The sequence below is a fragment of the Polyodon spathula genome, chromosome 20 (genome assembly GCF_017654505.1).
Source record: "Polyodon spathula isolate WHYD16114869_AA chromosome 20, ASM1765450v1, whole genome shotgun sequence".
Taxonomy (NCBI): Eukaryota; Metazoa; Chordata; class Actinopteri; order Acipenseriformes; family Polyodontidae; genus Polyodon; species Polyodon spathula.
Window position 1 is genome coordinate 20,630,919 of NC_054553.1, and position 135,082 is coordinate 20,766,000.

The window sequence follows — 135,082 nt, forward strand, 5'->3', positions numbered from 1 at the left end:
CCACCCCCCCCAATAAGAGAGCTGGCGATCTGCAGTGGAGGGTTTTACATACTATCATCACAATTTTTTTATTAGTGTTCTCAACCTTGCTGTAGCTGATTCCTGTCCATTCTGTGCTCAGAGAGAGACAGTGTTTCATTCTTTTAGTACGTGCTCCCGGTTATTTTTTATCTGGAGGCACATTTTGTCCTTAAAAACGTGGTTTTACAAGGTGGGGGTGTCCCCACAATGTTGTTTTTATAGGAGTTACTAGAACACATGTTTGTTTATAGTGTTTATGAGGACTTTGCTGGGACTAGAATTGATCATCAATTATTCAGTCAAGACCCAGCCGCATTCCACATGTGTTTTTGGCAGGGACTGAATTAACCCCATGTTTGCCAAACTTCAATAAAAATACACTATTTAGAAGTGCTTCACTTCTGCCCTGTCACAGCATGGTATATGTATTCATATCTCAAAATATCATGTATGACTTTTTTTATTATCAAATAGCAAGTGTTCATGTACTTAAACATAATTATTCACTGTAGTTTCTAGTTTTTTTTTAGGAACTTTCAAACAGTTTGATACCACAACACAAAAAACACATGGTTTTCTGTAATGGATTTTACTGCCACAGCAGATTTCCTTGTAAACATATATCTGATACAATGTCAATAAGAGGAAGGATGCAATACTTTTTTTCTCTGTCTCCCCTGATACAAGTTCATGAGTTTAGCATCGTGCAGTTTCTTCCACTTGTTGATTTCCAATCCAAAGTCGTGATTATCGTAAAACTCAGTTTCTGTCTTTGTCTTGTCATAGTAGTGGTTTGGATATTTGGCATAGTCTTCTGTGATATATCCATAGGCATCGACCTGCAGAGATAAATGAAGGAATGGTTGAGAACAGCGAGTTGGTCTATGTGTATTTTGGGTGGCATGTGGACTACATTTTTGGGATTCCATTTTTAGTAAGCAAGGTGAGGGGAAAAATGTCTATATTTGGTTATCTGTCCCAGTTTGCTAGTATAGTGTATAATACAATGACTAAGCTGTCTGTGTATCTCAGGAGACCTGAAAGTCCTGTGCCTGTGCAGTAGCCCCATTATTCTCTAACTGGTTCATGCAGACAATGACTACTTTCCGCCCTAATGGGTTAAGCAGGGTATCCCTCATTCCCAATCATACTTACAACATCACAGAGGTGCAGAGCCAGGAGCAGAGCGAAGGCCCCAGTGGTTGGTCTGTAGATGGCCCAATCTATTCCTTCAACAGTTTCTGATTTCAAGAACCTACAAGTCAGATGAAAAAGCCCAGACTCACTTTTTACAGTAGCAGAGGGTCCTAACCTTGGTCCGTGAGTAAATACCAGGGGTCCCTATAAAATAATACAGGTCCATCTCCCACACTTCCAAACCATTCATTAGGTCATTCAATGATCTCGGCAAACACCACAGCAAATCTACACAACATATCCAACATATTCCTCCTTACCCCATCCTGCTACCTATTAATCTTGAATAGTTCTGATATTTTGAGTCTAAAGCTGGCTGTGGTCCGTGAAAAAATATTTCAATGCCATTGCCAAGGTGGCCTCTACTTGGAAAAGGAAAACAATGAACATCTACATGAACAGTAAAACCTGTCCAATCCAGCGTCGCTTGGGAACGGAATATTGTACTGGATTAGACAGTGTGCTGGATTACAGAGTTACTGTAAAAAATCTAATATTCTAACACTTTCAAATTAATTAGTACGGTACATACAGTATAATAAACACAATAATGCCTCAGCAAACTCTGTACCTGTTATTTACACAAGTCTGTTTAAACCATTCCCATAGAAACACATTCACTTGCTTACACTCTACTGCACCTGTTGCTTTGAGGCATATTTACTTTTCAGAACGACTGAAACGGTTTGCCTTGCAATTGTGAATTCTTCACTTAACTTTTTGTGTTGGTTTTGATAAACTTTAAGCATTTGAATTTTTTCTATCAAGAGATGGCCTGCTGTGTGGAAGTTTAGGCATTTTGTCTGCTGTTCATGTGGGTATATACACTATATCTGATTTACATTGGTTTCAGACTTAAAAATCATGCAGGATTCCAGAATAGACAGGGTTTGGGAGTATCACACAATTAATGTGGACCTAAAAATATTGCTGAATTATACAGAATGCTGATATGTACAGGAGATGGATTAGACAGGTTTCTCTGTACTGCTAAACAAGTGAAAAAAGTCAAAGACGTGGTGCTTGCTAGGTATAGTTCGGGAGGAGAGCCAGCCCCCCGCTCCAAGCTCCTATCCAAGTGCTTTGTCCCTTCTCTCAGCGCATACATTCCAGGTATTCCAATCACACATTCACAACAACGCTCCACCATCAACATCCCTCCACCTCTCCCTTCTCCTCCTTTACAGGTGACCCCAGTATTATATATGTGGGGGTCTTTAATCGCCCCCAAATATTTATCGATCGATAAGCCCAGCCGGAGAGAAGCCCGATATTGAATTTATACACCATTGTAATTTTTACAAATTTGTATTTTCAAATCTGTTTATTAAAATCTTATTTTAATAATCTTTACACTAGCTCCGGGTCTTGTGTGTTATTGGGATAGTCATTTAAAAATCTTCAGGTACAAAGTAGTTCAAATGTTTTTTAGAAGGGTACGCCATCACAAGATCAGAACAACACATAAAGACAAAAAAGATGTACCTGTTTTTAATGTATCTGTTAAAATCAGGGTGAGCAACCAAATACTTTTCTGGTGTGAAATCCGTCCCATAATACGACCTTGGCCTAAGCAACAAAAAATACACATGAAGAAAGTTACACAAGCAAACCACTTTAAAAAAACATTATATTCATAAATAGACACAATAATAATCTTACCTCATTTCAAGATAGGGTCCTCTGGAAACCTCTGTATTCAGCATTAACGCTCTTAGCCATTGGTAATCCCTCATGTCTTCTGTAAGCAAGATGTATTTTATTTCCTACAAAAGGCAGTGTCTGTTTTAAAGCAACACACATTTTCAGCATTCAGCATCATTCTACAGATGATTACAGAGAGACTTGTATCATTATTCTGCTATCACTCCCTGGTGTTTAATGTCTGTTTTATTTTGGCCTCAAGTGTCGTGTGCTGTTTTAGTTTAAACCTTTTATTTTGTTCATTTATTAAACGTGCAACAGTGCAATTCACATTGCACCTGGCAGTACTGTGTGGTTCGGGCCCCCCTGTCTGACACATAATGAAAAGCTGTACCTGTAGGACAACTCCAGCCTCATAATGTAATTCTCAATATATAAATGATAAATTCCACACAAAGGCATCAACATTACAGTTTCAGATTCATGATGTTTTCTCATGAATACCAGACCTAAAAAAAGTCTTAAAATAACCCATGAGTTTATGCTTTGTAAATAGGAAAATCAAGTTTACTGGGACAGACATCACAAGGCTGAGGTAATGAAAACATTTATAATAATCTAAACAGGAAGTGAATCGCAACTCAGACTACACCCAACTGACACAGGTGTATTTGCGCATGAGGTGAGATAAAGACATTTTTAAAGCCTGTTTATTTCATGCTGATTGATCGCTTCAACTTAACCCATAAAATGCCTCCATATTTCCTAGATGACTTTGAAGGATTACTTTGCTTTAAACAAAAAAATGTGCAGCCTCGCTTGAATATCTAAGCTTATGCAGAGACTTGTGAGATAGAGTTGGCGCCAAGACAGTGCTGTTTGTTGTTTGTCGGCATCGCTGTGCTCTTAAATAAATATTCTTTGGCAAGTTGGGGCCAGAAAGTAAAAGTAAATGATTGTCAGGTGCCCAGCATAGAAAAGTGCAAGTAAACTACATGCTAAACTACACTCCATTTCTAAGTGTAACTTCCTTGTCAGTCTGGTATGTGCAGAGTCAATCTACAAGTCACAAAGCCTCTTCATTTGTTCCTGCAACGTGAGGATGCCAACTTGATTCAAGCGTGCTGTAGCAGGGAGAGATCTGTGCTGACTCTGCTGGCATGTTCACAGTACTGCAGGAAGAGGGCGGCAGCCTTTCAACAACCACCTGTGAGTGATGGCAGTGACACGGGGAGGTGGGAAGGTAGGTGTGTGTACTTTCCCCCTCGCTGAATAGCTGAGAGGCGAGTCTTGGCAAATTGCTAGCCCTATATAAAAAATGCTCTGCTGTTTCCTCAGGTCTGCCTTTGTAGACGCGCTGTGTGTGTGCGGAAGTGTTGGTCGAGGACGGAGAGACCAGCTGAGAACAGCAAACAAGTCAGAGAGTGACAGCGGGGAACCCTTGGGCAGACCCCGAACTATTGTGTAGAGCAGGCAGGGAGCCGACAGAGTAGGACGGTGATCCGCGTCGTGCGGGTAGCTGCGACCGGGATAACACTGCCGAGTGCAGCACCTTTTATTTGTAGTTTTATTACTGTTTTATTTTCCCTTGTTCTTTTCACCTTCTGTTTTCATTATTATTTCTTTGAGCACCTGCGAGTGCACTTGCTGTTCACTTACCAGCTGTGGTATTTCCGTGGTGCTGTCTATCATCGTTGATAGGCAGCCCACGGCCAACAGTGCCCTCTGCTGGAAAAAAGTAAGAACTGGTCTAAAAATAAAACTGGGCACCTGTGTGGTGTTTTCAATCACACCTGTCTGTCTCCTGGTCAGTGAATTACCCACACCCCTTCCACACGTGCGAAGAAGCAAATGTTGTGGTTGACGTACTAAAAAGCATGGGACAGGATGCCATCACCAATTCTACTAAACTCAATATATGATGAGGTGAAATGTCTAGCAAATTGTGCATTTGTTGAAGAATTCATGTTACAGATTTGTGGAAGACAAACTCAGAAGAGCAATGTTAGTAGTGCTTTAAATCCACTAGATTACTACAAGAAAAATATCTTTATTACTTTCTTGGACCATGTGATTTCAGAATTGACAGAGCAACTCATTGAATACTGCCCATGCTTTCTTGCTAAGAACTTCATACTAACTAAACTGCATGTTATGAAACTTGAGAGCATAGTGTTGGATGTGTATGATAGATAGAAGACTGTCGAAAGCAGTCCAATGGGATTCTCTCAACACTCTAGTTTGAATGCCGCATTCTACCCTAATATCAACACATCTCTGTGTTTTGGCCACAATTCCAGTAAGCGTAGCTATAGTTGAAATATCATTTACTTCACTACAAAGATTGAAAACTTGGCTGCGGAATTGCAGGGGTGAGTGAAAGTCGTGTTACTGGTTTGGCACGCACGCACTTGCATCAAGATATTCTGGTTGATGTGGAGCAAGTGCTAAAAGATTTCGAGCCATGTGGTGATTGCTGGAATACATATTTACTTGTGTACCAATGTTAACTGTTGTAAAACACGTTGTTTAGATGTTTTAAATAAACACATTTTAACGAATTGTGTAGTAGTTTTGAAGGGTATTTTACTTGTAATTGTAAGGTTTATATTGTATTTCATATGCTGATAGAGTGTACACCACAGGCAAACAGCTTTTATTTTGTGTGTATGTGTGTGCGTGTGCGTGTGCATGTGTATGTGCTTTTGGGAGAAGGGGGGGAGTTGAAATTCCTGCCTACATGTCTGACCTGAGACATTCACCTCCCTGTTGTACGTCAGAGTTCTTTTCCTCCTGCCCAGCCTCCACCTTCATCTAAAGGGGAGAGCAGCTATCCTGCTCTCCTTGAAGGCCGAAGATGCAATTAAAATATGTATAACATAGTATTTGTTGTCTAAGCTGTTCTCTATTGCATGAGTTTGCATGACTGCAATAACACTTTTTTTTGTATATTTAGCTGCAGTATCTATTCGTGTTTTTTTGGGGGGGGGTTGGTTTCTTTGGGGGGGGGGTCGCACTAAACAATTACAACTAAAGTTAATTTAAACAAAACTTTGTGAACTATAAGCTCTCTAAAGTGGTCAATGTTAGTGCGGTAGTGTTTTAATTTTCCAATGTCATTGTTGCACGGATGAGTGCAATCTTGCCTAAGAGGTTTTATTATTTTCTGTTGTTGCTGTTGTTCAGTCAGCATTCAAAAATGATTTCCATTACATGAGAGTAGATGTTGAACTTCATGCTGATTTGAACTCGGCTCTCGCCAAGATAAGCACCAACTAAGACGTAGATTTGCAGTAAACTCGTGTGATCCTTTTGCATCTCCATCCATATGCATTGTTTTCCATTTGATGATGTAGATATCCTTCTGTCTGGTGTTGATTGCTGAAGTGTAATGCTGGCTCCAGGGATCAGCTCATTTTGCCTCCCCAGCGCATCAGCACACACAACGACTGTGATGCTGGATCCGGGGATTAACCCAGTGCGGTCTCCCCGGCGCATCAGCATGACAACCGTCTGGATTGATCTAAGTAGGGTACATCTCTGGGGTCTTCAAGTGGGCACCTTCCATCCTCTGTGTTTTGTTGACTAGCCCACGACACCTCAAGAAGGTTCAACAGTGATTCCAGCGTCCCAGCATCACCCCCCTCCATCCACCACTCAGCTCAGCCCAGCTTACTTACCTGTACATCAGCGTTGATTTCTTTCTATTGTGCCTGAGATCCCCATCCAGAATCTTTCCGTCTCAACCACAGCCAGTTGCTGCTCCTTTCTGCTGCTTCAGATAAGTTCTTCACTGTGCAACACAACTCTTGGCCACTGAACCCGACATCTCTGAGAAACCGGCTTGTAGAGTGTGCCACAAATCCTCGACAACCCACCTCCACTGGGTAAACTCGGTCTCTCCATCCTCGCTGTTCCCCTTCAGCAGCTAGTTGAGCATACCGAAGTTTCTTCCTCTCATAAGCCTCATCCACAGCATCTTCCCATGGTACTGTTAGCTCTACCAGATGACGTGCTGGCATGCTGATGGCGTGCTGATACAGACCACAAGACAATGTCTGGGCGAAGGTTAGTTGTGGCAATCTCAGTTTGAAAAATACCCACCTTACATCCTGTCAAAATGTGCCTTAATGTTGCAGGTGATGAACACAAAGGACATAAGGGATCCTCATCCACCCAGAGGTTTAGGTTCTGTGGTGATGGGAGAACATCATATGCTGATCTGATGAGGAAACTGATCCTGCTCTGTTCCATTGACCATAGGTCTTGCCAGCAGATCTTGATTTGTTCCACACTTTCCCATCATCCATTCTCCCTGCTTGGCCTAGGAAATGGCCTTTACACATCTGATCCTCTCCTCCTGCTTTTGCACCTCATTGACTACCATTATTCCAACTTCTAGGCATTGCCATGTAGTGCTGAAATCTGAAGTTAAAAAATTAAATTGCTAATCTCCAAAGTAGGCTATTACTAAATTTGTTATTGTCAACGGTATGCTGAAAAAATCAAATACTACCCAAAGACGTTCATGTGGGATGAACCATATGCATTAGCCAAATCCAGAAATGTCACATGGAGCTCCTTCCTCTCCTTTTTTGCTGATTGAATTTGTTGCCACATTACGCTGATGTGTTCTAAACATCCTGGGAAACCTGGAATGCCTGCCTTTTGTACTGAAGTGTCAATTAAGCAGTTCTTTAATAGGTAGGTTGACACTCTCTGAGCAATAATGCTGAAGAAAATCTTTCCTTCTATGTTTAATAGGGAAATAGGACAAAACTGACTGATGCTTGTAGAATCCTGTTCTTTTGGTATAAAGACTCCACCTGCTCGGCGCCATGCTCTTGGTACAACCTGTTTTTCCCATGCCACTTTCAATTTCCACAGGATTCGTAGAACTCCAGAAGCACTCTTGTACACTATATGGAACTCCTTTAGGCCCAGGAGATGATGATGATGCCCTTGCTTTTTTCACAGCTTGCTCTAATTCTTTCCACTTAGGTGCACAGTCCTCCATTTGGTATTCGGGTGGATTGATAGGTGGGATATCTGAAGGAATTGACATAGGCTCCTGCCTTTTTGAATCTATGTGTGTTTCCTCCAAATATCTCTCCAGCTCAAACTTAGATGATTTTAGTATGCCATATTTTTCACTGGTGAATATCTTCTTTACAAATCTGAATGGATCTTTATAAAAGTTAGTTCTCACACACTTTCTTTTTGTAGCATTTCCGTAGGCACTCAGCTCTGCGCAATGTTGCAAGCTTAACTTTTATGACCCTTTGTAACAATTGAGGACCTCCTTCTGACTGTTCTGTTTTTCTCCATTACTTCCTCAACTTCCTCCTTTCTCTAACTAAGCATTCAATTTCCTGCTGCCATCTAGACTTTCCAGGAATAGTTTGTACTTTTTTCTTCCTTTTTTCAATTCCAAACCTCTCGCTTCCATATGCGTAGATGATGTCCCCATATTTATCCAGCTTCTTTTCAACTGTTCCATTTAACCTTTCCAAAGTAAAACAGAGATCCGTGTTTACTGTATCCCACGCAGTTTTCTCACAAACTCTTGGCCATTTAACTCCAGGCTTAGATTATTAGGTTCATCAATAGTTGTATCCACGCAAGTCCTCCTCATGTCTATGACAGGGGTGCTGATATCCTGCGAACTGTGGTTTGCTTCCTATCGCTGGAGTTCATTCGACTGACTTGAATGACTTCATAAGAAGTGTTGATCAATGTGAGGCCCTTGTCCCTTCTCCCTCAAGCATTTCATTCTCCCTTGATGAATCTTTAAACCCCTGACCGTTGTTGTCTTGCTCCAGCCGCAGACACAAACCTGGAGTTCCATGTCTTTGCTAACTGCAGATCTTGAACTAGTCTTTTGTGAAGTACTCTCCATTCTCATATCTGTTTCCGTTGTGAATTAATTAAGTGAAGTCAGACATGTGCAACCATCTGTCCTTAACATTGTGATTTGTGGAAAGCATTTGTTTTACTTTTGCTGCTTTTTTTACTTTTTGTTTTTGTTTTTACTTTTGTGGACTTGCATAATTATTTACAACTCAAATTGAGGGGAAACAATTATTGCAGCTCTTTTGAATATCTGACAATAAGTATTTATTATCAAGTATCAATCATTACCTTATCCATGGGTACATCGGTAAAACCTAATTCATGATAACTCCAGAGTGCTGAGATCATGGTTTGAGCTGTGTGGACATAAAAGGAGGTTCTCACTCCAACATCATCTTCAAAGCCTTTGATAACAGCTCCATTCACACTGTAGGAACACAAACACATTGGTCTATATGTGTCTTATATAAATATAAACAGTGCCTGGTCACACTAAAAGGGACAAATTGAGTTATTCTGTTAATCAAATACATTTTCAAAAATTGGTCTGCATAGTAATATAAATCCATGATTGCTAAATGAGAGTCAAGTGTGTTTTTTTGTCATCAACTGCCTTTCTATTCTGCATTAGCACATTAGATGACTGACAGGCATTTCAAATCATTTAGACCAAATGTTTTAGTAAACGCTTTTTTTTAATTTATTTTTTTCATTTTTCCCCAATATTTATTATCCCTATGTGGCAGAGTGGAAGTCCTGCTGGTGTGGTGTGTGGGGAACATTGGGTTGGCAGAGAGGGGGTTAAATTCCTCCCTGCCAGAACAACGTGAGAATGTGGCTGAGTTGTAGATGAATAACTGATGATTAATAAAGCTCCTGTCACAAGTGTATAAAAAGGGAACAATCTGTTTGTTTGGGGTTGGTGTGTAGGTGAGTGTAACCATTGCAGGGTTACTGTGTTGGGAAGTTTATTTAATAAATTTAATGTATTATACTTTTTTCCTGTATTTCATGTATTATGCATTTCTCTGTCTTTAAAGTATTATGGATTTTCTTCTTGTTACTGCATCTTGAAAAGTGCTTTGTGATGGTGGTCCACTATGAAAGGCGTTATATAAAATAAAGATTGAGTGAATGATTGAAGGTGAATGCCCAGGATACAGTTGTTTTGTGTTGTCTTTAAACCTGTGTTTAAGGCCACTGTGTCTGTTTGTTTGTTCATGTGTTTGTTTGTTGTTGTTGTCTAAATAAACATGCACATTAGAGGTTAAACTGCAGCCTCTGGTGTCTCACCCTGACGGAAACCAGCCTTGCCAGTGATGCTAGCCTTTCACACCATATTAGAGTGACCAGCCCCATGTATATATAAACCAGGCTGTACTTGGCATTATGGAAGCTGCTCCTGTGCTCCTGATTGGCTGGGATATTAAGCTTGTTTAGGTATATATCAGAAACATACATCCTCATCATGGGAATTGGTATCATGAAAATAAAAATTACCATAACATACGTTATGTTATATAAGATATGTTTCTTGAAACAGACAATAATAATCAGATTTATAACCAGGTGTTTGATGGTTCTATGAGATCAAATATAGTCGTGGTTGAGCTGACCTTGGCCCCCGCGGTTCTTCTATTGAAGTAGTGGAAACATGTATCTTTAACAGAACTTCTCTAAGACACTACCCGGGATTAGCAAATACTTTAGAGCACCTCGTACCGGAATACGTAATCATGCGAGTCGATTTCAGCACCCTTCCGAGAGCCGTTCAAGATCCCTCCACTCCCAACAGCAGCACAACGGATACAACCGTCATTCCTCTTGGAGCTGAGCAGGACTTTCTGTTCCTTTTGCCCAGGTAGCAATTCCACAGCCTGTTTGACTTCTAAAGCAAAACAGGACACAGAAAATTAATTCTCACTAAGCCACGAGCACCACTTCTAGCTTCTAGCAGCACCTGAATTTCCATTCAGGACCACAATCCAGTAATAACCAGCAGCAACCTTGCTTAGCTTCTGGGATCTAATAAAATCAGGCTTTGATCAATGATTATTTATGAATTTGATCAATTGAATAGAGTATTGCTAGGCGAGTTACAATGACTCAATGACATAGTTCTGTTTGCAAGCGACGCAACATGTGTATGTAGTGCATGTCACAAATGTATTGGTCCTGCATTGATTTTCATTTTTCATGAAGACCTTTACACAGGGCCTTGCTGTGATGGAGACCTGCTCTGACACCAACACCACGTCATGCATTGAAGATCCTGATATTCCATGCAGGTCATCAACTTACTAACCAAGACCAAGCGTGCAAATCAAGTTAACATGGCTACAGACTACCTAGGAAGGCCCTGGGTGTGCCGGAGTCATTTCCAAGCTCATTCCTCACCTGTGTAATTAGTCCCCATCCATCCATACGGAGGGTTGAAATGTTCCAGCCTCTTCCACTCCTCATCATTAAAGTGTTCTTTGTGCATGAAGAGGCTGATGTCAGGGATGAAGGTCTGTTTAAACCAATCAATTTCAGCAGACCTGGATCTTATAGACTCTGGGCAGGTCTGTAACAGAGACACTGAGAAACTGTAGTGGGCTAGGGATGTGAGATAAGGTTGAAAAGAAGTTGTTCTCAAAAAGCCAACAGTGTAAGTGTTAATTATAAGTTGCTTCTTTCCAGTAAATGTACGCATTTGCAAAACCCCACAGAATAGAATTATCAAGCTCTTTTACAACAAAATAAAGTTTGCAACAGTTTGTTATGAAAAAAATTAATGTAAAAATCCACTGATTTATATAGTAGAACATAAGAACATAAGAAAATGTATGAACACGAGAAAGCCATTCAGGGAATCTAAAAGTGTATTGTGCATTTTAAGTATGCCTTTGCATACAAATGAATCACAATTATTCCCAAGTAATTTGCTGTAAGTCGCATTCAGAGTTTATTAATGCATTGAATCAGGTCCTGGTTCCAATAAGACGGTGACGACTGTCTAGAGACAGGGAGACAGGGACCATGAATTCACAATCTAAAAACACACTTTATTTTTTGTATATATTGTAGGATAGCAGGGAGGGGGTTAAAATTCCTCCCTGCTAAAACCTTGTGAGAATGCACTGTTGGATGATTGGGCTAATGGTTTTTGTAATTGTTTTTATTGTTTAGTTAATCCCCTGCACCTGGTGGTAATTGCAAATTAGAGCCAGGTGCAGGGTATTTAAGAGAGGCAGGCAGACTGCTAGGGGCTGCTGAGTGAAGAGCCTGACTGCGTGTGTGTCCAGTTGTATTGAAGAGAGTGCTGAGTGAAGTCCGTGTGAGTTTGTGTCAGGTAAACGGCTTCGCCATCCTGAGTGCTTAGTTAGGTTCCTGTTAATGTTAGTTAGAGCTCCAAGAGCGAAGTAGGTGTTTGTTTCTGTTTTGTTTTCATTTGTGTTTATTAAAAGTGCGCAATTGCGCTGAAAAAATCAATTTTGAGTCCTGGGTCTGTTTTTAAAGGGGCAATGAACTCCGTGAGTAGTGCAATATATATATATATATATATATATATATATATATATATATACATATATATATATATCAGTGAAGTATATTATATAAACCATATTGGTGATTTTAGACTTTTTTTCAGAGTTATTCCTTTTTGTGTGTCTTGTAAACACTTAAGCCTACTATTTTTTTCACACAAACAACCGACTATTTTATTATACATTTGGAAAAGCAACTGAATCATTAGTTTCACTGTAAAAGGAATAAAAACATTTTTACAACTTTAATTTAAAACAAAATACTGTGTCTAGTAACTGAAAATCGATTCAATTTGCAGAGAAGGGTTCTAGCTACTATAATTATAATAAGAGAAGTACCTCTGTATTAAAGTACTTTCCAAGTACTTTAATACAGAGGTACTTCTCTTTGCTATGATCTTAAGCACCGTAAGCTACACAGAGTTCTGCTTGGTGTTGACATTTCAGTGGTTATGTACAGTAAAAACATATTCCCCTGTTTTGAGAATTCAGAGAGGTATGTTGCGAAATTCCTATTCATGTCCTTTTGACAGTCATGAGAAAGCACTGATGTCACTCTGTGCCCTGGTTGTTGGTTTTGTTTTGATCTTATATGTGTTTCATTGGGTCTGCTTTATTTGTTCTAAAGTTATGCAATAAGTATAATTAACATTAGACTTGTAACAGGATTATAGGGGATTAGGATGTATATTTCCATCTCAATAAATGAGTTGGATGCTTTTTAACATTGTACCAAACTTGCACTCATCTACCTCATCTAGGCGTTCCACTCTTGGAAGACACATTTACAAAATCTAGAAAAGCACGGTACAATGCTGGTGTAATGACTTCAAAATTTTAGAAAAGGAATGTTCTATTCTGGGTGCCAAAAATCATTGTAAACACTTAACTGATCTTATCATACCTTATAACAGTATGTACTGTACACAGGCATTACAACACTATCCAAAAATAACTAAAATATATCTTGATTTGCGACCAGCATTGAGAAGAATGGTAGTTCCTCGTGCAAAGTTATCAGCGAAAACTGCTATTCACCAAAGATAGCTTACGTGTTTTCAGGGTATTGGCGCAATAAAAGTAAATTGGCCAAAAGCACCATTTCACTTCTTCTCCGTCCTTCCTTTTTCTCCCAGCGTTTTTTTTGAAGATTTTTGCAGACCCCAGTGTTTTATCCAGCATTGTGTACATTACAGGACATCCAAGTTTAATGACAATTAACTTGTTTTGTCAACATGGAAATATACTAGGGAACGTGCTTATTGTGACATCTATATCATTTATGTTAAATGATTTATTTCTGTTTTAAAATCGAACATTTGAATGCAAAAATATATATTTTTATATAATATAAAAAAAGGCCTGGTATCCACATGATTTGAAACTATAACCATCAGTTTATCAACATGTTGTGTTACTGTCAATGCTACGAGTCAGCCAGTTGAATACTTGGGACTTTTATTTTACATTTGAAGATTTTGGAGATTTTTTTTTTTTTTTTTTTGAGCATCATGTTGCTAAGATTTTGAACTTGATCTCTGAAAAATGTTGGTTTCCTGTCAGTGTAACACTCATTGTGGTCCCTATTGGTGCAAGGAAGTACGGTTCTTTCGATACTGGTTGATGAGAGTAACACTATTTGTAGTCCCCACTGGACAAAAAGAAATGTTAATTTCTGAGAATTAGCTATGCTGAAGGGTAGCCTATATATTTGGTAAAAGTAAAACATAAATACATTACTAAATATTGAAATAAATGAATACATAAATATGTATTTTTTTTCTTTATATTTCCTTTTCACTAAAGAATATAAATACTGCCATTTAAAACTGTATAAAAACAAATATTTAACAGTTCCTGTTCAATTGTATATTAGTGAAGATTTTTGTACATAAAGGTCCTCATGCTTTCATATTTTTACTTTTAAATATATTGTAACAAAAGCGGTGGGGGTCAAGGTTGTCCCAGTTGTTTCTACTAACTTCGCTTGTGTTTTTTCAGGCACAACTTGCATCAAAAACACAAGCCCAGTTAGCAGAAACAAGTGGGGCAACCTTGGCCCCCATCGCTCTGACAGTTGTGCCTATTTGCTTTGTGCTGGGCAAGGTTGGCCCAATGGTTTCTTGAAACTTGGCTTGTGTTTTTGATAGCTCCACTTTAAATGGCTGGGCACTTTTGATAACTTGGCATTTTTTCCCATTCCGATGTGTTTTTGTTTCAGATCACAAACAATAGGAATTGTAAATAAATAATACATCTTGGACAATGGGAATTAAAATGACATATTAGGACAATCAAAATCACGGTTAAATAAACATTAAAGCAGAGCCTGAGTGAAAATCTGGGCCAGAAATGCATGTGTACCTGCATTCAGCCCTGTCACTCCTCCCAGTGATGTCATGAGAATATCTGTAGTGTTGCTTTCCCAGTACGATTACGAGTGATGGTTTCTCTGCACACCCCTCATTTTAAGTATTCGGTTTCATGAACGGGAGTCGCTATTTTAATATATAAAACATCAGTACTGGTAGACACCCGAGATACTGTTGAGTTTGTGAGTTTTATAAACAGCTGGTATATAACAGAGCATGCATGTTAACCGCATTGATTAAGATGTATAGACAACAATTGATTGCCTTTAGAGATTTACAGTAAAGGGATTTTGAAATGACTGTTTGTTTGACAGTGCTGAACAAGCATTACCAGCACTCAAACCTTCATGACCAGTTAATAAAAGCCACCCGCTCCAACAAGGATACAGGAGTGCTGACTTTTCTTGCAGTTATCTTCTTCCAGTTATATGCTTTTCTTATGCATTTCCCTTACACCCATCACCCTTACAGAACATCACTATTTTATAAAGAAATAAGAATTTATAAGAAACATCAACCCAACACTCTTAGCTTTCCTTACTGTGTTTTTTGCAGAAGGGTCCCGGTGGTAGTCCTCCTCTATATCCCACTTGGGGTAGAATATAAAATCTTCGATCTTCAAGGGCTTCTTTATCATGGGTTTGGGCACATTCACAGCCATGGCTTGCTTTTCCACACTGGGTTCGAGAGGTGGCTCCTGGCTCATCACTGTAGATCTTAGCGAAGAGGCTGCTTTTTCTCTTAACGTTGTTTTGTCTTGGTTTTCTGGAATGGGAGCCACCATGACATACCTATTGTTGGATTTATGATTTTTACTTTTAATGGTGGAATGGGGAAATTAAAATGAATATTTTACAATATTTCCATAAACAACATATGCGTGCACTATAAAACGTAATGAGGAGATGAAATCAACTTGTTTTGCTTGTTTTGCAAGAATCGAATGCTGGAGATTATGCTTGAAGCCCTAATATTTCACAGTAATTTACAAAGTAGGTAAGGAAAATCCTACTGACTACATGTCCAGGTATCACACAAAACGCATGACGTCACGTGACACCAGAGTCACAAAAATCTCTGAAGAGTACATAAACTTCATTGCTGATCACACTGTCCCAAAAGCAATGACAATAGCTGAAGTACAAAGAGAAACAAAACAAGACCCCACACTACAAAAGTTGGTAAACCTGATTCAAAGTGTCAAGTGGAAAGACATCAACAAGATCCCTCCAGGTCTCGCAGGGTCCAACCTCAATGCTCTTAAAGCCTTCTACCCTCTTCACAAGGAACTCATAACAAACGCAGAGGCTGACCTTTTACTACGAGGATCAAGACTCGTAATACCAGTTTCTCTGCAATCCAGTGCTCTTGCTTTAGGCCATGAAGGTCATTTGGGTATAGTCAAGACAAAACCACTACTGCGAGGAAAAAATAATAGTCCAAATCAAAGGATGCATAATCACACCTGAGAGAAATGGACCATAACCAGAAATCCCTTTATTTCAAAGCAATAGCAAATTCAATCAACCTGGACCATTCATTTGACATAGCAGAGGACTGAGAAGACGTTCAACCAAGAGAAATCATCCTGCCAAGAGAAAATGCTGATCAGCAACCACTGTTACCATTCTAAATGAGATATCCTTAACAAGGAAACCAAGGGCCTCCCAATTACCTTATTGAAGAAGTCTGGCTTTCTAATACTCCTCCCCACAGAACTGAAAGATAGTTTAAATAAACAAGAGACAATTCTAAATATAATTTAGTTTTTTTTTTCTGAAATAAGGGAGATATGTAATGTTGTAGCTAATTCCAGTTTGTGTTTTACATGCAGCTTACTTGACTCAGTAGAGCACATTCGAGTTGCTAGTCTTGAAATATACATTAAGAGAGCCAAGAGTGAAAACTTGTGATCTGTTCCTTGGCGTAACAATACATTTAACTTTACAGTGTGTTTGTGTCTTCCCTAAACAACCCAAACACGGCAACACTATACACTCTGAATCAGAGTCTCTGATAACTGGTGCATATTTGAAGTATTTGCAGAATCAAGAGTCCACAAATCTTCCACACAAATGTCAGTCAGTCGTCCTTGTGATGCAATGAAGAGAACATTAGGGGCTTCTATTACAAACTACAGTACTACTCTAAGAAGGCTAACAATGTTTTTAGGAAAAGTGCTGATGAAGAAGACAGCAAAAGTGTATCCTACGACTGTGGCCATAAACACAGGTTTAAAGTTGCTTTGTATGCAGAGACCTGGAGATTGGAATGAACAATTGCCCATGCAACTGGTTCAGTATGGCACTTTGTACCCTGGGGGTAACATTGTAGATGTGCAGGAAACAAGGTGTATGTTAAGGTATGATTTGGTGGGAGAGGAATGAGGTGCTTGTGGGCTGGAGTGTGTGTCTCCATGGTCTTGTGTCTCTGACTACCCTGGGTGAAGTTTAATCAAGGGCAGCGCTGACAGATTTTTTTTTTGCCACACCCCACCAAATTTGGGAATTAATCGGCCAGAAAGTAGCCACATTCAGCCTGATTTTCAGAGAGCGCATTTGTAGAGAGAAAATAAAGGATGAAATGCATTTTCACTGCAAGTTTTTTTGCCACCTAATTAAACATCTTCAAAGCCTTCTTCGCATTCTGAATGATTCAATTGAAATGGCAATTGTCGGTTCCTTAACAAGCCAGTTAGTCATATTTTAATAATCTGAACTTTCATTAACTGGAAAACAGTGAGGAAGCGAACATGCCGTCAAAACAATGGGAAAAATAGGCAAGAAAAATAAATTCTTAGCGACCCAAGCTGAGCTTTTGCTCGATGGGATGTTAGCAAATCAAACTGTTCTTTTAGGCAAAAAGGTCTGGAGCCACAGTTAAATTTAAAATATGGAAGGATATAACTGAAAAAATAAGCGCTATCTCTTCCATAAAAAAGTCAAAGAAAGAAGTTCAAAAAAGACTCTGGGACCTGGAGCGCAGAACAGTTGTGAGGCATAGTTCACCCCCTAGTCTCTGCAAGTCACTTTAAATACAAGCATCTGCTAAATGACAAAATAATAATAATAATAAAATAATAATAATAATAATAATTGGTCCCAGAGTGGCTCATCAATTAGCTGCAAAGTTTATTTCAGACAAACATTGTTTTAAAAAAGATAATAATAATTGTAAACTCAAACTGAAGCAAAAGAAAGTTGCAACGGAGAAAAGAAATTTTTAAAGCTGCATAGGCACTGTTGTTTCTATAGACAGAAAGTAAGTGCATTTATTGATACAGGCAGATAACTTGTCTCACCTTTGAATGTGTCTGTTAGTTATTATACTATAATTATTATACAGATTACACTATGTAACACAATTTTTGTTCCTGGGTAGAAAGTGTTATTTCCTAATTGCTTATGCCTCAAAAGTATAGAAAATTGCTATGCCTCAAAAGTATAGAAAATGGCTATTATTCCCCACAGACTTTGCTTTTGTGACCAGGACAGTGATATTTTGAAATTTACCTATTTCCAATGAGAAAACAAGCGAATGTGTGTCTTTTCGTTCACATAAAGTCAGAAAAAACAACATACGAATCCAAATTAACATGTATTTATACTAAAGCAATACAAAAATGACTACAAAAGATTTAGAAGTGAGTAGTTTTTCGAGATTTACGATTATACTGTAAATCACTTTCACGAATCAGCCCCCAAATGTAGTCTCCCATCATGTTCTCATTATACTGTCCTTGGTAGTGGCGTTCAAAGTCCAGTATATCCTGGTGGAAGCGCTCGCCTTGCTCCTCCGAGTACGCTCCCATGTTCTCCTTGAATTTATCAAGATGAGCATCAAGGATATGGACTTTGAGGGACATCCTACAGCCCATTGTGCCGTAGTTCTTCACCAGAGTCTCAACCAGCTCCACATAGTTTTCGGCCTTGTGATTGCCCAGGAACCCCCGAACCACTGCGACAAAGCTGTTTCAAGTCGCTTTCTCCTTACTAGTGTGCTTCTTCTGGAATTCATTGCACTCCAGGATCTTCTTTATCTGTGGTCCGACGAAGACACCGGCTTTGACCTTTGCCTCAGACAGCTTAGGGAAGAAGTCTTGAAGGTACTTGAAGGCTGCCGACTCCTTATCTAGAGCTCTGACAAATTGTTTCATAAGGCCCAATTTGATGTGCAGTGGTGGCATCAGAACCTTCCGGGAGTTCACCAGGGGCTCCCACTTGACGTTGTTCCACCCCACAGAGAACTCGTCCACTGTGGCCAGTCCCGCCTGTGATAGTGCGCCTTGGTATCCCTGCTGTCCCAAAGGCAAAGATAGCAGGGAAACTTGGTAAAACCGCCTTGGAGACCCATCAGGAATGCCACCATTGCAGTCTCTTGATGCCATCTCAGAAAAATGCAGATATGTATCCACTTAGGCAGCTGGAACTAAACTGAACTGGTGGGCTTAAGGCCCCTGTATTTATACTACTATTTATATTACTGGAAAGTTCTAGAAAGTTCTAGAAGTTACTCTAAGTTTACTCAGCACTGAATCTATCTGGAATGTTCTGGAAAATAGGTAAATTTCAAAATATCACTGTCCTGGTCACAAAAGCAAAGTTTGTGGGGAATAATAGCCATTTTCTATACTTTTGAGGCATAAGCAATTAGGAAATAACACTTACTACCCAGGAACCAAAAAAATAAATAAAATTGTTACACAGTGTTATTAGTAACCTAAAACTTTGTTCCAATCTTCATATAATATAATGATATTCATGCAAATAAACACTTCCTATCCAACTAACACATGCTGTTTCATAAAAACAGGCTCCCCAAGTGATGTCTATAGATCAATGTATTCATTTTTTTTAAGTTTAAAATTGACTGCACCGGCACTGTGAGTGTGAAATTCCCAAGGGGCTTTGCCTGTGGACCCCAAGGACCTGATGGGTCCCAAAATCATTTTTACGCTACGAAAACACGCACCATTGCTTCACATTACTATAACCGTATAGAGTCCAGTGACTATTTTCAGTTGGAGTCTAACTCTGGATACCATCAACTGTAATTACATTACTGCTTGGGCAACACCCATTCAAATATTAACCTTTTCTAGACCTGTTTTAAATAAGAACTTTTATAACAATAAACAACATTTGTTTGCATTCATTATTTACATGATGGACATAAAAATCATTAACAACCTTAGTTCCCAGCAAAAAGTTGTCATTAACAGAAAGTTGCCAATAATCAAACACCCCCGTTTTCTACTGTATTTATATGGCGCAACGAAATATACTGTAGTTTTGAAAATATGGCACTGAAATATATGTGTTTTAAACATTACAGTGTTAAAAAAATGAACATGAGAAACACGAACTATCCAAATATAGAACTGTTTACTTTATGTGTGTGTAAAACAAACAAAAGGGAGTAGGCTTAAATTGTGCTACACAACGATGTGGTACAATTGTCCTTAGAATGAGTAAAGCAAACATTTAAAAAAAAAAGGGTTGTACTTACAATCAATTCTAAAGAAGACAATTTTAATATAAGAAATTGTCCATCATGGTCTGCTTTTTACAATGTACCACCTCCTGCTGTAAATCCATCTCAGTTTTATATACAGCTTCGTAGCCAGTTTCAAAGCCACAATTCTGACTCAATCTGACTGAAATACGCAGTTGCGGAGTCACTGTTTTAGAAAATATGCATGAAGTAAGCACATAAATCGTGCAAGTGCGCTCTGTAGCACTGGCAACTAATAATAATAGCAGCTGATAATATCAGAATTCCGTTAACATTAAAGTCTATGGGACGTGATTGGTTCCTGGGAAAATGTTATTAAAAACCGAAAGTTGTCTTTATTAGGGTTGCTCATAACCGGCATCTACTGTATTCTACAATTTACTGTTTTTCAGGTAAGCATTTAAAATTTAGGAAGATTTGTTGTATACTATCTTTGCTTCAATGAGCATTTTGCTTAATCATAAAATATCTTGAAATACCTATTTTTAGACCGTGAAATGGGGTGAAATACAGTCCTAATTATAACTAACACACACACACACACACACACACACACACACACACATATACGCAAGTATATTTCAGAAATACAAGCAACGGGTACACAGATGCACTCCCGAAACTTAAAGTCCGGGTTGTTTATTAATGCTCTCTACTAGTGAACCACACAATAAGAAATATGTGGCACAGAGGGATAGATCCTCATTCAGTTTGTTTCCTGAAATTGTATACAATAAGTACTACAAATGTAAATATAAGTTTTCATGATGTAAAATGAAATACTATGTATATCAGTTTAATACATATGAGGAAGAGTGTTAGTGTAAAGATACATATACACACCTTACCATTTCTTAAAGGCCAGTACGATTAGTATATATATATATATATATATATCTATATAATATATATATATATATATATATATATATTAAATAAAAAGAAACAGTTAGTAAACAGATAGGTAGCACACAAATTAATCTGCTCCTGCCTTTATCAGTGTTAGATATTTATATAGGTAACTCACCGGTGTAGATAATCCACATTTCCCTTATATTTAAAAAAAAAAGGTCCGATTAGTAGAAAAACTACAGCAATCAGACCAAGAAATTTCTTTTTCATTCGTTGATACTTCATGCTGTAAAAGGTAACAGAGCTACCTGCACGCTGAAGTTATCTGCCTGTTTTGGGAGTACACTGTGACCTGAGGGAGGTTCCTTCAGTGATTTATTTCTCTTTTTGGCAAACAGAATTGTTTCTGTGCCAGATTTGTAACAGTATTTACTTGCATCCCTCATTCACTTTAGAAACAGTTCTGAAAATAGTGTTGGTATATTTTAGAAGGTTATCTTATAATACACTTCTAACCTCTGCTACAAGCACACCAGTAGAACTGGTTTTAATCTCAGTGCATGGGTTTTACAGTCTGTCTTGTATTTTAAAAATATCTGTTTGATTTTTCTTCAGTGTCAACAACTACCTTAGTGCACCGTGGAGACTAGAACTCAGACGGATCAATTAAATTACATTTCAAATACGTTGTGAGCAGCCAAGATAGGGATGGAGATGTTTAAACGCTTCTAGCAATTTTATTGTTGGGTTGGGCAACAAACATAAGCACAGAAACAGTCGCTGCCTCAAACTTGTAATTAAGGGTAGGGGCAGCTTCTCCAAGGATTGATACAGCAACACACTCAGAGCTCTTCAGCTGTAGAGTTTGTCTTTATATCACATGGCTCTCTGATTCTTACAATGAAATCTATTGCTTTATCTATCAGTCACTAATTATATGAACATTCTAGTTTACAAATACTTCTGCATGAAACAAGCATGAACATTTTGGATTTCATGTATGGTGGAACTGGGTTTCATGCATCCATTCCCTAATATATCTATGTGGGAAAAAATCCTTTAAAGGTGACAAACTGCTTCCAGAAAGTAAACAAATGAATTCAAGAGGCGTAATGTATATCAGAAACTGAGTTAAAGCAAACATGCCCTTATTTAAACAGTGATTCAACTGACAGCAATACTTCAAATTGTGTTATTCTACCCTCAGAAGATGTTTAAACAAGGAGAAATTATTTTTATTTGGTGTAGATCTCTTGTTAAACATTTTTTCCACTTCAACACTACCAGACTAATTAACAGATTAATTCTGGACAGTTTAAACCAGGGATAAACATGACATTGATTCTCTGTGGAGCATAAAACTAAAAAACATTTATGCACATCTAAAACAGACAAAAGAGGTGCTGCTCGTGTTGACTTGAAGAATCCGCGCGCCCCTTCTGCACCACTTACCACTGGCAAGATTCCTGAATTCATGCTGCTGTGATATTTATTTCATGAATGCATGTTGCTCTGTTATTTGTTTTGTTAATGCGTGTTGCTCTGCTATTTGTTTTGTTAATGCATGTTGCTCTATTTGTTTCGTTAATGCATGTTGCTCTGCTATTAGTTTTGTGAATGTATGTTGCTCTGCTATTTGTTTTGTGAATTGTGTTGCTCTGTTATTTGTTTTGTGAATTGTGTTGCTCTGTTATTTGTGTTGTGAATTGTGTTGCTCTGCTATCTGTTTTGTGAATTGTGTTGCTCTGTTATTTGTTTTGTGAATTGTGTTGCTCTGTTATTTGTTTTGTGAATTGTGTTGCTCTGCTATCTGTTTTGTGAATTGTGTTGCTCTGCTATCTGTTTTGTGAATTGTGTTGCTCTGTTATTTGTTTTGTGAATTGTGTTGCTCTGCTATCTGTTTTGTGAATTGTGTTGCTCTGTTATTTGTTTTGTGAATTGTGTTGCTCTGCTATCTGTTTTGTGAATTGTGTTGCTCTGTTATTTGTTTTGTGAATTGTGTTGCTCTGCTATCTGTTTTGTGAATTGTGTTGCTCTGTTATTTGTTTTGTGAATTGTGTTGCTCTGTCATTTGTTTTGTGAATTGTGTTGCTCTGCTATCTGTTTTGTGAATTGTGTTGCTCTGTTATTTGTTTTGTGAATTGTGTTGCTCTGTTATTTGTTTTGTGAATTGTGTTGCTCTGTTATTTGTTTTGTGAATTGTGTTGCTCTGCTATCTGTTTTGTGAATTGTGTTGCTCTGTTATTTGTTTTGTGAATACATGCTGCTCTGCTATTTATTTCATGTTGCCTAAACCGCAGCCTGTCATGTTCAGTTACATGCAGATAATGTGGTTGTTTCAGATGGAAGCATACAAACAAACTGCCTTTTCCTCCTGTTTGCTGTCTTTTTCTTGGTAGCCTGTTAAAACCAGGACTGTGCCTGAAAGTTAAATACCTGTTCACCCGCCATCTTGCAGTTGTCTATTGCAAAACGGTTTCTATTCTGTTTTGTGAATTGTGTTGCTCTGTTATTTGTTTTGTGAATTGTGTTGCTCTGTTATTTGTTTTGTGATTTGTGTTGCTCTGTTATTTGTTTTGTGATTTGTGTTGCTCTGTTATTTGTTTTGTGAATTGTGTTGCTCTGTTATTTGTTTTGTGAATTGTGTTGCTCTGTTATTTGTTTTGTGAATTGTGTTGCTCTGCTATTTGTTTTGTGAATTGTGTTGCTCTGCTATCTGTTTTGTGAATTGTGTTGCTCTGTATTTGTTTTGTGAATTGTGTTGCTCTGCTATCTGTTTTGTGAATTGTGTTGCTCTGTCATTTGTTTTGTGAATTGTGTTGCTCTGCTATCTGTTTTGTGAATTGTGTTGCTCTGTTATTTGTTTTGTGAATTGTGTTGCTCTGCTATCTGTTTTGTGAATTGTGTTGCTCTGTTATTTGTTTTGTGAATACATGCTGCTCTGCTATTTATTTCATGTTGCCTAAACCGCAGCCTGTCATGTTCAGTTACATGCAGATAATGTGGTTGTTTCAGATGGAAGCATACAAACAAACTGCCTTTTCCTCCTGTTTGCTGTCTTTTTCTTGGTAGCCTGTTAAAACCAGGACTGTGCCTGAAAGTTAAATACCTGTTCACCCGCCATCTTGCAGTTGTCTATTGCAAAACGGTTTCTATTCTGTTTTGTGAATTGTGTTGCTCTGTTATTTGTTTTGTGAATTGTGTTGCTCTGTTATTTGTTTTGTGAATTGTGTTGCTCTGCTATCTGTTTTGTGAATTGTGTTGCTCTGTTATTTGTTTTGTGAATTGTGTTGCTCTGTTATTTGTTTTGTGAATTGTGTTGCTCTGCTATCTGTTTTGTGAATTGTGTTGCTCTGCTATTTGTTTTGTGAATTGTGTTGCTCTGCTATCTGTTTTGTGAATTGTGTTGCTCTGTTATTTGTTTTGTGAATTGTGTTGCTCTGTCATTTGTTTTGTGAATTGTGTTGCTCTGCTATCTGTTTTGTGAATTGTGTTGCTCTGTTATTTGTTTTGTGAATTGTGTTGCTCTGCTATCTGTTTTGTGAATTGTGTTGCTCTGTTATTTGTTTTGTGAATACATGCTGCTCTGCTATTTATTTCATGTTGCCTAAACCGCAGCCTGTCATGTTCAGTTACATGCAGATAATGTGGTTGTTTCAGATGGAAGCATACAAACAAACTGCCTTTTCCTCCTGTTTGCTGTCTTTTTCTTGGTAGCCTGTTAAAACCAGGACTGTGCCTGAAAGTTAAATACCTGTTCACCCGCCATCTTGCAGTTGTCTATTGCAAAACGGTTTCTATTCATACGTTTTTTTTGTTTTTTTTTAAACCTACGTGTAAAACATTCAACATTAGAGGTTTGGTAGAAATATTAGCTCTAAGAAAATTCAATATTGGCCCCTTCTCTGGCAGGACAGGGTAGAGTTTGAAGGCCAGAACCTGAAAACCATGTCATTGCCTTTCAACAAGGTACTGTACCTTATGTTTTGCATTTGGTTGAATTTGTTTATGGAAAGTGCAAGCATGTTAGTCCTGTTTTTCTTGAAACACGTGACTCAGGTCCAGATCAGTTTAATTCAAAAAGCTAAAAAGACAAATATTCAGAGTTAATCTTGTACAGCTTATATATTGTTATGCCACATAAAAAATATATATTTGGCCGCCTTCTATTACTTAAAAATTAATTAATTAAAACAGCTTAACTTTTGGAATTGATCCACATGAGTGCAGAGCTTGTGTGATTTTTTTATTATAACTTGTGGAGGTACACACCAACAGTTTTCCATATAGATCTAGTAAACCAGATGTCCAATTGAATCCTGGTTCAGACATTCTTTAGAAGGTATTGTGTAAGAATCAAGGGGGCAGACAGGTTCATGAAGACTAGCTCTAGCATGTCTCAGTGCAGTTGTGAAACAGTGTTTTGTACAAGTAGCTGTGGAGCTGAATGAATGAAAAACAGAAATGACAAAATTTGCATTTAAAAACAGACAAGTTCTGCACTCATGTGGATCAATTCCAAAAGTTCAGTCTGTTCTGCTTTTGTATTCCATTTAAATGAAATGATGTGTCGTGCTTTATTCAGTTATGCAATGCATGTTGTTTACAGCACGCTGGCATTTGTTTTTCTAGTTCTATTTCTTTATCATGTCAGAAATACTCCAGCATTTCATGGATCATAGGCCAATTGGGCAATACATTTCTCAACCTGGGAGCGTTCGCAACAGCAGTAAAACATTTTTTTAAAAAACCTCTTCTATGGACTACAGTGCGCCCAGGAATATGACGAAAAAACCCTGCTGAGATATGGACAACACGTGATACAGCAAAGGTAGAGTCATGTGCTTCTAGGGAACACTGCAGATCTGTTTAGAACAGGGGTGCCGAAACTATGGCTCTCAGAAGGGCAGCATACAAATTAATTATAAGAAACTGTACATTCAAAAATACAGTTCATTTAGTTTCAGCTTTGAAAGTATATGACAAAGATATTAGTCGTTAAAATATATTTAAAAAGCTAGAGATTGTTTGAGTTATTTTAATTGTATCACCACCCTGGCGTCCACTTGAAATAGACTTGCCCTCAAAGTGTAGGTCTCTGTGTGTGAGGAAGTACTGGTGGAGTGAATTGCGTCATTATTGGTGTGTTTACTCATACTTCTCAGACCTGAACTGGCTTAGGTTTGACCAGATTAAAAGATTCTTATCATCTGAGACACCCGTTTGCACTTGAGCACAGACCTATGCTGGCTCTGGTTCAGTACGCACACGCATAGCCCCTGAACTGTAGTGTGTGACCGATGATGTTATATCGACCACCTTATGTGAAGACAGTTGCTCTCCCCAAAATGTCCTCGTATTCCCATGTGAATCACATAGTACCTGAAAGTGTTAAACATGCTCATGTGAAATTGAGAGTTTATAGGGTTATTGCCTCATGCAATCTGAAAACGTGTGCAGAAAGCTAGGAGTGTATAATTACAGATTAGTGAAGGAAGTTACCATGTTTACCAGTAGTGTGGGAGACAGACTGACAGATGGACTGACAACAATCCTTATTTTTTGAATGAGGACCCAACTAGAATAAACAAAACAGGTGCTCAAAATAAATAAATGTGTATTTACAAGTGACGTAACCTTTTCAGAACTTTACCGTATTTATTCAAAGGTATTTTATTAATATTTAAATTCAGCAGCTAACCTGTTCACATACAGTAGTGTGAAGTGTCACAGTATCACCAGTGCAGCTGAGATGAGGCTCGCTCAGCCCTTAAATATTAAATACATTCCTGGAATATAAAGCTATATACAAATTCATACTTCACAATGTCTACATTTTCCTAATATTTATTTTCTTAAATATCCTTTACTACACATCTGGATTATAATGCTTACCTATGCTGTATTAGACTTCAATATGCTTTTACTATGGGAAACTTATATAAAGGTGAGCCTTGGTATTTACTCTGTCCTGTCTGTAAATAAATAGACATCTACACTGCACTCCAACAAGTGTGGACAGATGAATAAATGCAGAATCTACATATGTAGGGACACTTGATCTCCTCCATGCAGTTCAGTATGTCCAGCCCTAATGAGTCCTGGTTGCTGCTATGAATAATTCTACAGGACAATGCTGCTGCAGTGCGGTCCACTGTTCCTATCCTAACTCATGCACTGCATAATACATTTACTACCCAAAACCAGTGCCGACCAGCACTCGAATTCCAGAGAGGGGCACTAAAACAGAGCTGGGAGATGTGACAACACCGCATCATCCCATATAGTATAATAGCCAATTGAAAAGCATTGGGTCCACTCATACTGCAGTTGCAGCAGCATTAGAAAGGAACTCGATTAGATGAATTGATCCAGTCCGATCACAGGTTTAATGTACAGAAGCTGTCTTCCTGAATTCCACGAACTGCAGTGTGAGAGGCCAAGGCCAAAGCAATCAGAACAACCAAAGAGCAAAATCAGATTTCACAGATTGTATGGTGCACACTTATAACTAATCTTAAAAAGCCCAAATAACATTTCGCTTTAAATGATCCAGCTCACAAGGACAGTCGTGCCCCATTGTATATTTAAAGTAATTGCAGCTCACAGGATCATTCCAGAAATCTGAGGCATTTTGCATTTTACAATTATACTGTAAATACAGTATAATTGTAAATCTCGAAAAACTACTCACTTCTAAATCTTTTGTAGTCATCTTTGTATTACTTTAATATAAATACATGTTAATTTGGATTCATATGTTGTTTTTTTCTGACTTTATGTGAACGAAAAGACACACATTTGTCCGTTTTCCCATTGGAAATAGTGATATTTTTAAATATCACTGTCCTGGTCACAAAAGCAAAGTTTGTGGGGAATAATAGCCATTTTCTATACTTTTGAGGCATAAGCAATTAGGAAATAACACTTACTACCCAGGAACAAAAAAAAATTTGTTACACGGTGTAATCTTGTGCAGATTGTGGCCGAGGGGTAATAGAATAATTATTAGCTAGTTAAACCCCTCGGCCACGGTATAAAAACCCTGCAGTTTTCCCTGCTCGGGGTGGGTGTGTACAGAGGAGAGTATGGGAGAGCGAGAGGAGAGAAACAAAAAAGGATTTAAAAATAATGTATAGGAACAGTGAAGGCGATCGCCCAGCCTGACCTATTATTTGTGTTTGTGGTTTGTTTTGTTTATTTTTGCTCTCCTTTTGTTTTATTTTTGTGTATTTAAATAAACGGCGCACCATGCACCTTTGCCCTACAGTACCTTGCTGTGTTTTGCTTCCTGTATTCTGGCCTGATGTCACACACTTCCATTAGCTTTAGTTGTGAAAGAAACACATGCAGACCTGTATTTTAATTATATCTGGTACTGCTTGAGCTTAAAGTAAAGTCAGTTTCTATGCCCTATTCTTGGGTTATCTGTTTGCACCTGTACTTGCTGGATCATTTCACCTCAGCAGTGTCTTCTGGGTCAAAGCAAGTTACTGGCTAAAGCATGTCAATCAGTAAGGGAAACAGCTGATTATAAACAGGAAAGAAGCCACTCTCCAAGTGAAATAACCCAGGAAGAGCAAGACCATCCAAAAGCATGGCTTACAAATAGATTGGTTTTTTTTTTTGTTTGTTTTTTTTTTTTTATTTTAGTGTGTCCAATTAAAATTTTTCCCCCGATTTTCTCCCAATTTGGAATGCCCAATTGCTTTGCTCCTCACCGCAGAAATTCCCCACATGGCTCAGGATACCCAAAGATTCAGTGGGCGTCCTCCGATTGCACGACCAAGCCAGCTTCCTCTTCTACACCTAGGAACTCGAGAGCAGATGGCAGCGAGCTACCGACCTGTGTAGGACAAAGGCCAGCCCTACAGGTATTGAGTCTGAGCTCATTGGGTGCCTGGTCAGCAGGGTTCACTGTATAGCAATGAGGATAAACAGTCCCTGCTGGTTTTACCTCCCTAACCCACGGGAGTGCCTGAGCCAATGCGTTGCTCCCTTCAGAGTCCCCAGCAGAGAGTGGCCTATTTCACACAGCCAGAACGTACACTGTATGACTCCCCCTGCGCACCTCACGGCTGCACTTCTACCAGGTGAGCCACTCAGGGACACCGTGTAGTCTGTTTTAAAGTGAAAATACAGGTTTACTGTACATGTGTTTCTTTCTAAACTGCACATGAGACCTATATAATGTATAGATGTGCATGGCAGAGAAATGTATATGGAACTATACTGTTAGCTACAATTACTTTAATTCCAAAGCAGATTGAAAGAGTGAGACATTTGCTTATTTTTAAGCCCCAACAGATGGTTTTCTACAGAGGAGTCAGAAATACTAAAAGGAATGTAATAAATTCAATGACAAATGTTTAGACTATAAGTCTTTCTCAATGTCTTCAAGATACAATGTTCAATCTGGTTGCATTGTCGGCAGTCAGGAGAAAAATAAAGACCCAATGTTCTTCCAGTTGTATCCATCCGTATCTCTCAATGTTTGTGTATCATTTGAATATAAAAGAAGAGGTAGAACAGATCCTTTTAAATGGCGTACAGCTTCAGTTGTTCTTCCACATCTACATCTGACATCTCTCCAAAGGTGTCCTTGTTCTCCTCCAGCAGTCTGAAGATCGCGGTCAGCTGCTCTCTCTGCACTCTGAAACACAAACAGCACAGATTGGTGGAGGACCTTTCTTTTGGCGCCCAGTTTTGGGAAGCTCTGTTCCCATAGCGCCTTGTCTTTCACATTGTTTAACTATTTAATAATCGTGATCAGTCTGATAGAAAGTTTACATGTAACAATACATTTTATAAACAATACTGGGACAGATGGTGTAGGAATGATCTTTTTTTAAGAGTTTGTTTCCACATGTGCGTTTCATGTGTACTAAAACAGTTACAATAAAGGGGTTAGGCAACAGGAACTATTAGCAAATAAAAAGGGCCTCCAAGTTAGCCATAGTGGCTTTTGAAACGTTGTAAATATCAAATGTTTCTAGGGCTGCTCCCTATATTCTAATTCAGTTTTGTTCCAATTGGACTAGTCAGACCCCTGGCCAGGTCCTGAAGCATGAAATGATGTCATTGCAACTGTTAAACCAGGTGCAGAATGGCTGTCCTGGACCAGAGATGCCCACAATCCATCATGAAGATCTTCTTTATGAAGTGACGTTAGAGTATCTGTGCTGAAACGTCAGGAGAATGGCATTCCAATAATTGGATAGGTACAGTCTCTGAGCTGCAGGGAATAATGCAAGACAACACCCAAGGCAATGAACCAGAAAAGCATTTATTCAGTGACACAAAGCATATTTATACATAGACAATTACAGGATATAGTGCGATAAATCAGGATACATTGCAGTTACAATTCTGTGTGCAAACTCTGTGGCACTATAATGTGGTACAATTAAACCCAACTACAGTACTGAGATATATATGTATAGTACTCTTATGTGAACCCTGTTCAGAACAGTTATTGTTCCATGTACTGATTAGAATCCGAACCACATTCAAAGACCTATTTCATTATGGCATTGTGGTTCTGGCATTACTGAAAATCAATCCTCTCAAAATCAATAGATGTTTATAGGAATCTACAGAAAATGTAAGAAATGTATCGCTAGTTTTACAGATCTGTTGGAAATGTAAGAAATCTATAGAAAAGGGTGTCGCTCTGTAGGAAAAATGGAAAAACAAAAACTGACACAATATGAAAAACTAAATTAAATAAAAACAAAAAACCAGCCTTAAACTGGAATAAACATCAGATTTCTTGGTGCTTAAGGTTGTCATAATTCAGGTAGTGCAGCAAACAAAATTTGAACTATACCCATATGGCCCTACATTTGCATTATGGCTTTCCATTCTTAAATATCGTTTTTACGAATTGAATATACTCGGATGACCACAGTTACTATACCATAAACCAAAATAATATATTTGAGAGTCAGTTAAGCAGACTAATAATAATGTTTAACAACCAGAATATCAACTCTTAATCTAAAGAAAAAAAACAATACCCTGAAATATTAGTGTCTATTCATCCAGAACCCTTTTCCATTCCACAGCTACCCGTGTGAAAGTTTCCTGCTCATTCACACCCTCACAATGAGATCTTGTCTTTCACTTGATGCCTAAGAAATTTGTCAAACACGCTGGTATTTCAAGCACAAGGTTATCATGATAAATCAAAGGTAAAGCACTATTATTCTGTCAAACCATATTTCTACCAGCCCTGATAACGAAGGATATTATAAGCTTGTGACAGTTACTTAAATATTTGCGGTTTTACAAGTCTTAAAGTGAAATGAGAACTTAGAAAACACAACTTGGTTGTTTGGTTCTAGTTTTGTAAAATGAACAGATGTTTTTGGAGTTAGACTGGAGGAAGCCTTTTGAAAATATGGCCCATTATGTTTTAAAATAAAAGAGAGACCCATAGACCCAACAGACAAAAATAACATTTATGGAATTATTGTTACCTACAAAACCTCTTGGCCTTAGTGAAGTATCTGGAATTCAAACTAAAAATGTACTATTGCATTCAAATGCAGTATTATTGATCCATTCCACCCATTATTATAGTACAGCTAAAATGAACTGATATTCATCAGCATGGGGAGCATTGCATAGGAACCTGTGTTGCAGTCTATCCACTATAGGGTGGCATGGTTCTTTGAGTTTTAAAGCATTCAGGGTGCCTGTGTATTTCCTTGACCGACACTAATAAACACTAGCTGAAAAGAAAGATAGAAAGAAAGAAAGAAATCATACAAAGATACATATACACACCTAGGCACAGCTGTAAGATCTCGGTTACAAAATAATGTGTTCAAATTTCACTGTAAATAGTCAGCCTCCCTAAGGGGAAAAAAATTAATTAAAAAAAAAAACAAACAAACAGTAATACATTTATAGAGGAAAATGTAATCCTAAAGATTTTAATACGAGAATATGCAGCGGAACAAATGCTTTGAGAACCAGGCTTATAGATTAAACAATGAGAAAGATAGAGATACAGCCATTGATGTGACTAATGTGTCCATACATCTAGTCTTTTACAATGTAAAAAAGTGACATTTGTTGTAAATATCAGGCAGATTTGATCTTGTGCTGTGAGATGGTCCAGCAGCCTTTCAGTTCTGGAGAGTGAGGTGGTGTTGCCAGCGACAGTGAAAGCCAAGCTGTGTGGAGAGAAGTCTTCAAGAAGTCCTGAAGAGGCCTCATCTCAACAAAACAAAAAAAAAAAAAAAAAAAGGGGGGGGGGGGGACGTGCGGATGGGGGGCTTTAAGTCTTTACTTCGGCTCTGTAAGACAAAATTAAACAAAGGGCTGTTGAGTTTGTTTTTTAGTACAACCTGCAAACAGCAAATAAATCTGCAAACCATGTGTAGGGCCACTCAGAAGTCAAGCAAAGTAATAAACCGTTGAGCAAAACCGTCTCGTTGTCAGGTACTCTGTGGCAGAGCTGGGACAGATCCAGATTGCAGGCAGTTTGCTGGAAAACCTACTTACAGGATGTACCAACACCAGTTCTTCTTTGTGCAACTTCTTAATTGATGCAGCAACAACCCTGCACACTGTGCAGCATCAATATAACTTGACACGTTAAATACAAATATCCAGTTATTTGGGATTTTGGCCTTAACGGGTTGTTGGTTGACAGGAGATGTGGATTTTCCTGGTTTATATTCTTATCACCCTTTGCATGGATTTCAATTTCAAGCATGGCCAGCAAGTTTGGTCACTCAGTGATCCCAATTGCAAGACACTATGTTAAGTCTACCTCTACAGGATGAAATTCCCCACACTGCAGCATTGCTCTGCTTTTCATTCTTCAGGTTCTTTGAAAGACCACAGAGCTGTGCCGCCCTCATCTGCATTTAAACCCCACTGAGCGTGCCTGACTCGATATGGACTGTAAATGTGTTTGTGTTTAACAGAGTCAATTCACCAGGGAAAAATTGACATCACTTCCTTCTTCACAGAACCGCTGCCAAGTGTGACAGCTCTAAACATTATCTTTCACTTTTTTTTTTGTCTTTGGAAGGGGTTTGTAAAATATGTTAAAAATTCAAGCCGGTTTTTGTGAAGGGCATGCAGCAATGAGACAGTTACGTCCCATTCCACCTGGTTACATTTCATGTTGCTTCTCAGAGTGCTGACCTGTATAAATAGCTGAATAAACAAACTAGAAATGGGAGTTTTTGTTAAAAAAAAAAAAAAAAAAAAAAAAAAAAAAGCAAAGCCTCCCCAGGACATTCTGGAATTTCTGACTGATTGGCATTCTTAGCATCATGCCTGTTAATGCACCCGGGGCGAGCCTCAACAGCGTCTTACCACACACCCTCTCCTGGATTATTGAGCACTAGAATAAAAAGAATATGAAGCATGCTAATTCCAGCCTGTTGGACTAGATATGGTTTTACTCAGATTTGAATAGCTTTTGATCTTGAGAGGGTTATACAAAATGTACAGAGAAAGCTATCCCCCTGGCTTGTAACAGTGAGTCAGCTATTGTTTGTCACTCTTTCTAAGTATCTTCAATGTTGAAATGAGTTTTGGGTCATGCTCATGTACCATAGGGTTTGATGAAGTCTTGTCAGGCATTAGCTTTATTTAGATGTGGCTAAGTCAACTACTGTTAGTAAATGCAGGGTTTTTAGTAAAAAAACAAGACAGACACGTATGCAAGTGAAATATAGGAAGATGTGATATTCTACGGAAAAGACAAAGGTAAAAGGTAAGAAATAGATAACAGCAAGCAGGAATAAATAGAAAGAGAAGTGTGCATTATTTTCTGGTACAATGCCTGTGACATAGTCCTTTGTCTCTCAAATGAAGATATGGTAGTATGGACAATTTGGATAACAGCATGAACATTTAAAACTTGCAAGGATTCCTGATGTCACCGATGCCTTAGTAGACACCAGTGTTCTCTATTCCTGAGCTGTGTGGTGGTATGGAGCCCTGTAAAAGGCAGGGGGGCGAGTTAAGAATAGACAGATACATGCATTTAGTAAATATAAAAACAAGAAAGCCAACTTACCAGCGGTGAGCATCTCAGTGAGTGCTGGGGGGAGGGGGGGGTGTGTGGATGCATCGTTGCATCATGCGGAGAGCAGGAGAGGTGAAGCAAAGCGCAGCAGCCCAAAAATGCTAAGTAGATTCAATCAACACGCATCACAAAAAACATTTAACAGCTTCGTAGAAGAGCCCTAACATTCAGGGACTAAGACACACAGATTAGTTGGCAACCCAAAGAAAAGATCCAGACATTTGGTTATCCCATGGTACCACTGTTGACCAGTCATGGTGTAAATCGTGGCTGAACACTGTTTGGCTGTTGTGCCATATACCAAGAATGGTCTGGCAATGATTAGCCAGGGTAATGGAGGGTCAAATTAGCGGTGACCATGTTAATGGTTTAACAATGAATAAAAACAGAACAGGGTTGAAACAAATTCTTGGGGAAAAAGGCTAGTTGAAAATGTTATTTTTAAAGTCCAAGGAGGAGGGCTCAAAGAAAAGATTTAGTAAAATGTTGTCTCATCATACTTTTAAAAACACAATTATAATTAAGACATGAATTATTTTTGTGATCTACTGTCATTACTGTGTGGATTTAAAAAAAAAAAAAAGTTATTTATTTAAGATTTTAAACTTGTGATCAACAGTGGCAAACCTGAAAAGGCGTGGTGTTAACCTTGACTGGGCGTTTGCACTTTATCATCACCAGGTAAAGCACCGAATGTCATTTGAAATACAATGCAGTCCGTTTATAAGAACCAATAAAAGCTGTTTTTGCATTTGATCACACCTCGCCTGATTAGGCACGTACTCAGCGTGGATCACTGCACTGTTTGTAATCAAACATGACTGCACCACTGCATTGTGCAGGTATGTTTTTTGTGTTCTCTGTCAGTGAAAATGTGTTTCAATAAAGTGAATACAAATTCATTGAATACAGACAGAGTACAGCATTGTTATTGTGTGATATGCATGTAGAGGGAGTGGGACTGCAGCGCCGAGAGGAGGAGGAGGAGGAGAGGAGATTACAGAGCTTTGCATCTCCGCTTCATGAAAAACTGTGAGATTTGCATCACAACAGAAAATAACTAAGCCATAGATGCTTAAATGCAATGGTAGTCCTGACAGTAAAATACTGTACTGTAATGTCATTTTAATTCAAAGGCCATTAGACGTAACACCGCACAGCAGTTAAACTAGGCATCCTCACGAGACAATCGATTCAAGTATAGTGTAGTAAAATAGGATTCTGCAGCCTTGAGCAAACAATCATGATCATGTAACAAGCTGCTTGCCCACAAGGACTTGTTTTGATGTAATGTCCTCAATTGCTGAGCACCATTGACATCTGTAAATTGTATTTAAACTGCGGATGGCACACTTTTGCCAATTGTAATGCGACACAAGTGGCTGAGGACAGTGTAAATTAAACCAGGCTGGAGTCTTGATTTACAGTTTTAAACTGGTGTTTGTTTTATTTTTCTTACACTGCAGTGGCGAAACAACCGCTAATAAAACAAAAAAATAAACTTCGCTCTCAGCTGGAGCACTAACTAACAGTACTTTGTGTGGAACAAACACTAGATCTCGTACTCAAGTTTTGGTTTCTTTGTTACTTCTGCTTCCTTACGCCTCTATACCCCCATCACAAAGCTATTGGCAAAGCCATTTCTATCGAGGTGTCATCAACTTTAACAAGCAGTTAACCAATTGACTATTATCCATAATTCGTTAAGGAAAGCAGCTGTGGATTTTTCGTGGGTGTGCATACATGCGGGAACTTGACATCTAGTGGTCAACCCATTACACTGCAGCCAGGGAACAAGCTCTTCTCATTCTCATACTCAGTTTTGACTCTGCCCCACAGTAATCATATCGGTCTGCTTTTAAAAAAGAATCAACCACTTATAAGAATCAAAACACCCAGGATGGATGCGATTTTTATAGACAGAGTGCACTGTAACACTGAAATTTCATCTTCATGTCTCAGCCTAGGTAGGGCTAAAAACGTTTCAAGCTTTTAAAACGGAAACAACAATTCAGAACGGAGAAGCCGCCATGAATGAATGATTTATTGATTGCAATAAATGGCAGATGATTTAATAGACTAAGGGTGCCCAGGCCCAATGATTGTGATAAGTGAATGATAAATTTGGCTGAAGGCCTCATCCGTGTGTGCTCGACAGCTACCTGCACGAGGCCGGCTGAAAAAACACGAACAGTTACATGCATCCCAGTGCCGCAGATAGGAAGTGGCTATGGGCCACCTCTCCCCAAAAGACGAGGCTATCAAACCATGAGTGGAAAAATAATAATAAATGATTAAAGCACCCCACAGTAGCGCATTTAACCTACCTCCCAAAATATTGAAAAAATTCATGCAAATCAGCAGCTGAGACACAGCCCGTCCCCCAGAGCATCACTGAGTTGATGGAAAGAGCCCAGCCTCTCAAACCGGACCATGCACCCCACAGAACTAAATATGAACTGCTCAGCACTCAGGTAAGGAAAAAAAAAAAAAAAAAAACCCTTACTCACATATTTTTTTTATTTTGATGTAGGGGGTAACCTCAGGGAATCCGTGACTGAGGGTAGCCCTTCCTCCAGGCTCCAATTGGTCGAGACTCGTTTCAGCTTCCCAGCGTGCGACAGAGGCCGAAACAAAAGAAGCAACATGGAAGAATAACACACGGGGCCTTTATGCGCTTGCTGATGATGTGTTGGTTAGGGGCGGAGTCTCCTTCCAGAAAAGCAACCAAGTTTGCAATCTTAAAAACGGCAGTATTTTACTAAACATTTATTTTTTGTATCTGGTCTTGTAAACCTCTAATTGAATAATGCATGTGGTAAATAGCTGTTAAAACTGAAATACATACAAAAGGATGACAGTGAATCGAGGCCATTTTTCCACTGAAAACATAGAAGATAATAATCTATAACTTAAAAATGAATGAATGAATGCAAGACAGATTACAAATCACTATTCGTAGTTGTATTAACATTAGTGCAGACTAGCCACTTAAAATATTGTGCTCTCGTTTCAGCATTCTTCATTCTGCTTTTAAATATTGTTAAGTAAAGAATTGGAAGATTAAAAAACCATTTAGTTTCACATTAAAGTGATTTTACTATTATTACAATTTATATTTTAAAGGACGGTCTGGTCTCACTAGTAACACCTTATTATAATATCTGCTTATGTGTATTGAAAACAGTCAACTCTGTTGAAAGGTTCTTTTACATTATGTAATAAATAACATATTGCTAGTTAGGTTTGCCTATACAAAATGTAGATAAACCAGCCAAAGGTCAATTAACCCACTGCAAGTCTCACATTATAGACTGACGTCAAAGTCCAAAACAAAACCTACCCAACCGTCTACAGTTTGGTCCAAAATGATCAACTGGTCGTATCTTCCGATACGAACAGTTTAAATAAGTAAGTTTGCGTGTGTGTGTGTGCTCTTACACCGATTCTGATTCGATGTGTTATGTTAATGATGTCACCAGAACAGTTCCAGTCCCCACAGCTCCACTGGTTGACCTAAGGCATCGCCTATAGGGCACATCAGCAGGTAACAGAGCCCAACCGGCAGGCAGAGAGAACACAGGTCATGGTCAGTCCACAAACCAGCATCACAGGAGGCGTTTTCAGGTCCAGTGCCCTAAACACCCACGCCAAACTGCCGAGCCCCAGCCTCTGCAAGGCCCCCGAAAGCTAGCAACCTCAGACCCCTTTTCGGCACAACAGCTTCAGTACTGGCACACTTGTACCTCGGACTCTTGGGTGCTTGGCACCGTGCAAAATGGCTATGCACTTCAGTTTCGCTTGTGGCCTTGACACTTTTGGTGACAGACTCTCTGCAAGATCCTCCAGTCCATCTGGCTGGGCAACTGGTTCACCACCATGAGTTATGGGACGCATTCTTCTACGTTCCAATTTGTCGTTTCAAGGAAGCGTGTACGAGTTCCGCGTACGTTTTCAAAGTGCGTGGACGTCTATCCAGGCTCCTCTGCGGCTGCAGGGGATCACAGTAATAAACTATCTGGATGACTGGTTGATCTGTTACAAGTCACGAGAGGGAACACTGGCCCACATGGCGGTCGTGACAGAGCATCTGGTCAGGCTGGGCCTCACCATAAACGATGCAAAGAGTCGGCTTACACCAGTGCAGTGCACCACGTAGCTGGGGCTCCAGCTGGACTCTACTACGATGCACGCATACCTGTCGGACGACAGAGTTGCAGCTATCCAGGGTTGCCTCTCCCCATTTAACAAGTATCGCAGGTCACCCTCAAACAGTGCCAAAAACTACTCTGTCTGATGGCCGCAGCTATCTCAGCCATTCAGCTGGGTCTGCTTCACATGCGCCTGCTACAAGCGTGGCTCAATGCGTTTCACCTCACTGCCAAACGCGACAGACACAGTCGACTGATTGTGTCTTATGCGTGCTCAGCAGCCCTACGCTGGTGGAGGGTTCCCTCTCACCTGCGCAAAGGTGTGCAAATGGGAGTAGTACTGAACCGCCAAGTGATGACGAAAGATGCTTCCAACCTGGGAACGGTTCGGGAAGACGCAGGTCGATCTCTTCGCTTTGGTAGAGACAACACATTGCCCCCTATGGTATGCCCGCGGTTGGCGGTACGATGCAGAGTGCTAGGGCGGACTCCACTAGGTCTTTGTATACCTATAAGTGGAAGTATTTTCAAGCTTGGTGTCTGGCTGGGAACCATGACCCCATCACTTGCGTCATGCCAGTCATCTTGCAGTTTCTGCAAGAACTGCATGATGCTGGAAGATCACCTTCCACCTTGAAGGTGTATTTAGCGGCTATCTCTGCTTGCCATGCCCCCGTAGATTCTATGTTTCTGGGTGCACATTTTTTGGCTACCTGTTTCCTTAAAAGGCGCACAGCGATTACACCCTCCTAGGAGGACTGTTCTCCCCGAATAGAGCCTTAATAGTGATTAAATTAATTTGGGCATGAGCATAAATTGGTCTTATTTGGCTGTTTGCAGGCACACTGACTATTGCACTGCCTTTGAGACATACACAGAGTGTGTGTGTATTTTTATTTATTTATTTATTTATTTTTTTAAGCGTTTTAGCGGGAGTTATTCATGGCTCACTCTGATAAGGCCAAGTCTCAGGCAGCAACTGTGCGTGCTGCGATTATTCGTTAAATAATATACATAAAATATGCAATGCAAATATTTTTAAATAGCAAGTTTACACAGACAACCATGAATAAACTAAAATAAAAGAGGATAAACAGCATCTCGCTTTGTTTCAATTTGACAAATTGGTCAACACTACTCTGTTTTAAAGATTGCTCATCACCAGTACAATTATTCAGAGAAAGTGGATTCGTAACTAAATATACTACCTCCGCTAAGCGATAATACAGTGGTATGTTACAGTCGCTTCACCGAACGCTCCATGAGGTATATGCACAGCTCCGGGAGGGAGATTGGGAGGATGGCCAGCAGGGATGTCGTTTGCACACCAGCGCACTGAGTCGCGTCGCATACCACGCAACTGCTCGCTGTCATTCCTCGTCTGGAGACGGATTACTTTCATGGCAGCAGGGTGTCGCTGACCACCAACCCCGCTTTCCTCCCCAAGGCGATTACAGCCTTCAACATTAACCAGTCTGTAGAACTGGAGTCTTTTCATCCACCAAAGGATAAGATTGAATTTCCTCTTCCCAGTGCGGGCACTGGGACGCTATGTGCTTAGGACAAGAGTTCTGCGTCAATCTGGCTGGCTTTTTGTCGACACACGGACACAGACCCTAGGACAGCCCCTCTCTAAGCAGCATCTGTCACATTGGATTGTGGACACAGTCTCGACTGTGTATAATGGTGCTGGCTTGCCCCCTCTGGGTAGGGTAGCCGCACACTCCGCTAGAGGGTTGTCTACATCTTGGGTCCTGTTTAAGGGTACCTTGATGTCTGATATTTGTACTGCGGCTAGCTGGGCTATCCTGCATACTTTCTCCAGGTTCTACCGTATTAATGTGGTAGACCCTGCCTTGCCTTCTGTAGGCACAAGGGTCCTTGAGGGTGTAAGTTCACAACACTGACCTCTGGGCTAGAGAGTGTTGTGCATCTCTCATATGCTGCCGTACCTCCTCCCTCGTGACGGCTTTGGTATACATTATCCTATACCTAATGTAATGGTGGTCGACATCGAATTGAAAGGGAACGTAGGGTTACTTACCGTAACCCTGGTTCTCTGAAAGAGAAGACGACCACCACCTGCGAGGTCGCTTCGTTCGCCCTCACAGGTTCGAAGGAAAAAGAGGAGGATCTTCTGTGAGTGACAGTTTTATTCCCTCAGTGGGCGGGACTGAGTGCGTCATCCCAGGGAGGGGTCTGTCGGCGGCTCTGGTATAGAGAGCTCAGCAATACCTACCTGAAGAGCAGGAATATCCCATACCTAATGAAGTGGTGGTCGTCTTCTCTTTCAGGGAACCATGGTTACGATAAGCAACCTAACATGTGTGATAGACTAGTAATACTGGAAACAGGGGCGGGACTACTGGTATACAAACTTGGTTCCTGTACCAGGAAGTCCGTTGCTTAACAATGGAGTTGTGGAATTTACAGTCCTTTAAACTTTCTTTTAACTAATTTTAAATAAAATTAATTTAAATGTTCACCGATTGGTTTCTTCAGCCATCAGTTCTCAATTCTACGCTGACTAACCATAAGATCAGTTAGTAGACAATCGAACTCACTGGCGGCAGTGTCCCGCCCTTCCAGTATGATTGACACTCAATGAGAAATACTAGAGTGAAAAGATCGTGCCAAAATGAAAAAATAAACAAATACATAAATAAATGCAATGTATTTTGATTTTTATTTATTTATTTCGTTATTTTTTAAATTTTGGCATGAATTATCCTCCATATTTCCTAAGTATGTAAGCCAAAATTAATTGCATATTAAATTCTTATTTACTTCATTTTTTCCATGCTACCTGCCTTTAATAAAGCAATAATTAATAACAGTAAACCATGGCCGTTTCTTAAATTAGAAGATGATGTGACATCAAATGAATGAGGAAGTTAAGAAAAAAAAATCGTTTTTGAACAACAGCCAACACCCTTCTTTACACCAATACCAATAAAATAAATATTTATCTATTAAATACCTTGCATTAATTCATATATCGCATGTCCATAAATATATATGTTTAAGCCGACCCTATTTTTCAAGAGTGTGTGTTTTGTTTAAATCAATCACATCTGAATGTTAGTTCAGCTCTTTGTCTTTCATCTCAGCTGGAGGCTGTACCTGTAACTGCAGATTTACTGTGTTTATTTAAGAGCTTTGAACTTTATGAAGGCTCAGCTCAAGTCATGTGGACACCACGGCACAGAAGAAAGCAGAATGAAAGAACGTCAACCGATTTCATTGAGTAAATGTAATGTTTTTTGTTTCAGTAGGGGTCTTCACCAGTGAAGAAACGTTACATACTGACTGCTATGACAGTGCCCAGTATTCCACTGTCTATTGGTCCCAGACAGTGCTTGATAGAGCCCCAGGAACGAGTATCATGAAACATAGCTCTATTATGATGTGATATATCATCTAAAGAAAGTTTTGCGATTCCTCAATGCACAATAAAGCATTGCACCCCTAGTTCCTAACATACTCCTCTGAAAAAGATGCTGCTTACCTCACTGTCAAATTGTAATATGAATATGCCTGCTAGTTTAAAAGGCAACTCCTCTTCAATGTGGCTCGTTTTGCCAAAAAAGTATGTGTTACTAAATTGACAGGGAACTAAAACCCACAGCGTGTACAACTCAGCTAATGAGTCTTTGGGAAACTCAGTTCTTCCTTGCAGCGATGATAAATGAGCAGCTATCAGGTTCACCATGTAGAGTGTGATGGGCAGACAGACATAGCTTCAAATTACAGTGTTCTTCATTCATTTGTTACCTGTCCCCTTACCTTTATATGATGTTTGTCTTGTGCACTGCCAGGAAAACTATGACAGGCAATCAGAACTGAAGAGAAGCTGCTGAACTCCGCTCAAAGCATGTTAACACGCAAAACAACTATTTGAGGAACTGGAATTAGAACAAGTGAGAATGGATTGCAAACATCATGCAGTAATATGATAGGAAAATATAGTGATTACTCGTTAATACAACTAAAACCAAAAAGATGTTTCTAGAGAGGAAACAAATAAAATAAAAACATTGCCTGTCTCAAAGTGCAACCTGGAGCCAACAGACACAAATACATGAACGTCACTCCATTCATCTGACACGTCATTGCTGGGAAGACCTCTGCTGCCCTCAACCCTGATGGTATTACTCAATTCTGCTGATCCCTCGTGAGTAATCCCTGTTCACAAGCACGGCTCAAGTCAGTACAGGGTGGAATATTTGTTTCCGTTCCGGTTAGAGATTTCTGGTAATACTTATTGTGACTTAGAGGCAAACCTGAGGTGACAACAAGTGTTACACAATGAAACGATGATACCTATTCACTGATGTTTTTTCAGATTGCCTAATTTCCAGTTTTTCCAGTTTTGTATAAGTGGAAACTTCTACTGATTTATGTGGCAAGTATAGCACTAACTGACTGTGTCACCCGCACAGAGGTGGAGTCCTAAACTAACTTTTTTCTACTTGTGAAGTCATTTTTTCCATTGTTAATATTGTTTGATAAAGAAAGACATTTAACATAAAACGATACAATGTACTCTTTCATAGCATCCCAGGGCGCTTTACAATAAAACCGAAAAATAAATAGAAACTAACTCAATATGATTTTAAAACTGTACCAGCATTGCTGGTATGATTTGAGATGGAGTTTCAGGGGGAGGGAGCAGAACAAAGGGTCTTCCCAGGACAAGGAACTGCTGCTCTTTGCTGGAATGATTTTTTTTTTTGTTTTGTTTTGTGGTTATGTTTTTCTAAAGAGTATGTTTAGTATTCGACCATCCTGCCACAACTTTAAATTAGTAACTAACCTAACTGGTTTTCCCTGATGTACCATTGATCACAATGTAGCTTCAAAATTCCAGTTTGCTATACTGTTCACTAAAATTAGAAAAATCCATGCTGATGATGAATATATGCCCTCTACTGGATATTGAAAATATTACTCCTGGTAATATCTCTGTTCCAAAAAACTATGTGGGTACTGTAATTACTATGCCTTTATTCCCAACAGAGGGTGCCATTTCTCCACAAATGAGAGATGTGATGACAAGTCTGCCAACAGAGAGTGGTATTGACAGTATAATACTCTACATTATGAAACTATTATACAGCTGGAGACTGCTCCCCATTACTTTCTATGGAAGGAAGACTACTGCACAAGTTAATTTCTCTTGAGCAACCCTTGTGACAAGTCATGCACCGGTCCGATTTTTACGATCCATTTCTGACCCGAACCCGCAACCTGCTGCAGTACCATCTTCTTACCCGCGACCCAGCTTGCTTTAATAAGACCTGCAACCCGACCCGAGCCAGCAAGTGTTTGTCCTTCACCTACTGCCTGCGGTCGACTGACTGTCACATTCACACACAGATATCTCTACCATTCTCCACAGCTTCAGTATATACAACAAGCTATACAGCGTGGTAGCTTTCTCTAGTGGTCGGCATACATTTTAAACACATTAACTATCTCCACTTACTTTACTATAAAATACTGGTCTATTCCTTTCGTGCCACCAGTTGAAAGGGAGTGAAAGTTTTGTGGCTGTCGTTCAGAAAAACATAATGACAGTCACATGTTCATTATTTTCATTTGCTATGATTCAAAAATAATTCCACACTTCTGATTTCTCTCTCAAACTATTATCCACTACATGATATAAACCCTGCGCTATCTTTTGTTTCACCTCATCCACAAACATTAATATCACCAAACATACGTGACAAAAGTCTCTTGAGATGTATCAAGCAGCAAAACAAACCAAGAACACTGCTTCGTCAGCTGACTCTTCCCTAATCGCCTCCTGCTTTAGTGCAGGAAATGTCGGTGTAGTTTTAGAAAGTGGTACATCGTCAGAATGTGGTACGGTTACCAAAAGGTGGCCTGTGATGTAAAAGACCAAAAACAGCATAACGTACCAGATTGGAATGGGTGTTTCTCTGCTTTCTTAGCAGAAGTTGATTAGGCACAGACAAGCAAGTGCAGTGTGCTGCGTACCACTTTTTACTGAGTACCTGAAAATAACACTACACCTGTACATTTAGCTTTTAGTACATCATTTAAGAAAGGGTTACAAACGAGTACGCTGAAAAGACAGAAAATGTTTTTGGCGATTCAAATTCAGACCCGAGCCTGACCCAAACCGCGAAAAAGTTGACATTTCGACCGCTTTTACAGGTTCACTCTGGAAATCAGATAACTCTATAATCAGCCCCGTCTACAAAACTCAGATTGGCCCAGTTTTGCTTCTGGAAACAGTCCGATTGTGAATAAAACACAAAACTCTGTTCCAAAAAGAATCAAGAACAAAATCATGACTGTATACCCTTTAGAAAAGTTTCCCAGTAGCAAAATGTATTAAAAGCATGGTAAAGCATAAGAAGACATTGCAAAACATATTAAACATGGCAAACCTTGGTAACTGCATAGTATAACCATGTAAAACAACATGAGAAACCGACATTGAATTTAGAAGGGGTGGATTGTTCCTGCGTGATGATAAAGCATTATTTCCACCTGCAACATCTGTATACAGGATGAAATGAGACCTCGCAAACTGTTAACAGAATGATTGATAGAGGATGGAGTTCACATGCTAAAGGAGTGCTTACCAAAGTCATTAACATTAACACATTTTCTAGTTTAATTAGGGGTTAAGGCAGTAAATCAGGACGGACATTTTCAACTTTAACATTATTGCTGTCTACAGTGTGGAAATCTTTTGCTTCTTTGTTTTTTCGGGTTAAAAAAAAAGGTGGAATTAATAGGGTGTAGCACTGCACTGTCAACTACAGCTCAAAATACACTGGTCCAGTGTCTGTGAAGTCATGGGTCAAAAAATTACATTTTAGAACATTATTAAATAGTTTTTAAAAATCCCAAAAAAGCACTTTTAAAATACAGTGCACAAATATGAGTTACTATGTTCACAAATAGAGCACCAGGCATTATCAAATACATGAAGACATGTGTACCCTATTTGTTCTACCTTTAATTCAGGATGTGCAAATATCTCACATGCAATTCCTTAGATAACCAGCTGCATAAATATACCTGTGCTGTAGGCCACATGGTGTGCTTGACATTAGATGCAAGTTCATATCTATAGTGCTGGAGTCGTAATATCTGCACATCCCAAATTGTAAAATAAAGTATAGAACAAACACAGAAGCAAAGATTTAGTACAAGGAAGTGCTGCTTATGCTAAGAGGTAAGGAAATCAATTTGAAAACCTTGGTTAACACTCCTTTAAAGGGTAGTGTCTGAAAAAATAAGGGCAATAGAGAATGCATTTAACCTGGAACAATCACAGTGAAAAATTACGCAAAAAAAAAATGATGAAAATCGATGGTCAGTCATTGAGGAAGGTCTGACTAGTGATTTCTCCCATCAGGTCTGACTAGTGATTTCTAGTGAAATAGTAAAACACACAGGGCACACTCCCACACAGTGGCGACTCTGGGATTACAGGCTACGTGACCACACACCAGGTTATGCATGTATGTGAATTGTTGCATGGAGGAGGGGGGGGTGATCAGGCTGTATCTATTAAAGGAAATTGGGGAAGGAGGGGAGGGGAGGGGAGGGGGAACTGAAAGAGGCTATACCTTACCAATGGGTTTCTAAAAATGGTGGCTGTCCTGGTTGTTTAAAGAGAAGTAAAATCAGATGTGAATTCTATCCTGGAAAGATAAAGGCAGGGAAAGCCATTATAGGGAGTTCAGTTTGTGTGTTGTCGTGTTCAAGGTTGTCTTGTTGTGAAATGGGCCTAAAAATGAAACTGCACGCTTCTGTCTAATATATGATGCATAACACACACATTATTATATATATATATATATATATATATATATATATATATATATATATATATATATATATATATATATATAAATACTTCGCAGTATGGGACAAATACTTATTCAAGGATACATGTTTAGTGAGCAAGTGGTCTAAAGTTGGATAAAAAAAAAAAAAAACAGGCAACAAATGAAACCTTCCCCACTCAACATCCATCCAGCATCCTGTTCTAGTGTATAATATTTTCTAGAATACAGGGGTAAATCTTATACTGGGGTAAACTACAGTGGTTTGGCCACTGTGGTAGAAAACAACAGGATTTGTTTTTGTATGGGTTTTACCAACCCTAGTGCTAGCAAAGAGCCAGCCAGTTCTCGTTTCCAATGTTCCTTACATTCTGAGAATGTGCTTGTGTTTTCTAGTACAGTTCAGTCGACACTTGGCTCAAGGTAGGGCACAATAAAGAGCTCTGTCTGTTTGCAGTTTTCCTGGCACAGTCCCTGTTGCCTGCCTTGTTTTTGTTTTTCTCCATGAGAACACAATTAATTGTCGCCGTGGGCTGGACTGATGGAGTCCAAGTGGTTTATTTTAGAGACTGATGCTACTCCCATGTTAAAAGAAACAGAAGGCTTTTTACAGCTTCAGGGACACACTTACACCATGTGAACATCACATTGTTCCTTAAACTCCACTGCATTCTAACTCTACCCTTGCAAGTGAAACCCCATCCCCTGCTTTCTAGCCCGGACTGCTCACTCTGGGACGAAGGCTCTATCGCTTGTTAGAGGTTTCCAAGTATAGTCCTCTATACACAAACACAGTCCAGTTTGTTTTTTCAAGATGATCCAAAATATTGCTTTTACATCATTTAAAATTGAAACAGCAAGATAACTGATGTTTCCTCTGTGCGCGTCACAGATAACACAAATCTGTTTTAGCATTTTTAGGGTGGAACATCTAAGTTCCCAGGTGACAGTAGACACACATTCACCTGTTGCATCAAGCACAGCAGCATATCAAATAATGCAGCTTGTAATGCAAATACAGTAATAACACAATAAAATAAACAACTGTTTAAATAACTAAATACATAAAATAAGCATACAAACACATCGCTCCACTTCAATAATCTTGGCAAAAGTCATTTCATTTGAACAAATTGCTGTTTTGTTTTTGTTTTTTTGTTTTTTTTAAGTACACAGAGCTAGCAAGAGTAGGATTAACAGGAACTCCTGTGGGAGTGTGGGGCCCTACCTCTGCTCCTCCTCCAGCTCCTCGTTGGTCATCATGGCCTCATACTGACTGGCTCTCATCTTCCCCGGGCTGTACTTCAGGTTCACTTTGCATTCTTCTTCTTCATCTGCATCATTGTCGTCATTATGGTCATCACCATCCTCTGAGAAAGACAATGAGAACACACATTTAAACCTTCTCTTAAACAGATGAAAAGATTTCAGGAGCTGCAAACTTGACTTAATTAGTCAAAACGGACTTTAAAAAAGAAATACCACCATTGACTTCAAAAGACAGGAGTTCTTAAAGTTTAAAAACAGCTTTAAATCCAGCCTCCTGAAAAACACCAAAAGGCTGTATTGTGCTGGTGCTGATCTGTGCTGGGCTCGTCATGTGTCTGGCTGACAATCATTGTGGTTTCAGTTTCCTCGCTACCTGACCTGGCAACACACTGCAGCAGGCACATTTATTTTCTACATCTTTGGAAGAATTAAACACTTAGTTTCCAGAGCTGGGCAGAAGTAAACGCTGACAAAGGAAACAAAACCCTGTCAGGCCTTGTCTACAGTGATTTAAAACAACTGGTTTCAATTTTTAGATCGATAGATAGATAAGTAACTGTTATTAAAGTAGTTTGGTTAAAGTCTGCAGAACAGACAGACAACAGAATGGATTATGCATAGGTGCTTCCTCTCTGAACCATCACACATTTCAGTACAGCTTGTCATGTCAGACTGTTTGAGAGAGGCCCAGAGGGGAATGACAGGGGATGTTCAGGTCACGATTAAGGGGGTAAAAATTCACGTTTCCCTGGATTCTTTGTGCAGGTCCTACTGCAAATTCCACCTTTCTCTTGCCTATGCAATTTCACTTTCTTCATGTATTTCGTTTCTTTTTTTCCCTTGCCTGCATAACCAACTGCACTTAGTGACAGTGGACCAATTCACATGTACCGTAAACAAGGGTACGGTCTAAAATGTCTAACATTAGAATAAATAAACACATGCCTCTCAATCTGGGACAGAGTCCACATTATCAAAGGATATAGGAAAGTGAACCAAAACTCATTTTGAGATAGAGATAGGAGACAGAGATAGAGAAAGACGTATAGTCGAGCTACATAGACAGATAGTTGAAGCAACACATACCCAGCTCTGGAGAACCCTGCACTGACCCCCCAGTCTCTGCCTCACACTCTCGTCCCTGAAAGACAAAGAAAACAGGAGTTAATGAGGGTCTGATACACAGGACTAACACAAAGTGACATCCTTACAGAAAAATTGCCAATTTCTTTGCATACAGTGGTATGGGAAGGGTAGCAATGATTCCCCCTTTCACCAAGGAATTGATTTAGCGGATCTTAGTACAGGTACTGGTTTCTAGTAGCTGTTTGGTGTCAAAACTTTTTGAAGGTCGGTCCTAGAGGATACCTCGACAATAACATGTCTAGGTATCCCATTCATCATCACTCTGTGTAAAGAAGTGTCTCCTACCCTCTGTCCTAGTGCTACTTAAATTTACAACTGTGTCCTCTGTTCCTGGTTTCCGTGCTGCACTTAGTGCAGGTAAAACGGTCAACTTTAAAGATTTTAAAGACTTCAAAATCAAGTCGTACGAAAGGTTGCACGACCAGTGTGTGACCCTGATTGATAAGGAAGGTGATGAATGTGGCAGCGCTAATGACAGTATTGACTGCACTGTTGGGAGGCTCAGATTAATCTGCAGCTAAAGGGATTGGAGCCGCAGACAGCGAGTCAGCAACAAGCCCTCCATTTCCTAGCTCTCTCCATCTCCAGAGACAGCTAAAACTGCTGGAACAGACACACTGCTGTTTATGATTTTTTAAAGTAAAAAAAAGAAAAAAAGGAATAATCTTAAGTCACATTAACTTCATTAACTTAAATCACAGGGTTGGTTTCTTTTCCCTATTTTTCTTTCTTTATTATTTTTTTAATTTTTTTTATAGATTTTTGGCACCACAAACAAGCATGGAAACACTGCTGCCAGATTTAAAAGAGGTTTTCTTTTTATTTCCAGCCCATCATACACTATGCATTTCCCATGCTTTACTTACGTGAAATATAGTGTAACAGTGATCTGGTAAATGTGAGTGTAAACTGTGGCAGCAGAAACACCCAGAGAGTGTCCCTAATGATATTAACCCTTGCAATAGATATATAGCACATTCGTATGTCACACATTTTTTGCACAGATGTGGAAAACCACTTACCTAATGGTGATGAAACTTGGTATGAACATCATGAAACACACGTCACGGACTGCATTGCATTATGGGTTATGTGATGGTCTGTATATGTATGTCACACTTAAATTTTTGCACATGCTTTGAGAACACAAGAAGTTATTCCACAAACATCTGAATACACTTTAGCATGATACCAACACCTTGCCTTCTAAAACTGTTAGACTGACGGTACAAATAAACTGTAGATCTAATTATTTATTTTTCAATTGTTTTTCAATTCTTTCCAGGTAGGTATCTTTAATGGGAATTTCATTTTTAACCCAATGGAAGAATAGCATATAAAATTAAACTTACAGGAGCTATATTCATAGTTGAAGGTGCTGTTGAAGGTGTGCAAGGATAGGCACCACTAGCTCGCTGGGGATATGCATGGAATATACCATCTGCTATTTCTCACCTGTTGCACAGAGCTTCTGACCAGAGTATCTCAGTGTACAACATGAAACACAAGACTCCAGATAGCAGGAGGAATAATATCTGTGGAATATATGAAAATGAGCCAAGGACTCATTCTGGAATGAGCAGCCCAGCCAACCAGTGGCAGCTGCACTGAACTCTCATACAAAACACAGTCTGAACAGCACACATGTAGAATCTGCTAGCTGAAAAGCAGCTTTTAAAGTGATTGTAAGCAAACAAAATTATAACATACTTTTCTAATGTAATGGTGTGGCCACTTTATTAGCAACAAAAAGTCACCTCTCCTCCTGAACAGACTTCATTCAGTTGTAATGTAGCCAGAGATTCAAATAGTTTAACCTGCTCCTTCCTTTCTCCCTCCCTCACAGAGCTCTCTCCAGAGCCACTCCAGCACCAGCCTGACCCTGACACTCACAAAAGAGCCCCCCACACTCCACCAGCCTGACCCTGACACTCTCACAAAAGAGCCCCCCATACTCCACCAGCTGACTGCCAGAGTTGCTGCTCACCAGGGCAGCTGTATGTGAGTTGTCAGCCTGTCTACCTGCCCCACCGCTCGCTGTGAAGCAACAAACCCAGTCACTGTTTCACAATGAGGTTCATATGAATAAATGCACAACGACTAGTGACCCCTGCCTGCCTGTGAAATATACTGGTATCCCCGAATAGAGCATTGCTTTGTTTTCATATCAATACCTGAGATTATGCTATTGTGCAATTACTACCAATTGAAAAACGCTGTTAAGGTACGGAAAGGCAAGTTATTTGTTGATTACATACTGAGGGACACCAAGACATTTTGTCTACTTGCTTCACATGCCTTTTAACAAGGTATGCTGCTGTGCTATAATAAAGGAGCATCACTGAACTGGGCTCTGCATAAAATGCTGGCGCTCTCGTCCGAGAGCCCAGCTATACAAAGCAGCTGCAGCCAAACCAGGAAGCCCAGTCAGGCAGTCTCCCACCAGAACTCTGCATTTGCTGTCCACAAAAACAAACTGTAACCATGACAGGATGGAAAGAATGCAGTGCTTAAAAGAGGAGGCAAAAGGCTGATCACTTAAAATAGAAATGTGTGTTAAAACAACTAGGGCTCGTGTTCTATCCAGCCTGGAGCAGGGTGGCTCAGTGGGACAGAACTCAGGCTGGGTCTGTTTCTTACTGCAGTATTTAAACAAACTTCTTATTCCTGGAAATGATCTCTTGTGCTGGACACACTCTATAGTTCTAATTCTTTTTTGCACTGTTGCTTTGATATTCATACAATCAACAGCAGAACGCCCCCCCCCCCAACCAACCAGGCTGAGCATGTCCAGTTCAAGACAGGATTTTCTATTGGATTACACCAGAAGGATATGCAACATGTAAAAAATACACAAAGCAATGGCAGATATTGCAGCTACAGTGGCTAGGATGTTTGATAACAGAGATAAATGATCTCCTGCTCTTTCTTCTACCAGTGTGCAAGCTTTTTGATAAGGTTTGTGGGCATCTGAAGGAAGCCTTTTCACAATGCTTTCCTTGCTCGTCATCAAGATTTGCTTCTGAACCCTTTCCATGCTGTGGATTGTGACAGCAGTCAACGCTCAGCACTGCTCTACTAAAACTGTCAACATAAGAAAATGTACAATCCAGAGGCTACCTATGCTCGCCCGGTTTCCAGTAGCGGATTCATAGAAACAAGCATGGAGGACAAGCCAGTTATCTCTTGTAAACAGGTCATAGCATGCTACCAGTAGTGGTTTCAACACAGCCATTGAAATCACAATACTTCCATACAAGCACGCTTGTTAAAAAAAAGGACACAGCTAACAGAATAAATCCCAGTAAACATGCATCGTTAGACACAACAAACGTGGCACCTAGTTATAAACAGAAATCAGATAATGATTAGTTATCTAATTCTCTGGGAGAGCTCAGGTAATGAAAAGGTCTGTTGTCAGGAGAGGGTTCAGGTAAGCTTTTCTCATTCACACTAATGAGTGCCAGTCTTACATATCATACCTAACTGTATGTGTGAAGCTGAACTTTGTGAAATCTGCTTCCACTATGCTTATCTAAACATCAATTCATTTCTTGGCGTGAGTTATGATGTCATTCCAGAGAAAGAACATATGCAAGGTCACAATGTATTCCAGTTTATCAGTCCCTTGTCCTTGTGCCCAGGCTGGTAAAACAGCCTACTCCTACAAGGCAGCTGGGCTCCAGTATTATTTCTGTACCCTTGAAGACTTTTACATGTCAGCAACAAGCGATGGAAAATGCTGCACAGATGTTGGCTCTTCAGGGGAGCGTTGCCTTGCCTAACAATGCTTTGTTTCCATTACATACACCTCATCCATTGAGCAGCAACGCAACAAAATGGGGACTCCCCTTTCTGGCTTCTTAACATCTTAATGAAAATGAACTGTTGTACTAAAAGAAAAGTAAATAGGCAGAGAAACAGTAAAAGCTCACATTAAGGCCACTTTTTCACGGTCCTGATTTACTGATGGCAATATAAAGTCACTGGCCCTGTGTTCCCAATCTGAAGGTCCAAAGGGGACAAAGCCTTTTTAAACCCTGTCAGCTTGGATTCAGGATTATCATCCATCTCTCGATTTTGGCAAAAACAAAAAATACACTTTGATTACTTGTTTAAATTTAAGGATGATTAACAATATTTAAAATTACATGTATAGAATAAGTGTGAACTTATTACCTAAGGTACATAGAAATTCTTGAAACAAACTTGTACTATAGGATTATTGCAGAAGTATTTGTTTAAATTGACAGCTCTGGTATAAATAATTTCTCCACATTCTTAGCAGAAACAACATTGAGAATCAACTTCCTGCTGTTTTGCATTCCCAATCTGTCAACCTTCAAATCAAGTGAAACTCTGATGACCTTGTAGTTTTCTTGCATACTAAAAGCTTAGGTCAGAAAATCTGTACTCATTCCGAACGGCTAGCAGTCGCAAACCACAACGACAGCTTCACGCTTTCACTTTAATTCCTATAGAACCCCTTTCTCTCGCATGTCATTTTGGAACTGTGTGTACACTGTCTCTTGTGTCGTGCAATTACATTTAGAAATGCTTTTCAAATATTGGTCTGGACCGGACTGATTTGTATTGCTTTTACCAGTGCAAAACTCACCTGCTTGCTTTAATAATAATAACAATAATAATAATAATAATAATAATAATAAACTGTATTTTGTATAGCACCCTTAAAAGCAGTCATTTCAGAGAGCTTCACAATTAATAGTACTGCAATATACAGATTATGCATAAAAGAAACACAAGGAGATAAAACAATCATAAAAATCTTAAACACACCTTTCTAAAAAAGTAAGTCTTTAAAATTAACTTTAAAAACACTGAAAGAAGCCGTCCCTGATCTCTAGTGGAATAGAGTTCCATAATTTGGGGGCATAGCAACAGAAGGTCCTGTCGCCCATAGAGTACAGATGAGCAGGCGGGACACACAGCAGTCTGAGATCAGCAGAGCGGAGGTTTCGAGGGGAGTGTAAAAAGGTAAAAGATCTGGCAGATAAGTCAGAGCTAGCTCATGAAGAGCCTTATATGTCAGCAATAAAATTTTAAAATCAATTCTAAACCTGATAGGCAGCCAGTGCAAGGCCTTCAAGACAGGAGTGATGTGATCTCTTGAGCGGGACAGAGACAAAATTCTGGCTGCAGAATTTTTAACGAATTGAATTTTAACGAGGATGCTATTAGACACCCCAGCGAGCAGGGCGTTACAGTAATTGATCCTGGAGAAAACAAAAGCATGAATCAGTTTTTCAGCTGCAGGTACAAAGCATGGGATGCAGTCTGGCAATATTTCTAAGGTGAAAAAAAGAAACCTTGACAGTATTCAGAAGATGCGATTCAAAAGTTAACCCAGGATCGAAAATCACACCCATATTTTTCATCTTAGATCTGAACTGAAGCATGGTTCCATCAACAGACAGATTTAATTTACTGGTTTTACTCAGCTGGCGGGGAGTACCCAACAGCATTACCTCAGTCTTGTCACAGTTTCGACATCCAATTTTTTTCAGAGATACAGGCAGTTAAGGTAGGGACAGCAACATTGATATCAGGTTTAGAATGAATATAGATTTGAGTATCGTCTGCGTAAAAATGATAGCGTACGCCATGAGACCTTAAAATGTGGCCGAGGGAGAACATATAAATACTAAATAACAGGGGGCCAAGAATAGAGCCTTGTAGGACACCAGAAATTACTGGCCCAACCTCAGAACTAAACCCACCCAGGGAGATAAATTATTGACGTCCTGTTAGATATGATCTAAACCAGTTAAGGGCAGTGCCAGAGACCAAATAAACAACAAAAAATGTTATCTGGTGAGCAAAATTGCCGTATAAATAATGTTATTACGGTAAAACAGTGTAAAAATAGTATCATACTTCATGTTTTTACATATATTAGGGTAATCTTTTTTTAGAGATTTAAAAATCATACATTTGCAGTAATATATCATAAAAACACATAATTAGTAAAGTTCAGCAAATTAATTCTTAATAAAGAGTTTATAGGTGTTACAAAGCACCCACAGCAGCAGCAAGTTTCAACCAGCAACAACCGCACCTCAGATTTACTTCACAGGCTACGATACAGCCAGCATTGAACTCAGCAGAGATACAAATAATGGGCATAGAAGGCTAACCCACTCCAAGATCTGACCTACCACAAGATGGTAACCACACAAAATATGAACAACACACAAAAAATGGTGACGGAACACAAAGGCCATGTAAATGTACATATAATTGTGCAACCGCACATCACATTTAACACACAATAAGGCACAAATAACACTGTTAAAACACTATTTGCAATCAGCCCTGCAATGGACTCTGTGATTCCAGTTTTAACGTAATTAGATGTGAGATCTATGGTATTTAATCGTCAACTCTACCCATGTTTTTGGTCTGTTAAAACAACGGAAAATATCTGTTTTGACTTTTTTAAATGTAAAAAACTTCTTTTTTTCTGTAAAAATAAACTTCTTTTTAGTATGAATGTAATTTGCTGTTAAATTTAAGGTAAATTGTAATTTTATAAGAGAAGGCAATTTACCTTCACTGTTTACCATAATTTTACCCTTGAATTTGCGGACATTTTTTACAGTATGGAGCTACATGATTATGAAATAGGTTACTCGCAGAGAAATAATGCAATTTTAATGTGGACAGATTAGTAATGTGTTACAAACTGATACATGAATAACTTTTTAGCATTCCAGTGGGGAAAAATAGCCAGTTCCCATACAGTAACTTGGCATTCACTGAAAAGAATGGGTTCTATATCTGTGGCACTTACACAATGAAGGGATGAAGGACTCCACCTGTCCCAGGGGGGAATATGGATTTGAAGGTGTGCATGATGCGTGCAGACAGCTTTAACAATATAGTTTTAATCACAAGCCAGAAATGATGCATGTCTAAGTACCAATTAGGAGAGCCTTAGGAATTTGTAAAAAAGAACATGTATGACAAGTTTAATACCATTTCATTGGGTTACTTTTGAGTCTGATGTATGGTTACATTCTTAGTATTATGCTGAATAACTTCTTGCAACAAACATACCTGCAAAGTTTCATGAAATGCTCTATAAAAAATATTTTGCTAGGAGATACTTAAGTCTGACCACCACAGTTCCCGTAGAGCTGCCAGCTCTTCAGAAACCTCAAGATTGCTGAGACCTGCAGCCACTCACCCTCCCTAATTAACTCTGGTGAGTAGCAAAAACAAAAACACACCCTTCACCCAGGGCTACACAGCTGAGATTCCTTTAAACAAATCCTGTGATTAAAACTGGCATGAACCAGTCAGTGCTTCTCTCTTTCTTTCTCTCTGTTAACCTCCATAACATTTTAAACATGTGTAGCGATTTTGTATTAAGCATTAAGCATGATGGACATTAGAATTTGAACACAGTTAAAGTGAAACCCACACGTGCGGACCTAATTTGATCATGTAATTTATCATTGTAACACTATCCTAACTAACTATACTCTGGCTGGGACTAATCTGCACTGGATCCGGCACCTTTCTGTGCAAATGGCGAGAATAATCCAGTTAGTAGGTCAATGTTTTGAAACATTGACATTTTGTTAATGTTGAGATCTGGGACCTTTAATATTGTTTATACCCGATATCTTGTTTCAGTTACATATGACTGTTCCCACGTTGGAACGCTGATTACAATGTTGTGCGTTTCACCACTGTCCGTTTTGTAAACTGTCAGCTTACAAAACCAAGGGACCGATGCAATGTAAGGCAGCACTTGGAGGTCCATCTTAAAACGGGATGTAGAGCATGGAGGATTGCTTCATGTTTTTATTATTTCTATTGTGATACTACTTGCACATCTTTCAGTTAAGAAACACAAAGCTGGCAAATGTAGGTGGGCTATGATGCCCAAACTTGATTGGTTGTAAATATTTTTAAAAAGTACAGAAAACATTACATAACAGTGCTAATGTAAATCATGGAGAAACATTTTGTGTGTGTGTGTGTTTGTGTGAAAATTAATGATCATCCAATAAGGATTGCTCTTCTAGGCTTTTCTATAAAAAAAAGGGTGGGGGGGGGGGGGGGGATTTTGTGTCTTGCTCGTCTTGAAACAACTGTAAATATATTCTAACTTATAACACATTATTACAATTTAAAAACCACGTGTGGTGAACTGGAATATGTTCACAAAAGGAGTATGTTCAGGAGTACAGACAGGATTTCATATCTCGTAGTGTGGGCAATGTGAGAAACGGTATAAGGACTTTGCCCCAGGATGCATCGGCAATGGATAGCGCAAGTTTTAAGGCAGCTCTACAGTGACGTGGGACACCCTGGTTCCTGTTCCATGGAGTGTGCCCAGGAGTCTAACTTAAGCCTACCTTTTTACAATGAGAGGGTGGTCTGTTTGTTTTTTGTATATCATTTTCTATGTATATAAAATGTAAAATAGTTATCCACTTTTTTTTTTCTTACAAATTTTTGGATGTATATTAATTACTTTAGTATGCTGTTAACTGTGGAGACATGGGACTGCTCAGCCAATAGCAGTTGGCTGGGTACTGCAGTGGTAAACTGCATTTGATGCGATGTTCCAAAACATCCCACCCGTGCACAATGGGGTTGAGCTCCAGGGAATGTGGTAGTCAGGGGAGTGCATGAGGCCCATTCTGGAATATGCCATCAGCATGTGGACAGACGATGAGAATTTCCGAGTGCGTCTGGTCAGCGATGATGTTGAAGTGTGCCATAGAGTACCATCCTGAATGATCAGAGGAGCTGTCCCAGACCAGCAGAACATACCCAAGACCATGACAGCCCCACCAGTAGCCTGAACAGTGGACACTATGTAAGTTCTCAGAAACAAGTGGTTTTCAGATTGCCATGGTGACACGTAACTGCCTGCCAGTGATGAAGTCTGAGGTGACTTTTGCTTGATTTGATTGGCCACTTCTTTTCACAAGATTTTAAATCTGTCATCTGTCCCTTTTGTCCAGTGGCTTCTTTCGACTTGAATTGCGTTTCTTGTTGATGGTTCTGCTGTTGCCTTGAGCGATGCACCAGAAGCACGAGCACCAACCATCATGCCTTGTGTGTGGTCATATCTGCTTTCGTCCCATAGCACATCACACAGAGCTAGGCCTGGTCTGCTACTACTTTACAGTCAAGGAATCATGGGACATACCATGTGTTGACTCATTCCCTCTACATTGGACAGGATGCGTCGCATAACTTTGGGCACCTTCTCCTCTCTTTGGCGTCCTGCAGTGAGTGGCCAACTGTTACCAGGAGTATTCACTGCCTCAAATACATTTACTACTGTAGCTATCTTCAAAAAGCCAACAGGTCCAGAGATCTATTCTTGTGCCCAGCAGAGTTCCTATACAGTGTCTAACAGCCAACTTGAAAGATTGCATTTGATGCTGAGGGAAGACATGATCTGACAACCAAACAGTAAAAGCAAGAAAAAATACAGCTGTAAGGGGTCATATTTTACAGGTTTAATTATTTAATTTCAGTGAACACATAAATCAGAGGGATTCACATATTCACCCTGTCCCATATTTGAGGTGCTAGATATTAATGGGTTAAATAATAAAGTAGATTGCTGACTCAAAGAAATAAATGGCAAGATCTGCTTCTGTGGAGCCCCCTTGTGTAGTGCATTGCTAGAAGAGACCTCCGGATCTTATCATTCAAAAAGGGTCAATAAAGTACATCAAATGTTATAAAACTTGCATATGTTTCAATTCTCATTGGCAGAGTGGAGTGATTTATTTGTGATGTCTGCAAGGGTTTATGTCTTGGCCACTGACACATGATGGTTAATTATTTTGTTTTTAAGGAGTTAAATTCTTACCAGGACATGTTTGTATAGCCGATTTAACGTTAATATTTCTAATAAAAATGATGAATGGATTAATACATAATTAAACCATCTCAGTGCAAGATTACATGCTAATGTCAATTAATATGCCCCCTATAACAACTATCTCCCTTAATAAAGTGATGGAAAGATTAAAAAAGAACATATAAAATTACAGAAATTAAATTAAAATTACATTTACTCAACTAGCTAAACGTACAAAAGAACAAAAGTTTGCTGTTCTTCTGTAGGACTGGAGCCGAAATCTAAAAATATTACATTATTTAGTCAACATTACATTTTAGAGTTGCGTTGAAGATGACAAAATTATTTAGTCAGCTTTTTATTTACTTCTATGTTTATGGTCACGTGGTAGGGGTGTTGAGGGTGAATGAAGCACACACTGTTGCACAGTTCGGCTGCAGGAGGATGACGTAAAATTACGAGTTGCGCATGCAGCACTACCCTCTGTGAGCTACATTGCAAGAGCTACACTGTGGGAGCTTTCGTTCTCCTGTGATATATTGCAAAAAGTGTGTTTTTTACAGCAGCAGGGCAGCATATAGCAGTCAGAAGTCTTATCTGCAGGGTGCTTTGCAGTGGCACCACTAGTCCTTATTGTAGGAGTTTTAGTTTTCTAAAATTCATTCTGATGATGCGCTTGCCAGTCATTGGGCAGCAGTGCTCCAAAGCACTCTTAAAAAGGAGAGTTTCAGAGTTAATGTAGTTGCAGAACCATGCTGGCTCCAGAGCAAACAAAGGAGTCCTTCAGTTCCTATTGCAGCATGAGACAGCTGAGCAATGATCGTTTCACTGAATTTGCTTCCATTCTATGACACAGCTCATGCACCTTACACAGAAGGATGAAAATGCACCCAGAACATACTGGGGGGGGGGTTGGGGTAGTACACCCTTCTCGCATTTTCCTGAGATAACTTGCAGGAGAACAACAGAGACATTAGAATAAGAAATAGAGGACAGTGCATTGACTGCACACCTGTCACAACGGGAGATCAAGAGACTAGGAAGTAGAATGAACCCAGATCCCTCTCTCTGCCTAGCACTGGGTGACACAGACCAGTTCAACAAGGACAGCAGGGTTTCATTGGTGGTTATTAAGTAATTAATTGTTTCTTTTGTCCATGCTGGAAACTGGGATGCATAACCAAATAAACCTTTCAGTTTTCAGTAAACTGAACTCCACTCGCTGCTGCAGACAAAACCTAGTTTCTATATTCCAAGTTACATGTTTGCACTCTGGTATAATTTTGGTGGATGTTATTTTCATTTCTTCTCACTTTGTGAATATGCAGGATATAGGGTCGCCACTCCAGTCCAATCGACCCAGCGCAAGGGGAGTTTGCTGCTGTTTTTCCAGTCAGTAACAATCAGAAACTGTATTCAAACAAACTAAATATAAAAACAAAACAACAAAAATGAGGTATGCCAAATTATGCAAAACATCCGCTTGACAAGTTTTACTTTCCGTCTGGTTATCCCAATGATAAAAGCACGTTAAGGACTCACGACCATGTGGCTTGTTACTGGGTTTGTAACGTTAGCAGGTTGATTTTCCTTCTATAAATCACCGTACATTGTGTAACGCCACTTCTGAATCTATCCTCTTGTGCTTTACCATGCTACCAGATTGTGTCTGCCATTTTGAGCCATCCTTATTTGATCTGTCTCTTTTTCCAACAAGCCATAAGTTTGAGAGAATGAACCTCCCACTGAGGATGCTGCCTCCTGTCAGCGTCAATGATAAAACTTGATAATATGTGTACAATATGGGAAGCCCCTGTATTATATAAAGCAGTAAGTGGATGGATTGTTTTATTTTATAAAAAAAAGAACCAATTCTTGAGTCCAAGTCATTGCAGACTTTTCATATCTGTAGATAACTGACCACCCTGCTGAACCATGCATAATAAGCCTTTCTAATATCCCCAAGTATACGTGCTTGCTTTCTAAGCAGGATGTTGCAGTATAAATAGTTTTCCATTGTCCCTGAGGATATTAAAACTGTCCTGTATCACAATCCTGTTCAATTTTACAGTAAAGGAGCCTCAAAGACGTACCAAAAAAGATGGAACCTAGTTACTTGCAAGATCATCTTATAACTCAAAGTTAATACACTTACTGAAAAAATGAAATAACTTGCAAAAAGGATACTGATGATTGGTTAAGTAAAGATGGTTGATTTATAATAGCTACACAATATTAATAAAAGGGATTGGTCAAGTTAATAAACCCAGTTTTAAAAGATCCTATTCTGAGGGGTAGAAATTGGCTTTATCGGTGAACACCCAAAAATCACAACCCTGTACCTGTAATACTTGTAAAACACAAGAAAAACAAGTTACAAATGCTGAAACTACAAAAACAAAAAACGTGGAGTTTAAAATGACTGGGAAGAATGGCTGGGAACCCTATTGTTATTGTTAGGATTTTTCTTATTATTCTTCCATCAACTTCAAACTGCTCCTGTTCGCTCGCAGTGTAACCAATCGACACGAAACATGGCAGGCATCATCCCGTGTAGATTACAGTTCAGATACAAAAAAATTGCACTCCTGCGTCAAAGATGGCGGCCTGACTCATTTTTTGGAAAAAGGTTTCAAAATCATCTTCTTGGGAAGTGTTGAACCGATTGACACTTGGCATATATCATCAGCAACCAAACCCGCTTCAACTTTGCAAAGCAGAAGTTGCTGCAATAAAATTTACCTATCAAACTGACTGCTGCCAAATTCACCAAAAAGAACACCAAACAAACTGCTTCTGCTCGAAAACCATTTAACCAACTTACTCCAACCTTGGTAGGCATCATCCCGGTAACAGTAGAATTTAAATATTGCAAAATGGTGTTGTTTCGTTAAACAAGATGGCTGCCAGACCTACAGTTTCAAATTAAAATTTAAAACTGCTTCAGTTTAAAAACAGTTTACTTGACCAACTCCAAACCTGAAAACCATCATGCCTCTGTCAGTACAATTTACTTTTTCAAAAATTGTGTTTGTGAATGAACCAAGATGGCTGCCCAATGCATTTTTTTGAAAAAAAAAACTTTCAAAATCTTCTTCTGAAGAACTGGTGAAGTTACTGATTTCAAACTTGTCAAATACCAAGAACTAAACCCGCTTCTTCTAGTATTCTTCTATTGCTTAAGTGTTTGATACTGGTAATGGGGCTTGGGAGCATTAAAACTGCCTGGCAGTTCTATTTATTATTATTTTTGCTCAATCTGCAGTGGCAAAGATTCATATAGTAACACATCACGTTTACTGATACTATCAGGAGAGAACGCAAATAATTACATTTTTTTTAGCATCAGGTCATCTGGAGAGGGATGTTGTAAATTCATTATTTAAAACAATTATTTTACCAATTTTGTCGTATTAGACTAAAGTCGTCACCAGAAACAATGTGTTTCTTACACTCCATAATACTGTTAAATGTATTCCAAAACAGCCAGGGAAGTTTTGCTCAAATCATTTTTAGAGAAATGTCTTCTAGTTCAAAACACTTTCAGCACAATTAGAGGACTGAACTGGAGCAGGCAAGCGAAATCAGGAACAGAGCAAAGACCATCAGCTTCCCTGTGATCGGACTTGGCTGGCTTCCGACAGAGGCCTCTGATTCAGCAGCATGGAATTCCCCTGCTTCAGAGACAGCTAATGCCAAAACAATCCATCTACATTGTATATTAGAGGGGTAAGACAGTGATGATGAGAAAATGTCTCCCACACCGCATCCCAGGGCCTTGGGAAGAGAGTACTTAAAAAAGCAATTTAAATTTAAATGAACCGTAGACATTCATGTCATTGTTGCTGTTATTAACTGCTTAAAATTATGAACGAGTTTGAGTTTAGCGTTTCTGGTCACATCAAAAGAGATGAATTCTCAGATTAGGGTGAGAATGCCATTGTTAGTTTCTTAACAGGGTTCAAGACATTTACTTTTCCAACACCCCCTCCTCAGATGTGACAAGCGTCTTGTCTTCTTAAAACGCTGGAACAGAGAAGATTGTGCTTGTGGTACAGCTTGTCGGAGACAATTCCCAATCACTGTGTCGCCTACCTGAACTGTACAGCTAGCGTGAGAGCAATCCCAATGCAGACTAGACAAAGAAACATCACAAAGGGTCCACAGCCACACCTTCCTGCAGCCAAGCTGAATCCCCAGTTTAGTTAAACTCAGGAGCACTACACTATACTGCCATTCCTCTTAGTCTCAATAAACAGCAAAAGGATGAGTCAACAGAAGAGCTTTATATATATGTTGCTAGGTGACACAAATTGTAGGTATGTGTTTAAGTAAACATCAACTGAAAATAGCAGATTGGTGCCTCAACAAAAACTGGGCAATTGCAGCACATTTTTCAGGTCATGGAATTTCTAAGCAAACACTGGATTGAAGGCGAGTACAGAGAATCGGATTGTAACCCTTATGGTGGCTATGAAGGTTCACATGAGTACGGTCTTGGTTGGCAGCTGCAGTACCTGTTGGGATTCAGTATGCCTCTGATTAAAGAGTCACTGTTATAGTATATAAACAACAGTGCATATGGGCAGGGCATCTCATCTCATGCCCATTCACTGCAGGGGTTTGAAGAAGAACTGGGGGGGGGGTTAATGAACTCGTAACCACAGACTGAACGCAGGTCTTAAGCAAAATTCACCCAGAAGGTTTCAAATACTGAGTTTGATCTGGGGTAGGAACAATACAGTAATACAGTAGTAAACATTTACACTAGGATAGGATTACAGGAGTCTTATTGTATCCAGTTGTGAGCGACCCCTGCAAGATAAGACTGTGCTGTGCCGCCTGCAGTTCATAAACATAAGTGTTTACCTCAGAACAGCTATACCTACCAACTGACAAACATGTTGTGTCTATTATTGTTCTGAAACTATGAGCAATCACATTAAACCATGGATTATTGTGTTTTGGCAGTCACTGATGTATTACTTTCTTTCTCCCTGCATATCAAACATTTTTTCTAGTAAAATTAAATGGTTTAATAAAGCATAGGTACGAATTCTAAAGTCCAGAGAGGTATGGTATACATTTTTTAAAAAGCATGAGAAAACTGCAAATTTACTTTGGAAATATACCATGGTAATTAAACCTTTATAAAAGATTAACCTAGTTCTGGAGAACCAATAATCTAAATACTTAAATCGTCCAACCCTAGTTTCTCCACACTGGTTTCAAGGCTGCAGCTGCTCCACTCTGCCAGCCCCGAGTCTCTGGCACGTCTACACATGCAGACAAGCAGGCTCTTTGTGAGAGCGAGCATGTGTGTGTGTGTGTTAGTGTTGTTATTAAATAGGGTTAGCCGGGACTGACCTTTAGCAATAGCCTCTTGTACAAGAGCTCCTGTTTTTGTTGGACAGCGAGTTCGCTTTTCTAAGTGAAATTTAACTGGGGAGCTGTTGCCCCTGTTCTTCACAGAGTCGCTTAAAATCTTCAGCCCTGGGTTGTGATCTCAGCAGAAGGGTATAAAGTGGTGTTCATTGACACAGTGTGGGGTTAAAGGGTTTGAGGTACTGACTTTCAGATGAGAAGTTCAACAAAGGTCCTGTCTTCTATGAATATAACAATCTAGAATATAACATACTAACACAAAATGTGACTATAGCTGAAGCAATGCTTCCAGAGGATAGGTTTGCATTACTGGAACTGCATATCATTTGACCAGTCATTGCATAAAACTGATGATATTTCATGGTTTCAAAATACAATAGAACTGGTGGGCTGGGAGCTCTAGATATAACATAGTTGAACTACACATGTTTTCTTCTTCTTCTCAGAGAATGTCTCCTTTGTGCAGAGAATAGTGGCAGATTCAAGATGAAACTAAAGCCTGGAAAAGAAAAAGCTCACAGTGCGATAATGTTATTACTTTAGGGAGCTTTTAAAACAAGGCAAGAGAAAGGGGAGCCGTTTATAGTCTCCCATCCAGAACATTCCCAGATTTCTTGTTTTCCTGTGCTAGTGCTTGTTAACCGCTGTATAAACTAGGAACAGAAACTCTCAGTGCCGATTTGCTGCCATGCATTGACATCCTGCTGAAAGAATTTCCCTTTGGAAGAGAGCTTGGCCACTTAACTCTCTACCTGCCCTGCACTGGCTGCTGCAAAGCTAAGGACATACACAATACTATAAATGCCTGTAGCACACATCTTTATGTCATGCACAAGACATCAATAAAAGGTATCATGCAGTATATAAAAGCTGCATCTCCCTGGTGGAAGTTGTTTTACTCATGATGGCACAGTAAGCTATTTTAGAGGGTTGATTGAAGGAGCTTGGCTGTCAGGTGGAATATACTAAACAAGTTAAGTAACTCCTTGAGTGATGTCTATTTCCCTGTAGTTTGACTAGTTATCTCTTTGACCTCGTGCAAATAATACATGTTTGAAGAATGAATTGGGGAACACACACTGCTTTTACCACCAATTCATCAAATACCTTAAGTTCAATTAAACAAACACCAAAAACATTCAATCCAGATCTTTCAATAAACACCCGCAATCATTTTATAATTACGAATGCAATTACTGAAAATCTACTTTGTTCTGGTATTTAAGAGCTTCATATTTCAAGAGTAAAAAGTTATTTACTGTATTCAATGCTTTGGGACATTTCTAATAAAATATATGAAATGAATCAAGTGTTCACAAATCTGTTTTTAGGAATAATAGAAGACACGAAACCCTTCTAGACTGCCTCTTCAAATACAGTGAAAAAGTTTCATGAATAACAAACTATTTCATATCTAGAAAACACACTATATAAAACACACACACACACACAAAACAACAAGCGAAGCAATTCTGTAAAAAGTCCTGGCCCCACAAGGCCCTGGAGTAAACAGCTAATATCCTGAAATACACCACAGAGCAGCCCTGGCAGGACAGAGGCTTTGAAACACATAGCCATGTATGGTGTGCCTCTCATTCCTCATCTGATGCAAGAGCTTGCAAGAATTGAATCTTGTTTGAGAGGGGGCTGGGTAGACAGGCACTGCTTCTTCCGAGAGACCGAACCAGGGCTGAGAGAGGCAGGCTCGCAGGGACTGCTTCTCCCAAGAGACCGAACCAGGGCCGAGAGGGGCAGACTCGCACCACCCACCCCACCCTAGTATCTTAGTATATTAGAAAACGATTCAGAGCCATCAGTCAATCAGCTCACAACTCTAGCATGCTTCTATCAAAGAAGATGCCCACTGCTACATCACAACATCAACTGTGAATCAAATTTAAAATCAATCCACAAACGTATCAGCTTTTTCATTTTAACTTGCTGTATTGTAAGCTCAGTTCACATCTATTGGACAGAGACTACTAAAAGACTAATCAATACTTTGCACCAACAAAAGCAACCCGTTCTGTACCCACAACTGCAGAGTTAGCCAATCACAGCCTGTCAGCACGCTTTCGACTTGGGATGCATAACTCCAGCCACGGTCAACTACCACTTCATCGAGAGGGCTCTCTCAACTATAGAAGGCAAGAAGATAAAATGCAGTAACACAATGCAACAAGGCTACAGCTTGTGAGGGGAAACATTGTTTTATTCACAACTAAACTATTATATACACAGTATAAAACAATGGATATTGAGCTGATTAAGTTTTTATTCTGGTGCTACTGTACAGTCCCCAAATGTGGTTTAGATTTTATTTTTTATTTTACTCACCCATCAAATTATTATTTAACTATTATTCAGGAACGTTGGCCAGGAGAAAGAAATTGCTGTGGATCAAGTTCATGCTCCCTCCGGCCAAGCTGCTGGGGCTCCGACTGATGAGTGGTGCATTGTGGGAATAGAAAAACAGCATTGCTACAGATGTGTTCTGGATACAAAGTGAACTTTACAAGATGTTTTTTTTTTTTCTCCTGGCAAACTCTCCTGAGGAAATGTTGAGAAATATATTGCTCGGGTGGCTTATGACCCATGATGCGCAATTAAAAGAGTTGTCAATATGTTAAAAAACACAGCCCTGCACTTTAAATGCATGTATCTCTGGCTGGAAAAGGAAGAAGCACACAGCCTTTACCTTCTGCTCTAGGGCAGACTTTTTTGGATGAAAGAACCATATTGATGACCCATAAAAAGCAAAAAAAAAAAAAAAAAAAAAGAAGAATTGGACTATTTACTACACATGCTCATTAAACAGTTCACATGTATAAACATTTGTTCTTGCTTTTACTAAACTCCTAAATGTCCAGCCTTCACGGCTAAATCAAGACAGCTGTATATGGAGCATGGAGCTCACTGAACCCTATACGACTCAAGTACATCCTCTGGACAGCACTGGTCTGGGGGGTTAGAGTTCTGATTAAGACGGAGGCTGTGAGGAAGTGTTTCCAGCTGCTTCCAGTCCGAGCTGCGACAGAATGAACTCCAGCCTCCAGCCCAGCCCTGCACACTGAACCCATGGCCCTCTCTGCACTGGAGTGTGATGAAGCATGCTGCTCCACAGCTCCCAGTGCACAGCCAGTCCACAACATTCCACAGCTCCCAATGCACAGCCAGCCCACAGCATTCCACTCCTCACAGTGCACAGCCAGTCCACAGCATTCTACAGCTTCAAGTGCATTCAATGGATATTGAAAATCTATATTTTATAAAATATTTAAAACAGATACACAGCCTTAAACAAAAAATGAGTCATATAGCTGTTCTAATTGGAGAGGGTAGAACAAGAACGTGTTTCTGTTTTCTTCAATAGGAACAGCATGGGACCTACTTAAACTGCTCGTCTGAATGCTAGTTCACTCGCTGCACGGTTTCACAATGTGACAGGCGGATAGTTTGAGGCTGAACGGCAGGGAAGCTGTGAAACAAGTTTCTTATTACACAGCTTGCCCCTATACTGCAGAGCAGCACAGAAACATTGAAATATACAGCTGGAACATACTCGCTCCCTTACAAAACCTGCCATTTATCATACACGGGCCTCCCTGCCATGTATACTAGATCTTGAAAGAGGAGACCACCATGACGTGTGACATACATGTATGTACAGTATGTGGGATAGATGGCATGCAGGGACTTGATCTTTTACCCTAGAAACCAGGACTAGGGGACCCAATTAAGCAACAGTACCTGGTAAGGCCCGCTGGTGACAGATTAGACTCTGGTTCCTGCCGATTGTCTGAAATCGCTCTAAACTAAGGGCTTGTACGTTGCAGCTGCAAAAAAAAGAGTTGGCAGGACAGGCATGGCTCCTCCCATGGAACAATTACACCCTCTCTGGGGCACAGTCTGATAACCACTGCTCTACATGGTTTGAAAAGACAACATTTAGAGGGCATGTAGGAGAAGAGATTTTATTTTATTTTTTAAACTCGAAATTAAGTGTCGAGAAAATTAGGACAGAGGGCAGGAGAAACTTCTTCACACAGAGTGAACCAGTATTCACAGTGGTGGGGGCTTGGAATGTGTTTCCAGGCCATGTTGGTAATGCTAAATCTTTGAGATCCATAAAGACCCAACTTGACAATCAACTACTAGGAGCCGGACGAGCATTGATGTGCTGAATAGCATCTTTTTGTTTGTACATTTTCAGACACACACATACTACACAGCTACTGGACAGCTTGTCAGTCTGCCAGCTGTTCAGGGAGTGGCAGATTAACTCAGCTTTTCCACTGGCACTGAGAACAGCCCCTGCCAGCACATACCCGCATTCCTTCGGCTCAGGACATCAAGTGGGCTCACACAGACTCTGATTCTCTCAATTACCACTTTCTCTTTCCCACAGGTAGTCTGGGTAGAGGAGGCAGCAGGACCATTCCCTCCCACTTCAATGGAAGGATGACTGTTGTAACATACTGTTTGTTTGAGGTATCCGAGACACACTTGGAAACAAGATGCTGCAACCGTTTTCCTTTGCCGACTCGCAGTCCAGTGAAAATATAGTCTGGAATGTGTTCAGATTGATTGAGTCATGGCCACATGTTCATAAAAATATCAGAGCAATTGGAGTCAGCAACAGAAAAGGTCTCCCTAGACTTGTGCAAGCGGCTTGTACATGCCAAGACATGTCACCAAAAGCTGTGAAGGGTCACACCAGGTTAATAAAGATGCTGCTCCCCAGTGGCTCACCTTGCATAGGCAGTGCCAAGGGAGTGCAGGGCGAGTCATCTTCTTTGAATCCTGTTGGCGTGGAGTTGCCAAGCTTGGCTGCACTGGCCAATATTATTGGTAAATAACATTTCAATACAACAGCTAAGGGGAATTTAAGGTCAATGGGCATTCTCCAATCCCACGACCAGCTCACTGTTCCAAGGGACTGGAGAGAGGATGTCGGTGAGCTACCGGCCTCCAGAGCACAAAGGCCAGCCCTGAAGCATCTGCTTGAGCTCATTAGGCACCAGGCTAGCAGGGTCTGCTGTACAAGGAGAAACCGGTGATTCTGCCTCCCTAACCTACAGGAGCGCTCAAGCCAATGCAACGCTCCCTCTGGAATCCCCAACGAAGACAGTCGCACAGCCAGGACGTGAACCTGCACGCCTCATTGTACAACTCACCCTGAACCTGCACTCCTGACTGTACAACTCACCCTGCACACCATACGGACAAACTTTTACCAGGGGATCTACTCGGAGACTGTATGAGCTATTAATACATTTCTGTTCAGTGTTTGTTTTTGTGGTTTATGCCGTTTCAGAAGTCTCTTGCTGATTGAACGGTTTTCCTACATACTGTTATGTACAGTAATTATTATATTACATAGTCTATACTTATATAAAAAAAGGCAAGGCATCCCCATTCTATTAAAGGCCAGTTTAATACTAATGTGTTTTAGATAAAATCAATCCAAAAAAATGTATTAAAATATATTAAATAACTTAATTTGATCAACAAATACCCCGTTGGGACAAGCACCCATGGATTTAACGACAGTAATCTTACAGCACAGGAAATGCCCTGGATGAATAGGCAGAGCAGAGCCATACACATGGCAAAAGAGCTCACCCACAGAACAGAGCCATGCAGCAAGGCACGAGAGCTCACCCACAGAACATAACCATGCAGCATGGCACAAGAGCTCACCCACAGAACAGAGCCATGCAGCATGGCACAAGAGCTCACCCACAGAACATAACCATGCAGCATGGCACAAGAGCTCACCCACAGAACAGAGCCATGCAGCAAGGCACGAGAGCTCACCCACAGAACATAACCATGCAGCAAGGCACGAGAGCTCACCCACAGAACAGAGCCATGCAGCAAGGCACGAGAGCTCACCCACAGAACAGAGCCATGCAGCAAGGCACGAGAGCTCACCCACAGAACATAACCATGCAGCATGGCACAAGAGATCACCCACAGAACAGAGCCATGCAGCAAGGCACGAGAGCTCACCCACAGAACAGAGCCATGCAGCAAGGCACGAGAGCTCACCCACAGAACATAACCATGCAGCATGGCACAAGAGCTCACCCACAGAACAGAGCCATGCAGCATGGCACAAGAGCTCACCCACAGAACATAACCATGCAGCATGGCACAAGAGCTCACCCACAGAACAGAGCCATGCAGCAAGGCACGAGAGCTCACCCACAGAACATAACCATGCAGCATGGCACAAGAGCTCACCCACAGAACAGAGCCATGCAGCATGGCACAAGAGCTCACCCACAGAACAAAGCCATGCAGCACGACACAAGATATCGGCCAGGATGTCCTCGGCACACTGCACACCAGCGACCTCAGTGGTCTGGCCGGGTGCCTACGGACTTGCCTGTAAGCATCCCAGAGCTGCGTTGTCCTCCGACGCTGAAGCTCTGAAGTGGCTGTATGGTGGGCCTGCAGTGTGTAAAAGAAGTGGTCGGCTGACGGCACACACTTCGAAGGACAGCACATGTTCGTCTTCGCCCCCTCCAGAGTCAGCACGGAGGTGGTAGCGGTGAGCTGAGCCTAAAAATAACTGACTATTCCAAATTGGGGAGAAATATAAAAAAAATTGGTGACCACTAAAAAAAGTTAAATAGTGCTTATTTAGGAATACTAAAAGTTAAATCACAAATGTTTCAATTAGAAGTCTCACTCAATATCAAAACATTTATCTTTGAACTTAAGTTTGTTTTCTTATGGTTTAACATACCACAACAATATTCTGAAGCAAACCAAGAAACTGTTGGCAGCATAACCTATTCTAAAATTCTAAAAAAAAAAAAAAGTTGATGACTTTGTTCAAACCTATGAAGCAAGTAGATTGAGATTGCATCCATGGGCGGCTCCTTTTTATTAGACTGGCTGTTACGTGTCTTTGAGAACTGGCAATGGACACTCACTGTTATCTTTGCACTAAGGGAGCCTACGAAAGGACTGGACGGGTGTGGAATTCTCTCCGGGGCAGACTCGAGATACACTCATGGGGTAACGGAGAACGGGGGCCCTTGAAAGTTTACTATGGTAAAAGCACAGCAAAGTGTAAGCATAGTCAATGCCAGGTAAAAGCATAGGGAAGCACTATAAAGCACAGAGAGGAATGGTAAAGCATATTACAAAACATGGCAAACCAAGGTAAACTATGCATAGTGTAACAATGAGGAAGCATGGAGAAACTGCAAAAATACTGCACCAATTTACTGTGGTAGACTTTCATAGCAGGTAGCTTGCATTACAGCTGCCTGTCCTGCACCTATTCTGTACATTCAAATGTACTTAAACTAAGGCTCTCAAACAGGTGCCATATCGTTTGCCTACTGATCATTTTGTTTTCCAGACTTTGTACAGCGACAGGTGAAGCCCATTGATCCTGCAGTGTCTGAAGTTTCATGGAAGTCCTTGGTTTCCTTACCCTGTTCAATGCCTTCCTGTGTTACAAGAAACAGAACTCCCGATGGAACCCCTCGTTCCATATTGGCAGCTACAATGGATGTGGAAAGCTCAGATCAGGGCCTAGATCTTGCAACACCGAACTTATGAACAATGAATGTTGAGAAAGACTACAAGCCATCTCCAACTGTTCTGAACTTTACTCCACTCTCTCTCTCTCCCTACTCTGTGCTAAATTTGAAATGGGGACTTGGATAGAGACCAGTAGAGATGCAACAATTCATTATTGACCACCATGTCTTTTTTTTTTTTTTTTTTTTTTTCTTGTTTCTTGTTTTTATATAATAATATTTACTCCATGCATATATTTAATTACTATCCCATACATTTTAATGCTAACTGTGAATTGATTACCATGTTTTTAAATATGCTTTACCATATCTCTGTGCTTTACAATGCTTTAACATGTCTCTGTACTTTAACACACTGCATGATTTTACTGTGGGAAACCTTAAGCGATGCATAACAACTTGCACATGTATGTTTTTATTTCAAGGCTAAAGACTGTACACATTTTTGCTTCCTGCGTTTAAAATTCTCAATTTGCCCAGATTATTGACAATTATTATAACTCTGATATTTGATTAGCAAAATGTTTGCTCACTGCACCTCTTACACACTACATGCAAGTTGCTATTTTCACAAAGATCCTAGATAAACCAAGAGTAAACTATAGGGTGGTGGCAGGAAATCTAAAAGTAGCTATTGCTGTAAGTTAACTACACATGTATAAAAAAAAAGTCTACCCTTTTACAGAAATCTGCACTGCATCCCTTTAAGGCCCAAATATAGCCCAGTGGTCATAATGAAAAATAACTTCCAAGCTATTGCCCAGGAATTTCAATTCATACCAGAAGAAAGCAACAGCAGATGTCCAGCCCATGACACACGCAGTAAAAATAATTCTACAGAGAGCATTAGAGAGCATGCTATAGGATTACCTGTAAATGCTTCAATACTGGTCTACAGCATGCTATAGGATTACCTGTAACAATGCTTCAATACTGGTCTGCAGCATGCTATAGGATTACCTGTAACAATGCTTCAATACTGGTCTACAGTACGCTATAGGATTACCTGTAACAATGCTTCTATACTGGTCTGCAGCATGCTATAAGATTACCTGTAACAATGCTTCTATACTGGTCTACAGCATGCTATAAGATTACCTGTAACAATGCTTCAATACTGGTCTACAGTACGCTATAGGATTACCTGTAACAATGCTTCTATACTGGTCTACAGCATGCTATAAGATTACCTGTAAATGTTTCAATACTGGTCTATAGCATGCCATAAGATTAACTGTAAATGTTTCAATACTGGTCTACAGCATGCTATAGGATTACCTGTAACAATGCTTCAATACTGGTCTACAGCATGCTATAAGATTACCTGTAACAATGCTTCAATACTGGTCTACAGCACGCTATAAGATTACCAGTATTTTTTTCATTCTGGTTTGCACTGGTTTGGGTTTATATAAAGGGGCAATAGCCACACCCTGCTGAAAATGACAGTAACAGCTGGTGAGATGATGAACTGGAACATTATCTGGTTTCTTGATAAAACTCCAGCACCACTATACTATACCAACTTGCTGAATCGCTTGACTTGCGAATTTAAATTAACTTTCAACAGCTTTTTGTTTTATAAGTCAACCGGTCTCTTGACCCAGGATGGCCAGTTGAAAGCCGGCGCAATTAATAGTTCTGGCCGGGATAAACAAGTGCTGCTTTTTACATTTTACAACACAGGCAGGTACCACATACAAACGTTTGATAATGGAGAAATAAGAGTACAAATGGTAACAAAGCAATAAGTACTATGCATTGATACTAAAGACAGAAACTACTTCAGAGTTGCATGTAGCCATGCTCCTGTTTGCAATAATGATAAGTCACGATCATTCTAGAATAAATACTGACTACACATTAGGTAGTTCAAGTTCAAATGTGTAGTACAACACCCCATTGCTACTGGAGTTCTGATTTTTTTGTGCATATGAAATCAAACCACTGTCACAGAATTGTCAATGTACAGATTGTCTAATTTGATAACTTTATAGATCGCACATGCAATTAATTTAAAACAATGAGAAAAAGGGAACACATGGTCACAAACGGTAAAATGCATGAGACCGTTTGTTTCTATATCACGATTACTGACCGAAAATTGAAATTCTCACACCCTGAGGTTTTCGTGCAGTTAGGTTTATAAAAAGATATAAAATGAACACGCTTGAATTGCTCCGTAAACAAGTATCGTATACAGCTTTTATTGTTGGAGATAAACTTACGTTTCAATCCTAGAACCCCGAAGCCACACTGGGTAATCTTACCTCATTGTTGACTGCAGCATGGTCTTCTTGACGGGGGTGACTCTGCTCCTCAGACTCGCCACCTTTGCCCACTTCTGTTTTCAGATTCCCCCCATCCTCTGCTCCGATTTCCTCCACAACCAGCTTTTCTCCTCCAGCAGCAACCCCGGTTTTCCCCTTCGCGTCCCGCGACTCTCTGCTCTCGGTCGCTGCAGCACTTGCTTCGTTCTTTTCCTTCACATTAACATCTTCACCCTTCTTTGTCTGCGCTAGTTCTGCATCCTCGCTTGTCTTTGTTTTGTCCCCGTCTGCTGTCTTTATATCTCCCTCCGGTTGCTCAGAAATCTTTGCACCATCTGTGGCGTCGTCGGATTTGGTTGGGTCTTGGTCTGTGGGAATAGTTAATTTCATTTTTAGAAATATAGCTGCCAAAACAATGGCAAGGACGCTGAATATCATTGCGGGTACCGCATAGGTCATTTCTGTGGCAACATCCATTATTGTGCTGGTTTTTATTTTATTTTCTAGTAGTTTTTAGTTTTGTTTAATAGATTAACACTTGAAGCTTTCTCTTGCATATAGAAATCTCCAGTTATGCAGCTCCCGCTATGCACTGTTCCAAGGTTCAGTCAATACCACTACTGCACTTCATCCCGCACAGAGCTCCAGACTATAATACTGAGGATCAGGTTTCATAATAGAGCGTCATAACCAAAACCCCGCCCAACGCACATACCTCGACCTTCCTCTTTAAAGACGCTTTATTCACGTGATGCAACAAAGAGCGACCTCCAAAGTGATACACTGAGGAAAAAAGCTAAAGCTTTATTTTAATTGTTATACGTCTATAGGTATGTGCAATACAAAATTGTACTGTACCGTATTGGCAATATACTGCCTTATTATGTGTATCCAGCAGGATAAGCAACATTTTATTCTGGGCTACAATCAATCCTGGTTACATTGTAGCCTCATGATTCCCACCATGAATACAGTCGTGCAATTTAATTACTGTGCTGTTCTGATCGAGACAGCGTCTCACTCCCTACCTCAGTTAGGTGTCTGCGTTATTGTGCATACTGATTGACACCTCTCAACATTCTAAAACTCTGCAGCCACCACCCTCCCTGTCGGGCAGCTGCTTTGATCACTACTTGTCTGGGCCGTTTGCCATACCCAAAACACATAGCCGAATGTCTTCATGATCAGCAGTTTCATGATGGCCTAGTCATATGACTGCAAGGTTGTAAAAAAGGACAAGAGTGACTGGCCAGTATATACAGTAAGACATAGAACTATTAGCAGTTACTGGGCTGTAAAACAAAGAACTAGAATCTCAGAATTTTTTCCCAGTAAATAATCAATGATAGGTCTGGGAGCAGCCAGAAAAGACTGATGACTGATAGGGGAATGGCAATGGTTGCAGAAGATTGCAACATATGAAAGGCTAGTGTTCAATACAGGTAGTAAACAACTGCATCGACTAGATCATGCATAGAGAATTGTGATGGATTCATCAAATACTGAGATAGTGGTGTTACTTTGTTAGGCAGGAGCTGTCATCTAAGTTATCTAGGAATTGCCAGGAATGTACATTTCCTATGGGGCTATATGTACTGTTAACTGGACTTGATCACCCTGCAGCTCAGATAGGACCAGAGCTTTATGTATAATCTTAAAAGCTAGCAGAGCCCCTCACACCACTTAAGGGTACAGTGTGTTAGCATGTTACTTATTACACCACCACCACTTTTCCAGTCAAAGCAGATGAGTGCACAGGCATAATAGTGCTAGTAATAAGTAGATGCATATCTCCAGTAATAGGATGGAGGTGTATGCAGGCAAATATTTTAATTTTTACATATAACTTCTCATTCAATTGTAATAAAATTTGGTAAGGTAGTTCTTTAGATCAAATTGAGATGATCAAATGTCAATGACATGATTTCTCGGGAGACTGAACTTGTTTATTTAAGCATCGAATCAAGTCCACCCAGCGATGTTGCATGCACCCTGATGGCAATGCGCCCATGGACTGTGAATTGCGCCAGAATTGTGCAGGGCTGGTTTGAGGAGCATGACATACAGTGCTGTGAAAAAGTATTTGCCTCCTGTCTGATTTTCTGCATTTTTGCGCATTTTTCACATTGAATTTCATCAGATCTTTTTGTGGGTTGTTGTAGTAGTATATAGAGGGAGTCTGAGAGAAAAAAAAATAACACAAAAGTTTGGTGCTTCATTTGTTTGGTGTGCAAGGTAATCAAACATGCAATCTTCAGGAGTGAAAAAGTTATTGCCCCCTAGTTAATCCAATTAAAAGGATAGTTAGGGTCAGTTGTTTGAATACTTTGGTTAAAAATCAGGCCTGATTTGGGCTAGCCCTGACTAACTTTGACCCTTACCATCAGAGTGAAGTTGTCAGCACACAGGTTCTAGAGGCACATCATGCCACAATCAAAAGAAATTCCTGAAGGCTTCTGGAAAAAAAAGTTCTTGATGCCTATCAGTCTGGAAAGGGTTATGAAGCCATTTCTAAGGCTCTGGGGCTCCACCAAACCACATTCAGAGCCATATTGTCCAAATTGAGAAAGTTTGGAACAGTAGTGAGTCTTCCCAGGAGTGGCTGTCCTGCCAAAATCTCTCCAAGAGCAAGGCGTAAAATTGTCCAGGAAGTCACAAAGAACCCTAGAACAACATCCAGGGATCTGCAGGCCTCTCTCGCCTCGGCAAGGTCAGTGTTCATGACTCCACCATCAGAAAGACACTGAGCAAAAATGGGATTCATGGCAGAGTAGCAAGGGGGAAATCACTGCTCAATAAGAAGAACATGAATGCTCGTCTAAAGTTTGCCAAAAAGCACCTGGATGATCCTTAAGAGTTCTGGAACAATGTTCTATGGATAGATGAGTCAAAAGTGGAACTTTTTGACCAACATGGGCCCCGTTATGTCTGGCGAAAACCAAACACTGCATTTCTCAGTAAGAACCTCATACCAACGGTCCAGCACAGTGGTGGTAGTGTCATGATTTGGGGATGCTTTGCTGCATCAGGACCTGGATGACTTGCCATCATTGAAGGAACCGTGAATTCCGCTCTGTATCAGAGAATTCTACAGGAGAATGTCAGGCTATCTGTCCATCAGAAAGATTGAAGAATATGAAATTTATATATAGTAGAGGATGTGTGTTACAGTTACAGCTATAGTAGAGGATGTGTTACTTAGTTACAGCTATAGCGGAGGATGTGTGTTACAGTTACAGCTATAATAGAGGATGTGTGTTACAGTCACAGCTATATGTTGTTCATCCCAGTCATTTGTACCCGTGGTTCCAGAACCTTAACCACATTTCCCCAGGGGGCCGCAGCAACTGTTTTCCAGGAATGATGAATAGGAGGCTTGGCTGCTGTCGGAGACAGACGGTTCCTGTCATTTCAGCTGTCAGTAAAATACACCCTCAGCAGGGGAATAATGCAGAACGCACCTCACAATGGATTAGGAAGCCCTGCGAAGACTCGTAGCTTTCTGTTCAGCAACAGCTTCCCTTACAATACAAAGGGAACCTGCATAGCAGCCCAGAGCTTATGAATGAACATAAGAACATAAGAACATAAGAACGTTTACAAACGAGAGGAGGCCATTCGGCCCATCTTGCTCGTTTGGTTGTTAGTAGCTTATTGATCCCAAAATCTCATCAAGCAGCTTCTTGAAGGATCCCAGGGTGTCAGCTTCAACAACATTACTGGGGAGTTGATTCCAGACCCTCACAATTCTCTGTGTAAAAAAGTGTCTCCTATTTTCTGTTCTGAATGCCCCTTTGTCTAATCTCCATTTGTGACCCCTTGTCCTTGTTTCTTTTTTCAGGCTGAAAAAGTCCCTTGGGTCGACACTGTCAATACCTTTTAGAATTTTGAATGCTTGAATTAGGTCGCCACGTAGTCTTCTTTGTTCAAGACTGAACAGATTCAATTCTTTTAGCCTGTCTGCATATGACATGCCTTTTAAGCCCGGAATAATTCTGGTCGCTCTTCTTTGCACTCTTTCTAGAGCAGCAATATCTTTTTTATAGCGAGGTGACCAGAACTGCACAAAATATTCAAGATGAGGTCTTACTAGTGCATTGTACAGTTTTAACATTACTTCCCTTGATTTAAATTCAACACTTTTCACAATGTATCCGAGCATCTTGCTGGCCTTTTTTATAGCTTCCCCACATTGTCTAGATGAAGACATTTCTGAGTCAACAAAAACTCCTAGGTCTTTTTCATAGATTCCTTCTCCAATTTCAGTATCTCCCATATGATATTTATAATGTACATTTTTATTTCCTTCGTGCAGTACCTTACACTTTTCTCTATTAAATGTCATTTGCCATGTGTCTGCCCAGTTCTGAATCTTGTCTAGATCATTTTGAATGACCTTTGCTGCTGCAACAGTTTTTGCCACTCCTCCTACTTTTGTGTCGTCTGCAAATTTAACAAGTTTGCTTACTATACCACAATCTAAATCATTAATGTAGATTAGGAATAGCAGAGGACCTAATACTGATCCCTGTGGTACACCGCTGGCTACCACACTCCAGTCTGAGGTTTTTCCTCTAATCAGTACTTTCTGTTTTCTACATGTTAACCACTCCCTAATCCATGTACATGTGTTTCCTTGAATCCCAACTGCGTTCAGTTTGAGAATTAATCTTTTGTCAAACTGAACGCAGTTGGGATTCAAGGAAACACATGTACATGGATTAGGGAGTGGTTAACATGTAGAAAATGAGATAGTGTACAGTATGCTGTCCCATATCTTCTCATACATTTAAAATACTGCGCACTCAAAACCTATATGCAGGTAGCAGTGCTGTGGTACTGTACAGCCAATGTGACTTAATTCATTTTATATATCTAAAATGATAAAATAAATGGTAAAATGAAAACAGAAATAATTCTAAATTACATATATATTTAATGCCAGAATGTTAGAAATGATTCTGTAATAAAAGCTGCAATTCCTGTTCGGTCAAGTGACAACTAACAGCTGCAGGCTATTGCAGTGTTACTGAACACCAAAGATGAGATCAAGCTGTCTCGTGCTGTTCCTATCCCAGCTATCTCTTAACTGCGGCTGCTTTGAAAGGAGTTATTCCCACACTGTACACTGGGTGATTAATCAGCTGTGGAAGGAAACCAAACAGATACCCTGCAGAAGTGTGGACAAGACAGAGACCTCTTCAGCGCAACGTCTGTATTGGAAATTGTCACCTACATACTGTATCAAGTTTGGATGTACATCTGAATTATCAAAGCTTGATATGGAGTTGTAACTTAGCTGGTACATACCCCAACTTTGCACAGAAATCAGTGCTTAAAAAGGCAAATGGAGAATAGATTTGAATCTTCACAAACAAGTAAAGACTGACTGTTCACAGCTTTGCTGAACAGACATTAACAGATCATCACCACCAGGGTGTGCTCTTGCAAACATCTAAAAATGTAAATACAACAGTCACTTGGGGATGGAGAAAGGGTATGAGCCAGAGCAATATGGAAGACGGATGCGCACAATGTTGTTACATAATCTACTATGGCCAAAAGGGGACGCTGTGCGACCAAAACTCTGCTGCTCGCCTTGTCTTTTCCTTTCCTCGTTTCTCCGCCGCTCACATCCAATTCAAAACTCTGGTACTCGCCTAATCCTCTCCAGATTATTTTTTCTTCCTGCACCCCCTCTGCCACCGGCAGATTAGCTGTACCCCCCTCCCCCGCTTCCAGAGCCCACTCCTTCCTCACCCTTACCCCTCAGTGGTGGAACCTACCCCCGATATGAGGACTGCTTAGTCATTGACCACCTTATGGCACCTCTTCAAGACAGACCAACAGCTTCTGTAAACCTCACAACCCTCGACTACACGGCACCCAGTTGTATCAGCACTTGCATCACTTTGTATTTGCACTTAACTGCTCCACACTTTGCTGGATTCTACTACTGTTATCAATTCTAACTTTTTTTTTTTGGTATCTTGTACTTGATTTTACTCTTAAAGGTAATCGTATTTACATGTTTTTTTTTTTTAATTCCTCTTATTTGAATTTGTGCTTTTCCATTATTGTACTTTACTACTTGCTCTTAATAGAATATTCTAAAAAATATATTTTTCACTAGAAGTTTAACTGCTCAATCAAAATCTCTCAAATGCAATTTATTGTATATTTTTTTTTCTCTTATTTGAATTTGCTCCTATTTACTACTGACTTATTGTATCTTATAACTGCTAATATCTGTAAATGTGATATTTTCTAATAACATATTTTGTAAGCTCGCCCTGGCTAAGGGTGTCTAAGAAATAAATAATAAACAAACTTGCATTAACCACAGTATACGATGTAGCTCTGAGCGGGCTAAAAAGAAAAAGTAGTTGTCTCCTGCATAAACAATATTCTACCCTCGGAAGAGCGAATACACGCTGTATGCGTTTATTATGCCAACAAGAGCAATGCTGCCACCGTTTTCAAAGCTTAAATTGACCGGAATCATGAATTACACAAGGCCCTTTAGACAATGATCTGATCAACATCCTGAAAGAACATGTGCTGCATTTCACTCTGTATGGAGATCAATAACCACAGCTCAGCATCCAAAATTTTTTAAAAATTGCTTTATTTATCAAATACAGGTTTTGGACAAATATGTATATACTATTTATTTAATCATACTCTCATTGGCAATCATTTACAATTGAAATCCATCATTTCAAACTGCACATTAATTAATTTCCTTACATGCCAGGAGACAGATTGGAAACTGAGGCACAACACACCAACAGAGAGGCGAAGGTCTTCCCAGTGTACTGCGATATGAACCAGTGGTAGAGGGCTCAGGGCTTGAGAGGCACACACTGGCAGAGCCTTGGACCCTTAAACCTCAAGCCCTTCTTGACACATCTGTCTGTCCCTAGCGGAGCAAGAACAATAAAATGTCAACAGGTACAGTTTAAATAGCGTTTGCATTAAACAAAGCGGTTTTCAAAGCCTCCCCTTGGATTAATCCAGAGGTACAGGATTAGCATAGGCTGTTATTTCCCACTGTTGTTAAAAATTAACAAAAAAACCCAATGTAACACAAATTTAAATGTTAAAATACTGAGAAATAACCTACGAAGGAAGCATTCAATTATCATTTGAGATTCGCAATGCAATACTATTCACTTTGCATCAATAGTTTCCAATGCATTTTCTTCAATCATCTCAAACTCAATTCAATACAAGCTGTGAGCAGCTATCTGACTGCCTGCCCAGCCTATGGTTTCAATGTCAAGCTCCCATGTATAATAATGGATGAAGCAGGGGTTGTAAAGGTAAAACAATATGCCAAGGTCAAGATAAATATCATCAGGATATGCAGAACAAACCAAGATATGATACGTGATGATGGTCCAGACTGGCTATTGTGTATGATGTGTAATAAGATAAAACAATCAAGAATGAGATAGGGTGGGGCGGGGCAGATAATGAGATAGGGTGGGGTAGGGCAGAGAATGTACTAAATCTAGATAACACAACTACACTCAGTATTGGGAGCAGGAACATGTGGACATCATACAAATGCAAAGGAAGGAAAATACAATAAAATGGCATGAGAAGAAGTTAGTAACTCTTGAATAGTTTCACTGGAAAGCCCCACCAGGACGGAGGCACGTGGGAAACGGAACAGACAAGGCATCTCATTATTTTGTATAATAAACTGTTTATTGTTCAGCACCTCCCCTTGAGCACACATTGGCAAACCTGGGTCTCCTTGACCACCTCTGATATTAACACTGCCAAAATGTCAAGAGGGAGTGGGCAAACCAAACACCACTAAAACAGTTTTCAATATTCAGCCTCCCAACTGCCTTCTTGGATGTAGAAATCACTTTGCACTCAAATCCCAAGAGATACCACAAAACATGCATTCACGTTGCTGAACATCAAAAAATATTTTTTTTGTTTTTGTCATTCTAAGATTTCAGCACTCCACCAGGGCACTCTGATAAGATGCCACATGCTGGGTTTGCAGAAATGACCTTGACCCATGAAGAGTGAGCACCTTGTTCAGGCCTTTATTACGATGAAACAATACAATAGATCTGTATTCAATGACCTTTGAACTGGCCTGTAGTGCAACACTTACCTTGTGGACAGAATTGGACAAGGAAAACATGGAGTAAGCGACTGTGAAGTATGCCTTCATAATTACCTTGATTTCACTGTATTACACAATAAGCTGTAGTTTGCAGACAACATATTGATGTGTACTAAAACCACATATTAGGATTATATGTCATCGGGCCATAAATAACAGATAATTATGTACATTCAGCAAACTCATAGGAACACAAATATTATGTACATAATTAATTCAAAAAACAATATTCCTCAATAAACTTCAGTATGTGGTATCAGTAAGTTGCTTTAGCAGCAATATTGAAAAATGCAACATGACGTAAATCTAAATCGCAAAATCTGCCAAAGCTAAGCTTGCAATCAATCAAGGATGAGAGCAAGGATTTACAAATGAAACATTTTAAAAAAGGACTGCGAAGTTGCCAACATCTCTTAAATCTGAATGCAAAATGCAAAATTTGCAGTTCAGTGCTCTCTTGATATTTCACTCGTTCATTGTTAGGATATGTTGACAATAAATTGTAAAAGTCTTATATTTTCCTTTATAAGCAAAACTTCACTAATTTATTTTTTTTATATTTCTAGCTTTTCGACAGAGGGAGCCTTTACATGCAACACTTCGATGGCTATCTCTAATCAAGTTGAGAATGTATTTCATTGTCTTGTACTGTTTGCTTTGTCAGGTCTGTCTCTCAACTTGATTAGACGTAGCCACCAAACACTAATAAACACATTAGAAGTCATTAAATCTAAATTAAAAAACCATATAGAACTTGCTGAGGTTTAAACATTTAGTGCTTAGTCGCTGAAATTTGGAGTGCAAGATCTACACTATTATAGGTTCCAACAGGGACGTGACTTATAATTACTTTCTCAAAGATTTTAATGTGCTGTCAGACCAACATGTTTTCTTATTTCTGGAGTGTAAGCTGGTACAAGAGAGCAGTTCTGCACACACAGCCTCCAATTACAGGTGCCAGTCCATATGATTCCGACCCAGTGTGCAACATGTCATTGTAAACACCCAATGGAACACACTTACAAGCTGTCAGGGTCATTCAAGTCACATGTTTCATTGAGTAAGCCAACAACATTAGACAACCGGCTCGAACAAGACGGTTTGGATGATAAAACCTCTGTGTAATTAGGACAGACCTACATTTATCACTACCAGCTCCAGAGAGCCAGCACTAAGCTGTGAGTGGAAGCTCTTCATGGGTTCTGTCTGCTGGCCACCAGTGTCATTGTTGCTCATTTATCTAGACTGTTTTCCCCCTTAAGAAAGAGAAAATGATTCTGACTTGCAAAACATTTAGCCATAGCTGTATCACCCTATAGAATTAACTAGTCTTGCTTCATAAAGTCGAATGAAACCTGCTGAATAATGTTATGTTAACATATTGAATTACATACAGCTTTCAAAATCTAACATGAAATACTGTACTACTATTATGGCTTCCTGTAGATTTGAGATATAATTTTGCAGTTTCTTTGATTACACTTAAATAAGATCTAAAATTATGTTCATAGTTTTTTTTTTTTTTTTGTTTTTTTTTTTAAATATGTCTCAATCCTAAAATTCTAGGGGATCCAAAATTTTACTTCCTATACAGTAACATCAGCTCATATAGATCCCAGGCAAAGATATTAAAGGGTACGTAAGGACCTTTTTATTTTACTGTGTTATATGTTCCCATGTGTTGCTACAGCTGTTTATGTAAGGTCTATGTATTGTTGTAGCAACACACTGGAACGTGTAACACAATAAAAAAAAAAAAGGTCCTTATGTACCATTTAAATACTTTAACAATGTTAGTTCAGCTTGCTATGCAGGAAATGCCGGCGCTTGATTATATGGCTAGAGGAATTCAGATGCTAGTTTGGCATCGGGATTATCTCCGGTCTATTTTATGCCACAATGCTTTCTCTAAGTGTGGCGAAACAAATGCACTTTCAGCAACGCAAGACGAACAGCAGCTACTTCTCTTTGAGCACATTTTTAGTACCAGTGACGCACCCATACATTCAGAAAGGACTAAACGAAACTTGCCTCCACTAACTGTTCTTCTACAGTATCTGCTGTATATAAAAAGCAACCAGACCTATTTCTTGGTTACACAAAGCTACAAAAAACGCTGTGAAGCAAACTGCTCTGTTAAAAAAACAATACTCAAAGATTTAACTGTTGTTGTTATTGCGATTCTGCCGTTGCTTGTCAGGCCACTGAAGCTCTCTTGCTGCTTGTCCCATGGGGAAGCGGATGAGCGGAGCACCTCGAGGAGCTCCATGAAGAAGTGGATAAGCAGAGTATCTTGTGATTAACCCCTCACGGGAGGGGGGACACCAGGAGGAGCTCCCTGGGGAAAATGGATAAGCAGAGTATCTTGGGATTAACCCATCGAGGGGGGGGGGCACCGGAAGGAGCTCCATGAGGAAGTGAATGAGCAAAGTATCTTAGGATTAAACCCTCGAGGGAGGGGGGTCACCGGGAGGAGCTCCCTGGGGAAATGGATGAGTGGAGCACCTCGTGATTAACCCATCGAGGGAGAGGGGTCACCGGGAGGAGCTCCATGAGGAAGTGGATGAGCAGAGTATCTTGTGATTAACCCATCGAGGGAGGGGGGGCACCAGGAGGAGCTCCCTGGGGAAGTGGATGAGCGGAGTACCTCATGATTAACCCATCGAGGGGGGGGGGGGGGTCATCGGGAGGAGCTGCGTTCTTTGCTCACGCAGTCGTCTTGCAGGGTGGAGTCTCCGTTTCCCATCATGCCGCAGGTCCGCCTCTTCTTCCTGCGGTGCGCCATCGCATCTCCCTCTGATCCAGACTCGCCCTGAAAATGGGAGACCAGTCACCGGGTTAGAACTCCCTGTTCAATCTAGCTGCTCACATGACTTGGGTATAATACATGCCACATAATTCATGGGACGCACAATCTCAGGGTCATTGATAGCGCTGGAATTTACATTTGAAAATAATAGTAATTGAGCAGAACTTGAAAAATGAAATTCAGGAGTAGAGTGAAAGAATTGCCTGTTATACACAAATACAAATTTAAGTGCTAGTCCAGGATAAAAATTATGTTTTTCAATTTTCTTTCGTAATTAAGGTGCCATGAACAGGGAGCTGCAATACATAAACCAACTCAACTTAAACTAAAGGCAAGCAAAATATAATCCAAGGGAAACAACTACTAACTAGGCTGGAAGTCATAATTAAATGGAAGTTCAATCATAAGATGATTATGATTATAAAACTGTTTGAGTAAACAGTGCTCAGATGGTTTGTAGCGCAACCTCAACCTACAATGTAACATAGCCAGCCAGAGCAGTTCTGCACACACAGCCTCCAATTGCAGGTGCCAGTCCACATGAATCCGACCAGTATGCAACACGTTATTGTAAACACCCAATGGAACACATTTACAAGCTATCAGGGCCATTCATGTTACATGTTTCATTGAGTAAGCCAGCAATATCAAACCACCGGCTCGCACAAGACGGTTTGGATGATAAAACCTCTGTGTAATTAGACAGACATACATGTATCACCACCAAAATGTTGTATTGTATTAATGAACGATGGGCAGTCACCTCGGAGCCGGAGTCTGAGGAGCTGGAGCTGGAGGAGCTGGAGGAGTCGCTGGAGCTGTCGGAGGCGATCCCCGTTGATTCCTGCAGGTCCACCGCGTCAGCCAGTGCAGCCAGCTCAGGTCGCTCCTGCTTCAGGACCCTGAGACAGGGAGCACCACACAACACACATAAGCCGCTTGCACTGCAGTGAGCCAGGCAGCACCTAGGACTAGGACCATCAGGGAGCCAACACTGAATAAGCTAATCAATCCAAAATCCAGAGGTAGTGATATGAGGTAGTCCATGACAATAGGTCTCTGGGATCAAGTGCAGATTAATGGTTAATTACTGTAGGCAGTCTGTAAACAAAATATTTGTTGCTGCACAGTGAGTTCTGGACTTCTTCAACAAAGAGAGATTGTGCATTAACTAGAAGAGAAGTGAAAGGGTATTGTGTGTGGAAATTGTATCAATCTGCAGCTGTTCTCGTCTTTAGGATGGGGTGTCTTGGAAAAGCAAGAGCTTCAGAGAGTGGTGTCAGTATCACAGGAGGGGCTCTCTTTCTTCTCTAAGCCACAGCTACTCTACGGACATCAAGACCACAGACCTTCCCCAGTGTTGTGGATAAATCTCAGTACAGGTCAATACCCCTCTATCCTCACTAATTCTCAAAAGACAGACCTCCATTCCCCACCCTGCTTCCTGCTGTATATGATGGGCTTCTCCTGTTTAGTCCAACCTGCTTAGTGAGGTTCACTTAACAGAGCATCGAGACAGAGCAGAGAAGATTTCTAGTAGGTTTCTATGAATTTGTAACAGAGACTAAGTCTTGTGCGCAAAATAATTTTCTTGTATTTAACGATCTACAGAAAAATTATAAAGAAGAAAGCTAGCTGTCTTTTTGTTGGAAATTGCGAAAGGAATCCAAAAGTGATATTAAAAATGTAACAAAAATGATTCCCTTCCTCTAACTTTTCATATATGAAGCAGAGTTTTTGAGCTTTCCGTTACATTTTATTTCAGATTCTTATTTGTTTTTTCAAAAACCTCATTAAAGGGTGTGAACAGGCTGGCTGTAGGGGAGAATTCAGGCCAGAAAGACAGGCAGTATTGGCAGGCGAAAATTGAGATGCTGCGGCGCTCAGTGAGTTTATCGAAAAACAGAAACAGAAAACACTTTGTAAAAGAAAACGGCACGTTGGCCAAAAGAGACAAACAAAACGAAAAGACACTAACATAGTGGACGATTGCTAAACACAAAACAAGTATGGTGCTGGTGCGTTCAGCACTCATAGCAGTTGTTATATTTACTTTCGTTGTTTTTAATTCTCTCCTCTCCACACCTGTTCTCAACTCACTGAACACACAACCCCAAGTGAGTGAAACATGCATCTGTATATATTGTTGTGCCATGATTCAATTACTAATTAATTATTCACTTGAATCCCAGCACGTGAACTAATTTGTGTAACCCCGTGCTCACATACTATTAAATTGTTTAAATGCACATGAAGTGCAATCCTTGTGCCTAAATACAACTATATATTTTAAATCACTTGTGCTACACAGACCCATTTATATCCCGTGCACCAATACCTATACACCAACATTAACACACCACACGCGACACATAACACAAAATATACACTGGGCGGGGCACACTGCCACAAGGGGTAATGTATTTGTTTTGCAATTTCCAATAAAAAGACAGCTAACACAAGCATCTCACCTCACATGCCCTTTGGTGTAAACAGAAGGGGGTAACTGTTGGCTGAATTGTCAAGGAATGACCCCTACGGATCTGAAATAAGAAGACTGCAGTAAAAGTCCAGCATTACCTGTACCACTTCCTGGAGAGTTTGGGCCGGCCTCTCACAGTCTTGTGCCACACGATGGGGAAGTTGGTGGTGCTGGCGAAGTTCTGTGTGATAGCAATTGTGGTGTCAAGATTGAGGACGACATGCCACCAGCCACCTGCAGAGCCAAGGGGAGACAATCAGGAAAAGCAAACACACTCGCAATCACTTTGTCTGGAGGGAAGTGCTCCAGGAACAGCCTCGCTTTGAACAGTGATTATCAACCTCAAAGTACATACTTCACCAGACAACTGCACTTTATGGCACAGTTTCGGACACATTACCAGCTAGCAATGTCCTACAGTCTGACCAGTGGCGTACAGTATATAATACTGTTTGAACACCAACACTGATGCTTATACTTCCCATGCATATTTTTGATAATGGTTAAATGGTTTAACCCTTAGCGTCCATTTAGTCAGTGCTTGTCAGGCACGTCAGGTCCAATTTATTTTCACACGCAGAGTAAAACAAGTTTAAAAGCATTGAATTGCAAAAGGACACTCAGTACTGCATCTCCAGCCAAGCCCACCTCTTGTTCACTGTATTCTTCACATACCTCTTTATAGACATGCATACAGATAAATCCTCTCCTGAACTCTCGTTTTATCACCAAACTCCTCAATAATGCAACCCAAGTCATTATTACTATAACATCTCAAAAAGCTCTGCAAACGTCCATGATATTCTTTGAGTGCTGGATGCAGAAGCAGCTATCTCCTGTGTTTATGTCTGTGCTATCTCTGTGGGGCTATCGGATACACCTTTTTTTTCCGGCTTCTTTCGGCTCCTATCAGTCTCACTTGGCCATTGAATGTTTTTCTCATCTTTTTTTCGGGAGAAAAAATGACTAAATACTGGTGCTTTATGTCTTTTTGATGATGTCGGACAGGGTCCGACATCGGATTAGAAAAGGAAAAAATTGTAATGTTGGACCTGGTTCGACATAGGACCGCGAAGGGTTAAAGGAAGCAATTCGGATTAACAATCGCCTTGAAAAGCCTCCTCCCATTCTTCTGATTATACCCCCTCCTGTGTCCTGCACCATCCCTTCCAGCCCTGTCTCTAGTGATGATGAAGCAGCTCACCTGGAACAAAAACCGTCTCCCCGGGTCCCTGCAGGATCTCCAGGGGTGTGAACTCCGGGGGCCAGTCTGGCAGCTGTGTGCGTGGGTAAATGACGCTGAACCAGGTGATGGCCTCGTCCTGCTGGTTGCCGCCGTCGTCGCGGGTCACCTTGATGAGCTCACGGGGAGTGTTGGTGGGGAAGAGGCACCAGCGCTTGTGTCCCTGGACCAGTGCGTTCCAGGCACTGGTGCCTAACGGGTCAATGTGAATCCCTGTCCCAGAGCGAGAGGGGCCCATCACAAACCACCTGGCCAGTGGAAAACAAAGTTAGCTGTAATCTATGAATATAATTTATATTCATTTATAGGGGTGGTTTCACAGGCTGCCAGGGAAATCTGACAATAAAGACAACATGGCATACAGTAATTATTCACACATTAATATATCTTATACATACATGGATTGATGTATGCATTCAATTGATGTACGAATCAATTCATTCATTCATAGATTACTTTATGAAATTAGTTTGTGCCACTGTCCTGGGGAATTCCACTGGCTATCTGTTTGGTTCGCACTCAATGCTTTTACCACAATAATTTGCACTGGACACCCTTTTCGTTTTGCAATATGCTTTTGGATTCACTGATATTTTATTTGCGAGATCACCTGTAGGGCGGTCGGCGCTTCTCTCCGGCGAACTGGAATAGGTCATCCCTGAAGAAGATGGGCACCTGGTAATCCTCCAGCAGTTTCTTGCGCTTGGTGTGCTCCCCGTAGCTGCTGTCGAAGATGTAGAGTGGGCTGTCATCGCGTGTGGTCTCCATGTACTCCACGTAGTACTTCATCTTCATCTTCACCGAGTAGCCATCGTTGTCCTCCCCGCACTTGAACTTCTGGTTGCGGTACTTGCGTTTCAGCCGCTCCAGCGTCCACTTCTCCTGGGCTGGCCAGCTGCTCTGGGTGTTGAGCAGCACCACAGGCTTGTAGGGCTTCTCAAACCGCTCGATGAACTCCTCCGGGCTCAGCTGCAGACCGTCTACACGCTCCACACTGTCCTGGAACCAACAGCAGCAGTACGTTTACCATTTATCGTACTTTGGTTGCAATTTGATATTCTTATATATATTTAGTGTCCTAATGCATCTTCCGAAGTGAAAAGCTGAAGCTGGAAGTTTTGGGGTTAAAAACGTTCACCCTGTCATTTCTGTTAAATTACTTTGTGTAGACCGAATAACAAATGGAATACAAACGTGCTCAAAGAAAATATCCCCCAGGAACCATGGCGAAACTGGAATAAGCAGTAAACTGGGCGAATCTGCAGAACATGCAAAACAGATGCTGTGATCAAATATATGGAAGCTGCTTTAAATGAAATGCTTCTGCGAGCTGGTCAGTTTGTTTTTATTGAGGAAGCTTTATTTACTGTGCATGTATTGAAATAATTTTGGTTTGTCTTATTATGTTGTTGCTGAATTCTACCTGTATATTGAGTCTGTTACTACATTATTCCTTTCTTTCTGCATTGTCTAACTGTATAATACATTGTTATTAGTGATGCAAGAACACAGTAATGAGCTTATTTATCTGTTTTATGGTTTTTTGTTTTTTTTGTTTTTTTTAAACATGTAATAAAGGTATGTCCGGTTCCCTTGACTGCACAAATGCAGTTTGGTTTTTCGAGTTTTAAATGTTAACTTCAGTTTCACTGAAAACCACTTTGGATGCCAAAAACAGCTGAAAGAGTTCATTTAAAAAAAAAAAAAAAAAAAAAAAAAAAACACAGAACCAATCATAACCAACTTGCATCCCGAATTCACATTCTTCAGTGGGAATACGTTTATCTTTGAAGATGCAAACTCACCACTGGAGGTTGCATTTGAAATGAGCATGTGTTTAAACTGGGCTTAAACCAGGTCTTGCAGGGGCTCAAACTGCAATCACACTTGGGCAGCATGGTTCCATGGGTGAAGTCTCTTTGCAATGTAGAGTTATGATAAATAAAGGGTACCAATGTCATAACTGAACCTACACCCAGATTATTCTCCCCAGCCCACAAAAGCCAGTGCAGCACTTCCTAGGTGCTCCAGCCAAACTCAGCAACTCTGCACAACAGGGATTTGAAACAGTAACTCCTCTAATTCCCAGATAGCTGTACAAACCTGGGTGCGGAAGCGAAAATGGCACATGCTGAAAGTTTTGAGGGCTGATGGTTTACAGTTGTCAAAATGGGTGGCAGTTTAGGGGTTAAGTAAACTATAACTCAGAAACAACCCCACTGGAAAACACTACTACAGTGTGTAGTGTCCACAAAGCGTGCAGATAAATTCCCATTCTTGGAAATGTATTCCCCAGTAAATGGCAGATATGTATTTATAGCAGCCCCTCGGAGGAGTGCCTTGGAAATGCTGAGCAGTGCAGAGTGGAGTACGTGGTGGACGTGAGCAGGGCTGCTATGCCCTCCCCTTACTGACACAGCAGGGCCCTCCCACAATCCTCTATCTACACAAGCAGGCAGGCCTAGTTAAACTCCTATTGTTCTTTCTCTCTCTCTTTTCAACTGAAACCACTTTTATTCTGCCTGTGCAATTAGTAGCTCTGCTTTAACAAAAGATTAAAGAGACACTGTAGTTCAATTGTTTATCCTTAGTTTGTACTGTTAACAGAATTCAAAGATGCAGCCTATCATTAGATCTTGCTTTGATTTTTCTTTAGAGGCTGTATCCCAATATATCATGTTCCATTCTACACTAAACTCCTGGGTGACTGATTTGAGTTCTGTCATAGTTAACCTTTTTGCGCATTCTACTTTACCTATTTTGTTTACAATTTTATAGGTTGCCGCTGCAGGCACACAATATTTCACCCTCATTCTTGCCACTCTATTAGTCGGAACCACTCAGGCATGATCCTGCTCAACATGCTGCAGTGGGAGGTTATAACTGCTACATACATGCGCCACAGTAGTTTAAAAAAGTTTTGTATGTTATGTTGATAACACTTTACAGGAAACCTATAACAAAGTCTCAATATTTACACTAAGTATATGGCTTGTGTACAAAGTTAAGTTTGTATGGGATTGTACAAAGAGTGTCCTCTTCAATTCAACATTACACTTAATGCAAAACTATTTAATAGTCATAGGTGTAATATCTAAAGCTTTTTTTTTTTTTTTTTAAAGAATAAGTCTGTGATAATGATTCTATGCTAATCAGACCGAGGTAAATAAGACGATGATGCCACTTTCTTCTGTCCCCTTTCTCGTTGTTTAGTTCAGCTATTCTACTCTACAGTGCTCTCACTTCTCCAGATGGTCCACAGGTATTAAAGTCCCCACCCACCCAATACTTCTTGTTTTAAACAGTCCCTTCAATTTGAATTATGTGCCATTTAACTACACAATGATGAAGGCAACAGTGGAAATCGATTTGAAGCAAAAAAAAAAAAAAAGATCAACTGATCTGAAAAAAAACTTAAGGCCAAGTCAAAAACACGAGACAACTGCTGTTACCTCAGTACATTAAATAAAAAGGCATGTTTAGCCAAGGGCAGGGAGATAACAGAATGCAGTGCAGAGCAAGTTTAAAAATCTGACCTCCATTGCCAAAGATGCGGGAAAATATTCAACACTTAAAAGTACGCAGATCACTGTGTGCTGTTTATGATTGAAGTAAAACAACAAATGCGCAGAGTACAACAGGCAGCGGGTCGTTTTTTTTTTTTTTTTTTTTTTTTTTTTTTACATGAATGTTCATTTAGTTTGCCCCTGAAGATTACCTTGACTGTCCGATGCGATAAATCGAAAGTCTCGTGGTAGTTATGTTTAATCCAGTCTGAGGAGTCCTTCAATTCTGGTCTGGCGCTTCGTTTAGACTCTTTAATCCGCTTCTTATTTTTATGGTTCATTCTCCTTCACTCTAAGGGAATAGCAAGTGGGATACGGTGTAATTAATGAGTGACGCTGAATAAAAAAAGAAAACTTAAAGACGAACCAAGGCAGTATCAATAACAGTGTTAGGGCTGTACAGTATTCCGGAACACTTGGTCGTGTGTTTAATGCACACAATATTGCGCGTTTTGAACGCAGAACTGAAATTAAAATATAAAAAATATGCACATATAATTCTTTCTAGAAATTTCACGCCACTGTTTTCTGGCTCCACGCTCGGCGTTCTCCACTGAACTTGCGCTATCCCCGCCTCCAACCTCAGGCGCGGAAATGATTGGCGAAAACTAAGTTTTGTCCTCTTTAACTGCGATGTGATTTGCTGTCCTGAGGAGGAAACCTTAGACGCTAGTGCGCGAATTGTACGACCGTCACCACAGCCCGCCTCCTGAGCCGTGATTGGGTTAGCCGGTATAAATCATTTAACATGTCGCCCCCTGCCGCCATTCTGGGAGAGGGAAATGTGTTTCTTTTATACAGCAGTTACTTGGAAGTTTCCAGACAGAGTACACTGAATGAGACAGTTAAACAACAAATACATGTGAAAATGCAGATTCAAAACTTTTCAGTATACTTGTGTTTGTTTATTAGGAAAGGTTTTTAAAAAAAACACAAAAAACAAGGCGCTGTATCTTAAAATAACACTACAGACTTGCTGCCATCTGTCGTGTTCTTGTGTCCCAGGGCTGGCTACACTTGCTGCTCTTCTTGGCTGCTCTCTGGTTGACGTCACACGCAGCTACTAGAGAAACGCCTTCCCAGAGCTTGCTGCGTGTGTCTGGCGTCATGATGCTACTAGTAACGCCGCCACCAAACCTTTGGGAAATTTACCAGCAACATCACCTATACTCTAGTTGCTTAATGAATGACGTATTATATTTGTTTGATGTATATAATGAAACGTAATTACATTTAATTATTTAATTGATCAGAATGTATTACACATGGGGATTGCATTCGTTTGCAGTACATTATAACTTAATTTTACATTTTTTACACGTCGTATAGTTAGTTTCTAGATTATCAGACTAAGATATACAGAGTCAGTTTGATGTAACACAGAGAATTGTGAGGGTCTGGAGTCAATTCCCCAGTAATGTTGTTGAAGCTGACACCCTGGGATCCTTCAAGAACCTGCTTGATGAGATTCTGGGATCAATAAGCAACTAACAACCAAACGAGCAAGATGGGCCGAATGGCCTCCTCTCGTTTGTAAACTTTCTTATGTTCTTATGTTCTAATTGTTGTTAACTTTATTTTATACATCACTTACCGTTGATTACTACATTCTGTTTAATTTACTATTAATTGCTATTTTATATCGATTTAATTGATCTATGTGAGTGTGTCTGTAAATCAGATGAATTACTTATGAACTAATTTATCAGCTGATGAAATAGTAATTCATGATGAATGTGCTTCTATAGTTTAATTCCGTGTCTGCAGTTCATCATGCATTACATATGAAAAGACACTTATTTTCAAGTGCTACAATTTATGAATAATATATTTACATAGCACCTTTCATAATGGACCACCATCACTTTACAGAGGTAGGCTGTGAACTGTGGATTATATGCAGCCACTTACAACAAGACATTGATTTAACATCCCATCCGCAAAACGGAGCACAAGGAGGGTTAGATGACTGGCTCAGGGTCACGCAAGTGAGTCAGTGGCGAGGTTTGAATAGGTAACTTTCTGGTTATAAGCCAGGATTTTAACCACTGGACCACACTACCTATATAACATTGACACGGTTGTTCACGCTTCTTTGCATAAAGATAACATGTCGTTCCCCTCCACTGATAAGGTGGCAGCAATAGTTTTAGTCGCTATTTGAATTACGATTGGCAGGTGACTCGTGATCATTGCATTGTCGCAGCCAGCCTCCCGCAGGAACTTTTCAGCGCTGCGCTGGGTGGTGCAGGATCTGCACACAGTGGGTGCAGCTTAGTAACGTCACGCATCAGCCCTCCAAGAACGCACATCTGTGAAGAACTGCGTAAATCTGCGTTACAAGAACACGATCTATATGCCTGCAGTTTTGCACGTCCGTGATGGCGGTGGTAGTTCAGCCTGAAGCCTCACCTTGCAGACTCGCGATTGGTCCGTTAGGGCCACTTTTTTGCCAATTCTGCGATTTGGATTGGCCGCTGAGCTGTGCGTGAGGTTTCCTTTAGGTAGGTTAGTGTGTCAGTGAAGAGAACAATGAGCGACCAGGACGCTGTCGGCGGCAGTTTGAAGCATTTTAACTTCAAGGCGGAAGACCAGAGCAGGAGTGAAGAAGCGCGTACATTGCTCGTTTCCATTCCTGAGGTTGTTATGCCGGAAGCTGTAATAATTTAGATTTCAAACCTGACCTGAGATTGTGAATGGTCAGCTAAATACATTACAACTTGCTGTGCTTAGTTTTCAAAACGAAACATTTTGACTGCAGTCGTATATATGATATACAATCACACGATAGTAAGAGCCGATTTGAAATGACCGTGCAACACAATTAATATATTTAAATAGTGTTGTATTTCCATTTAGCTGAAAAACAATGTAATAATGTTAGGCACGGAACATGTGGAAAAACGTACCCTACCAAATTGCCAAGAGAGCCCCTTCTTGTGGCGGAATTGGTTTATTATATATTAGACATGAATTGCAGTGTTTTCGTTTGTCACACTATTTTAATGTCTGTAAAATGGTATACATTGTTGACATGCTAAAATCAGAACTCTGAAATGTAAGTTACATTTGTTCTGTGTTTTGATTTACCGCATGTTGTGTGCAGATGGAGAAGCAATAACATTTTATAGGTGATAAATATTTGCTTGAATTCTAAAACGGGTTCGATTGTCATATGAGCTCAACAAAGTCGTGGTAGGGTTTAACCACGGACTGTGTTTTTGTTTGTTGCAGGTGCTTGAACCCCAGTATGGAATGTACGTGTGGCCCTGTGCCGTGGTGCTTGCCCAGTACGTGTGGCATCACAAGGGGGCGCTACAACAGAAGTCTGTGCTGGAGGTATTTTAACGACTTCCTTTTCCAGTGTGTTTAAATGTGATGTGTCACCTTACTAGATAACTACAGAATCTGAATACAAACAATAATAAGTATACATCGTGGATTTACAGTTATTTTGGAAGTTACATTATATGTAGAAACACATCTCAAGAATGTCAGTGACATTCACCCCCACACCCCCACCATGTAAATACCAAATCAGTTTTGTGTAATATTAAAAAGTAGCCTCGATCACCGTGATTCATCACCATTGCATGTGCAATTTACTACATATGCTGTATTGGAACACCTCAAAATTTGACATTTATATATACCTAGTTGCATGAAAACCTCAGGGTGTGAGAATTTCAATTTCTCGTCAGTAATCTGTGATAAGAAACAATAGGCACTTGTGAAAACGTTTAACCACTTTGTGCTTTAATTGGACATCTTAAACAACGTATAAAAAGTGTCATGCATTTTGCATTTGTGGTTATGTGTTCATTTTTTGTTACTATTTTAAATGAATCACTTGTGGGGCCTATTAAAGCCATCAATTAAAAGACAATCACTAATTTTTCCAAGATCTTCAGCTACAGTGGTTTGATTTCATATGCACAAGAAGTCAAAACTACAGAAGCAATGGGGTGTTCTAATACATGTGCACATTGCTGTAGGTATGTAAAACATTACAGACAGACAGATTATTAGACTGAATAACTTGTGTTAAAGGTGCTTTCTTCACAATTGGACAAGGAGTTCTCTGAATGTATGGAAAAATGTGACATAAGTACTTAGTCCCTGCCACTATATCCCCATTGCCTGGGATAAGTATACCAACTGCAGGATAATAAGACAGGGTCTCCTTTTACTTATAATTCTCTGTATCGTGATATCCCTGCAAATATTCTGTAAAGAGTATTGACTGTTTCAAATGTGTTTGAAATAATTAGACATATGCGTAATGTCCAACACACTTCAAAATACAGTATAATCTCTCAATCATGACCACCGTAAGGACTGAGTAAGCTGGTCATAGTCACATGAGCTGTTCACACTGAAAATAGGCTGACAGAGAAAGAGACCCTCACTGCTGACCTGAATATCCCTGCCTGACATTCAAACTTGGTCCTCTGTCAAGCTGAGACTTGACAATTGCACCATATTGTCTGTTTTATGAGGGTCCAAGCTGGATCTGAACCCTGCTGGAAGGCATTCAAAGCTAGCTTGTGAGCCCTCTGCTCAGACGCCCTGGCATTACCACGTGCCAAGACCATTTTCGAGTCAAACTGAGGTATAAATCAGCTTTCTAATATTTCAGTTCCAGTTTTGTCATTAAATTCACACTGATATCGTGTAAAACCTCCAGACATTTGTTACTTGCCTTGTTTTTAAGGATTTGAAAGGAACCCTTCCTCATCATTTGAACAGCGTGATCTTTGTGTGTGAATATCCTGCCTGGAATCACATGGGAAAAACAAGAAGTTCCTTTAATTTAAATCCATGTAAAAGCTTTTGCATCACTGATTTGAATATTTTCAACAGCACTATTTATTGGTACAGTAGGAGTGTGTATCTGGGTTCACAACGATACTGCTTTATTGGTTAAAAAAAAAGTACTAATTTAAATAAGTACAACTGTTGAAATATTTTAACTAGCTTAAAGATATACCACTATGAAACATTTGTTGTGTACAACAGTATAATCCAGCAGTATAATGAGCAACCTGTAAAAACATACAATTCTTAATCATCAATATATAACAAAAAACTTCATTACTAATGTGTGTGTGTGTGTGTGTATATATATATATATATATATATATATATATATATATATATATATATATATATATACACACACACACACACACAGTGGCTTGCGAAAGTATTGACCCCCCTTGGCATTTTTTCTATTTTGTTGCCTTACAACCTGGAATTAAAATGGATTCTTTGGGAGTTTGTATCATTTGATTTCCACAACATGCCTACCACTTTGAAGATGCAAAATATTTTTTATTGTGAAACAAACAAGAAATAAGACAAAAAAACAGAAAACTTGAGCGTGCATAAGTATTCACCCCCCCAAAGTCAATACTTTGTAGAGCCACCTTTTGCAGCAATTACAGCTGCAAGTCTCTTGGGGTATGTATCTATAAGCTTGGCACATCTAGCCACTGGGATTTTTGCCCATTCTTCAAAGCAAAACTGCTCCAGCTCCTTCAAGTTGGATGGGTTCCACTGGTGTACAGCAATCTTTAAGTCATACCACAGATTCTCAATTGGATTGAGGTCTGGGCTTTTACTAGGCCATTCCAAGACATTTAAATGTTTCCCCTTAAACCACTCGAGTGTTGCTTTAGCAGTATGCTTAGGGTCATTGTCCTGCTGGAAGGTGAACCTCCGTCCCAGTCTCAAATCTCTGGAAGACTGAAACAGGTTTCCCTCAAGAATTTCCCTGTATTTAGCGCCATCCATCATTCCTTCAATTCTGACCAGTTTCCTAGTCCCTGCCGATGAAAAACATCCCCACAGCATGATGCTGCCACCACCAGGGATGGTGTTCTCGGGGTGATGAGAGGTGTTAGGTTTGCGCCAGACATAACCTTTTCCTTGATGGCCAAAAAGCTCAATTTTAGTCTCATCTGACCAGAGTACCTTCTTCCATATGTTTGGGGAGTCTCCCACGTGCCTTTTGGCGAACACCAAACGTGTTTGCTTATTTTTTTCTTTAAGCAATGGCTTTTTTCTGGCCACTCTTCCGTAAAGCCCAGCTCTGTGGAGTGTACAGCTTAAAGCGGTCCTATGGACAGATACTCCAATCTCTGCTGTGGAGCTTTGCAGCTCCTTCAGGGTTATCTTTGATCTCTTTGTTGCCTGTCTGATTAATGCCCTCCTTGCCTGGTCCGTGAGTTTTGGTGGGCGGCCCTCTCTTGCCAGGTTTGTTGTGGTGCCATATTCTTTCCATTTTTTAATAATGGCTTTAATGGTGCTCCGTGGGATGTTCAAAGTTTCGGATATTTTTTTATAACCCAACCCTGATCTGTACTTCTCAACAACTTTGTCCCTGATCTGTTTGGAGAGCTCCTTGGTCTTCATGGTGCCACTTGCTTGGTGGTGCCCCTTGCTTAATGGTATTGCAGACTCTGGGGCCTTTCAGAACAAGTGTATATATACTGAGATCATGTGACTTCTGAAGGTAATTGGTTGCACCAGATCTTATTTAGAGGCTTAATAGCAAAGGGGGTGAATACATATGCACGCACCACTTTTCCATTATTTGTTTTTTAGAATTTTTTGAAACAAGTTATTTTTTTCATTTCACTTCACCAATTTGGACTATTTTGTGTATGTCCATTACAAGAAATCCAAATAAAAATCCATTTTTATTCCAGGTTGTAAGGCAACAAAATAGGAAAAATGCCAAGGGGGGGTCAATACTTTCGCAAGCCACTGTATGTATGTATGTATGTATATATATATATATATATATATATATATATATATATATATATATATATATATATATATACATGTGACACGTGCATGCAAATAGTTGTATACATTTCAGAGAAAGGATTCAGCATGCTCACATTCATTTAGCAATTTCTTTTTCATAGTTTAAGTTCTCTGAACTGCACTTTAGTAGAACTGCGTTGACAGCCCGGTTTGTTTGCATTCTTCAGTGTAATCTGTAGGCACATCAATAGAAGCTCAAGGGTTTGAGTGTATAGATGGCTTCAGTAGTGTCTTTTCCAGTGATGACTGGTTTCAGTTTGAAGACAGTTCCTGGTCTCTTGGCATTGCTGTGCTGTTTCAGATCGGTGCAGGGGTGAGCCTGCCTGGCGTGGTGGCAGGGAAGTGTGGGGCAAGGGTAATCCTGTCAGACAGTGCAGAGCTGCCGGCGTGTCTGGAGAACTGCAGGCGAAGCTGTGAGGTGAACGGTCTGTGGGATGTCCCTGTTGTGGGGCTAACCTGGGGACAGGTCTCTCCAGATCTCCTGATTCTCCCAGCACTGGACATCATCCTGGGATCAGATGTCTTCTATGAACCTGAAGGTCAGTGCTGCAGTGGGTCTGGAGATGGGGCTGTACAGGTACTTGGGGTTTCCAAGTAATTCCCTTTAACATCAACAAACTTCCATCTCAATTGAGGCCCAATAAACTTTCAGCGATTGGCTCTGGACTCACAGAATGTGTAAAGCTAGTCAGACACGAGCATTGAATACGAGTCTTTGAAAAATGCTGAATTATTGGACTCTGCCTAGGAGAATCTGGTCTTAGTAAAGTGTGAATAGAAAATCAACAGAAAACGAAGGATCACTGCTTGGAATTTAATAATGTGTAGATTGCTAATGATGGGAGAACACTGGTTTGTGTTTTTCGATGAATGTGTTTTTAACAGGTTTCTTTGTTTAAGTCAGCACGTTTTAATTAAAACATGTTTGTTGCAGACTTTGAAGATGTGCTGGTGACTGTTTTCTTCCTCTTAAGAAGGAACCCTCATGCTCAGTTCTGGACAACCTATCAGGAAAGAAGGTAGAAGGCTCATTGTAGATGTTTATATAACAAAATTAACAATGGTGTTTATTGAGCATGCTAAGAAAGACACCAATATTTTTCCACTTGATGTTTATTTTTTACTGGCCAATTGTATGATGGCAAAGGCAGACATGGATTTTTGCAGAAGAAACATATTCTTTTATATATATTTGGAAAAAACTGCCATCTCTGGCCCATGCTAAGCGTTTCGCTTAGTTTAGGGCCAATATAAAATAAATAACACCCTTTCACCCTAGTATACAGAAGTGTTTCTCTTCTTTTGTAGGTAAGTTAATGAGGTGCTACAGAGATTATTTTTTACTGCAGTGTGGTACAAATTATGCTTTTATTTTCCAAGCTGGAAAAAAAATTGAAAAACCCATGTTTGTCCCAGCACTAAAATGTGCTGTTTTAATACCTTATGTAGACAGGTTTAGTGTGAACTGATAAGTCTCCTGCATTGCATGTCTCCTTGTAAACTCAGTGCTTTTAAAAGGGTTTGATGATATTTTGTGTTCTTTTTAGTGCTGATTGGTCCATCGAGGCCTTGCTGCACAAGTGGAGCTTGCAGTGCCTTCACATTCCTTTGGAGTCTTTCCAGGCTAACAAGGATTGCTTAGCGGGATCCAATCTGCCAGGCAGTCACACTGTGCACATGATAGTCATAACCATGAGGAAGCAGTCTGGGGACACATAGCCGGAGCCTGGGGGAAAACACAGGCAATCCGCTATTTAAGACCAGCAGTCCATACACTAAAAGATGTACAGGGGTTGAAAACAATAAAATGCCATACTATTGTCGTTGGCATTTTGGGTCATGTGTCATTTTATTTTGGTAATCTAATATATAGGCAATGTAGTGAACTCAATGGTGTTTGTGCTTAATACCAGTACTGCAAACACTCGTCCTAACCTCTGCATTACATGTCACTGCCAGGCAACCCTAGCTCAGTCGAGGCATCTTACACTTATTACTACTCCTACTACTACTACAAAAAAAAAAGTAAAACTCCACAAAAAGACAGGGAAGCAGTTTTTGTTGTTTGTTTTAAATGTAATTTGGAATTACTACTGTGTAGGTTCTGAAGAGAAGCAAAATGCATGAATTACATGTGCATAAACCTTTTTATCAACAGGTTTTGACACTGAACTTGTGAAGAACATCCTTACCATGTTTCACCACAACTGCAAAGTGGCTGTCTAGCAATGTGTTCATAAATGGCATACTTGGGTGCAGACAGGCACCTCCATATATGCCAACAATCTGCCACTCCCAAGTAAATGCTAACCAAGTTTCATCAAAATTAGATGTGCTATTGGATACATACATGCCACTGTACCTATGCCTATGGGTGTATTTTTATTTGGGGAATATGACACTTCATTATGCTGGCAGTCAACTTGTTTTCACTGGAGATAATTGTTCATGCCCCTGGAGTCTTTTCACAGCTGTGCATTGCAGTGTGAAAAATAGATATAGTAATCACCCTGGGATCATTATGAAGTTAATAGGATTGTAGGACCTTGCAACTTCAGGAATATGGTTGCAACACTATCCTAACCCATTTGCAGTATCCATTTAAAATCCAAATGTTCATACTGCAGTATTTGCATCAGCAGTCGATTCACAAGTCACCTCAAATCCCTGGGCATATTTTAAAAGCAAGCAGCAATAACAGCTGTGGAGCACACCAGCTCCCTGCTGGAAAATACAACATATAAAAAGCTCCTGTTTCTGTAGAGTTCAACAGCAAGCTATGAAGCACATGCTGGTCAATGTGAAAGCTGTTTAGTATCATGGTTTACTTGCATTGGTATCTCAATGTTTAAAGCAGTATCCGCCTTGGTCTATAAAAGGAAAGTTGCAGTTTGTCAGTGTATATGCTACATAAAATGTGATTTGGCATTTTGTAAAAAGGATGGAACAGTATGAACAAAACCATGCCTATCTGCACCTCCTTGCATAGCAAGGATAGATTTGGGATGCTGATTCCCCAATGCTCCCAGTATCAGTGGAATTATTGACCAGAATAGTTACACAAACAATTTACACCAAAAGAAAAGTTTATTAGCATTCACAGAACAGTGGTTACAAGTACAGAAATTTTTGCAGAAGATACAACTTACAAAGGAATGCACCAAGAGCGGTCTATAAAATGCAATTAGTTAGATGTACTCAGTTACCATTACCAAAAAACCATAAGGTGTGTAATAAATGGCTAGATGTGCTCACTGTATGCTCCAATATTACAAAAATAAAAAGCATTTTCATGTGACCCTGGGTTTCAGGAATTGCAGCAGACCGGATTTTAAAAATCAAAAAATAAAAATAAAACCGGCTTGCCAAGGCATCGTTACACAGGAGCAATCAGGAGAAAACTGGAAACAGCCAAGCACTCTGCACTGCAACACGCCACCTTAACAGCTAACCAGCAATACAACTGCTACACAACTGCGCCTAGTGCACAAAAAATACACAAGAGAAGAGATTAGAATCGCAAGTCAGATGAAACATTAATAAAAATCGCAAATAAATGAAGTCAGTGCTGGGTTTCATATGCAACTACTACAAGTCACCACACACTAGTACTTTAGAACTTATACCAAAAATGATCTTAGTTTAAATGAATGCCTCATACGATATTTGCATATATTACCCAAAACTTTAATTTGAAAACTAGTCTAAAACCAACATTTATTTAACCTGTCTTTAGACTGTAATGGGCAACTGGTTGATGGTTACCACCAAAATAATTAAAACCTAACAGTGTAGCAAAGCCAAAATGCAATTTGTCTTAACTCCAATTTCTCAAAGTAATTGGTGTTCAACTAGTTAGCAATAGCAATTAAATTAAAATACTGCTGTGCGTCTGTCTTTCTCCTACACTACTGAACTTCCTTGTCAGGATTTCCTCATTATGGGAAGTTAAAATATTTTGTTTTAATAAAATTACTAAGTTAAGGAAACCCCAGCACTGGACTAAGCACTTGCAACAGAAGAATACAAACATCAAATGTTTTTGCTTTACCTCACTTATACAAGCCCAAAATGTATCTGAAGTCCTTCCTATTTAATAGTTACAAGAAATTGGAACAAGATGGCACATACAAATTAACCTCATTTTCTATGCAGGAAAAAACAAAACAAAAAAAAAAAAAAACACATTTAAAAACTTTATAGGCCATAAATTGTTACAATAATAACCTTTAAATCAGCCAATTTGTTTTGGGGATCTCTCCATCACTTTCAGAGAGATCTTACTTTCGAAGTGATGTCCTCACTGGGTTTGGTTGTTCATCTGAGCAGTCTAGAGTAAAAGGAAAAAAAAATAAAGTTTAGCAAGTCAGAGTAAATCAAAACACTACCAGTTAAGCTTTCTACAACTGTAGATAGTACAAATTCTGCATAACATTCTGTTTGGGCCAAATCTGACTATTACACCACTTCTTACTGAGCAGGTTTAGCATCTAGCTTTTCAGCACATTCTTAAAAAAAAAAAAATGAGAAAGTTTGCTTGATTGCAGGCCGACTATAAAAAATGTAAAATTGTTATTTCGAATGAGATCTCTTCACCCCACCTTACAGCGCTAAAATCTTTTGATCAAGTGTACTAGTGGGAGCGAGACTTACTCAGCAACATTAAAAATGTTCAGTTTGTTTACTGCCATTTCATATTGGAAGGCATTTTATAAGCACATGACTCCAAATAGTTTTTTTGGCAGGTAAGCGACATCCCCACAAGAACTACAGTTAAAGGATGGATTTACCCAGAAAATCAACTCTTGGGTCAGCTAGCACTTGCTACAAAATGTTATTTTATCCTTGGCCACAATGAGTCAGACATTCAAATAAAACCAAGTTATCACCAGTGCAGGGCCCAACCCATCCATGTTGCATTAAATGGTTCCTTGGTATTTATTGTGTTAACTACTGGAATATTTTGGCTTTCTAACAGCAGTATTTCACACAAATTTAAAACATTTCAGTTAATCCCAAACAAACAAAAGCAGACAAACCTTTTTTTTCCCCCTCCTGTTTTAAGTATGCGAGTCCAAGGTCATGGACAACACATGAGCAGGACAATGCAAGGCTTCTCTCCATTGTCCTGCAGACGTACCTCAACACCAACTCATTACTGATTCTGACCAACCTGCTCCAAAGCATACCCCAACAGCAGGAGGCGGCCCCAGGGCGGATCACACAATCTCTAACTCTGCACAAACTGCCCCAAACTCCTTTTTTGCAAACAGGAAACAGCAGCTTGAGGAGAAAATTCCACATTTTTGGTGAATATTTCTTACTTCCGAATCAGTCTCAATACTGCAAAAAAAATGCACTCCTTTAAGGAGTTCTAAATTGTACATAAAAGGAGAATGAAAAGATAATATTCCTAACAGTTTTTGGGCAAATACCAAGATATACATAGGGGGCAGCATTCTCCAACCTGTTGCCTCTGGGGCATTATGCTTCTCCACTAGCAATTAGGGTCCCTTCTTTGCAGAAAGGGAGACAGTGCTGTAATGATTAGACCAGTGACCAAATGAAGAAATAAGTTTTGGCACAACTGACATACCAGTGAAGTTGCTTCCATTTACTTTACCCTCCCCCTCAAAGCTATCCAAATGTGTACTATTAGTGGTATTGGGCATTTTGGTGGAAACAGGTTGGAGAACACTGACAAGTGGTTTCACAGGCAGGGGTATGAAGTCATGCTAAAAAGACTACATACAGCAGGTCCATAAGGGTAAACAAACACATTTATAGATCCTAGCAATACCAGTTTGCATTAACTGTCTTGAAATCACCAACACAAGACTAATGGGCACGCTATTTATATAGAAAGCGGGCAAATAACGTAATGCTTTAGTGATTAGACTAAAATATTTATCTATCATTAACACTGCACCTGGTTCCATTTACCATGGAGTTAAGAGGACACTGCTCCCTCCTCTTCTGGAGACTTGGGCACGCTCTTGGACCTCGACCTGGACTTAGAGTTTACGGCAGAGGCTGGTGTGCGGCTTCTGGATCTAGAGTGGGACTTGGACCTGGAGCGCGACTTGGACAAAGACTTTGACTTGGACTTGATTCTTCGTGGTGAACGGGTTTTGGAGCGAGACCTGGAGCGGGAGTAGGATCGGGATCTTGATCTGCTGTACCGCGAGCGGCTGCGGGACCTAGAACGACTCCTGCTTCGGGAGCGACTGCGCCTGCGTCGTCGAGGGCTGAAAAATATAATAAATTTACTCACTTCAAAAGTTAAAAATTAATGTTAAATTGGCTGTATCAGTTGCATCGCCATGTGTTTCAGTAACGAACAGCACTATTACAACCCAGAAAAGCTTAAAGCCATCCCCAAAATTGTAACATTTGTGTCCAGTAGTGAAGATCTCGGCTTGATGGGTGCCATTTTCTGCATAGGATTATGTCGGCTTAATTAGATTACGAAAACTATGCAAACGACAGCACTCGTAATAACGTATTGATTATACAAACGTCTGAACAATGCAACTGAAATAGCAAACCGTACGTTTGATGTGTTCTAAACTAGCGCTTCAGACTGAAGTTTACCAGCACAATAACAAAAATATCCCTCTATCTTTGTCCACCCCCCAAAAAAAGGAAGAGTCTGAAGCCCCGCATTAATCCCCCCACCCCGGCGCCCTTACCTCCTGCTTCTCCTCCCGGAGCTCCCATACCTTCGTGGCGGGCCTCCTCTGCGCCCGTGGTGCGACTCAGGCGGCCGTCCGTAGCGGGCCATCTGCACTCGCAGCTCCCGCCCATCCAGCACCGCGCCGTCCATGGCGTCCATCGCGTCCTCCGCATCACGCTTGTCGTGGAACCGCACAAAGGCGAATCCGCGGCTCTCCTTCGTGTAGCGATCTCGGGGAATATACACGTCCCCGACCCGCCCGTACTTCTCAAAAACCCGTCGCAGCGTCTCCGGTGAGGTTCGGTACGTCAGGTTATCCACCTTGAGGGAAGTCATGCCCTCAACATCGGGCGGCGGCCTACCGTAACTCATTATCACCACTGACAATAAAACACAGAAAGAAGAAAAAGGTCGACCTGAAAATCAAAACAAACGTTTAAAAATGTAACATTCGAGGTTCTTCAAATATAAATTAATTTTAACTTGAATTACGACACTAGCCAACCATGTCGAATGGGAAGCAGTTTTACAAACGCTACACATAAACCCGCCACCCCGCTACCTGTCTGCAAAATGGCGCTTCCTTGCGTAAGAAACTCACTATTTATAGGATGTCGAATGCTAATACAGAACTATTTTTAATTGCTCACAAAATAAATTAGATTAGCATAACTAACATAATCATTTGATATAAAGGCAGAAAAAACGTTTACAAAATAAAACTTTTCACGTTTTAATGTTTAATTGAAGAAAACGTTGCCGGACAATAACACCGGATGTGACCCCGGAAGTATTCTAAATTAGATTCAACTTTTCTTTTAAAAATATTTTGGGTTTTTGTCCCCCCACAAAGTTTGATAAAATATCCGAACACGTGTGGTTGCGAGAGGTACAGTGTAGGCAATTCACCAACCTGCAATAAATGCAACCCCCTATACGATCTAATTTATCTAATTTATGTGCGGTACACTAGTCTAAGTGGAAGTGAAAGTACGACAATAATACCGATTGCTCAGACTATATGTATGTTAAATTGTGGAGAAGGACGAAAAAAAATATTGCATTTTGTACTAGGTCATTGGTGGTACAAAACAATGCAACTGTAAAGAAGTACAGAAGGGGTATATTTTGGTAGTGTGGTCATTGGTTATTATAATTTGTAACGGAAACCAAGTAAGAAATACTGGCAAGATACACACCAATACCAATTACACACACTAATATAGATGCGGGACGGTTTCAGAAAAGAGCTGAACCTGAAGTCAGAGCAAAACGTAAAACTATAGAAATCCAATTACATGACTTAAGTGTGTTCTTTTATCAGTGCTTCTGATACAGTTTACAATGCTACTGTACGCTAATGCACACGTAAACACGTGTTAGCTATTAGTGTATTGTATGTTCTTATGAAACCAATTGCAGCTGCATTTCCCAGAGACCAGTACTCGAATATCACGTTACACTGAAACTTTATTAACCTGATACCAGGACCAGACTGTTCACTGCTGCGTGGAGTTTGCACCATTGTTAACCAATTGGACTAAGTGTTGTTAACATAGTGTTTTGTGGCTTGCCAGAGGTTAATACAAATATATATTGCAACACAGTCCTAACTGCATTCACTAGTTCAAATCAATATTTACAAAATTTATGAATACTTATATATATATATATATATAGATATATTATATATATATAGATATATATATATTATATATAATACTATATATATATATTAGATACCCACACACACACACGTTTGGATTTTTTTTTTTTTTTGGACAAACTGGACAGTGAGCGATGCTTTTTTCTTGTAGAGTTTTGATTCTAATTAACTTTCATAAAAAGCCTCCTTTATCGATGCTGTACTTACAATTTTGAGAAACATAGATTAATTGGGTCAACTGAAAAGGTGGCGCGAAAACATCTTCCTATCGCGGTGCGTCCTTGCGTGCCACGTGAACGCCATTTCCCAGAAGCCCTTGTTGTAGTTTCCCGAGTCAGCTGATCGCCTCAGCTGACAGTGAGTGTTGGTTTTCAGCAGTCTTAACATACTGTAAACCTCCAATACATTGCTACTGTACTTAGCGTTTAGTATTACAGTCTTGAGACTAACCATAAATACAGATTTATCAGCTGAGTTTTTATTCTTTGGACAGAAACGGATTCAGGATGGTTACCAGTAAGTCATTCTAAACTGTTTATATCCGCCATACGACTTGAGGAAACACTGAGTCAGACGTACATATAGGTAAGTTATGGTTTTGCGATCTTTACAGGATCTATCATGTTAATGGTATTTTGTAGTTAATGTTACAGACGATGCAAACATATCTGTGATGCTGTACCATACAATGTTTATTAAAAGCTGAAGACTTGCATTTTGTCTGCATTGTATTTAGAACAAATGAGAAACTAATACATAACAAAATATTCTGTGCTATATGTGTATGTATAAACACATAAATCAGTCATGATTAGAAACTATTCTACTTAAAATATATTTACACCTTTTCTCTTCCTGCATAGGATCTGCCAAGGAACTTCACTCAACGAGTTTTGACATCCACAGATACAGCCATGTCTCCGGAAGGGAAAAGGCTCCTCAATATTATAATTTTAGGGTTTGCGTTTATGTTTATGTTTACAGCTTTCCAGACATGCGGCAATGTGGAAGTAAGTAAACGAGAAGAAAGTCGTTTTTTCAAGTTCCTACACAACAGTACTGTTTGTCGAATACTAATATACACTAGCAGTATATCACGTTCCTTTTACTGAGTGACAGTACAACTAGAATTACACAAATTTTAGTCTAAATCCTTTGGATATCAGTACACATGTTGGCTCTTCACAAGCCCTTTCAAAGTCTGTTGTTATTAATAAAATGTAGTTTAATGTGCTGAACTGTTCTGCTTCACTCACTGTCAGTGCAGCTCTGTAAATAGCACACTTTATACATTCCTGGCTATTTCATATTTCAAGTAATAGTTCTCACAGTGTAAGCTCCACCTGTTTTCAATATGAATATGTTCCTTGTCCATCTTTCCATGCTGTCACTTTGGGATCAAGCTGCAGACACCATAAGGTGTTAACTGCATCTGACCAGAGCTTGAAGAAATATGCCAAAACAGCACAATGTTAACCAGTCTGTATTGAGCTTGAATGTTTATTCTCTTTCCAGCAAACCGTGATTAAGAGTTTCAACAGCTCCAGATTCCATGGGAGCGGATATACTAGGTATTTATTTTGCTGGCCATTTCTAGCAGTGTAATAATATCCTATAGGGTGCTGTACAATACAAACTGAAATTCACTCCACAGGAGGTTAGAGCGGGTGGGATTACTGGCCACTGTGACCTTCAGTGGGTGAAGCACCTAGTATTATATACTGTTATACATATAGTTAAATAAGAATAATGAACCAGTACAGAATATTTAATGTGATGTAATTTCAATCTGATGCAAACTACAGTTATACTGACGGTTTCAGACGGCTGTATCACATCAACATCAGTTTACTATATTTTTTTATATGTCTATCTCTCTCTCTCTCTCTCTCTCACCATATATATTATATATATATATATATATACACAAATATATATATATATATATATACACACACACACATACCTAAAGACCTGTTTATCCAACACAAATATAAAAATGCAGCAGGATGAAGCGCCAGTAAAACAATAATGTTAAACAATGCTTTAACCATTTTTAAAGCCAGCTATTATTTTCCAGTCTGGAAGAAACTAGAGTGCATCCGTGTGTTATTTAGTGACTCTGAGTTAGTTTAATTTTGTTGTGGCAGCCAAATGGGCCCCCGCTATACCCACACATGCTCACGCAGACATACCCTTTTATATTGTATTATAATTTGTTATTCCTAACTCAAAGCCAAAGAAAGAATAGGGGGAAACAAAGGATGCCTAATTTCTAAGTGAATACGCAGTGTGTAGATAGTCTCTTATTGTTATAAGAGATATAACCCCGTGCAGTTTGAGCGAGGTTCTGCCTGCTCAAGCTGTGAGAAATGATTTCTGTTATTATAAGAGACACCCTGCACATGACACATTAACTTATTATAAAATAAAAAGATTGTGCTCAGGAACTGCTTTTTTACCCTTTCAGTGGAGATATAAAATCAACTTTCTACTCTAGATGGGCACTCTACATAATAACAAAAGGTTCTGCACAACAACTTCTGGATGTTAGTGGCTCCTCACAATAGTACACATGCTTAGTATTATTATTTAGTTTGTGACTGTGAATGAATACCACTGTGCTGCTAGTATTCAATTATATTCTGAAGTCATATTTTCTGTCTTCTGTTCCCAGTATGTCCATTATTTACGGGGTTTTCTCGGCGTCTAACCTCATCGCCCCGTCTGTAGTTGCTGTAATTGGCCCCCAAATATCAATGTTTGTCTGCGGTTTGTTTTACAGGTAAGCACTTTAAAATGACCTTCCCACACAGGAACTAATAAACTTGGGCCAGTTCTAAACTACAAGATTGCTGCACAGCTTGATCATTAAAATCATCTGCTTTTATAGAGCAGGTGGTTGTTATTCACTTTGCAATTAAAGCCATTCAGTGGTCAAAGATGTTTAGTTTTCTGCAATGCAAGCTATTTCAATTATTTTTTAAAACTAAATTAGTTCAGAGGGGTTGGTAGTTTACAGTATGTTGGTCTTATTTGATCATTTTACTTGAGGTCATTTCACAGGATTTTTTTAAAGCAAGGCTTTAATGTAATACCAAGATATTTACAAAACCAGAAGTCTGAGTGGAGAAGAACACACAGCAGTGCTTTGACTTCCAGAACCACAAACCAGGACAGACTAGCCCTTAGAAAAGTTTGCCTTCATGAAAGCAGCATAGCAGAGTGTGATAAAGCTTAGTAAGAGCATGGCAAAGCACAGAAAAGGGCTCTGCTACTGTAACATTGTGCATCTTCTCCTCTCACAGTGCTTATATTGCTGTGTTTATTTATCCGTTAACCTGGTCCTTCTACACGGCTTCGGTGCTGGTTGGGATAGCAGCTGCAGGTAGGAACGATGTACGGTACATGAGAGCTGGGGGTGTAACAAGGAATCGCGATACTGTCTTGACATAATATATCGTATTGTAAAAGAGATATGTGTAGTTTGGATCGTTATATAAGACCAAAAGCACACATACTCATTGTAATTCACCAAGTGATTCCTGAATTAATTTTTTAATTGATATGAAAACACACTCTTCGTTACTCATTAAATTTTTGGTCTTTTAACAAAATAGGTTTTACAAGCATAACACAGTCTTGTTGCATTATTACTCTAGTGCCTTGTACCAGAGACTCCTGATGTTAAGTATTTCTGAACCCATTACCACTGAATGAGATACTGCATCGCTACATTAAAATACCTTAGTCTGTTTATTTCCTATGGTTTTGCCACCTTTCATAAACCCCCACCCCCCTGATATGTTTGAATCAGGAGATGGCTTGAATTGCTGGAGTCTCCCTCCTGTAGTGACAGTAAGAGGTGCTAGATCAGACAAAGGCCAGGGCAGTGAGGTGATCAACGCCTCTCCACTGTGATAGACTACACACAGACAGGAGGCTCTGACCTGATGCCGCACATTCATCTAGCAATGCATTGCCTGTGAACCCCATGAGACCACATCACTGGCGTTAAAAGGAAGATACACCACAACAACAGCATGGAGAATACATAAAATTACAATTTTACACACTCCAGTTAAGTTGGCTTGTATTTGTAAGACACAGGGAAACTGAAAGTATACACTATTACATTTTACACCATCCATTCATATAAATATTTCTGACATTAATCAGTGATTGCAAGTACTCTGAGCATTCAAACTATTTTAAATCAAATATTTGATTACACACAGAGAAGCTGCATTTCAAGTCTCCAGTAGCAGCTGATTTAAAAAAAAAAAGCTCTGTACAAATCTGTGATTTGTCTTTGTTCTTGTTTGGGGGGACTTTCGTTTACAATGATTGTGATTTAAAAGCGAGCACCTATATAGTTTTTTTTTTTAATCATAAGTACTGACACTCATCTTAGTCATATCAGTGTCAGTGGCATACACATTTCATAATTCCCTCCACAAACCAAATATGTCCCGTAACTGAGAGTGCCTTCTGTCTCGGGCAGTGTTGCTCCTCGTAATATGATGAGTAGACCCCATGCTGACCCTGGGACCCCCGATATGTGACCCCTCTGCTTTCTCCAGGTACACCAGACCCTGGTTATGACTGCTAAAGGAGACTCGATTCACACAGACTTTACCTCATAAGTGTTTTTTCAGATTTGTTTTGTGAAACAAACAAGTATCTAATGTTACAGAAGTACAGAAAATAACTGCAAGATGCCAGCAGGAACTCCTAAAATGTATATTTATTTGAAGCAACCTCAACATTTTTATTTTTAGCAGAAAAAAATGGTGTGAATTTAGCCCATCTTATCTGGGGATAGAAGCAGTGATTAATTAGAGAGGTGAATAACAGCATAATTTTAAATGTTTGTGGAATGATGATATACGCAATGTGAAAGTGGCTCCTATTTTCCCAATAAAACCATTCCAGCTTAATTGATAGGGTAATTTCAGTTCATAAGTACCACCCCACCACAGGTCACCAGACTTGAAGTAGCCAATTGGAGTGGTTTCTCTCTGAAATGCACAGTTTAAAATACAAATATGTTCAGGAGGAAATCTTTTTAAATTACCAGCAAGTTGTAAACAATAGAACTCTGCAGGTTTGTAATAATAATAATAATGACAACAACAATCATACCCTTCATTTAAAAGATGGTATGGTCATGGCTTCCATTTGCTTGGCTCCTGGCTACAGCACTGTAATAATACATAAAGTCTACGATCCAGTTGTAATTGGAAGCATACCTATCACATGTGCAGAGCTAGTCAGTAGGAACTATCCTTTTCCTTGCATGTGCCGAATATTCCAGAGTTTGTGTTTGTGTTGCAGTGCTCTGGACCGCACAGGGAAACGTCTTGACTATAAACTCCACAGACACTACCATTGGGAGGAACAGTGGGATATTCTGGGCTCTCCTGCAGTTCAGGTAATAGCTAGTGATGATTCGCAGTTTCTCACTTCAGGAAACCTGGTGTAACACGTGTGTGTTCTCTTTGAAGAGTGTTGAGCAAATGGCCTTTTTTCTGACACCTTGCCCATTAGGGATGGGAAAGTATGAAATTTTCACGGTATGATAACCGTTAAAAAAAAATACCATGGTAACCTTAATATCACGGTATACAGTACATCATGCAAGTTATCAAATAAAGGCTCAAAATAATAAAGGCTAATGTAAATAAGTTAAATTACCGTAATTCACAAAAATAAAACCAACAAAACACACTTCCTTTCATGGAATGATTTAAACATTTGGTATTTAGTATTTTACTATGCCCAATAACTTGGTAGGGTTTTTTTTTTTTTTTTTATAAAGACAATCAGAATAATTAAAAAAAAAAATGAAAAAAACTAAAGTTGTACACTCTCAATGTTTGACTACAACAGCGTTAAGATCTATTTGCTCAAAATGACGTGGTGCTGTAGTTTGTATTTTAACGTATAAAATAAATAAACAAATAAATACTTTGTTTAGCTGATTGTAAACTGAATTGCTAAACGATCGGTCTTTTGCTTAAAACAGAAACATGTACCACAGGTTATTATTGAAGAGCAAAGATGAGTTGTTTATTTTTTCAACCGGATAAATAAAATATGTATAGCAAAAAAAAAAAAAAAAAAGTATTTTAATAGTAAAACGTGTTATTGATTTACATTTACGACATCGCACAAGTAAGCTTCCAATGATTATTACACATGTCGAGTTTGTAAAAAAAAAAAAAAAAAAAAAAAAAAAAAAAAAGAAGATTTCTTCACTTACCTAAGGAATTGGAATACTGTTACAACAAGTTTAAACAAAGCAAGTAGGCTACCCTGCTGCAGTCGCGGGTATGTGCTTGTTTTTGTTTGAGACATCGGTCGTGTACTCAAAAAAACAAACAACATAATGTACTAAATCCGTGATAAGTGATGTATTATTTTACAACAAAGTTAATGTTACTCTATTACATTAAACTGACTTCATAATCCAGACAAATGTAAAAATAGCATGTTGAAAATGTGTGCTACGCTGAAGGTTTGGAGAAGGCGTTTCTCTAAAAGCTGCGTGTGACGTCAGAAATACAGCAGCCAAGAGCAGCCGGCGCAGCGAGCTCTGGGTAACAGAACGCAGCAATTGAAACGTGTGTTCTGTGTCGTTGACGGATTCCTTCAAAACCATTATCAAAATACTGTATCAGATCAGAAAAGATATTCCTCAGACACTTTGCTAAGGCTGCAAATACCGTCGCTTGATTTTGAAGAAGCGTTTTTTGCAGTTGAAAAAATTTGTTAACCGGTATATAACCGAATTACGATAATTGAGGTTTAGAATGAAAGCAACTGTATTAATACCGTAATGTACCTAAACCGCGTTAAACCGAAAAACTGGTATACCGAGCCATCCATATTGCCTATATGAGAAATACAGTGCTGATCCTCTACAGTGTTTGTTGCATATTTATTCAAGTACAGTACTTCAAATTGACTTCTAGTTTCTAAGCAGTTTTACATTGGTTCTTTCTCTTCCTTTTACAGCCTGTTCTTTGGGAACCTTTATATATATTTTGCTTGGCACGGCAAAGCCCACATTTCAGGTATGTTTAAGTGACTTATTTTCCTGCAATGTCACACTTATCTTCACAATGCATCCTTCTTGTTGCTTGAATTTTCTTTCAGCATTTTCTGTTTCAGTCACTTTTGGTGACTTCTTAAACTCCAAGTGCAGCTGTTCAATCATGTTGTAAATGTTAATGTGTGCCCCTGCAACACGTCTGCCCCTAGTGGATGTAAGCAATACCATACTTACTCGGCGTGGTATTTCTTACTTGTTACGTCTGCAGACGACAGCCCTACAGCATGGTGGCTGGGGGCACATTAACAAACAGCTTCATTCCCTCACAGTATTTGATTCATCAAAATGAAGGATCTCAACACAACAGATGATTTAATTTGAAATGATGTACATTTAAAAAATGAGCACTACCACTGCACACCCTTAATATACCACTAGTGGGCATTGTGGTCTTGTTACAGAAATTACACCTTGCCCAAAATGCTGGTGCCTTTATCAGACATGCCAAATATCCATGGGTGAAATTATTGTAATGATGATTAAGAAAACATTTTAACACAGACAAAAAAAAAAAAATGTGAAATGCATTATCAGTAGTAAGTAGTTACCACATTTTTAAAAAGGCTTGTTTGGGTTACAGTTAATAATTAAATATTTTTATTAAAAAAAGTTGTTTTTTGAGTATTTGTACAGCCCTAATAAATCTCTCTCTCTCTCTCTCTCTCTCTCTCTCTCTCTCTCTCTCTCTCTCTGTCTCAGAATGGGACACCAGGAGAGTCTTTATCTCCCTGACAGTCATCAGTCTTGTGGGCAGCTTCCTGTTCTTCCTGATACGGAGGCCAGAGCTGGAGAGCGTGGCTCCTGAGGGGACTGAGGCCCTCCTGCAGGCTGACCTGGGGGACAGCAGCAGTGGCAGCACCACCCCGTGAGTCTGACTCCTTACTGCACCGCCCATGCCTCTGTGTTTATACCACACAGGGCTTGGATCTTTCACCAATTGAGACCGAAGCTTCATGTGTGTGCTTCAGACTTAATCGGCAGCAGACAGAGATCTAAGAACAGAATAAATAGGACGTTGGCAGAAGGTTCTAAGCAATTCCCAAGAACGATCTTTATTACCAGAGAAAGAAAAATGATCAAATACCATCTTCATGCTATGATGGAAGCAATTCCAACTCGTATGATAAATTTTGGACTGTAAAGTTAAAAGCCTTCTGTTCTTTCCTTTTGCAGAAAATGGGACACTACACATTGCACATTGAGTTCTATATTTATTAACTTATTTTCTTTATATTAGACAAAAACAAATTATTCCGTGTAAATTATTTTTGTTCATAAAAGTTCTAGGTGTTGCTAAAGTGTCCATCTTTTTGTATTTACAGTATTTAGTCCATTGTATCTGCAGAACAAATGTAATTGGTCCTTTGTGTTTTAAATGTGAAACAATAACATGTTCTACAGCATTAGTAGCTTATAAGCTTGGCCACTGAAGGCTATAACTTGGGAATGCTTTTTTAACTAATTCAAATCATAATGTCTGTCACTTCTACTAAACAATCATACAATTCATTCTTAGTTGTAATTAATTGTGGATTTGGAGATTTATGAAGCTAAGACTCTGAACCAATGTCAGTGCAAGCACTTCAAAAAGCACCTTGATTTGGCTTGGCTGTTGGAAAGTTTCTTGACTGACTGTTTTTGTTCTTGTAGGTTAGCACAAGGAAGGAGTGCGCAAGCCCTGGATGCATTCAGTAAGTAGTAACTTCTTCAATGTGCAAATCTGTATAGAGAGGTATCTCAGAAAAAAACATATGTATCTAACTTCATTGTATCTCAAACACTCGGAACAGCGGTTTGTGTGGGGGCAGGAAGCAGAAATCCATGTATAGCTGGCGGAATGTGTTCTTGTAAATGTGTATATAGTTAAACCCTTTATACCTTAGTTTACATTTCTCAGTGAACTACCCTCTTGAGCATTCCATAAGATCCTCTATTGCTGTTGTTTACCAGGCTTGCTAACTATTCCAGAAAACAAAATGCCTGTAAAGGGTTTTTAGAAATGACTGCCAGAGGTGTGCAACTGTAGTAGTATTTTACTCCTGCAACTATGGCAACTGTGAGTTAGCAAAGTGCAAATCACCATAGAAAGCTTCATGCAAACCCAACACAGGCATTACAGTGAGTCCGCTCTATTTGAAATCCTTTTAAAAGGGATCGTTGTTTTATTACATCGAGCTGAAGTGCCCACTTGTATGCTGGACAGAAGCCTGAATTGAAACCATCATTGTTATTCGTCCATATCACCTGGAGTGATCTGAGTCTTAAAAGCAAGTGGTTGAAGTACAAACCATATCTTATTATTATTATTATTATTATTATTATTATTATTATTTAACAGTTTTTAGGCTCACTTACACTGCTGGCCCAGTTATTGTGTAGTGAACAAGACCCTATAATGTGTGCAAATAAACCAGGCATCTTTTTATAAATATTTTAAAGCTTGTAAAAAATGACACCGCCTGGACCCCCTTCCTCAATGTCCAGCATGTGTACTGGACGTCCTTCCTCAATGTCCAGCATGTGTACTGGACGTCCTTCCTCAATGTCCAGCATGTGTACTGGACGTCCTTCCTCAATGCCCAGCATGTGTAACGCACCACGGGGGTGAGCGGTGTCAGTCATCTGATTGGTGGTGTGTTTGCTGTTTTAACAGAGAAAGCTGTCCAGCTGTCTGGAACAAAGGAGATGCTGCTGCTGAGTATCTCCATTGCATACACAGGTAAGCTGTGCTCAACGTGCCTACAATTTCTTTTTGCATTTAGAATGCTAACCAAGGTTTAAAAATCAATTTTCTAGCAACGTTACTGATTGTGCTGAAGACCTTTTAGTTTTGGTTGCATTTATCCAGCTAGTGTAGAAGTTTAAAATACAGTGCTATTGATAATTGGTACCCAGTTACTTCATCTGCTGTAGGTCACATGGTCCGATTACAGTTAGAACACTGAAGTAAATGTGCCCCACCAACTGAAAGTGATTAGGTTTCCAGATGCAGCAACAGCATTTCATCTATTTATCTGCATTAAAATAAAACAAGCAAGCAGAGTTAGACAGATACTTTCCCAGGGTGGGGCCTCTTCTCCAGGGTTGGTTACAGCCGTTGTTCAGATTTGATGGGTATGCTGTACAGTGACATTGACTGGATTGCATTGTATTTCTGGTTGGGTAATTGCTGATTTATCCTGTCTTCTGGCAGGTCTGGAGCTCACCTTCTACAGTGGGGTGTACGGGACCTGCATCGGGGCCATGAACCAGTTCGGAGACGATGCCAAGAGTCTCATCGGACTCTCAGGCATTTTCATAGGCGTGGGAGAGATCCTGGGTGAGTGATCGGCACAAGGCCTGTGTCCTGCAGGACCAAGCTGATACCTGTCCATGCTCCACCCCCCCACCCCCCCTTTCCTGTTCCCTCCTTCTCTCCCTCCCATGTCCTGTTCTCTCTCTCTCTCTCTCTCCTCCCTTCCCTATCTTGTCCTGTCCTGTCCCCTCTCTCTCACCAGTCCTTCCCCTGTGTGTGCAGGAGGGGGCGTGTTTGGCATGCTCAACACATGCAGTCGTTTCGGGAGGAACCCTGTGGTGCTGCTGGGGCTGCTGACTCACTTCGTGGCGTTCTTCCTCATCTTCCTGAACATTGCAGATGACGCACCCATCGCCCCCGAGCAGGGCACTGACCTGCAGGCCTTCATGTTCCCCAGGTAGCTTTCTGTTCAGCAGGGCTAATCGACAGGGAATGGACAGAAAACAATGTGCATATCAACAGTCTGTACAGAATACAGACTAAGAAACGGCAGTGAATAGTACTATTTAAGACCATTAATCTTTTCTTTTTCAGTGTCTTCAGAAAGATTTCTCGTCAATGTTTGTAATCGAAGTTTCTTTAAGTACTTCTGTATGTAGCACTATTGAGTGTTAATAGCTGGGGTTGGTTTTTAATTCAGTGTGGAGGTGGCGCTGCTGTGCAGCTTCCTGTTGGGTCTGGGTGACAGCTGCTTCAACACTCAGCTCCTCAGCATCGTGGGCTTCATGTTCCCTCAGGACAGCGCGCCTGCCTTCGCCGTCTTCAAATTCATACAGGTGAGGGAGAGACAGCCTGATAGACCTTGATTACCCAAACTTCCATTCTTTAAACACCTCTGTTACCCTGCCCTCTTGTGTGCATACTCTTCTGCCCCTTTGTCATAAAGAGAGTGCGCTATCCCTGATATTCACTGTGCTGTTCAGGACTGTATGATACATATTTAAAGGCACAGGGGTTGTATTGTAGTTATTTCTGGTGATTACTGAACATTTCGCAGACAATCCTGGATCAAAATAGTTCATTGTGTTCTATCCATATTCAAATTGATCAGTTTCTTTTAGTATTACTACATACACCACCATAGACTGTTTTATAGTCTAGGTGAGGATTGTATTTAACCCACATTTCTACTCCAGAGCTGCTTGGCTGCATAATCTTTTCTCTTATAGAGTTTCTGTGCAATAATTTCAATTGGTAAAAGAGCTGTCTAGTAACATTTAAAATTGTAAAACTGTAGTAACGCACATCTGTGTGATTCGTAATGGGCACAACTTTTGGCCTTTGGCTTGAAACCACCTAAATTATAATAGAAAAGCATCCAGTGTCATTCATTTATATAATGCTTTATTTGATCTCTTTTTTTATATTTTAATCATTTCAATCACAACACAAACAGAAATAAAAGTTGCTGCAGCTTTCTGGTACGAAATCACTTCCTGAGCTGTAGGTCAGCATTATTCCAATAATCTAAAAGTTCACAGATGTTTCTCGGTTCCCACTTCCTTTACAGGAGATTACTCTGATTGGTATTTCTGTCCCTCTGTGTTTTAGTCCATCAGTGCAGCAGTTGCCTTCTTCTACAGTAACTACCTCCTGCTGCACTGGCAGCTGCTGATCATGGTGCTGACAGGGTTCCTGGGGACGCTTGCCTTCTTCGCAGCGGAGCGGGTTGTCACAGCCAAACGCCACGACTCTGATTACGACAGCATCTGAGCAGGCGTGGGGGCAAGCCAGTGAGCCACCACACGGCAGAGTCCAGGCGCGTTTCCCCATCTCCAAACCCTCCCTCCTTTCATAATTCTTTACGAATTCTGGTAATTCTCAGTTAGTTGTACTGTTTAAGGACCCTTATTCACCGCCCACAACAGTCCCTGTTCCCAAACTCAAATCCATTAGATATTCCTCCAACCCTTCTACACCGTTGTGAACGTCTTTACAAATTATCTAGAACAGTTTCTTGAAAACTTGGTTTGAGTCAGAAAAATAGACGAAAATGTTTCTTAAATAACAAGGGACCACTTTATTTAGGTTCCACACCATGTCTTATACTGCTTGAATCCAGTTCATCATATACACAAATACTTTGGTTAGGCACTTGGGAAGCAGTCATCTCTCTAAACAGCAGGCAGAGAAATCCAGACACAGCCAGATGCACTTGGGCTCATGTACCTTTATAAATGTTAGCTATAGAAAAATCACAGCATAATGAAAGCATAGTAAAACGTAGAATTAAACTGGAGTAAACTATGGTAAATGCACAGAATAACGATGGGGCAAACTACAGAATGACTGCACATTGGTAAACTTTTATGGGGGACACGAAGTAAGGATTGGCAAAATGATAAGATTTACTACTCCCCTACAATAACCGTGTCATCTATTACTGCGTCAGAGTTGTTATTTGGATAATTCTCTGGCAGAATTTTTTTTTATTTTTATGTTTTATTTGACCTAATCAAGCAATGCTGTTAGTTTGGATTAACTTTCCAGGCATTTAAAATGAAAGAATGTTAAGTATGTCCTACATCTAATTCAGTAACAACTTCCATAATGTTTCAGTGATGTTTTCTTTGAGCAATGCACTGTGAAAGGTTTTGGAGTTTGATTTTTCTAAAGAAATTAAACACAACAAAAATGAAGTTTAATTAGCAGTACAATTGTGTGTACAGATAACAGGAGGAGCGCTTTTTCAATTAATGCGTTCAACAAAAATGTTAATTGATTACTTATTAGTCTGAATAGTTATTGCAGTGAAGACCCAATCTCCTTTCCCAATTTTCTTTACATATTACATTAAAAACCCATTTGGTTCCAAAGGGGAGTAGAAAATCCTACCCCACTTAGTTTGTTCTGGGATTCATCAGCACCACACTGAAAGTTTAAGAATTCAGAAGCGATTTATAGGCTTTCTGCATCACAGGTTTGCTAGTTCTCCACAGTACTGAAGGTGTTGCACTTTCTGTACAGTGCATTGAAGAATGTGCCAAAGCAATACATCAGGTTTAATGGCTAAGGCCACAGACACACAGTGGAACCAAAATGATTACACTGTGTAACAAAAAAAATAAAAAAATTTGTTCCTGGGTAGTAAGTGTTATTTCCTAATTGCTTATGCCTCAAAAGTATAGAACATGACTATTATTTCCCACAAACTTTGCTTTTGTGACCAGGACAGTGATATTTCCAAATATCACTATTTCCAATGGGAACATAGGCAAATGTGTGTCTTTTCGTTCACATAAAGTCAGAAAAAAACAACATATGAATCCAAATTAACATGTATTTATACTAAAGTAATACAAAGATGGCTACAAAAGATTTAGAAGTGAGTAGTTTTTCGAGATTTACGATTATACTGTATTTACAGTATAATCGTAAAATAGTATTTACAGTATAATTGTAAATCTCGAAAAACTACTCACTTCTAAATCTTTTGTAGTCATCTTTGTATTACTTTAGTATAAATACATGTTAATTTGGATTCATATGTTGTTTTTTTCTGACTTTATGTGAACGAAAAGACACACATTTGCCTATGTTCCCATTGGAAATAGTGATATTTTGAAATATCACTGTCCTGGTCACAAAAGCAAAGTTTGTGGGGAATAATAGCCATTTTCTACACTTTTGAGGCATAACCAATTAGGAAATAACACTTACTACCCAGGAACAAAAATTGTGTACATAGTGTTACCCACTTATTACAAAACTACTGTTTTAAGCCAGTGTTGTAACCAAGGTTTTAAAACCCATTTCCCTACCCTTAATTAACTTCACTACCATTTTCACTGCACCATCATGACTGTGGAGCTGAACTTTGACATACTATAGAGCAGCCCTCATCTCCATGTTAGTTTGTATCTATTGCAGTCCCCCACGAACATACTATGTTATGGTACATACTGGCTGATACAAAAGGCTACTGTTTTGGAGAGATCAGTTTTACACAGTTGTTCAAGATCATACGGTTTTGCTGAAAACATTGGAAATTAATTTGAACTACACAGAGTAGTGACGCTAATTAAAGGTATGGAAAATATTTTTAAAACCGTGGGAACTTGAAATCGTTGCTGATTTATTTATTTTTTTTTCTTTGGGATCATGTCATCTGTTTTTTTTTATCAAAAATGTTTTGTCACATGTAGGACTTTTTAAAATACTAATAAGGATGTTTATGTTGCATTCAAGCTGCTATTGGATTGAGACCAGGACTGCGTCATTTTTTTTACGAGCATACTCCAAATGAGTGAAAATAAACTCCTAGACATTAAGAGATCCCCAGCCCATCCAAGATGGTAGATAAGTGCACTCCTTATGTATATATTTACTAAGAGTCAGGAGGGAGGTGAGCTTGTTTACATGCCGTTATTCTGAGCTTAGGAAAGAGTGAGTCCCCCTGCCAATTGGAATTCTGAAAGACTGCTGACAATGAGGTATTCCATCTGCCAAAAAAACACAGCCTGTAAAAGTCAGTTTCATCTGACCGAACTCCAGCACAGTCAGATGCCAACTAGTTTGTAATGTAGTCTGTAACCGGATGTTGCGCAGAGATTGTTCTTTTAAGTAATTGGAAGTTTGAAGATTGTCAAACAGTCAAAGTGTTGTATTGTGTAGCATGTTTTCGTATTTAACTGGTCTGTATTTATTTGTAACGATTTGATTTTCGCACATCAGCCATTTTTTTTTTTCACTGTAGTTTTAAACATTTACATTCAAGTCTGTCTGATTTTGATCTACTGATGGAAACCTAAGATACAAATTCACTTGTGAACACTGATGGTAAAATCTTTTGGCTTGTAGATGGATAGGTTAGTTTATGGTTATCGATATCCACAAAGGTAAAGACTAATGTTTTAATGTGTTGCAGAAAAATCAGCTGAACTGATATTAGTTATATGCTTCATAAATCAAACTGCTAAAGAACAGAAAATGCAATACGCAGCAAAGAAAAGATTTTATAAGAACAGATTTGTTTTAATACATTGTTTTCTGTAATTAAATCCTAGCTAACCTTTGATTAATTTAAAACTGACATTAAGATTGTGGTCAATTGTAGTCAATTTCTACAACATGTGGGAATACCTCAATGTATGCAAATATCTTCCTTTATGTCCAGCCAACTCTACCCGTGTGCACAGTAGGCTGTTTTTTACAATCAGAATATGCTCTGTGGGGACTCCAAGCACTTTCTATCTCGACCATTAGGGGGTCGCTGTGACTCCAAAGGAAACACTGCAAGTAGAATAGCGGGCCATTTGTAGGATGAATAGGGAATACTGCAAACTGATTTGCCATGTATATTTAAGTAGGATACATTTTTTATGTCATTGATTTTAATGTTATGTATTGTAAACGCAGAGAATTGCATCAGTTTTCTGGATTGATTAAAAAGTTGATTTAATTGTAAAAGGGAATCTTTTCACTTCTGCATTCTGTTCTAACTTAACGGAAAATAAATATGAGGTATGTGTTTGTTTGTTTGTTTGTTTGTTTGTTTGTTTTTGTTTCTGCTCCAATAAATAATATACACAATTTTGAGCAATATTGTGTTATTTTCATACGTCTATTTATTTATAAAAAGTGGACAGCACAGCACGGTGGCACGGTGGTTAGTGCTGCTGCAACAGAGCGCCGGGGTCCTGGGTTCGATTCTGACCTAGGGGTCTGTCTGTGTGGAGTTTGCATGTTGTCCCTGTATCTGCTCCAGTTCTCTGGGTACTGAGGTTTCCTCCCAAATTCCAAAGATATGCTGTTCAGGTTGTAAACAGAGATTTATTTTAACATGCGGTGTAGTAACAGATACCATGTGTTAAAATGAAAATATGTATTTGCTAAAACGAGTTTCTTTAAAAAGACCTGTACAGTGAATAAATGTGCATGACAGAGAACATGTAGGAACTATTATTTTAAGGGCAGCTTTTGGCCCACCAAACAATATTTTTGGAAATGCCCCTTTGATCACTACATTACTACAGCAGTCCCACTTTCTTTTGCCTTTTTTTTTCCCCCCATCTGGGTACTGTGGACACAGAACGATGTATCCAGCAACACACATGCACACTAAAATGTGTGAAAGATGTCAATAGGAAACCTTAACCTTTTGTGCACAATATTACGTGCACACACACACACACACAGGTGCTTTGACCCTTGACGTATTTTCTAAGTGTTGTTAATTTTCAGTTATTATCATGTGGATAATGGTTATGGACTTGCACAACCCTGTCCAGCTGAGTCATCCTATTTTACATGTCCGCTTACACAAACCATCACGCCTGACACTTACTGAATATAATTGACTGTGCTCAAAATGCATAATAATAAAGAAATATAAATTCATCTAAACAAAATCTATAACTTTCACATTATATAAAATATGTATTGTTACCTGCATTACATCCTCTGTGTAATATTACAGTGTGACTCCAGTCATAATTCTGATTGACTGAATTGTAATATCCACATGGCAAAGTGAATCAACAAACTCAACTGCATATAGATTAGTTTGTCTAGATAAATGAAAGCTGCATATAACATAGCTCTAAATATGCATATGCTTATTCCATTACTCGGGCGTGCATACTCCTCATAAAGTTTACAACTATTGGTCAGAAATAATTGTATTGCCGGATCTCAACAAATACAACATTGCAACAATATACCACGTGTCCATAATACGCTGTGTGACAACATGAGCTGATGTCAATATATTTTTTGTCGCTTTAACAACAGTATCGTATTGCAATTAAAAAATAAATGTAGTGCTATCATCGAATTCGTTTTTTTTTAATCTTTATTGCTCTTATCAGAAAACATGTTGACAGCTGTTTGTTTACATTCCATGAGTGGTTTTTAACACACGCTTCAGGTAGGCAGGCTTTCATGGTAATTGCATAATGGAGTTGTACATTTTAAGGTGTGTTTTTGTTAATTACTTTTTACATCTTACAGGAACCCCTATTGGTATTTTAAAAAGTAAAAACACATTTTAATTGGCTTTTATACACTTCTCTAACTGCACGAGCGAGACACCACAATCCACGTGCGAAAGAATACTACCCGCTATACTAACGCATTAGCTGAAAATATGAGCAAATAAAATAATAAAATAAAAAGGTACTCTGAGCTAAATTAAACTATAGCCGACAATTAGCAGGTTGGAAACTATTTTAAATATATATTATAATTAAACTAGGACTACTTTTCCCTGCGTGCCAATTCCTTAGAGACAAGGCTATGAATTCCGACCGCTGCTAAGCAACCGGCAACGCCACAAATCAACTCTTCCCCCTACCGTTGGTATGGCGGCCCCCTTACCAACGATATACGATGGACAGTCGCGTTGTCCAATGAAACGAGGTTTTGGAGGTGAATGCTATTGTGACGATCTATATTCGTGAGTGATGGGCGTGTCCCCAGCGGGGTTAGGTTGAAGAAACTTGGAACAGAATCTTAACGAAAAGCTTCATTGAAGCGGGCAGCACAGGAGAGCATGTACTGGACAGCGTATTCTAACCAATTGAAATTATTTGGTATCTGCATAGTACAGAGTTAAATTGGCATATTTTATTAATACCATTTAAGGGCTGAACAGATAGTATTTGAAAAAATTCTAGACTGAGGACAGTTTTTCATTCAACATTTTCTTATGAGAGATATTTTAAACAATACATTTAATGAGACATATTTTTTAAGAGAATGCAACTGAAAAAGAGAGATTAGGAGAGAGGTAAACCAAAAAGCAGCAATTGCTATAGATGGGTTTGCTTTGAAAGGCATGTTCCTATTAGACAGTGGGGAAGGAAACTCAAAAATACAAATAATAATAAAACAGCAAAAACAACATGCCTTCTCTAATCAGTCTATACGAACTGGCTAACTTATCGATTGGCACCCCCGAGGTGGGTGCAGTGAACTTCAACGCTCTCCATGCTTTACTGCATGCCATCTTGGGACACCTCAACATCCAAGATGTGAAGACCGAGCTGAGACCCGAGGACCACGACTTCCTGAAGCCTGCCCAGGGTCTGCTCATCCCTCCAGGGAACGGGGTGAAGGAGGAAGATGGGGGCTCCCAGGAGGAGCACAGAGCAAAAGCAAGCCCTTACCACAGCATGGAGAAGAAGCTGCTGCAAGTGGAGATGCAGATGAGTGCCCTGAGCCAGCTGCCCAGCGGGGGGGTCCTGCTCGAGCGCACCAAGGAGAGTGGTGGGGGCGCCATGCCAGTCAGCGACATGTGGCAGATGATCCAGATGAAGAGGAAGGTGGAGGCCAACAAGGAAGGCGTCACCAAGGTAATCTCCTCACTGCCGTGGAGACTGCACCAGTGCTCTGTGTTGCTATACAATATACTCTATTGTATCCAAACCTAAAGACAAGTGCTTATATCCAGGCTGGTGTGCAGTCTTTTGCTTTACCATGGGGAGATTTACAGTCATACTGCTTAATACAGTCCCCTCTGTGGTCAATGTAATAATGTTGTGATTAGAAAGGTGGTGTTCATATCCTGGGGTTTTAACATGGGAGTGCAGAGTCAAGCCTGCTTGGAGCTCAGGTTTCATCTAAATGTGGTCTTTATATTTCAGTGCCTTAACATATGGGGACTGTGCACCAAATAAGTGCAATGACAAATGTGTGAAAATGACTTATAGTTGAAAAGTTAGTCATTTCTATATTTTAGAGTGTTTGGTAGTTATGGGTGATCCTGTGTTACCTTGTTATAACGCTCCAGGATCTAGAGTCAGGGACGTGACTCCTGACAAGTTAATGAATTGATTGCCACTTCTAATCCAAACTGGGGAAAACGTTGTCCCCGCACCCTATTCATAAAACCATAAATGTGTGTGTGTGTGTGTGTGTGTGTGGGGGGGGGGGGGGGCCTGACCCAGTTGGGTCTTGTATAACTTTTCTTTTGTGTTCATTTCTGGTCCACTATGAAAGGCGCTATATACAAATAAAGATTAAAGATTATTATATTACATCTATATAGAGCTGTTCCTTAAAAGCTGTTTTTAACATGTGATATATTGATATTATATAGACTGTCAAGTCAGCTTATAAAGACTGCTCCATTAAAGGGAGGGGGGGGGGGGGGGGGGGTAGGGGGGTATATATATATAATCAAGAGCTAGATAGATAGAAAAAAATTTCTTTCAGGAATAGTTGCCATGCCTTCAGAGCCCACACATAGCCCTGCATTGTTTGTTTCTAAACACACGCTCCTTCCTTGAGAAAGGTTTGTTAATCATGATGAGGCCCCAATAAAGACCCCCCCCCCTCAGTTTAGCCCCCTTCTAAGTATTTTTACCTACCCCATTTTAGGAGTGCCATTTGTTATCTTTTCCTAATTTTTTTTTACAATGAAAAAAAGTATATGTTTTTAGATGTTCAACCCAGCAGTTCATGTACATTTTAAAGGCATACATTACTTTAGTACTAGTTGTAATTATTTTATATGTACAGTACCAGTCAAAAGTTTGAGTTCACTTGCTGGAAACTAGGTTTTTTTCATAATTGACAATGTTTTACGTTGTATACGTTTCTGTAAATACTTGAAAATGAAAACACATGTTACAATGTACAAAACAAAACATAAGGAGTATCAAAGTTGTTTTTCAATTTTCAATGTTCAAGAAAATTGAAAATTGTCTCTAAATCTTGGATTCCTCAAAATAGCCACCCTTTGCCTTAATAACAGCCTCACAAACACAAAGCATTCGGTTAACAAGTTTCAGCAGGAAATCACCGACATGTCGTCCCACCTCTTCTGCAGCAATTCCCAGAGATGTAGGGCACGTGTGCGTAGCTTTGCTTTGACTCTTCTGTCCAGTTCGTCCCATACAAGTTCTATGGGATTGAGGTCTGGAGACTGGGCAGGCCAGGTCATTAGACTGAGTTGTCCTTCACTTTCCTTCTTCGCCAGATAGTTCTTGCACAACTTTGAGGTGTGTTTCGGGTCACTATCTTGCTGAAGAATGAAGGACTGCCCAACTAGCCGTAATCCTGATGGAATGATTGCCTCTGAAGTATGTTATGATAGCCATGCTGGTTGAGCTTGTCTTGGACTTGGTAAAGATCACCAACTCTGTCACCAGCAAAGCAACCCCAGACCATGATACTGCCTTGTCCATGCTTGACAGTAGGAACCACACATGAAGAACTCATGCGCTCACCCTCTCTGCTTCTTATAAATACTTGGCGGTTGGACCCAAATAATAATTTTGACTCATCAGTCCATAAGACTGACTTCCACTCCTCAAACGTCCAGTTTCTGTGTTTTATGGCCCAGGCAAATTCTGCACTCTTAACAATGGTTTCTTTGCAGCAATTCTTCCAGTTAAGCCAGCTTCACGCAATCTCCTCTGAACAGTTGATGTTGAAATATCTGTACTTCTAGTAGCATTTAGCTGAGCTTGTATTTCAGGGGCATTTAATCGCCGGTTTTGCAGACTTGTGACTCGAACGAACTTGTTCTGTGATTCTGAGGTCACCCTTGGCCTGCCTGACCTTGTTCGGTCCTCATGAGTGCCAGTTTCTTCAAATCTTGTGATTATCAGCTTATATAAGTACATGTATCATATAATGAAATATTAAGTGTTTATAGACAAGTTTATACAGTTAAAAGCATAGATAATCATGAAAAACCTGGTCTCAAGCAGGTGTATTCAAACGATACGATAATTACCAAGCAAAAAAAAAAAAGAAGAAAATATAGATTTTTAATCAATTCTTAAGAATGCTTTCAAAGGCTGTTTTTTGTTGTCATGTTGCTGCTTAGTTCTGGATATAACTAAGGCAAGACGTTTTGGAGGTTAAGAGGTTAATCTCAGTTATACTGTAGCGTACAATTGTCCAGTATAGAGAGCGGCATGCATTGTCTCCCAAGGTTTTAGCTTTGATCTGGGTGACTGCCTGCGTCTTGTCTCTCAGTGTGTTGGCGTGTCAGTGAGCATTAGGAAGCTCGAGGGCATGGCAAGGCGTTATTTGATATCACAGGTCAGGATTAAGGTGTGCTGACTGTATTTAGGTGGAGACGGGTCCTGTAATGTTGCTGAGCACAATGTAATAAGTCATGTACCATAGCAACCACTCCATTACATTGCTATGACTCAAAGGTAAGAGCCACCAGCAAATTGACTGTCTAGCAATGTATTTTATCCCTTAACAGGCATGTCAGTAACGTGCTTACACACCTCCCTGCCATGGCTCTAAATACAAAATTAGACCCAACTGAACCAATTGTTTTTCAAGATGTATGTAATTATAAAACACGACCAATCACTGTCAAGGGTTTGTCAAAGTTCTAGGGTCTGTTTATAGAACACACAGCATTGTTCTAAAAAAACCCCAAAAAACTTGTCTGTGTTTAACAGTACTTCAGTGGAGCAATCTTTGCTTTTGTGATTTATAGTAAGTTCATATTAATATAATAGTAATCTTTATATAGCACCTTTTACAGTGGACCACCATCACAAAGGTACAAGACTAGGGTGTGTGAATTATGTAACAGCTGCAGAGTCACTTACAAGAACATCTCACCTGAAAGATTTGAACTAGGTACCTCCTAGTTACAAGCCCATATCTTTAACCACTGAACCACACAGCCCCCTGTAGGAGTTTGGGTGTCTCTAGAAATCATTTTGAGCAGCTTTGCTTCACTGTCCTCTTGCCCAAACTGCACAGGATAACGAGACACCGTCTCCATGTACCACTGGATTATTAGTAACTCCTGCTAAACAGTACCAAGTGTCATCACAATTGGAGTAGTGGTTCACTAGATAAAGGGCTGTTTCTGTCTGGGTTTTGGAGTGTTAAATATTCGCTTGAGAAGAAACACTTTAAATTGTCAAATTACAAAACAGTAACCTTTTCAAACCTCCTGCTCGATAAAATGGCGGTTTGACTCTTAAACATCGATGTGTCCGTATTTTGTTACCAGGAGTTCATTACACTGACTCTCCTGAACACCATGCTATCTGAGCTGCTATTAGTCAGTTCAGAGATCTGTATGTTAAAGGTAATTGCCCCTTTTAAAAATGCATTACACCTGAGCATTACTTCTTCTTGAAGCTTTCCATTGAGCGTTATGCTGTGATACTTCATACTAGCTTTCATATGTGAGGGTTTGTCATCGTTTTTTAAACTCCAGAATCGTGCATTAAATGAATATGCAACAGTAGTGGCATGTATGGTGTGATATATAAACGCTGTATCTCCCTGTTGCATGTCACTCTTTGTTGGTAGGGGCTGCCATAGCAGTGTCAAAAGCAATGACAGTATGGTGCATTCTTCACCCCTGAAACAACTACCCTGAAGAAGTGACTGTCAATAATGATAAGAAATGGTCACATATCCCTCCAGAACCATCTGAACACACTTCATGGTGGCTTTACCTCTCTGCGCTGACAGAAAGATGGTCTACTTCCTTTTCCAACCTTTGTTTAATACAGCAGGACCCAGCTGTGCAGTAGTGCTGTAGATTGTATTAAGAAGCCCTATTAATATTTAATTGCATGGGTTGTGCGTTGCACTGCGAAGCTGTTGATTTAATGCCGTTGCCTTTGACTACTTGTACTTCTCTTAATACCACTAATGCTTTATTAATTAGTCTTCAAAACATTAGTGCTGGCCTCCACCAAAGCTTGTCTTACCTAATGAGACATGCTTCTTTGTGTCAATAATTTAGCTAAAGCACTCACTCTCTCACACACACACACAGAGGCACGTATATAAAGTATTGACACCTTCCTACATTTTCAATGCAAAATGCTCTTGATTAAAACTAGGAAGTGTGGGTGTATAATATGAAAATTCTTCTGAACACAAGTAGGTTTAAGTGACCTTACAGTTCTATATTTTCAAATTAGGAAGTGAAATATAAATATAAATTTTTGAAAATTGTTATAAACTATGCTCTTTCATGTCTTTGAGAACTATGAGAAGCATTATTCAGAAGTACCATGGCAAACTTATTGGGACGGGACCATCCTCACTATAAAACAAATTGTTGTCAGAGCTTTCGCGGCTTGATAAACTATCAGTGCACAGCAACACCTACACCTGGTATACTGGTGTTTGAGCACAAGGCCGCTTGATGAAAAAGGTTTGTGAATAGAGGCCCAAGTGGAGGTTGTGACAAACACGTTGTGTGCATGGCTCCTGTCTCCCTACCAATCCTTCTCTTTCACCGTGTTGTTAAGCTCTATGTGTGCATTACCGGTCACATGTTCGTGATTCTGTCTCACATTAATCAGTTCAGGCTGGAGGTCCTTTTGGAATCTGTAGAATGCCTCTTTCATCTAGGAAAATATGAGATCTATGAAGTGATGGTAATACATTTCAGATAAGATTTACTGGATTAGATATTTGTACTTTAAGGATAATATGAGAATTCTGTGCTGGGAAATTCCATTATTGGTGGTTTTGTTACAGGTTTCTACATTCGATTGCTCTAGTACTAGTAGGTTCTATAGTGTTGTTATGCCTGCATTACCTCTTGACTCTACAGTTTAACTGGTGAAGTTCTGTACAGCCTTGTGACAAAGCACATGGACATAGAATGGCACCTCACCACAGTTAGAAACTCACTAACTGTGATGAGGTAGTCCTGCACCCAGTCTTGGCTTCAGAACTCCCCTTGCTATATTATTGAAATGACAAGAGCACTCAGAACTCGCTCTGGCCCCGTTCTGCTGATAGATAAGTAATAAAACAAGGGCCTGTTAGCAAATCCACAGATTGGCGTATGGCAGGTTAATTTAGGTCCAAAACTAATGGTGGAAAGTAGGGATAGCGTTTCATGGGGTTGGGAATATTGTTTTAATATTAATTGTGTAAAGGGATGAAAATATACAGTTTATACTTAATGTTTTTTTTACTGCTTGGCGGGGTTTAGTGAGACAAATTAAAAGAAACGGACAATGACTAGAAAAAACGAGAAGATTACAACTAGAGAAACATATTTGATTGGAAAACCCATATAACCTTTGCTGTAAACATCCAGTAGCAGATTGAAACGACAATAGGACCACTGACTGAAATGAGGTCGGATTGTCCAACCCTGCCCCTGTGGCAGATGCAAACAGGTTCTTCAGAAACGGGTTATACCGACACCACTAGATCTGCGCATGTCTCTGCTGCAGTTCTAAGCATCGCAGGCTGAAGGACTGATCCCCAGGGACGTGCCTGTCACAGGGAAGAATAGACGCAGGTGATGTGAAAGGCAGACCCCAGGCCGTGACATGCAATTGTTTTAAAACACTCTGAATAATTCAGGGAGCTGTTTGGGGCCGGTGGATGAAGAGCATATTTGTACTTCTGTCCTGTGTGCCAATGACAGAAGAGGCTTCTTTTGAAGACTAGTTCACCGGAACTAATCTGGATCAGACAACGGATATGGCAGTGTATAGGGAAAGTGTGCCTTACAACTCCTCAGATAAGAACTCTGTTTACTCAGGTGTCACACAAATCGAACATACAGCAAGGCCCACATCAAAATTGATGGTATATATTTTATATTATGTTGATGCCATTATTTTTAAATTCTTGGCTCTAAAATCATAACACTGGTGAGGTTCTGTACAGCCCTGTGACAAGCACTTGGATACAGAGTGCCATCTCACCACAGTTATAAACTCACCCTGCTGAGCACCCAGTCCTTTGGCTTCAGAAATGACCTTTGTTATAGTATTGATATGACCACGTGCCAGGAATGTGAGCGCCCAGACCAGCTAAATCTGCTCTGAACAGCATGAACAAGAAACAAGCTTTAAAATTTAAAACAAACAAAAACGTCCAACTTGGATCAAACCTGAGGAAGTAAAAAAGAAGACGACAAAATTTTCAAAAAGCTAGTGCGTGTCCCATTACTCAGCAAAGAACATCCGTTGAATAAACGTCTGACAGCAGCCTGGCTCTTAGTTAATGGCTTACTGGAAACATCTGCATGAAGTCCTGCAGTGGAACTAATGAGTGCCTTGAGGAGGCTGTGAGACTAACCTTGCTGCTTTGTGAAGCATGGTTTCTCTTCAGCTCCTGACCGGTGCACTGCAGCCCTGGAATTCAGACCTTTTCTTTTCCTTTGAAAGGCTGAGTCGTCTTATGAGGACATGCTGGGTGGTGGTGTAATGGTAAATAGTCAAGGGAAGTCAGTTATGCACTGACCCTGCCAGTTCTGCGCAGATGGACCTCATGTCCTTGACAGAGATTTGACCTTTTCAGTGCCTTTGATGAAAGGTCTAGTCATTTTACTGTCCTAATGTACCAATAACGAGTAGAAGGTAAGTGGAGGCTTTAAAAAATGTTTAGTTTTTATACCATTGATTAATGTTGATTAGAAATTGGCTTAGAAATGGGCTTTATATTTTCTGGCAAATCATTGGCTAGTACCCTTAGCAGGGGGTACATTAACTTTCAATAGATGACCAGGAAATAAAAAATATCAGCATTACGTGCCTTTTCACCTGGATATCCTTGAGGGACCTTGAGAGACTCATCAGGAGTGACCGTTTTTTTTTCTTTGTAACAGTTGCAGATCCTCCAGCTGGGCAGTATTGGGAAATACCAGACCTTGTAAGGGCTCATTGCACCCTTGGGCAGTCCGGTATTGTCCAATACCACCCACCCTATCGGGTCTTATCTCTTGCATAATGATGTTTAAAAGTTGTGCAAACATTAAAATGTGATTAGTGCTTTCTTGTCTTGGTAATGTTACTCAGAGCCCAAAGGACATGCCCAAACATGCATCACTTTATCTGCCTCTGTCATGCATTGCAAGCTCAACCCTTAATAAACTTTGAAATGAGTGTGCTTTCTGTCTTGCAGTGTGTAGTGAATGTTTTAAGAGCCTAGATTGTGTAGTATTTTAGCTGGATTTGGCTTTTCATAATTGTAGCTTTAATAGTCTTTACATTTAACAAAGCTTAGTAAATCTGCTCCATTAATGTATGTGCAGATGAGTTTGAGGTCTAACTCATGACTTAGACAGTGTTTTGTGGCCTGACCCCATATAAAAATGCTATAGTGTATGTGTGTGTGTGTAATATATATATATATATGTATATATATATATATATATATATATATATATATATATATATATATATATATATATATACACATATATATACATACAGCTCTGGAAAAAATTAAGAGACCACTGCAAAATTATCAGTTTCTCTGGTTTTACTATTTATAGGTATGTGTTTGGGTAAAATGAACATTTTGTTTTATTCTATAAACTACTGACAACATTTCTCCAAAGTTCCAAATAAAAATATTGTCATTCAGAGCATTTATTTGCAGAAAATGACAACTGGTCAAAATAACAAAAAAGATGCAGTGTTGTCAGACCTCGAATAATGCAAAGAAAATAAGTCCATATTCATTTTTAAACAACATAATACTAATGTTTTAACTTAGGAAGAGTTCAGAAATCAATATTTGGTGGAATAACCCTGATTTTCAAGCACAGCTTTCATGCGTCTTGGCATGCTCTCCACCAGTCTTTCACATTGATGTTGGGTGACTTTATGCCACTCCTGGCGCAAAAATTCAAGCAGCTCAGCTTTGTTTGATGGCTTGTGACCATCCATCTTCCTCTTGATCACATTCCAAAGGTTTTCAATGGGGTTCAGGTCTGGAGATTGGGCTGGCCATGACAGGGTCTTGATCTGGTGGTCCTCCATTCACACCTTGATTGACCTGGATGTGTGGCATGGAGCATTGTCCTGCTGGAAAAACCAATCCTCAGTTGGGGAACATTGTCAGAGCAGAAGGAAGCCAGTTTTCTTCCAGGACAACCTTGTACTTGGCTTGATTCATGCGCCCTTCACAAAGACAAATCTGCCCGATTCCAGCCTTGCTGAAGCACCCCTAGATGAGTTCAGTTTTCAGCTCTGCCCAACACCTGGTCATCTAATGGTTAGACGGAGACCTGGAGAGGCCTACAAGCCACAATGTCTTGCACCCACTGTGAAATGTGGTGGAGGATCGGTGATGATCTGGGGGTGCTTCAGCAAGGCTGGAATCGGGCAGCTTTGGCATGAATCAAGCCAAGTACAAGGTTGTCCTGGAAGAAAACTTGCTTCCTTCTGCTCTGACAGTGTTCCCCAACTCTGAGGATTGGTTTTTCCAGCAGGACAATGGTCTGGTGAAAACTTTAGATCTGACGCTGTACGGATTAATTGAATAGACCCCACTGCATCTTCCTGATCCCATGCTATTGGTATACATCATGACAATAAGCTATTGGATGTAAATGCTGAATAATTGAAATCCTTGCATGTCCAACTGTGTGCCGTTCCTAGTCGATGGCTGTATCACTAGATCACTGTTAATAGGTGTAGACATGTGTTGTGTTGTGCTCAGTTCCCTGGCAATGGCAAGAATCAACAATGCCTCTCCAGTACACAGGCAGTGCCTGGGACATTGTGTTCAGTTCATATATGTTGTGTGAGTCACAACCTGTGCTGGAATACAAATCAAGACATTGGTTCACTTATTAGTAGCTGGTAATTCATTGACAGGAGCAAATCATCCCAAATAGAGGCTTCCAGTAAACTTGCACTGTTGTAAGAATGTAGCAGTTTCATAGTTGAGGATCACTAAGAATCCTATCCATAGATTTTAAACCAAGGTTTTGTAATTGTAAAACTCTCAGTCTGGTGTTCAGACACCATCCAGTACCCATTAACAGACTTACAAATGGAGAATTCATTTC

General features: G+C 39.8%; 7 protein-coding genes across 21 annotated transcripts in view; 3 read left to right on the forward strand and 4 right to left on the reverse strand.

The window, feature by feature from the left end:
* Positions 1-465: 465 nt before the first annotated feature.
* LOC121295434 (alpha-N-acetylgalactosaminide alpha-2,6-sialyltransferase 1-like) lies at positions 466-21,326 on the reverse strand. Of its 5 annotated transcripts, none has more exons than XM_041220035.1 (9): positions 21,159-21,326; positions 15,159-15,382; positions 11,113-11,313; positions 10,438-10,603; positions 9,004-9,142; positions 2,881-2,984; positions 2,704-2,787; positions 1,177-1,276; positions 466-860 (listed from the first exon to the last, which is right to left on the reverse strand). In XM_041220035.1, exons 1-9 carry the CDS (start codon positions 21,266-21,268, stop codon positions 657-659), a joined length of 1,332 nt encoding a protein of 443 aa, XP_041075969.1. In that variant the 5' UTR covers positions 21,269-21,326; the 3' UTR covers positions 466-656. The 5 variants fall into 5 exon arrangements, with proteins under 5 accessions (XP_041075969.1, XP_041075970.1, XP_041075968.1 ...); XM_041220036.1 differs by having other exon boundaries at positions 11,113-11,281; positions 15,159-15,408; positions 21,159-21,325; XM_041220034.1 differs by having other exon boundaries at positions 11,113-11,281; positions 15,159-15,432; positions 21,159-21,325.
* Positions 21,327-29,216: 7,890 nt separating this feature from the next.
* si:ch73-366l1.5 (FILIA-N KH-like domain-containing protein) lies at positions 29,217-74,162 on the reverse strand. 4 transcript variants are annotated; one of them, XM_041219739.1, is made up of 5 exons: positions 73,521-74,159; positions 48,382-48,436; positions 47,255-47,396; positions 45,813-45,882; positions 30,254-32,289 (listed from the first exon to the last, which is right to left on the reverse strand). In XM_041219739.1, the coding sequence occupies exons 1-4, from the start codon at positions 73,995-73,997 to the stop codon at positions 45,849-45,851; spliced, it is 708 nt and encodes a 235-aa protein (XP_041075673.1). In that variant the 5' UTR covers positions 73,998-74,159; the 3' UTR covers positions 30,254-32,289; positions 45,813-45,848. The 4 variants fall into 4 exon arrangements, 3 of the variants coding, with proteins under 3 accessions (XP_041075672.1, XP_041075673.1, XP_041075674.1); XM_041219738.1 differs by lacking the exons at positions 30,254-32,289; positions 45,813-45,882 and adding an exon at positions 29,217-29,636 and having other exon boundaries at positions 73,521-74,162; XM_041219740.1 differs by lacking the exon at positions 45,813-45,882 and having other exon boundaries at positions 73,521-74,158.
* A 9,010-nt stretch (positions 74,163-83,172) lies between these two features.
* On the reverse strand, positions 83,173-92,351 carry jmjd6 (jumonji domain containing 6, arginine demethylase and lysine hydroxylase). The gene is made up of 6 exons (XM_041220746.1): positions 91,925-92,351; positions 88,817-89,205; positions 88,168-88,454; positions 87,062-87,197; positions 85,245-85,383; positions 83,173-84,484 (listed from the first exon to the last, which is right to left on the reverse strand). The coding sequence occupies exons 1-6, from the start codon at positions 92,051-92,053 to the stop codon at positions 84,353-84,355; spliced, it is 1,212 nt and encodes a 403-aa protein (XP_041076680.1). The 5' UTR covers positions 92,054-92,351; the 3' UTR covers positions 83,173-84,352.
* A 1,683-nt stretch (positions 92,352-94,034) lies between these two features.
* On the forward strand, positions 94,035-100,655 carry mettl23 (methyltransferase like 23). 2 transcript variants are annotated; one of them, XM_041219982.1, is made up of 5 exons: positions 94,035-94,276; positions 95,007-95,111; positions 98,911-99,148; positions 99,544-99,628; positions 100,157-100,655. In XM_041219982.1, the coding sequence occupies exons 2-5, from the start codon at positions 95,028-95,030 to the stop codon at positions 100,326-100,328; spliced, it is 579 nt and encodes a 192-aa protein (XP_041075916.1). In that variant the 5' UTR covers positions 94,035-94,276; positions 95,007-95,027; the 3' UTR covers positions 100,329-100,655. The 2 variants fall into 2 exon arrangements, with proteins under 2 accessions (XP_041075916.1, XP_041075915.1); XM_041219981.1 differs by having other exon boundaries at positions 94,037-94,412.
* A 1,022-nt stretch (positions 100,656-101,677) lies between these two features.
* On the reverse strand, positions 101,678-105,858 carry srsf2b (serine and arginine rich splicing factor 2b). 5 transcript variants are annotated; one of them, XR_005946918.1, is made up of 4 exons: positions 105,302-105,858; positions 104,553-104,857; positions 102,837-102,939; positions 101,678-102,089 (listed from the first exon to the last, which is right to left on the reverse strand). XR_005946918.1 is itself a non-coding variant. In XM_041219985.1 (3 exons), exons 1-2 carry the CDS (start codon positions 105,655-105,657, stop codon positions 104,560-104,562), a joined length of 624 nt encoding a protein of 207 aa, XP_041075919.1. In that variant the 5' UTR covers positions 105,658-105,858; the 3' UTR covers positions 101,678-102,939; positions 104,553-104,559. The 5 variants fall into 5 exon arrangements, 3 of the variants coding, with proteins under 3 accessions (XP_041075919.1, XP_041075917.1, XP_041075918.1); XR_005946919.1 differs by adding an exon at positions 103,649-103,892 and having other exon boundaries at positions 101,678-102,939; XM_041219985.1 differs by having other exon boundaries at positions 101,678-102,939; positions 105,332-105,858.
* Positions 105,859-107,284: 1,426 nt separating this feature from the next.
* Positions 107,285-120,475, forward strand: mfsd11 (major facilitator superfamily domain containing 11). Its single transcript, XM_041220788.1, has 14 exons — positions 107,285-107,536; positions 107,815-107,961; positions 108,467-108,522; positions 109,629-109,736; positions 110,260-110,339; positions 112,289-112,385; positions 113,972-114,030; positions 114,768-114,933; positions 115,719-115,759; positions 116,722-116,787; positions 117,262-117,387; positions 117,586-117,760; positions 118,004-118,139; positions 118,915-120,475. The coding sequence occupies exons 2-14, from the start codon at positions 107,866-107,868 to the stop codon at positions 119,074-119,076; spliced, it is 1,368 nt and encodes a 455-aa protein (XP_041076722.1). The 5' UTR covers positions 107,285-107,536; positions 107,815-107,865; the 3' UTR covers positions 119,077-120,475.
* Positions 120,476-124,820: 4,345 nt separating this feature from the next.
* LOC121295558 (uncharacterized protein C16orf96) overlaps positions 124,821-135,082 on the forward strand; it is a 46,737-nt gene continuing 36,475 nt past the window's right edge. For all 3 annotated transcript variants that reach the window (XM_041220338.1, XM_041220339.1, XM_041220340.1), the window contains exon 1: positions 124,821-125,657. In XM_041220338.1, the coding sequence (XP_041076272.1) occupies positions 125,208-125,657 (450 nt within the window). In that variant the 5' untranslated portion in view covers positions 124,821-125,207. The remainder of the gene's footprint in view (positions 125,658-135,082) is intronic.

What these genes read in the sequence shown, in the direction of transcription:
- LOC121295434 (XM_041220034.1), bottom strand. Translation starts at nt 21,268, where the DNA reads ATGAAGTATCAACGAATGAAAAAGAAATTTCTTGGTCTGATTGCTGTA. An exon ending in TCGCATGATTACGTATTCCG is followed by an intron (nt 9,143 to 10,437) that starts GTACGAGGTGCT and finishes GTGTTCCTACAG; the next exon opens with TGTGAATGGAGCTGTTATCA. An exon ending in CCGATGTACCCATGGATAAG is followed by an intron (nt 2,985 to 9,003) that starts GTAATGATTGAT and finishes TGCCTTTTGTAG; the next exon opens with GAAATAAAATACATCTTGCT.
- si:ch73-366l1.5 (XM_041219738.1), bottom strand. Translation starts at nt 73,997, where the DNA reads ATGGATGTTGCCACAGAAATGACCTATGCGGTACCCGCAATGATATTC. An exon ending in GCAGGGTTCTCCAGAGCTGG is followed by an intron (nt 47,397 to 48,381) that starts GTATGTGTTGCT and finishes TGTCTTTCTCAG; the next exon opens with AGGATGGTGATGACCATAAT. An exon ending in GAGCTGGAGGAGGAGCAGAG is followed by an intron (nt 29,637 to 47,254) that starts GTAGGGCCCCAC and finishes TTTGTGTTTCAG; the next exon opens with AGTGCAGAGAGAGCAGCTGA.
- jmjd6 (XM_041220746.1), bottom strand. Translation starts at nt 92,053, where the DNA reads ATGAACCATAAAAATAAGAAGCGGATTAAAGAGTCTAAACGAAGCGCC. An exon ending in AAGCGCCGACCGCCCTACAG is followed by an intron (nt 88,455 to 88,816) that starts GTGATCTCGCAA and finishes TCCACTGGCCAG; the next exon opens with GTGGTTTGTGATGGGCCCCT. An exon ending in CCTCAGACTCCGGCTCCGAG is followed by an intron (nt 84,485 to 85,244) that starts GTGACTGCCCAT and finishes TCCCATTTTCAG; the next exon opens with GGCGAGTCTGGATCAGAGGG.
- mettl23 (XM_041219981.1), top strand. Translation starts at nt 94,305, where the DNA reads ATGAGCGACCAGGACGCTGTCGGCGGCAGTTTGAAGCATTTTAACTTC. An exon ending in TGTCTTCTATGAACCTGAAG is followed by an intron (nt 99,149 to 99,543) that starts GTCAGTGCTGCA and finishes TGTTTGTTGCAG; the next exon opens with ACTTTGAAGATGTGCTGGTG. An exon ending in ACAACCTATCAGGAAAGAAG is followed by an intron (nt 99,629 to 100,156) that starts GTAGAAGGCTCA and finishes TGTTCTTTTTAG; the next exon opens with TGCTGATTGGTCCATCGAGG.
- srsf2b (XM_041219983.1), bottom strand. Translation starts at nt 105,657, where the DNA reads ATGAGTTACGGTAGGCCGCCGCCCGATGTTGAGGGCATGACTTCCCTC. An exon ending in TCCGGGAGGAGAAGCAGGAG is followed by an intron (nt 104,858 to 105,301) that starts GTAAGGGCGCCG and finishes TATATTTTTCAG; the next exon opens with CCCTCGACGACGCAGGCGCA.
- mfsd11 (XM_041220788.1), top strand. Translation starts at nt 107,866, where the DNA reads ATGTCTCCGGAAGGGAAAAGGCTCCTCAATATTATAATTTTAGGGTTT. An exon ending in TGGGCTCTCCTGCAGTTCAG is followed by an intron (nt 112,386 to 113,971) that starts GTAATAGCTAGT and finishes TTCCTTTTACAG; the next exon opens with CCTGTTCTTTGGGAACCTTT. An exon ending in CCGTCTTCAAATTCATACAG is followed by an intron (nt 118,140 to 118,914) that starts GTGAGGGAGAGA and finishes TCTGTGTTTTAG; the next exon opens with TCCATCAGTGCAGCAGTTGC.